This window comes from Silurus meridionalis, chromosome 2 (genome assembly GCF_014805685.1).
Source record: "Silurus meridionalis isolate SWU-2019-XX chromosome 2, ASM1480568v1, whole genome shotgun sequence".
In the NCBI taxonomy this organism is placed as follows: Eukaryota; Metazoa; Chordata; class Actinopteri; order Siluriformes; family Siluridae; genus Silurus; species Silurus meridionalis.
The window spans coordinates 24,378,688-24,522,866 of record NC_060885.1 but is presented as its reverse complement, the minus strand read 5'-3'; the positions used below and the strand labels follow the sequence as shown (position 1 = coordinate 24,522,866).

At 37.9% G+C, this 144,179-nt stretch overlaps 6 protein-coding genes across 8 annotated transcripts in view; 4 read left to right on the top strand and 2 right to left on the bottom strand.

Moving 5' to 3' along the window:
• ppp2r5d (protein phosphatase 2, regulatory subunit B', delta) overlaps nucleotides 1-2,832 on the top strand; it is a 22,800-nt gene extending 19,968 nt beyond the window's left edge. Inside the window, exon 17 of the mRNA XM_046867135.1 lies at nucleotides 517-2,832. Within this exon, the coding sequence (XP_046723091.1) occupies nucleotides 517-654 (138 nt within the window). The 3' untranslated portion in view covers nucleotides 655-2,832. The remainder of the gene's footprint in view (nucleotides 1-516) is intronic.
• mea1 (male-enhanced antigen 1) lies at nucleotides 2,708-4,395 on the bottom strand. Its single transcript, XM_046867148.1, has 4 exons — nucleotides 4,258-4,395; nucleotides 3,812-4,124; nucleotides 3,471-3,576; nucleotides 2,708-3,381 (listed from the first exon to the last, which is right to left on the bottom strand). Exons 2-4 carry the CDS (start codon nucleotides 4,103-4,105, stop codon nucleotides 3,218-3,220), a joined length of 564 nt encoding a protein of 187 aa, XP_046723104.1. The 5' UTR covers nucleotides 4,106-4,124; nucleotides 4,258-4,395; the 3' UTR covers nucleotides 2,708-3,217.
• Nucleotides 4,396-4,622: 227 nt separating this feature from the next.
• Nucleotides 4,623-11,483, top strand: LOC124397599 (2'-deoxynucleoside 5'-phosphate N-hydrolase 1-like). The gene is made up of 4 exons (XM_046867159.1): nucleotides 4,623-4,841; nucleotides 5,750-5,821; nucleotides 10,423-10,533; nucleotides 10,693-11,483. Exons 1-4 carry the CDS (start codon nucleotides 4,718-4,720, stop codon nucleotides 10,818-10,820), a joined length of 435 nt encoding a protein of 144 aa, XP_046723115.1. The 5' UTR covers nucleotides 4,623-4,717; the 3' UTR covers nucleotides 10,821-11,483.
• Nucleotides 11,484-15,611: 4,128 nt separating this feature from the next.
• On the top strand, nucleotides 15,612-18,122 carry LOC124402598 (2'-deoxynucleoside 5'-phosphate N-hydrolase 1-like). Its single transcript, XM_046875734.1, has 4 exons — nucleotides 15,612-15,850; nucleotides 16,473-16,544; nucleotides 17,297-17,407; nucleotides 17,601-18,122. Exons 1-4 carry the CDS (start codon nucleotides 15,715-15,717, stop codon nucleotides 17,726-17,728), a joined length of 447 nt encoding a protein of 148 aa, XP_046731690.1. The 5' UTR covers nucleotides 15,612-15,714; the 3' UTR covers nucleotides 17,729-18,122.
• Nucleotides 18,123-27,852: 9,730 nt separating this feature from the next.
• On the bottom strand, nucleotides 27,853-42,317 carry dlk2 (delta-like 2 homolog (Drosophila)). The gene is made up of 6 exons (XM_046862681.1): nucleotides 42,224-42,317; nucleotides 39,557-39,645; nucleotides 36,137-36,203; nucleotides 32,230-32,360; nucleotides 31,981-32,125; nucleotides 27,853-31,342 (listed from the first exon to the last, which is right to left on the bottom strand). Exons 2-6 carry the CDS (start codon nucleotides 39,630-39,632, stop codon nucleotides 30,511-30,513), a joined length of 1,251 nt encoding a protein of 416 aa, XP_046718637.1. The 5' UTR covers nucleotides 39,633-39,645; nucleotides 42,224-42,317; the 3' UTR covers nucleotides 27,853-30,510.
• Nucleotides 42,318-64,505: 22,188 nt separating this feature from the next.
• tjap1 (tight junction associated protein 1 (peripheral)) lies at nucleotides 64,506-137,143 on the top strand. Of its 3 annotated transcripts, XM_046875911.1 has the most exons (11): nucleotides 64,506-64,949; nucleotides 96,962-97,081; nucleotides 102,183-102,240; nucleotides 108,953-109,148; nucleotides 112,494-112,522; nucleotides 116,506-116,667; nucleotides 125,574-125,640; nucleotides 127,371-127,400; nucleotides 131,533-131,640; nucleotides 132,056-132,139; nucleotides 134,513-137,143. In XM_046875911.1, the coding sequence occupies exons 4-11, from the start codon at nucleotides 108,993-108,995 to the stop codon at nucleotides 135,956-135,958; spliced, it is 2,082 nt and encodes a 693-aa protein (XP_046731867.1). In that variant the 5' UTR covers nucleotides 64,506-64,949; nucleotides 96,962-97,081; nucleotides 102,183-102,240; nucleotides 108,953-108,992; the 3' UTR covers nucleotides 135,959-137,143. The 3 variants fall into 3 exon arrangements, with proteins under 3 accessions (XP_046731867.1, XP_046731876.1, XP_046731886.1); XM_046875920.1 differs by lacking the exon at nucleotides 102,183-102,240; XM_046875930.1 differs by lacking the exon at nucleotides 127,371-127,400 and having other exon boundaries at nucleotides 64,508-64,949.
• Nucleotides 137,144-144,179: the final 7,036 nt, after the last annotated feature.

Sequence of the window (144,179 nt, the reverse complement as noted above, 5' to 3'; positions counted from 1 at the left end):
TTTCCCGACATAGGAGAGTCTCTTGGAAAAGGGGACTTTATGCTTTTCATTTTCTGAGTCACATGATAAGAGGAAATGAAAGGCTGCTACCCCAGTATTGATTACATTCTCTCAACCGTATCCGATTACTATTCCTCATGTATGTCAGACATGTTAACTAGCTGGTCTCCGAGGCCCTTGCTTTTGAACTTAAAATAAATAATAAGCCTTTAGAGGACTTGTGTGCACAGTACATTTAAGTGATGTGCTGGCGGTTTATGTGCACACAAGCTAAACAGGTTAAATTTTTATCAAAGCACATGCATGCCACTGATTATTACAATACAGACACGTCTACAATCAGCCAAACTGATTATGTTCATGTGGAGGTGGAGAGGTGGGGTGGTCAAGGGTGAAGATGTGTTGCAGACAGTGAGTGCAGGCAGAGTGGAGGTGGGACAGAAATGCATACATGGAGGTGAAAGCTCCATGTATATTTTGTGCAAAAGTTTCACCAAATGTCTTAATTCCTTTTAGGGAATGAAGGATATAAAAAAGGACAAGGTGCTGATGCGACGGAAGTCAGAGCTGCCACAAGATGTGTACACTATAAAGGCTCTGGAGTCCCACAAGCGGGCAGAAGAGTACCTGACCGCTAATCAGGAAGCCCTCTGACTTAGGAGCACCACAACCAGTCACCTGCACCACGCCTAGACTGTCCCCCTCGTATTTGTCCAGAAATGTCGCCTGCTGTGTACTCCCCCTCTTTTCCTCCTTTTGTCTTTGCCTCTTTCCTTCTACACTTCCTCTTGGAGAGGCCTTTCTGCAAAATCCTGGCCAGCACGCGATTGTGAACAGCTCCCAATTTCTCCCCTTAAACTACTGCTTTCTCTTTTTCTTTCTCTCTCCTTTCCACCTCATTTACAAATCAAAAAAACAATCATGCAAAACAGTATTTGAATTGTACTATGTTTGTTTTTTTAGAAAACAAAACTTTATAATTTTTTTTTTTACTCTAATTTTGCAATTGTTCCCATTTTAATTGCCTGTCTTTTCATTTCCTCCTCTCTGGCCCAGTCTATCCATATTCAGGTATGAAGTTATGAACTGACTGTGTTGTCAAAAGACAATAAGCAACCGATTAGTGTCGATGACGGTGCATTTGTTGAGGCAGGTGTAGGGACAAGGAAGAGTCTGTCTTTATTTCTGGATCATGTTGCCTTGCTCTTGTGGGACAGTGTGATTCATATGAATGTAAACTTGCTATCAAAATATACCACAAGTCTACAGGATCGATAGTGGTTTGTTTCCTGCGTAGCCTAATTGTTGATGATAATACTTTGTGTCCTCATGCAATAAGTTTAAAGTAAAAGTACATGGAAAAAAAATACCTCAAGACAAGGCATCATGCTTCCTTTTTAGATGTCATAATCTGAAGCTTTTGTCATCAGATGAACAACTGACAGCAACAGTTAGCCAGGTTTCTCGGTTCAGTTGCATACGAGTGGCAGGTGTTGAACTGATAGTATTGCTGTGCAGTAGCAAAATGGCAGAATCGCTAAGATTTCATTTATGCCTCTAGTCACATGTTTGCTGACTCATCACAGGATTTATTGTTTAGTCTGTTTCCTGCCTTACTGGTGGACTGACAACACAACACTGTAAGGTGCTGACCTCTTAAAATACCAGCAGACCATTCCATATTTTATCATTCTACACAAGGATGCTGTATCTCAATCTCTGTACCTCAAAAAATGTATCCACAAGTTGCCCATCATTACACATGGTTATCTTTTGTGTGCTGATATATTTGTAATGTTTGTTTTTTTAATAATATTAACAATTAAGAAGAGATCCTAATCATTCCCTTTAAACAGCTCTTTTTATCTTACAGCCTAACCTTCTTGACACCTTATTTGGTGTAGTTTGATGTTAAAATACTCCCATATTTCAACTGCCTTGTCAAATGGGGAAAGTTAATCCATTGTTAGCGTATACACATCTTTACATTACAGTATGTTATACATCTTTTAAGAGTGTAAGCAATATTTGTTGCAAAGAACACAGGAGGGGGGAGAAGAAAAAAAATTTCCCTTTGCACTTAAAAAGGTCAGGTTGAATGCTGGTCAGTCCTGTAACAGCTACAAAGCAGAAAAGAGCTGCTGGTTTAACTTTCCAATCAGTGTGTGTATGGGTAACTAGCTGCAGTTATTACTCCAAATAATTGTATACTATAGATTGCTTCGGTTTGCAGCTTTTTGTCACCTACATCCCCTTCCACCTCTCACTGACATTGTTTTTTTTTTTTTTTTCTTCTTTATTTGTTTTCACCTGTTGAACAGTACTACAGTACTCACTTGTGTATTGCAGAGTGAATTATAGCTCATGCTGATCAATCCAAGGGAAAATTCACTCTTTGAATAGGCTGCCAGACAATGAAAAACATGTTGATGCCTGGCTACAAGGTTTACATGAAATAAAGTTATCTGCTTTAATGGAAAAAGCCATTCTATAAATATATAATTGACAATAGGTATTCAGTTCAATTTTACATTAAAATCCTGAAACCAAGCTGCATTAGTTATAAACTGGCTACGTGGTTTTTGTCTGGCAGCATAAAGTCCGGCTACAGAAGAAAACAAGAAAAGAACTGGTCTCTCCACCCTCACCCCCACTCTTTTTCTTCCCCCATCCCCCTTTCCCAAGTCTAACACTAATCTTGAGCTGCTTTCCGGGTCATATGTACATATGTTGTACTTTAATTAGGCAGAGCATTACATACTATGAAAGTCATATTTTGTACAGATGTCAATGTATGTACAGAACAAAAATAAAGTGAAAAATAAAAGACAACATTAGATTTCTGAATGTGCAAGACACATGCATCATGAATCTGTAGAAGTTTTAAAGTCAATTTAAGCATATGAATGTTGTCACCCAACATGTGAGACACCCACATGTATGAAAATAAAGAAAACTGAGAATCTGACATGATAAAAATGTACGATTTTACAAAGAGGTTAAATACTCCAAAATGTTAAAACATGTTCGCTGGAGGGAATGTTTAGGAGCCACACTTAACTATTCTGAAATACTTCAAACTCTGCAAAATATTTAGAGTATTTTTCAAATATAATATATAAACAATTCATCTTTGTCACCACAATCACATGAGGCTCTCTTGATGCTTTATGAGGGATGAAAGACGAGCTGCAAGGAGAACGTGATAAAGGTCATTTCATTTGCGTTGCAGTAAGAGACCTGCTGAGCTCTGCCGAGACTGGAGAGTCTTCTGCACCATGTCCTTCCACTGATCATCTGAAATCTCTTGAGCCCAAGCAGGGATCCCCAGAGACGGCAAGTTGACTGCTGCCATGGTCCTTTTCACCAGCTCAACGTGATCTGTGAACAGTGTGGAAACTCTTATTAGAACACACTGTTTGATCAGTGCTGGATTGGTTTTTTTAGTTGTTGATGCGTGAGGATGTTACCGGGGTCCATAGGAATTGAGGCGCTACTGTGTGCAGCTGCTCCTTCAGGATCTTCCTCCTCATCACTGTCTGGTGCTGGTGGCTGAGGCAGGAACAAACCCATGGCCTGGGTGAACAGAAATGACAATATCATATGAGCAAGATTAAATATATTCGCATATGTACTTTTGATTTAAATGATACATCATTAAGAGTATTTCTGGGCCATTTTAAAGATCAAATCATGACTGTGCAGAAAATCTAGACAGCGTTCAGCAGGAGTCGTGTAAATATTAAGCCAAGGTAAATATAAAGAAGTAGAGAGTTGAGAAACGTGTGAGACACACTTGGCTGTATGTTACCTCTATTCTCTCCTGCACCTCCTGCAGTTGTTCGGCGTGTGTCGCCTCGTCGTTCTGATCCAGCTGTGTGTTAGGACCTCCATCAGGTTCCTGGTTCAGGGGTTGATAATAATAACTGGCGCTGTCTCCCTCCTCCTCTTCCTCCTCCTCTCCCGGGACTCCATCCTCCTCCTCAACGTCCTCACCGCTCCACTCATCGGCAACGGGCTCGGACACTCGCTCCTGCCCCAAATCCTCCTCCGAGCTCGGCAACACTCTTTCTGGACCCATGACCCGTGTCCTCTCCACTTCCATCCACGGGTTCCTGCTGCTTCTGCACCAGGTAAACACAGACAGAGGAGTTTGGTGGAGAAACAGATCACACTTCAAAAACACTTACTGTGGCCAACAGCAAGAGAACACTTCCGTTGCATCGAAACACAAGACAGTTTTATATGACTTTATACCTAAATGAATGTTTTCCACAGTCGACTCTTGCCTGAACTATTCACTTTTCGCAGATATTTTGCTTCAACGCTATAAACAGTAAGAACCAACTAAACCTTCTAATGCATCATTTACTTCCTCGTGGAAGCGGAAATGCGTATGGATCACAATCACGTGATGTCTCTTCATCATGCAAACAAAATGTAATAATAATAATAAAAAAAAAGAAAAACGCTTTATCGATTTTAATGATCGACATGCAGTTTTATAAATCACTATATTTCTTAGTCGTATTTTGTAAACAACATTTTCAATATACACTTGTTTATACTCTGTAATGCGGTGTGATGGAGTTGACCTGCCACCAGGGGGCGCTCATTAACCACCCTGATAGAGTCTAGAGTCTGAAGTCGGAAGAGTGGCATCTTTACCCCTAAAGATTTTCACATTTCCTGCTAATTTCAGTTTCAGTCCCACGCGATGAATATTTACTTTTGTGGCAGCATCAGAGGGGCAAGGCAGGATATGGAGATTTATCAAAAGATTGCGAAGAAGCTGCAAAATTATGGGCAGGTTTTGAGCCACGATGATATATCTGAGAAAGGTAAATAAAGCTTCCTAATGGATAACTGTTACAGTGCAAGGACCTGCAGGCTTATTCATATCATTTGCAGCTTTCTGTGATGCATAATACAGTATTTATGATCATGTGTCATCGAAGCAGACACAAATCCATCAGCAGTCTCGTTCACTCCATTTAAAGCAGCAACTTGGACAATTTACCTGTGTTTCCCCCTAAGCCATTACTTTTGCACAGACGTAATTAAGATTTCTTATTCAGATTACATTTATTGCATTTAGCTTGGTGGTGCTGGGGTTTTAACTTATGACCTTCAGAGCTTCAAAGTCCAATTTTTTAGTCTTCACCACTGAGAAACCCCCTCCCCAAAAATAACACGTTATAAAAAGTCTATCAGTTAAGTGTTGTGCTTACTGCATGCTTAAATCACTAGACTTACTCTATTAAATAAAAGAATAAACCCATAAGTGGTTTTGCATTGCATTGTGGGATTGATCCAGCATGTTTTCTGGTTTTTTTTTACATCCTATTTATGCACCAAAACAATAAGGCAGACTGTGTTGGTTGTGATGGGTAAAGCTGTAGACATGCTAAACAGAACATACCCTTTAAGGGTAAACCTTTGTAGTATGAATGTAAAAAGAAAAAGAAAATCAGTCTAGAAATAAATTGTGTTCTTGGGTCTAATTTGGTGTGTTTGAGTGCTTTTGGGCACAAACACATCACCTGAGTTGACGGACGCTTTTTACCTGCAGGTGTATCCCACGTTGGGACATGGATCAAAACTGTTCCAACCAGGATGAAGCAATTAATGAAAATGAATGAAGGATTTCATATACTATTAATCATTTTACTAACATAATACTTGCTCCAGTGCAGAACTTGGCTGATCTATTGTTTTAATGAATACATTTGATTTGCATCTGACCCAGGTGTGGAGGCTGTACCAGGAGGAGACGAGGCTGTTTATGACCGTGAAATGGAGTGGCTGGCTCAGTCTGATGGTGAGACATGTTTGGATAAGGGACTATGAGGCTCATGTTTTGTGTGTAGAGTATATGTGTAGTACACTGTTGTTTTGTGTGTAGACTATGTGTGTAGTACACTGTTGTTTTGTGTGTAGAGTACACTGTTGTTTTGTGTGCAGAGTATGTGTGTAGTGCACTGTTGTTTTGTGTGTAGAGTATGTGTGTAGTACACTGTTGTTTTGTGTAGACTATGTGTAGTACACTGTTGTTTTTGTGTGTAGACTATGTGTGTAGTACACTGTTGTTTTGTGTGTAGACTATGTGTGTAGTACACTGTTGTTTTGTGTGTAGACTATGTGTGTAGTACACTGTTGTTTTGTGTGTAGAGGATGTGTGTAGTAAACTGTTGTTTTGTGTAGAGGATGTGTAGTACACTGTTGTTTTGTATGTAGAGTATGTGTGTAGTACACTGTTGTTTTGTGTGTAGAGGATGTGTGTAGTACACTGTTGTTTTGTGTGTAGAGGATGTGTGTAGTACACTGTTGTTTTGTGTGTAGAGTACACTGTTGTTTTGTGTGTTGAGTATGTGTGTAGTACACTGTTGTTTTGTGTGTAGACTATGTGTGTAGTACACTGTTGTTTTGTGTGTAGACTATGTGTAGTACACTGTAGTTTTGTGTGTAGACTATGTGTAGTACACTGTTGTTTTGTGTGTAGACTATGTGTGTAGTACACTGTAGTTTTGTGTGTAGACTATGTGTGTAGTACACTGTTGTTTTGTGTGTAGACTATGTGTGTAGTACACTGTTGTTTTGTGTGTAGACTATGTGTGTAGTACACTGTTGTTTTGTGTGTAGAGGATGTGTGTAGTAAACTGTTGTTTTGTGTAGAGGATGTGTGTAGAACACTGTTGTTTTATTGTGTAGAGTATGTGTGTAGTACACTGTTGTTTTGTGTGTAGAGGATGTGTAGTACACTGTTGTTTTGTGTGTCGTACACTGTTGTTTTGTGTGTTGAGTATGTGTGTAGTACACTGTTGTTTTGTGTGTTGAGTATGTGTGTAGTACACTGTTGTTTTATGTGTAGAGTATGTGTAGAGTATGTGTAGTACACTGTTGTTTTATGTGTAGAGTATGTGTGTAGTACACTGTTGTTTTGTGTAGACTATGTGTGTAGTACACTGTTGTTTTGTGTGTAGAGTATGTGTGTAGTACACTGTTGTTTTGTGTGTAGACTATGTGTGTAGTACACTGTTGTTTTGTGTGTAGACTGTGTGTAGTACACTGTTGTTTTGTGTGTAGAGTACATTGTTGTTTTGTGTGTAGAGTATGTGTAGTACACTGTTGTTTTGTGTAGAGTATGTGTGTAGTACACTGTTGTTTTATGTGTAGAGTATGTGTAGTACACTGTTGTTTTGTGTGTAGAGTATGTGTGTAGTACACTTGTTTTGTGTGTAGAGTATGTGTGTAGTACACTGTTGTATTGTGTGTAGAGTGTGTATAGTACACTGTTGTTTTTGTGTGTAGAGTATGTATAGAGTACACTGTTGTTTTGTATGTAGAGTATGTGTAGAGTATGTATAGAGTACACTGTTGTTTTGTGTGTAGAGTATGTGTGTATAGTACACTGTTGTTTTGTGTGTAGAGTATGTGTATAGTACACTGTGGTTTTGTGTAGAGTATGTGTGTAGTACACTATTGTTTTGTGTGTAGAGTATATGTGTAGTACAGTTGTTTTGTGTAGAGTATATGTAGTACACTGTTGTTTTATTGTGTAGAGTATGTGTGTAGTACACTGTTGTTTTGTGTGTAGAGTATGTATAGTACACTGTTGTTTTGTGTGTAGAGTATGTATAGAGTACACTGTTGTTTTGTGTGTAGAGTATGTATAGAGTACACTGATGTTTTGTGTGTAGAGTATGTATAGAGTACACTGTTGTTTTGTGTGTAGAGTTTGTGTGTAGAGTCACTGTTGTTTTGTGTGTAGAGTTTGTGTGTATAGTACACTGTTGTTTTGTGTGTAGAGTATGTATAGAGTACACTGTTGTTTTGTGTAGAGTTTGTGTAGTACACTGTTGTTTTGTGTGTAGAGTATGTGTGTAGTACACTGTTGTTTTGTGTAGAGTATATGTGTAGAGTCACTGTTGTTTTGTGCGTAGAGTATGTGTGTAGTACACTGTTGTTTTGTGTGTTGAGTATGTGTGTACAGTACACTGTTGTTTTGTGTGTAGAGTTTGTGTAGTACACTGTTGTTTTGTGTGTAAAGTATGTGTGTAGTACACTGTTGTTTTGTGTGTAGAGTATGTGTGTAGAGTCACTGTTGTTTTGTGTGTAGAGTATGTGTGTAGAGTACACTGTTGTTTTGTGTGTAGAGTATGTGTAGAGTATGTGTGTGTATAGTACGCTGTTGTTTTATGTGTAGAGTTTGTGTGTATAGTACACTGTTGTTTTGTGTGTAGAGTATATGTGTAGTACACTGTTGTTTTGTGTGTAGAGTATGTGTGTATAGTACACTGTTGTTTTGTGTGTAGAGTATGTGTGTAATACACTGTTGTTTTGTGTGTAGAGTGTGTGTATAGTACACTGTTGTTTTGTGTGTAGAGTAGGTGTAGATTATGTGTGTATAGTACACTGTTGTTTTGTGTGTAGAGTATATGTGTAGTACACTGTTGTTTTGTATGTAGAGTGTGTGTATAGTACACTGTTGTTTTGTGTGTAGAGTATGTGTGTATAGCACACTGTTGTTTTGTGTGTAGAGTATGTGTGTAGTACACTGTTGTTTTGTGTGTAAAGTATGTGTGTAGTACACTGTTGTTTTGTGTGTAAAGTATGTGTGTATAGCACACTGTTGTTTTGTGTGTAGAGTATGTGTGTAGTACACTTATACTCCAGTAATCATGTTAGTTCTCACTGTCCAGTGTTCTTTATTGTTGAAAGATTTATGATCAAACTCTTGATGTCACCCAGATGAGGATGGGTTCCCTTTTTAAATCTGGTTCCTCTCAAGGTTTCTTCCTAATAACATCTAAGGGAGTTTTTCCTTGCCACAGTCGCCACGGCTTGCTCATCAGGGACAAATTCACACCATTCACCATCACTGTTGATTTGTGTAAAGCTGCTTTGAGACAATGTCTGTTGTGAAAAGCGCTATACAAATAAACTTGACTTGACTTGACTTGACTTGTTTTGTGTGTAAAGTATGTGTGTAGTACACTGTTGTTTTGTGTGTAAGGTATATGTGTAGTACACTGTTGTTTTGTGTGTAGAGTATATGTGTAGAGTATGTGTATAGTACACTGTTGTTTTGTGTAAAGTATGTGTGTATAGTACACTGTTGTTTTGTGTGTAGAGTAGGTGTAGATTGTGTGTATAGTACACTGTTGTTTTGTGTAAAGTATATGTAGTACACTGTTGTTTTGTGTGTAGAGTATGTGTGTAGTACACTGTTGTTTTGTGTAGAGTATGTGTGTATAGTACACTGTTGTTTTGTGTGTAAAGTATGTGTGTAGTACACTGTTTTTTGTGTAGAGTATGTGTGTAGTACACTGTTGTTTTGTGTGTAGAGTATATGTGTAGTACACTGTTGTTTTGTGTGTAGAGTATATGTGTAGAGTATGTGTGCATAGTACACTGTTGTTTTGTATGTAGAGTGTGTGTATAGTACACTGTTGTTTTGTGTGTAAAGTATGTGTGTAGTACACTGTTGTTTTGTGTGTAGAGTATATGTAGTACACTGTTGTTTTGTGTGTAGAGTATGTGTATAGTACACTGTTGTTTTGTATGTAGTGTGTGTAGTACACTGTTGTTTTGTGTAAAGTATGTGTAGTACACTGTTGTTTTGTGTAAAGTATGTGTAGTACACTGTTGTTTTGTGTGTAGAGTATATGTGTAGTACACTGTTGTTTGTGTGTAAAGTATGTGTGTAGTACACTGTTGTTTTGTGTGTAGAGTATATGTGTAGTACACTGTTGTTTTGTGTGTAGAGTATATGTATAGAGTATGTGTGTATAGTACACTGTTGTTTTGTATGTAGAGTGTGTGTATAGTACACTGTTGTTTTGTGTGTAGAGTATATGTGTAGTACACTGTTGTTTTGTGTGTGTAGAGTATATGTAGTACACTGTTGTTTTGTATGTAGAGTATGTGTGTATAGTACACTGTTGTTTTGTGTGTAGAGTATGTGTGTAGTACACTTTTGTTTTGTGTGTAGTACACTGTTGGGTTTCTGTGTGTGGAATATGGTGACACTGTGTTTAGCAAACAATTCACGCCTCTCCAAAATAATATTGGAAAATTGCCGATACAAACAGACTGTACAAATAAAAGGTTTTTGATAGTACAAGATTGCATACACATGCCACAAAATGCTCTGCAATTCCGTATGGTACAACTAACACATGGCCCTTTCACAAACAGGCCCAAAAGATGAAATAAAATGTTGTTATAAATAAGATGTTCTTTTCCTGTTCTGTCTCCAGGAAGATGCAGCTCTACCTCTGCCATGTTAATCTGTAATCTAAGTGACTCTCAGGACAAGCCTCGGTCTCCATAGTGTTGTGATACGTCATATTCACTTAGCAGCAAATATATATATTTGAATTTGATTGAACTAAATAACTATATTGTTTACTTTCCCAGTCATAGTTGCTGAAGTAACCCAACCATCTTTTGGTGTGGGTTATGAAATCGGTCAAGCCATGGCTTTAAAAAAGAGGATTCTCTGCCTTTTTCGTCCCTCATCAGGCAAAGGTAAACTGATTACTCTTTAAATGTCAACACATTTGCTCAGTAGATGTATTAATGCCTCATGCAACTGTACACATCAATTCAGCTTTTTCCACAGATTATTTCTATTAATAAAATAAATCTGGTTATGTCTTCTGCTTTGTGTTTTTCTTCATTCTTTAGTGCTGTCTGCTATGATTCAGCGCGCTAAGGGGAAGTTGGGAAGCTCTATCTTCCAGGTACGGGATTATGAGGAAGAGGAAGTTGAAGTTGTCCTCGAGAATTATTTTGGTGAATTCACCAAGAACTAATGTGCATTTAATTAATATATATGGCCAAATCAATGTGCACACTACACGATCACACTCAGAAGTTCTCTGGGTAATTACTCTTATGGGAAATCTTTCTTTGGAATGTGGCCGTAAGGATTTGTTGTTTTAGCCACGGTTGCATTAGTGAGGTCGGGCACTGCTAGTGGGGCGATGAGGTCTGATACTCAGTCAGCATTTGAGTTCATCCCAGGTCAGAAGATTTGGTGCAGGTACAGGCAAATCATGTCTTCTTCAAGCTCACTTTCTGCACACAGGCATTGTCATTGGAATCTGCTTGGCCCCTTAGTTTTATTAAATAAAAATTTCTACAGCAAACAAAGAGATCCTGTACAAATGTGTGCTTTTTGGTACCAGTTTGGTTAGGAACACTACACACATTATGGGTGTGATGGTCAGGTGTCCATATATTTTTGGCCATATAGTGCAGATCACTCATGATATAATATATAATTTCTTTATCCAGTTCTGTATAGAACACTGTTTTATATTTAGATATTTTCAGTTAAATAGTCCTGAGGTACTTTTCTATAAATGACTGACACATGATGCATTTGCCATTTATTAAAATATGGTTGTCTCTCAAATTGAAAGATTTAATGCATATAAATGTTGTGATATTTCATATTAAAGTGTTACCATTCATTTTTTCTCCCTCGTTCTTTCATGTAATTTTTAATCTTGCAGCATCTGTTATGAATTATTTCACCATAATTTGTAATCTTGAAGAAAGAGGAAGGAGCTATAGGGGTGTGACAACACTGACCAGGAGTCATTTATTTGCACATAGATGGTAAAAGAAAACTGAAATAGATATTTGTAAAGACGTTGGGCTCCAGGTAAACTGGATATAAATCTGACTCTCGTTATTTATTTGTTTTATCCTTGAATGTGGGTTGTATGGAGCCCCAGCATTTTTTCAATGTTTTTTGACCGTATACTCCGTCTGCAAAGTGCACATGCAACTGCTTATTTAGATTACAGTCATTTCTTGTGTTCAGGTAACTGTTTTGCGTATGGGTAGCTGTGTGAGTAGTGCAACATTGGGCAGAAAGATTTGTGAAGATCCTTGTGTACACAACTCCTCTTCACCAAATGTGCACACATCAAAGCATTGCACTGAATCGAGCATTGGGGGGCTGAAGTCTGATTACAGACCTCCTGTACTGATATGCTTTAGAGATCTCCCATAGTTCCAACATACCAGCCTTTACATTACCCCAGATCTTCTGGCCATGGAATGGTCCCACTATAGAAAGAAAGGCAGAGTATAGGGAAATGATAGAAAGACAGGAAAGAAGAATATAAAAGATCTTAATGAGCATCACATGTGGCACAGTGGCAGTGGACACAGCTGAAGATGTACTGGGCTACAGCAACTTTTGGGGTGCCACTGGTTCATCTTCCTGGAGTGCTGCTCATTGCACACTTGGGGTTTGGTTTGGAGGAGCGGAGGCGAGGGACTTGGTAATGTTTGAGCTCAGACTTTACTTTTCAGCACAATTTTATTATTATTATTATTATTATTATTATTATTAAAGAAACCGGGTCCGTTCCCAACTCTGCAGTCTTTGCTCCATCAATTTCCAATTCAAGATCCACAGCATGTATAGATGTGTTCCTGTGTGTGTTTCCTGAGCTCTATTTCTCTCTCTCTCTCTCTTTCTCTAAATAGACTGGCAATAATAAGAAGACGAGATGAGAATTATCACACGTTATCTGTTTTTTCATCCCTTTTCTTTCCTTTCAACAGCTGGCATTTGATCCTGCTGCCACAACTTACTCTACAGCATCTATGATCTTTATTGGGCACACATATGCACCTATTTATTTATGCAATTATCTAGTTAGAAATGGCTTCTTGATCAGACACGTCAAAGGAAAATGACCAGAATAGTTCAAGCTGACACAAAGGCTAAAACAACTCAACCATTTATACAAATGTGGTGAAGAGAAAGGCATCTCAGTATGCACATTATGTCAAAGTATGAAGCAGATAAGCTATAACAGCAGAAGACCATGTCAGATTTCTCTTATGTCATCCAAGAACAGAAAGTTAATGCCCCAGTGGACACAAGCTCACAAAAACTCTTGTTGAGGCACACTTATGATGGGGTCAGAATTTGGTGCCAACAGCATGAATCCATGGTGTAGGTCAGGGGTGGCCAACCCGCGGCTCGCGAGCCGCATGCTCTTTGGCTGGTTTCATGCGGCTCTTACGTTCATATCGAAGTTTGTGTTTGTGTTTTTTTAATGTACGTGTTCGCTTCACTTGAGTTCGATACGGTATTTTAAGACTTAAATGATCAAACTTTGCGGTATATTCATCTCACGCGCATGCGCATTTGACGAAAATACCGTTTTGAACTCAAGCGAAGTGAACACGCACATAAAAACACACAAAGTCTGTGTTTTCTACCCTGAAACACGTGAAATCAAAGCGTCGATCTGTTCTGACTGACACACATGTGAAAGAATTGCTTCGAGTGGCAACAACGGAATACGAGGCAGATTTGAAGGGGATTGTTTAAGGCAAGGAATGCCAAAAGTCCCACTAAGTAACATGCATAGTAAAAGAAAAACGCTATTGTAAATTAAATTTTTGTTTGTGGACTTGGTTAAACTGAGAGTTTGTGTGTGTGTGAGACTGTGCACACAATGTTCATTGTTGAAAATGACTGGCCTGTGGTCTTAAAACTGTAGGAGTCAATTTCTGTCATTATGTTGGTGTGTGACATTTACAATAAATCTGGCTGAGCAGAGGTGTGTGTGTGTGTGTGTGTGTGTGTGTGTGTGTGTGTGTGTGTGTGTGTGTGCGCACTGTGTGTGTTAGAGGAAGGGATGGGTGATGTTCATGTGTACCTATTTGTATGATGTCGCTATTTGCGGTAACACAGTAAATAAATGTGGCTCTCGGTCTCTGACTGGTTGGCCACCCCTGGTGTAGGTCATGTAACAGTGTAAAGAATCTGTGGCCCTGTTAATACCAATCAATCAATCACTTGAATGCCATAGCCACAGCTTTCCATGGTGACAAATTCCAAATGCTTTGATGGCTGCTTGCACCATTATAATGCACCATGTCATAAAGTTTCATGACCTGCATGTCAAGTGGATGTGGAAGCACAGCTAATGTGACATTTTTAGGAGCATTATCACTTATTTTCATTTATTTTAAAACCTTTCGAAATCGTCCATCTCCGACATGACACATCTGGATCAGGGATTAAACGTGTTGCTTTGCCCTTTGCTTTTTGCCCCAGCGAGTTTTCTGTATAATGTGGGTGATGCAGAACATGCGGGAAAGGCTGTACAGTATGTAGATCTACTGTGTAAATACCTGTTTATATAGTATACATTTTAATCAAACATATAGGCAATTCCTTGGCTATAAACTTGTGATACTATTTGAAGTATTTCACAGAGTGGTGAGTTAATCTGTTTTATTACATTTTAGGAAATACTTTCCTATCCATGCAAATGTACACAGACACAGTGACTAAAATCTGTCTAATCTAACGTTCAGTTTTAGGATTCCCAGATGTCAGTGACTGCATTGATGGAACCCACATTTTTTAATAACTTCTATCTCATTCCATAGCATTAATATGTAGGTAACAGGAATGAGAGAAATGAAAGGTCATTCATTACTACTTTCCATTAACTGAGTGATATATGATGCATTTCGCTTCAACATCAATGTGAAAGCAAGATGGCCAGGTTCTGTACATAATGCCATCTCTGTGTCATAAATTCAATCAGACTACACAATATTTTTAATCCTAGTTCAGGGTCTTCAACATTTTTCAGGTCATGGACCCCTGGCAATAGAAACATGGGATAGGGACCCCTAATGCAAAATGTATCAAATATAGCCACTGATATTAATAGGAACCAATCATATGATACTAGTTATATTATTTTAGGACTATTAGGACTATGTTGTTGTACTTGAATATTGTCTATATTTTCAAATCTTTTAAAAAGATTTATGCATCATAAACATATTTTGCAATTATAATCACAATTAGTAAGTTACAGTAACATACATTTTCTTTTACTATCAGGTGGACTATTATATATTTACATGAACTTCAGCTTTAATTTTAATAGAACTTAATATTGAATTTTACTGTCAGGTAGACAATTACACAATCGCATGAACATGAGCTATAAGTTTGAAATAACTTTAATGTAAGAATTTTATTTTTTACATTAAATATTTTATCTTTGATGTTTTTTTGTTTTTGTTTTGTTTTTTACCAAAAAATTATTTGTGATTCAGACCTCCTGCAGTACCGACTCGGACCCCCTAGGGGTCGCGGGCCCCCGGGTGGAGACCCATGTCCTAGTGCATTCTAACTTATATACATACATATACTGTACCTGTCAATACAGTCAAATAAATTCACTCGCCAACCGTCTGTCCTTAACATATTTATAACTATTCGTTTTACTGTTATAATTGTTATTATATTCCTCATAAACATTAAAAATCCTCTAGAAGAGAAAAACAGTTATTTAAGTATAAAATGCATCAGTTTCTTCCGCACGGAAGCGGAAACGCGGATAAATTACCTTCACGTGACGTCTCTTCGTCCCGCCAACTAAAATATAATAAATAAAAAACTCTCCGTTTATCGATTTTAATGATGGCTATGCAGTTTAATAAATACATATCGTTATTTTTAGTCATATTTTGTAATAATAGAATTTCAGTAAACAATTGTTTATACTCTATAATGCGGTGTGATGGAACTGAGCCGCCACCAGGGGGCGCTCATTAGCCACCCTGATAGACTAGAGTCGGAAAAGTGGCATCTTTACCCTTAAAGCTGTTCACATTTCCTGCTATTTTTAGTTTCAATCTCACGCGATGTATATTTACTTTTGTGGCAGCATCAGAGGGGGAAGGCAGGATGTGAAGATTTATCAAAAGATTGTGAAGAAGCTGCAGGACTATGGAAAGGTTTTGACAGAGCACGTGAGCCACGATGATATATCTGAGAAAGGTAAATAAAGCTTTCTAATGGATAACTGTTACAGTGCAAGGACCTGCAGGCTTATTCATATCATTTGCAGCTTTATGTGATGCATAATACAGTATTTATAATCATGTGTCATCGAAGCAGACACAAATCCATCAGCAGTCTCGTTCACTCCATTTAAAGCAGCAACCTGGACAATTTCCCCCCAACCCCACATGTAGATGATAAACCAAGCCATGCAGGTTCCATTACTTTTGCATAGCAGTTATAAAGAGTTTATCAGCATGGTATTGTGCAACCTGCATTCCTAAATCACTCCACACTGACCTCAAGAATGCATTATTATGCATTATATGGGAATAATAATAATAACAAACCTACAGAACCTACCAGAACAATTGCTTTGCATTGCAAGACACTAGGTTTCTCTGTATCACCTTAGAAAACTGCAGAATTCAGATTTTTCTAATGATATCCACAGTGTCCCTGGATATAAGAGCTTTTTCATTAATAGTGGTCTGCATGATGTTCACATAGTAGCTGTAGGTTCCCATTGATCCTTTACAGCATGAAACTTTGAGCTCCAGTGCAAAACATGGCTGAACTTTGGCTTTAATGAATAAAACTTGATTTGCTCCTGACTCAGGTGAGGAGGCTGTTCCCGGAGGAGACGAGGCCATCTATGATCGTGATATGGCGTGGCTGGCTCAGTCTGATGGTGAGATGATTTGGATACATGTTAAGAAATACACCGATCATGCATAGCATTATGACATTATAGCATTATGAGCGAACGACTCTGATTATCTCTTCATCATGGCATCTGTTAGTGGCTGGAATTTATTAGGCAGCAAGTGAACATTTTGTCCTTAAAGTTGATGTGTTAGAAGCAGTAAAAATGGGCAAGCGTAAGGATAAGAGTGAGTTTGACAAATAGTGATGTCTAGATGACTGGGTCAGAGCATCTCCAAAACTGCAGCTCTTGTGGGATGTTGCTGGTCTGCAGTGGTCAGTATCTATCAAAAGTGGTCCAAGGAAGGAACAGTTGTGAACTGGTGACAAGGTGATGTTGATGCACGTGGGGAGTGAAGGCTGGTCCATGTGGTCCGATCCAACCGACGAGTTACTGAATGCTCAAGGGGTCAGAATTGTATTGGCAGCAAAAGGGGGGCCAACACAATATTAGGCAGGTGGTCATAATGTTATGCCTGATTGCTGTATAAGGCTCATTTAAGACTAAGACAATATTTTTTTTACTCATACCCCAACCAGGAGCTGTTTATCATATTTTAATTGCAACAGTCAAAAGTCTGTCATTCACAGTGTCAACTGTCAATGCACATAAAACAGGAAAATCCATTTCCACAATCCAATAAATCATCTAAGACAGAAAAAGCACATTTTCACACACATCAATAAGGAATGGCTGCAATTTTTGATCCTGCTTAACAATTTTGTTCACTTTCTCAGTTGTAGTTGCTGAAGTAACTCAACCATCTTTTGGTGTGGGTTATGAAATTGGTCAAGCCATGGCAATGAAAAAAAGGATTCTCTGTCTCTTTCGACCCTCATCAGGAAAAGGTAATCTGATTACTTAAGATACATTATGCCACATTAATATTTGCTCAGTAGATGCATTTTTGTCCCCCTGTTGTACAGAACACATCAGCATTATTCACAGCTCATTAACATCTCACTAACTTCAGTGTTGTATTTTATGGTAGAAAACGGCTATATAAACAGCTTCATTTTATTGTTTGTGATTGTTCTTTAGTGCTGTCTGCTATGATACGAGGAGCTGAGGGCAAGTTTGGCCAATCTGTCTTCCAAGTACGAGATTATGAGGAAGAGAAGGTTGAAGGCATCCTGGAGAGTTATTTTGGTGAACAAAACAAGAATTAATGTGCACTAAAGATATTTATGGCAAATTGTATGTGAAAATCTGTCCATCACATCCAGATGTTTTTTTGAACATCGCTTTCCAAAATAAGGGTTTTCTTAATTTTTTCCGTTATTCCTTTTATAACAGCGTCCACTGTTCTGTGAAGGCTTTTGGCCACATGATGATTAGTCAGTGCAGGGCAATGATGTTGGCAGAGGAGGCCTGGTACACAGCAAGAATTCCAGTCAATCCAAGGTCAGAATTCAGTGCAGGCGATTTGAGTTTGGGGAAGAACTACATTATGGGTGTGATGGTCGGTTGCCGTGTCTGTCAAATCAAATAACAAATATACAGTGTCTGTCAAATCAAAATATTAAAAAAGTATTTAAAAAAACTGTGATATTTTCAATAGTATTACAAGTCTACTGTTTTTAATTTTACCACATTCTTACATATAACTTTTATTCTTATCTCACAGCAACTGATGTAAACAATTGCACAATTAGTCACTTTTCAAATAGCTGCATTAAGAAAGCAGGGCCAGATTCACAGATATTTGAATAGAAACCAGGCTCCAAAGCCTTAAAGCAATATTACTGACTTTACAGGACAACTGCCTAACTATTTTAGAAATGCTCCGAATACTTGGCTGAAAACTCTGAGAGGGAATCATATGGTTCACAGTTTACTGTATATAAAGGAGGCAAAAATAAAGGCACAAACATTCCAAAGAGCAAAAACAGTGTGCAAAGTGAGCAAAACAGTTGAAAGTGCTTTTTAGAGGACCAAAAGACACAGGGGTGGATAACATGACCAATATGAAACCATTTGGAATGGTGTCATCCAATGGTTTGTGTTGGGGTGTTGAGCCATTCTACAGAAAGAAATTGTACCATGTTATTCATTGTTGAAGGAGGTAGATATCTCCACAGTCTATGCAGAACATCCCATAATGATTACATTTGATAATTAGAGAGATCATGAACATTGCTTCGCTCTAACAAGGTGTTTAATGAAAGAGGGGAATGAGTGGGAATGAGTTCATCGTCAGAAAAGTGTGTTAGTGCCATAAAGTTAATCTGGTCTGTCTCATGATGTTATTAACTATGTAAGGGAATCATGATCATTTCTACAAGACTGCTGCTACTGAACAGAGAGCTGTAGGAATTGTGGGTTAAAGGCATTTGTTGACTTCTTTCTTAAAAGATTTAAAAAAAAAAAATGGATTCTTCCTGCTGAAAGAGGTCATTGCCATTTAGGAATACTGTTGCTGTAGGTTTGAATTAAACTTGCTTTGTTCAGGTAGGTGGTATGTATCTAAGTTACATCCACATAAATGCCAGAACCATCAGCTGTCCTAGCAGAACATGGCCCAGAGCATTATACATCTCATAACATTATATGAAATTAAACATGATTCAACAGACCCGACCACATTCAGCTTAATGGACCAGACTGGCTGGCCTTCACTCTTTATGCACATGAATGAGCCTTAGATGTCTACAACTTGACAGTGGCTGGACCACTTTTTATAGGTACATACTACTGGATAAAAGGAAACCCAACAAGACCTGCTGTTATGGAGATTGTCTGATCCATACACAGAGACATTACAATTTAGACCTCACATTCTTACTTTTGCTCCTTTTTTTTTACTTCAACAAGAAACAAGGTCCTGGATTACCTTTCCTTGAAACTATAATGCAGGAGAAGAGGTTCTTACATCGTCACAAAAAGCCAATATTGAATCTGTGAAATGAGTTCTGCTTTAATCACAAATGCAAAACTAAATACAGAAAATCCTTTCAAATGTCATATTCTATGGCCATAAACACCGATGTAATCTCTTCTTGTGTTTTTTCTTAAACGTCTTAAAGAGAAGTTTTATTTTAAAAGGCTCACTAATGACAGTAAGAACATCGTTTTTCCCTCTCCTGCCTGAACACGTCAAAACAGTCCCAATCATCAAATAAGTAGTGGCTAATAGAGAAACAGAACAGGAATCAATAATGCCAGATAAGAATAAGGAATAATAGAGAAATATGCAAAACTAAACAAAAACCACTGCATGATTGAATACAAAATAACACCTTCAATTTCCAATTTCTTCTATCTCTCTCTCTCTCTCTCTCTCTCTCTCTCTATATATATATATATATACACGTGTGTGTGTGTGTGTGTGTGTGTGTGTGTGTGTGTGTGTGTGTGTGTGTGTAGAATAAATCTACAAATAAATAAAATATTAAACTGGCTCTTAAAACAAGAATTCGCAGTTCACTCGTTGCCTAATAAATCCCTATATGCTGTAACTGATTGGTGTATATCTACTGTGGTCTATGCTTTTTTTCAGTCACTCAGGGGTCAGGTTTTGTTTTCTTTACAGAAAATTGTGAAAGTTTGAGCACTGGTCTTCAATATGAAGTTCATGGTACATTTTTTTTATCTTAGACTAGGTCATAAAGGTGCTTGATTTATTTAATTGGGAAATTTAGAAACTACGTTTAAAAGTTTCCATCTGTCGATCATTCGTTTTGGCGTGAGCTCTCTTCCTCTCTGCTGATGCCTTTTGTCCCTGCTTGACATTTTGACAGTTTTGAGTGGGACGGAAACGAGGAGGTGGGAGGCAGGCTTGAGAAACTCAAAAGAGGCTTTTTATTTCTCATTCCTACTTATTTCACGTTTCAGCAGTTTCCTTCCATCTGCGTGCACACACACATTTGGTTCTGTGCTGCTCAGTGCTCTCTGTCACCCCGCTCAGCTCTCACCACCTTATTTTAGCTGCCGATCACTGAAACATAAAGTGCATATTATGGTCTCATAAATGTAGATCTTTAAAACTTGCTCATCCCGTCTCATCCCTTCATTTACAAACAGATGCTTCAACTGGCCTACCTTTTCCTCACCGAGAGCTTAAAGGTGATATACAGCATCCCTCTTCCCTGGAACAACACAAGTCAAGTCAAGTTTATTTGTATAGCGCTTTTCACAACAGACATTGTCTCAAAGCAGCTTTACACAAATCAACAGTGATGGTGAATGGTGTGCATTTGTCCCTGATGAGCAAGCCGTGGCGACTGTGGCAAGGAAAAACTCCCTTAGATGTTATGAGGAAGAAACCTTGAGAGGAACCAGACTCAAAAGGGGAACCCATCCTCATCTGGGTGACATCAAGAGTTTGATCATAAATCTTTCAACAATACAGAACACTGGAGAGTGAGAACTAACATGATTACTGGAGTATAAGATTATAAGTAATGTTCTTTCTGCAGTCTTAAACAGTCTATATGGTTAGTAGCTCCGAGTTTTATAAGCTCAGCATTTGTGATCACCACAGATCCAGCATCAGCTTCTCCATGCCAGAGCCTTTAAACACTCCAGGAGGTCCAATGTCAAAACTCCACACATGTAGCGGGATCCAAATGGCACTGGTACGTCTCTAGATGGTTCAGGATGTTTGTGAGTTCGGCATCTACTTCTTTAAAGGTCCGTAATCATCACGAGGTGGGAGGTGACTGGAGCTGGAGCAACCTCAGGATGCCTCGGGATGGGGAGAGAAAGAGAAGCAGTGGAGAGGAATTAGCGTAGCTGCTGTTCATGATATTAACAGCACAAGTTGATAATGTGCATGTGATCAGATGTTCTGGAGCACAAGGTTATGATGTGATGTGTGTTATGTGTAGGCTTTGCTAAAAGATACGTTTTAATCTACACTTAAATTGGGTGAGTGTGTCTGAGCCCCGAACACCGTCAGGAAGACTATTCCAGAGTTTAGGAGCTAAATGTGAAAATGCTCTACCACCTTTAGTGGACTTTGCTATTCTAGGAACTACTAGAAGCCCAGAGTTTTGAGATCTCAGGAGCGTGGCGGATTGTAGCGTGTTAAAAGACTGGATAGATACACGGAGCCAAACCATTTAGTGCTTTATAAGTGAGAAGTAATAGTTTGTAGTCTATTCGAAACTTAACAGGAAGCCAATGTAGGGACGATAAGATCGGGGTTATGTGATCATATTTTTTTGACCTTGTAAGAACTCTGGCTGCTGCATTCTGGACTAACTGAAGCTTGTTTATTAATGAAGCAGGACATCCACCTAGTAACGCATTACAGTAGTCTATTCTGGAGGTCATAAACGCATGGACGAGCTTCTCTGCATCGGATATAGACAACATATTTCTTAGCTTAGAAATATTTCTAAGGTGAAAGAAGGCTGTTTTGTAACCTGATTGATGTGATTTTTGAAAGACAAGTCGCTGTCTAAAATAACACCCAGGTCTTTTACCGTTGAACTAGTGGTTACAGAACATCCGTCTAAATGCAGGTTGAGATGCTGGAGCGTCTGTATACCAGTTTTTGGGCGATGAGCAAAATCTCAGTCTTATCAGAATTTAAAAGTAGAAAGTTATGGGTCATCCAATCTCTTAGTTCCTTAACACACTCAGTCATCCGGGTTAATTGAGCTGTATCGCCTGGTTTAGATGAAATATATAGCTGAGTATCATCAGCATAACAATGGAAGCTAATTCCATGCCTTCTAATAATATTTCCTAACGGAAGCATGTATATTGTGAAGAGCAGGGGTCCTAGAACTGAACCTTGCGGCACGCCATAATTTACTTGCATTAGCCTGGATAGCTCTCCATTCAAATCTACGAAATGGTAACGATCGGACAGGTAGGATTTAAACCAGCTTAATGCCTGTCCCTGAATGCCGATGTAATTTTGTAAGCGATCTAGGAGGAGATCATGGTCTATAGTGTCGAATGCAGCACTAAGATCTAGTAAAACCAACAGCGAGATGAAGCCTTGGTCTGAAGCTAAAAACAGGTCATTAGTTATTTTAACTAGAGCAGTTTCTGTGCTATGATGGGGCCTAAAACCTGACTGAAATTCTTCAAAGATATTGTTCTCTTGCAGGTAGGAACATAACTGTGCAGCGACAATCTTTTCTAAAATCTTAGACATAAATGGGAGATTTGAAATTGGTCTGTAATTTGATAACGTGTTTGGATCCAGATTAGGTTTTTAATGAGGGGCTTAATAACTGCTAACTTGAGGGATTTAGGGACGTGACCTAAAGATAGTGAGGAGTTAATAATATTTAGAAGAGGCTCACCAGTTGTATATAACACTTCCTTCAGTAATTTAGTAGGAATTGGATCTAACTGACATGTTGTCGATTTAGCTTTGGCAATAACATTATACAGCTCTTCCTGTCCTATACATGTAAAACAGTGGAGTTGTGGAGTTGAAGGTAACACTGTCTCAGGAGATGCTGTAAGAGGTTGAACTGCCACAATTGTTTTTCTAATGTTATCTATTTTTCAGTGAAGAAAATCATAAAGTCCTCACTACTAAACTGTGATGGAACACAATTTTCAGAGCCCTGATTTGTAGTTAGTTTAGCTACTGTACTGAAAAGGAACCTGGGATTGTTTTTGTTGTTTTCTATAAGTTTGCTCAGGTGTTCAGCTCTAGCAGCTTTTAGCGCCTGTCTGTAGCTGAGCATACTGTCTTTATACGCGATTCTAAATACCTCCAATTTAGTTTTCCTCCATTTTCTCTCCAGATTACGTGCTGTTCTCTTGAGGGCATGTGTATGACTATTATACCAAGATGCAGGTGCTTGGTCTCTAACCTTTTTTAACCGGATAGGGGCAACGGTGTCTAATGTGCTAGTGAGGATAAGGTCTATGTTCTTAGTTATCTCATCAAGATTAATAGTAGTTATGGGTTTAGTGAGAAATTGAGATAAATCAGGCAGGTTATTTACGAATCTGTCCTTAGTGGTTGGAACAATAGTCCTACCAGGTCGATAACGTGGTGCAACACGGCTAATCTGCTCTACCGGTAGTGTGTACAGTATGAGGTAATGGTCTGTGATGTCATCACTCTGAGGTAAAATATCTATATCAGTGACGTCTGCTCCGTGGGATATTATTAAGTCTAGTGTGTGGTTAAAGCGATGAGTTGGTCTGGTGACGCTTTTGTTTAACCCCAAAAGAGTTTAATAAGTCAACAAATGATAATCCTAGAGCATCGTTTACATCATCTACATGAATATTAAAATCTCCTACAAGCAGCACTTTATCAAAATTGATCAAGAGATCTGATAGAAAACAAGCAAACTCTTGAAGAAAATCAGCGAGGGTCCTGGGGGTCTGTACACGGTGACCAGAGCGAGTTTACTATGTATGTCCAAAAGTACAACTTTAAGAACGAGCACTTCAAATGATTTAAAGCTGAATCCTAACATCTGACTAACATTAAGAGAAGCAGTATAAATGGTTCCTACACCCCCACGACCAGTCTGACGGGCTCATGCTTATAAACATATCCTGACGGTGTCGACTCGTTTAGACCCATATAATCACCTGGTTTAATCCAGGTCTCAGTGAGACAGAGTGCATCGAGATTATTCTCTGTGATCATCTCATTTATAATCAGTGCTTTGGGTGCAAGTGATCTAATGTTTAAAAGACCAAACTTTAAAACTTTTTGGTGTTTGTTTATCTGGCATTTTCAGTTTTAACTTCAATGAGATTGTTTCTGGATCTTGTGTATTTACTTCTTGGTTTTGCTACACGAGGATAGATACGGTTTCTATAAACTGGGCTGTGTGTGAACTTGTAACTATTTGGTCTGTTGTATGCGTGTTCTCATTGTCGAAGATTTCCTGATGTCTTACCAGTCAGATGGTGTGAAGTATCCTAGAGATGTTATCTGATAGCACTGCTGCTCCAACTCTGCTGGGGTGCAGGCCATCAGGGCGGAAGAACCTAGGACGCTCCCAGAAACAGTTCCAGTTATTAACAAAGAGAAGTTTATGTTCTCGACACCATGACTGTAACCATTCATTTAGAGCTAAAAGTCTACTAAACTTCTCAGCCCCTCGCTGGTAAGTGGGAAGAGGTCCTGACACTATGAGAGGTCCTGACACTATGCTCCCCAGTCCTCTGTTCCCTGTGTCAGGAAAAAGTGTGGCCCATCAGTATGTGCAGCTTTTACTTAAATAAAAGCTTGTTGGCATGGCAACATCCACTCAGTGTGAAGTTTTATGATCTTAGTGTGACAGGGGAGAGGCAAAAACACACCCTGAAAATTCCAACTGCAATTTGGTAATCTCTGTGATTTGGGATTGTGAGAGGTGGTTTTCACAAGGAAGTGGATATTGTATGGTCTCTCCCTGGAACAACTGTTGCCAAAGTCACAGAGACCTCCTTTTTCCATGACATGAGACCTTGAAGAATCCTTGAAGCTAATTGAGTAATTTGAAGATTGATGTGGATAAATGCGCAAGCAATAATTACTCTTTTGTAAAAACTCACCTAGATGAGTATCATTCAGTATACAGTCTGTATGTACTTGGAGTTTGAGCAACCAAATTTCAAGCGTCCTCATGTACTACTTTCTATGTATCTATTGGTAAAAGTTTTAACCTGACCATCCATCTTATGATAGTAAATTAATTGAATGTCTCAGAATGGCTCATTGTGGTGTCACTGATGTCTTGAATGATATCAAGATCTGTATTGTACTTGCAACTCGTTAATTGCTTATTGTAATCCGCAAAGACCAACAATGTAGTGTACAATCAAACACGTAGCTGGATTATTGCATCCAGCTCTTTTGAGTGGCATTGGGTGCCTGGGTTCTTATCAATGCCAGCACACTGGCCCAGATTTACTGCCACACTTCTAATGCCAAAATCACCAAATTTATGTGGAGAAGCAACAGACAAAGGAAAGAGGGAGTAGTTTTGAGAACTGGATTTGGGGGAATTGGCCCTTGTTTTCATTATGCATGAGAGAGCAGAAGGAGAAGGCAGAGGCTTTTAGCAACTCGGCATGGTGGCATCAGAGCCATTCTGCAACAAATTTTTACACCTTCTAGTAATGACAATTCTATCTCTAACAAACTACCCTAAAACTAGCCTTTTTGCCCACTTCCTGATGGATTGTCAATGAGAATAAAATACTGTGGTAATATATGTAAATGTGTATATAGAAACGTTTATGTGTTAATAGATCTCAGCATTAAGGACACCATTAATCTTGGAGACTAAATCTCCAAATCCATTTGCAGAAATGCAGCCTAAAACTTGCATTAAATGTTTGCCATGCTTCAATGTTGCCTGCAGACACTCATTATTTTAGCACACTCCCTAGTGCATGTGCAAACAACTTGTTTTTTGGCTGCAGCCAAATATTTCAGATTTTGACCCATCAGTCAGCTGTTGCAATAGAACTACCTTGTGTCTTTCACTACCTCAGCTTAGTAGCAGAGTTTGGCTGTTCATTACCCAGTGTGATGAAATTGATCATCAGCACCTGCTTGGTATAATTGGTTAATCAGCCAACTGACGCTGTTCTGACAAAATTCCTGACACTGTGCAAGTGTACAACCTGTGCAAAAATAATCCAAATAACCCAGTAACACACACGTGTATATACAGTAATTCCCCCCGCTTTACCGCTGTTCGAATCGTGGAATTGCACCTTGCCAATTTGTTTTGCTGATTTTCCTGGTCTCTCGCAGAAGCACAATAAACCAAAAAACTTATAGGGAAGTGCTTTTATGGAGTTTAATGTAGAAATAATGAAATGTATTATAAAAACTATAATTATGAATTATAAAATGAAGTAAAATGTTAAAACAGTACAGTAGTATATACATAAAATAGCTGTTTTTGGGTGGCGTCTGTTTATTGCGGTTATTCGTTTATCGCAGGGGGGTTTGAAACGTAACCACCGCGATAAACGGGGGATTACTATCTATCTATCTATCTATCTATCTATCTATCTATCTATCTATCTATCTATCTATCTATCTATCTATCTAAAGCATTCTCACTACACCATCATTTACAGCAAGAAAGTGTATATAGATGGTTGCTTAGTGGTTAAGGCATTGAACTCTGGATTAGAAGGTCACAAGTTCAAATCCCAGAACCACCAGCTGGGTTCTTAAGCAAGGCCCTTAGCCCTCAACTGCTCAGTTGTAAGGTGCTCTAGATAAGGACATGTGCCAAATGTTAAATGTATATATGTATAACCCTCCACACACACACACCACTAGTACCACTAGCTAGGTATACAAAATGTTGGAGACCACTGCCTTCCATGCATGTTGGAGTTGTCAGAACATATTTTTTTTTTATCATTATTTTGTATAACCAAATGGTGTGGGAGGGAGTGAGGGGAGTGCAAGTTTAAATGAAGCTCAAATATCAAAATCATGCTTATTCAGTGAATAAATATCAGACACTGTTTTTCTCATTATCCCAAATTGAACAAGATGATTGTGTAGTCTTGTAGTCTATTGCAGTTAATGACTGATGATCATTAGCACTTGCTTGGTAATATTGATTAATCATACACTTAACCCTGATCCTAAAACATCTCTGACTCTGTGAAAGTGTACAAATGGCGCAAAAGTAAGAATTGAAAGCCAAAGGATGGTCACCATATTGATTTATTTTGGATTTCACTATATGTATGTAAGTCTACATCTTTATGTTTATAAACACCACTGCTACAACATCAATTTGCCTATAATATAACAGTGCAATTTAGGAATCTCCTAAAAAATATGCATGAATGAATATGATTAGAGATGAATTCGACTAAAAGCTTGTAGCTTGTGCATTGGACAGAATATCCTCTCTAATGGCACTGTGAGTGTTATAGTGGAGAGACTGCTCTCTACTTTGCTCTGTGAGTGATACAGTTCTATCAGCAGGAAGTGTTGGCTCCAGTTTCACTTTATTCCTGGGCTCATTCCTTACTTCCTGTGCCAGATATATAGTATCAGGGTGGGACCAGACCACGGTTCATTCCGTGTAAAGATGCAATAAGGCAAAATCCAAAGCTTTAGAGATACAGTAATGGTGATGGTGAAAGGACATCATACACAGGAACACTAGACATTCTTCAATGGTAAGATTTTTTAAAAATCTGTAAATATATTAATGTTAATTATTATTGAATACTGTACATGCTATGTGGCGCCTTAGTGCATGATAAAATAATGTATGTTTTCCTGCTAATATTTTCCCTTATGGCATAGGGGGTTATATATATTTTTTATATGTTATGTGCAAAAAGGAGTGTAGAATTTAAATGAAAACATATTGTAGTCATTGTATTTCAGAACCTTAAACATTTAATCCATCAGTTTGCTGTTACCATAAGCATGGCAAAAAAGAAAAGAAGAACATGGCTAGAAAATACATGGATATTGCTTTTTGTAATGAAAAAAAGGAACCAACGAGGTTTTACAAATAATTCACATTTCTTTCAGACCATACATACTGAAGATGTCTTAGTCTGCTTTTTTTTAAGTGTTTGATGTTATCAGTTCAGTCAGAAATGATGTATGCTGTGACATGACATTTATCGCTGATATTTGTCCTTTTGAATAATTGACAAGAGAACTTCATTATTCTTTACTCGATTAATACAACTCAGTATCTACTCAGTATCAAAAATACACATTGAAATACTCAAGTACACATTGCACAAATAATTTACAGAAATAAATTATATTTATATTTAAAAAATACTGTTGATCCTATATCACTGTATATCCGTGAATGAACTGCACATTTGTCAAGTTTTTCCAAAGTTATTTCTCCAAAGAGCTGCAATGATGAACAGTAGATATTACAAAATATTTACATAATTGCAACTGATGGTCAGTGCAATCCAGGTATTATTTAAAAAAGTGAGTCCAACATATGGTCATAGTGGCCACCATTGATCTGTCTGCATGTCTAATTTCTACAATTTAGTGATAAGTATCAAGTTCAAGACAATGCATAAATGTGTTGCAGAGGTATAGACTCACTTTTCCTGTGAGGCCAAATGAGTGAGAATAGTGCCAAAGACGGGTATCCAATTTAGATTCAGTACAAGTAATTGTTCAATACATGATCTCCCATATTTAGCTGTAGCACTGTTTTATGACAATAGGATCTTAGTCCTCTCAAGTACATTTAATGGTGTTGATGCTTGAAAAAATGTGCAACTGTGTCTTAATTTCTTGTTCATTGTCACCTTGATTGCCTTGGTATCACATGCAGAAAAAACCCTGTCTGTCTGGCACACTCTTGATCTCATCAAGCTATGTTTCATGAAAATTTGAATGCAGAAAAGTAAAAAGCTTGACAATGTTCATAATCAGGACAACAGATAATACAGTGGTGACAAGGGAATTTGAAATACATATGATCCATCATGTTCCAGACATTGAGCAGGAACAAAACATGAGTTTCAGCAATTCGTCCTTAATGCATAATCATAATGCATTATGATCGGTTGTATGCATGTTTTAGGACCACATTGTGGTCAAATGATAACACTTTGGGCACCATTAGCCTGTGATGCCAAATATTACAATGGTTTATGTTCAAACAATAAGTACTGCATAGATATGGCCTTTATTTTTTCGCTCCAATGGTTGATTTCTTGAATATCAAAAATCTTTACTCTATGTTTGGCTTTATCTGCTTGTCATCTAAACACAATTAACCCGATGTTGATTGATTACAAGTTCTTTTTTTTTTTTTTTTTTTTTATTTTTTTTTTTTTTTTTGAGGGGGGGCCTTTTTAACTTAAAGACAAGCAAAAAGATGCACCATGCAAAGTGTCAACTTACTTCGACAAGCATGTGCTTTGAAACCATGAGTTGAACATTACAGTAAACCTGGTTGACAAATGCAGCCCATCCCTTTAAATCATTTGAAGGTGGTGCAGTGATAAATCTTGCATACTATGCAAATTAATTTAAAATCTAATAAAGTGGAACTGTCTTCAAGTCAGAGTATATGGGCAAATAAAACCAATAAAAACACTGTGGTATAGGGCTACATTGAGATGGATCAGGGTCCCCAAATTGGCCTGAATAGTTGGGGTAATACAACTTTCTATCAAAATTTTGTGCTTCTAGACCTTACAGCTGCCCATTAAGATACAAGAACATGAAGGCTCCAGCACAATGTGCTTGGACCCGTAATCCACCATTTGTACAAATATCACATGATACACCTATATAAAACAACAGCAAAAAAAACTCATAATTTACAAAGCGATTGTCTCCATATAGACAACTTATACATTTGAAGACTGTGAGAAGGTAATTGCTGCTGTATACTTCTATACTGTCCCCCTTTAGACCAAATAGCTAAACGCAGAAGCAAAATGTCAAGCGAACTGAGACCACTTAGTTTTCACTAATGTGGACCACAAAATGAACGACAGACAGACTGTACTTGGACTCTTAGAATGTGGTCTGAGTACATTTCGCTTGTGGTTCACTTTGGAAGAGTCTTAAGTTCATTTGTTGTATTCACATATACACTAAAATGCTGAGTCACTGATCTAAGACAACTTGGGACACTGAAACAGGCAAGTGTGAAAACACTCAAAACATGGATATGCATGAAGTCTTTTTTGTATAAAATAGGAATAGTACAGTACGTTTCTTCATTGCAGTCCTTCTGAAGACTGTCATAATAAAACATTCCCATAGTCCTTTCTGCTTCTTTAGTGCTGTATGTTCCACCATGGCATCATTTAGTCCACAATGATTAGTCAAGTGTTTTTTTTTTCTGCAGAGTGCTTTTTGCTAATGCTCCCTTGAGAACTATTTCATATTCTCTCAGTTGATCTGCACTCTATACGGCTCCTTCCCTTCTTGAGCTACAGCGGGTGTGACTGGGTCATTAAGGTCAAGACCCTTCTTCATTAAACATTACCCATCTTTATTATGAGCAGTCAAGCAGTCATTTCTCTCTCAGTATCTTCATATAACCTCCGTGTTTAGTCTCTTCTTCTCCAGCTCAGGTGGAGCAGATGTGTGTAGGAAGCTGATCTTGCAGTCCTGCTGAGTGGCAGCTAAGTGGCGCTGCTGTGTGCGACATCGCTGGAATGAATGCTGTTTGGAGGTCGGTGCGCTACAATGACTGCAGACACAGATATTCTGCCAGTGTCCTCGTAGCACCAGGCCAGCTGTAAGTGCCACCACAGCCAGAGTCAGGCCTCCTAATACTATCAGGATGATACAATGTTCCTCAGAGAGTCCTGCTGCTGCACTTTGAGTCACTACCTCCTTTACAGAAATTTTCAGCAGATGGCCCTTATCCCCACTAGTTGTAATCCCTTGGGAGTAGTTTCCTGAGGTGTAGGTATGGGGTTTATTTGGAGTACCTGGTGGTATTTTGGAGATTTCTGGAAACCCTCTCCCTCCTCCCCAGCCAAAGTCTTTGTGTGGTGACTGAGTTGGGATCCCCTTTTCACCAAGTGGAACCTCACAAGTTCGACCCGTGTATCCAGCAGGACACAGGCAGTGAAAGTTCGTGACACGGTCTATACAGCGGCCTCCATTGAGGCATGGCTGACTGGCACAGTCATCCAAGTTGACAGTGCAGAAGCGGCCTGTGAACCCAGCAGGGCACAAGCACGAAAAGCGGTTTACACCGTCCACGCAAGTGGCACCATTTGCACAGGGACGCATCAGGCAGTCATCCATATTGGTCTCGCAGTGAGGTCCTGTAAAGCCGGCTAGGCATCGACAAGTCAGCTCAGGTGCAAAGCCACCTAGATCCTCACATAAGCCACCATTCTTACAGGGGGACCTGAGGTGCACCAAAATAGTACAAGAGAAATTACAACTCTTGAAATGTATCCACAGTCTGGATAAAAAAATCAATGAGAAGGGAAAATGAATAAAAATGAATACTGGGTTAATAGTTTAGAAATATTGCATTCCGTTTTAATTGGATGAAATAGACAGCGTGAAATATACAACGCCTCGTTATTTTGGCGCTGCTGTGGTTTCCCTGGAAACCACTTGATGTGCGAGTTTTAGTGCACTTGGGAGAACAGTAGGAGTGTGACTGCAGTCTGGTAGTATTAGCAAGCTCTCGCAGGGCCAGTAATGAGCCCATTGAATTACATGATTGCTCTCCAGAGGCATCAAATTGACCAGGCTGTTGTGCAGCTCATGCCAGTGCGTGTTGCTAATTCTGGGCTGATGCAGCAATAAAAGCATGGACAAAGGAAATGTATTTAATTGCAGACTCAATCTGTGCTTACAGTTCATCAAACAATTTATAGTTTTTTTTATCAATTAAATAAATTAATTAAAGTAATCAATTAAAGTAATTAGGTGCTCAAATTATTAGTTTTTAATATGTAATTATTTGGAAAAATAACAATTTCAACATCAACTTCTTCAGCTAATAATAAAATAAATAAATAAATAAAAACTTACTTGGTTTTATGGCAAGGTCCAGTCTTGAACTCACAGTTTTTTCCATGGAAGCCGTCAGGACACAAACAGTTGTACTCTCCGGCCTCATTTAGGAAACAGGTGGCCCCATTTTGGCATGGCTTTTCTTTTTCACACACGTGAATATCTGGATATTCAAATGATAAGTTTTCAATTTTCGATTTAATTTGAAATAAAATTTTATACACAAAGATTTTGTGGGTTTGTTGGCAACCCACTGGAAGGTGTTACCTTTGTCACAAAAGCGACCTGTCCAGCCTTCCACACATGTGCACTGCCATGGCTGATGACAGGAGCCGTGGACACATCCGGGCATCCGCACACAATCCTCACAAAAGGGTCCTCCCCAACCCGGATCACATCTGCCCAACAATTTAACAAAAACAAACTCAGCAGCAATTTCTTTCACTATGACTTTTTAATAGACCAGCATACACGTGAAACACTGAAAAATAGGCTCCTAACAAATCAGTAAGATTTAAATAAAAAACATTTAATCTCTCATAGTATCTGAACAGCTAATACTTCTAATAGTATCTTCAAACATTGCCACTAGGTCAGCATGCACTTAAGAACCACTTTAATTGCAGAACCGTATATTGATAATTTTTAATGACAGAAGAGGTAGGTGTAGTACAAATGCTCATGCTATTTGTACTACTGTTACCCTTAATATACACAGTATACATCAAATATACACATGCCCAAAGTCATTTAATAGTCTGGAAACTGCCCTTCATTTCAGATTGATTACCAGTAAGTTGGCTGGCATTCTCAATAATCTCACAGATGAATTTAGAGGTCTGCTTTGTATTAGGGAGTTTTATTGTAGTTTGCATTGAGACCAAGCACGGTTTGTGTGAGGAGGCTGGATGACAGAATTCGGCAGATGTCTTTATCCAGAACTAAAAGAAGTGCTCCTTAACATTAAAGCAGTTTACTGGTTTGAGCTGATTTAAGAATAGAAGTCATGCCATCATCCAAACACGGATTGAAACCTGCTCAGTTTTTTTAAACTGTGCCCCATCAGAGAAATAATCACAGTGGGTGGTAACTGTGTCAGTAAGATGCCACAGGGGAGCTAAGAGCTGCCTCGTTTTAGGTGAGAATGCACCGACACAGTGTAAGCATCCAGGAAAGTTATACATGTTTTATACATAAAATAAAGTGATTTTACCAGTGTGAAATATATTACTTATTTGCAAAACCTTTAATGCCCCAAACAGCTCTCATCTTTTTTGTCTCTTTCACTGCTGTATTTGGAAATGTGCATGAGCAACATAAATTAATTTTATTATTCAGCTCATTGTTGCTAAAACTGCCTTAAAACGTGTTTTAGTGGCGCAAAGCCAGTGCCACTAAATAACAAATCGTAGAAAGAAAGTGATTATTCATCAGGATGCTACATCATTTGGTCAAAAGTATGTAGACATCTGGCCATCACATTTATATTTATTTAAACATTTTCTTCCAGAGTTGGGACCCCTTTGCTACTGTACCAGTCTCTGAAGGCTTTTCACTAGCTTTTGTAGTTAGCCTATGAGGATTTATGGCTATTCAGCCATTATAGAGAGCATTAGGAAAGTTGGACACTGATGACTGAGAGAAGGCCAGGCTAGAATTCCAGTTCGTCCCAGTGGAGTTGAGGTGAGGGCTCTGTGCCGTGTATGTGCTGTCTGTGTATCTTACTTTGTGCATAGGGGTGCAGGTTAGTTCCAATAAAGTTTGCTGAATTTTGTACTGAGTTTTTGAGCCCCTTAGATAATTGTTTGCTTCCAACATTGTGGCAATTCTTTGGGAAAGACTCCCACTGGGTGTAATGGTAGAGTGGCTACATACATTTGGCTATGTTTTTCTGCCTGTGTTTTGTTCTTTGTGGTGCTGTGGGAAAATAATTTTGAAATGTATTCACAATCTAGATACAAAACAATTTTAAAGGAAAATTAATAAAAATGAATACTGTCTTATTTGTGTTGAAAACTGGGTTAATAGTTTAATTTGCATATTTTTGCAGCATGAAACACACAAAGCCTTGTTCTTTCAGCACGTCATAGAGGTTCTTGTGGTTTATAAATATTTCATTTCTGAGCAAAGATGTGTGTCAATCTTTACATGCTTTAGACATTTATGTGGGCACAACAGTACACAGTATAGTATGTTAGTTTTGCTGAAATTATGGAAGAACCTCATAATCAAGTTATGCTATAAGAACAAAAGTATCTGGATTTTCAAGCCATATGTGGTTCTTCCCCAAACTGTTACTACAAAGTTGGAGGCAAACAATTTTACAGGATATCATTATATTCTCCCTTTAATTGAACTAAGACATTCAAACCTGTTCCATTGACATTGCACCTGTGCACAAAGCCAGAGTCTTTAAGATATAGTTACATGGGTTGGAGTGGAAGATCTTGAGTGGCCTGCTATAGAGCTTTGACCTTAACCCTACTGAACACCTTTGGTTTAAACTGAAATGCTCACTGTACCCCAGGCATCCTCACCTCACCTACATCAGTACTTGACTTTACTAATGCTCTTTTGGCTGAATGAGCAAATCTCCACAAGCACATTCTAAAATCTAGTGGAACATCTTCCAAGAAGCAAATTAATACTAAATGTGAAATAGGATGCTCAAAGAGCACATACGAATCTTATGGTCAGGTGTCCACAAACTTTTGTCCGTACAGTGTATTTGCAAATACCTAGATATTAGGGGTGTAAGGGTACACAAAATTAACGGTTCGGTACATGCCCCGGTTTTTATGTCACGGAACGGTTTAATTTCAGTACAGTTGGGCAAAGAAATGCAAAACATAAAATTGCTTGTTATATTTTATTAACGTAATTTATTATTAACATTTGTGAACATCAACAGTTTACATTTTGAAAACAATTTTAAATAAAATCCCTGCTTTGTTAAATAATATATAAAAAAATATTTTATAATATTATATAAAAAAATAAATATAATTAATCTAATATTATACTGATTAAATTGAGTAATCAATTAAATTGGCACAAATGAAAATGAAATAATTAAATAGTTTATTTTTGTTAGACCCCATTTGGATAATACAGATGAGCATGTAAGTGCATCTGTGTTTTACATTTAATATTAAATTATTTTTATTTATATGATCTATATACTTGTTCTACTTATTTCAGCATACTTTAACAAATGTCTTTATAATACATTATATATACATCCTTCATTCATTCACTCCCTCGATATGTGGAATAGTCAGTATTTTCTACTTTTAAGAACATTTTTTGAAGCTTGACATAAAACGCTCAAAAATCCATCACGCTAGCTAACGATAATTGATGCTATGGATTCTTTAGCGTTTTCATGCATTCGCAAACAAATCTTGTTTCCTGTATGAAGTAAGTAGCCACAGTGACACTGGAAGTCTATTTCCTTTATTATACCCCTGGCATTGTTGTGTATGTTTACTAAACAATGTGTATGTCAATTTTACTAAATTGTTGTGTATATCAAATAGACAAACTTGAGGTCCACGACTTAATACGTTCCTGAGGGAACTCAGATGTTTTCCGCATGCCAAAAGAATTGCAATTGGTTATCATGTGTACCAAACCCTGTACCAAAACATTTTGGTACCAATACGTGTAAAATTACACCTCTACTAGATTGTCACACAACAATAAAATGATGAGTCGTGTTTAGCATGGTTGAAAAGGACTAACAACTCAGTGCTTCAGAATCCATAGAACCACAGTTACACATGGAACTAAAGTTGTTAGCATTGTGCTTACAATGAAAACTAGCCTAATATTTCAAGATCTTTGTGAACCACTATGTTGTTTACAGTGCATTAAACAGTACACAATTCAAAAACGTGTGAAAAAAGGCCAGTGCTTATGGCAATTGCAACTGACTGATAAAGCATACAGTAGATTTGAATTGATGATTAATGAATGCCTGTCACTAGGCAAACTCAAGATGTGGCAATTATCATATCTAAGTTAACAGACTCTAGGATAGTGTAAGATGCAGAGGTTAAAGTACAGTAAAGTACAAGTTAAAAACTTATCATAAAGATTATATTATTATTATAATAATATAACAACCTATTTTGGCTTTTAAAATTGTTTAGGTCATGACCACTAATGTTACCTGCAGTCACCATCTTCAGCGCACTTCCCATGGCCAAGTTTGCAGGTGCAGTTTGTTGGAAACAAGTCTGTCAGAGACAAAACAAACTAGTTTACAATTTATGAATTCATTGAGTAAAATAAACTTGATTTGATTGTGTGATTTTCTTACATGTTACACTTAAATGTATATAAAAAGAGAAGAAGGTTAGAATTATGTTACTGCCATGCCCACAATACCATCCTCTACTCAGTTCTATACGGTTCTATTATAAAGTAAGCCACTGAAAAATACATCTGACATGCTTAAAATAACAGAGCTGGAGGATACTAATTCTAGTGTGTTGAACTCTGACCTGGCAGTATGTGTGACTAGCAGCAGACGTGGTGTTCCTTTTCAACAGTTTATGTAGCACTTCCATAGGGACGCTGTAGTGATTGAACAGCTGGCACACCACGAGGCTGCACCCTTACACAGCTGTGTTCTGCTGGGTGGTTAATTTGTTTTGACAAGCTGCCAGTGAGTGATATTTTGAAGGTCTCATAGTGGGTTTAAACAACTAATTAGTTCTGTTTCCTTTTGCTTTAATGTTTGCTTTGCGTGAAGTTGTTATTCTAGACCAACGTGCGTCACATCTCGGCTGTGTATAGTGAGCAGGTTTGAGCAGCTTTCCCTAGTTAGAAGCTCCAAATTCTGGTCACCTGAATAGATTTCAATTTAGATTTAATTGAAGAAATTAAAAACAGTTCACCTCTTTTTGATTCCAACATGTGTGTTGGAATGAGTGATTTCGAGAGGTGAAAAGAAAAGTTGTGTAAATTATTGGAAATGATTGTAAATCTGTATCTGGGAAGTTGGCCATTTGTGTGTTTTTATGTATTTAAGTTCCATCTCTTATCTCTTATAATTCAATAAAAACAATCTCAGTTGGCTGGTTTTGCAGCATAGTGCACATTCTAATATGCCACTGTGCGTGTGTGTGTGTGTGTGTGTGTGTGTGCCTGCCTCCTAGAGAGTTCGTATTTGTCATATGTAGTATGAGAGGAGCATGTACTTTGGTAGGACTGGAATGTTTTCAAGCTGCTGCCTGTAAGAGCTTTGTTTCAACACCACTGGAATTCACTATTGCTTAGGTCCCAGCCCCCCAGACACTCTTCCAGTCAACCATTGTGCTTGTCTTGCCATGTATATATGAAATATTTAACCTGAAATGTCATTGTAAATTATGTTATTGAGATGTGGTGCAGTTTACATGGGAGTATAAGGGCAGATGTAATTGAGTATTCTTTCTGCCAAACATTTTTATAGGGATTTAATTTAAGCCAAGCTTATAGCAGATAACAAAAGCATTCGTTCCAGCCTAATGGGATCAGAACCATTGCACCTCAGCTTTTTTTTTTTGGAGGCAACATTGTCACATTTCGAATTACTTTTTAAGATATTATATCTATATATTTAAAAAAATATCTATGATACATAAAGCCTCACCACTGGCATGTGAACTGACTCTAATTCACTCAGGCTGGTATGAGGTGCATTTTCCATTTAAACTTGCTGTCTATAAAACCTGTATTCGTGGGAGCGTAGTGAACCCTAAACAATGCACACCTGGCTTTTTGTGCCATCAGTGCAACAGCTGAAAAGTACTAACAGTTATCTGAGAGTGTTTGGAGCAATCCAGAGCAACAATAGAACAAGTAATCTCTTAAATAGGGACAGCTGGGAAAGCCATGGATTAGTTCTAAATGGAGTTACAGCAACATTTAAGAACTAAACAGACTGCACTGTCAAACACTTTTATGACTTAATAGTGTGAATGTTTTTATATATATTTTGAATGCACTGGGGTATGGCATGTCACTTTTGAATACCAATTGATTTGGTATCCATAATTGCCAGCTATAATATGATTTTTGTACAGAAATCTTCTGAAAAAAGAAAAATTGGTTAGATTGCAGGATTTGCAGATGTGAAATGTCAAACACTTACAAGCGTAGCTGAGATAATGCTTTTATTTTTCCCTCCGTGGTCATGTTCTGATGGCTACAGTGCCTGCCTTTCATTCCAGATACCTCCAAACAAACCACATGAGACAGGGAAACCATTCTGGCCCAGGCCCATAGTGGGCTTTGGCACAAATTGCTTAAAAGAGCACAACAGCACTAAGGCCAACTGGACCTGCAAGCTGCCAGTTGACACACAGCCTGAATGAAGAAACTCTTGGCACCAGGAGATTAATAAGGTTGAGTTTCAGGTTGTACTCCTGAAATGTGTTTACATTACTAAAGCTATACTGATTCATATTTGACCTTTACTAATCCATCTATGCACCCTAACAATGAATTCAATTTGCAAGCATTTTTTTTCCAGAGAGATTGGGTTATTGGAATGGGTGCTTAGAATAACTGAAATAAACAGGTGAAGTGACTCCTTCAGCCTATCCTTCTCACTCTTACTCCTGAGAATTGTAGTCTCAACCACTCGCCTCTGGAGGGATGTCACTCAGCAGATCTAGTCGGTAGGCTTCGTGTTCAAACCACAGGGAGCTAAATTTACTCTGGCCATGAAATTCTATCCCAGATCTCCTGCACCCCTGTTGCTGTAGGCAGCACCCTGGTGCCAGTGAAACATGCAGGTTTGGTTTCCTCCATTTCAACCCTTTGAAGGGTTGTGAGCCTGCTGCCACTCCACGCGCCTTGAAGTGTGCCCGCGTGTACTTAAACTTAGGGACTGCAGCCTGGGTGGAAGGAAGGAGTTGAACTCTGAACATCTAAAGGGGACTAGGGGGTTTGTAACCAGATCCCTGTGAAATTAGGGATCATTCAATCCCAGCATCTACTTGGGTGTTTCTGCCCCTAGAAAAACATTTAGCCAGTACAGATTTAGCATCTTATCCCCTGGCTCCAATTTGCTGATAAAGGTTTAGCCTAAAATCTGTTCAAGCTTTTTACAGGCAGTGTGCAAGGCACTTTTTGATTTTATCTCATGGTTCCCTGACGCATTACACACTTACTGCCCGTAACAATAATCTTCAACAACCAGAAAATAATATCATAGCAACAAGATTCATTAGCCTCAAGGGGATTTACACTGCCTACATCCCCAACCCCCTCCACTTTCTGGACCTCAGATACTGTTTTATGTTATACTATTTATGAAAGCTGTACATCATGATTTCATGTCAGTGACATAAGCATTAGCATACTGAAGCAATAAATACCTGGAGAAGACGCATACTTGCATCTTATATAAGATATTTGTTAGAGAGGAAAAGAGTTTGTTTAAAATTTTACTTGGTTATGAATGCAGCAGTGAAATATTTGTAAGTATTTTTAGCTGTCTCATAACTCATTACATTTATTCGGTCCCAGCTGCGTTGTATAATCTCAATATTAGGTTATTCTTTCTCCTGTGTTTTCACAATCAGATGGATATATTTACCTTGGCCTTCACAGTTTGAGATGAGCCAACCCCAACTACCCAAGAGAAGCAAAGTCAGGGTAACCCTCTGTATCATGATGCAGTGCAAGCTGAAACAAAACAAGATTGTGTTTAGAATGTAAAATACAATTAGAAAGAATGCTGCCGTTCACATCCTAACACTTAAGTTAGCAATTTTTTTGATTTTTCAGCAAAATGCAAAGGGGGAAAAAAGCACCTTTTTTGTTATCTGTATTCAAGAAATGCATTTCAGTGAAACCTTACATAAAGGTACACAACTGAATAGTGTGGCAAATATGTCACTGCCTGTTAAAATTGCCCTGTTGTTGCTTGAGTAAATATACCAGGGACTGCATGACTCCGAAAGGATTAAATCACAACAGGTAAAAATGACACATGCCTTTAGGCGATTTAAAACCATTCATTTTTTCATATGTTCTATGTTGAACATAATAGTCGATGAGTCAGCACAGGTTTTTATCAACTCTGTGAACACACTGCTTTGTCCTGGAATAAATTACTGAATGAAATGATTGTTTGCATCTCTAAAAGTAAACATTTATTTCTATCGTTAGAATCATTTTTCACTGAATGAACTCATCAAACCCATCTCAAGATCGAACAGCGGGGAAACCTGACCACAAAACAGTTAACAGACACTCTCTTAATAATTCAGGCCACTTTGTAAATCTTTTATAGTGGACATTTACAACAACACAATGCCACTCCTTGTTTGCGTATTGACACAGCTACAAATACAGGTAATGTCACTTGTACAGAGATTTTGTACCTTTATATATTTGTCAATCTTCCAAGCTGCAATATTAGTTTCAGAAAAAAAAAATATGATTGAGTCATTCGGTGCAATATAACACAAGATTAACCAGCGTGACATTGCAAATTCACTTTTCTTGACCCGAAAATGACATCACAGGCCTTAGTTACTCATCCAGATGAAAGTATTTTCATCACTCGGAGAAAGAACAAGATGAACTGAGAAAATAAAACAGGGTATGCAGTTTAGCAAAACATTCTTGGCTTGAGGTTTTCAGTCTTTCATGGTTCTTTAATCTCTCAGTTGTTACAGTATATATCAATTCTGAAGGTTGTACTTGCCAGGAAACCAATTTTTTAATTGTTTACCTATTTCCAATAATGAAACCATTCATTACAACAAACGCTTTACACATTGAAACAGTGAGTAGTTTTAAATCTGTAGCTAGATGCTAGAGGCTAGTTGGTGTCCTTGATTCTGAGGGATGCCAAGTCAATTATCGGTTAAACCTGCTGCCCTGTCTTTCATCCTCGCACCTGCATAGTGAAAATAAACAAGCTATATTTATCTATTCATGTCATTCTCACAGCTCAATCACTCAGCCATTGATTATGCTCGATGCTATTTTAGCCATGTGTAATCAGTGTGTGTTAGTTAGCAGCATGCTGAAAATGAAGTGAGAGTATCTATTTTAGCTGTTTTTCACTTTTTTTTTTTCTCCCTTCTTGAAGCCCATATGGGAGTGTATTCATCATGCAGCTGAGCTCATCTAACAAGCATTTATCAGGTGGAGGAAAGTTTAGTGCTGGCTTCCCACTCAACTTTGCATTCGCCACAGATTGTATTTAAGGCGCATTTCACGAATTAAGTTCTGTATTCTGTATTTATATATATATATATATATATATATATATATATATATATATATATATATATATATATATATTCTAATGATGCTACTGATGTTCACACATCACCTACGAGCTTGTCTTGAAATTACCTTCTTTTACGCAGCAGTGCACCACTGATATCACACTTTACACTTAATAGCTAGATTCATAAAAACAGCTGAAGTGTGAGAGGTTGATGCTGCGATAGTCTTCAAAAGGTGTTTTATTTAATTTGAAAAAAACTACATTTCTACAGTAGCCAGCACACAAATCTCTGTATTCCTTGTTTTCTTATATATTATTTATGTATATAGTAAAATATTCTCTAATTTTGTTTATTATTTTGAATCCCAGTGTACTATTAAATATTGATGACTTCAATTTAGGCCTATAAATGATTAAGATAAAACAAAAACCTTTCACTGTCACAGATTCCTTGACCAAGTTTTGCTACAATAAAATACTTTTAGTTTATTTTATTATTATTTTTTTTTTTTCATTTTTTACAAGTTTGGGTCATTCGTTTTTTCAAGCATGGATTAATATTTAATGAAAAAAATGTATATCAAGAACGACAAGTATACACCATAAGAAAACATGTGTCCTAGTTTCTTATCTCAAATAGCAGCCAGTATATGTTCAATATATGCAAAATCTACAATATCACTGAAAATAGAAGCAAGATGCTGTGAAAAGAGCAGCACGTGTCTGGATCTTCTATCACTTCTGTTATTGGGTTATCTCTACACTATACTTGCAAATTACATAAAAGCAGAATATTTACATGAGGAAAAATTCCTTTTAGTCTGTGGAAAAGAAAGCTCTATAAATACACTCACTGATACTGTAGATGTTGCACACCTGGCTTGAAAAGGCTGCCTCAGAAAAGTGCAGTAGTCTTCAGGTGATGATAAAGTGATGCATGCACAGACACACATATAAATAACAAACTCTAAGAGTAAACCCAACAAAACTCAATCAAGTACATTCACACACACACACATTGGCAGAGGAGCAAGCTGGTAGTGAGGCAGGGTTTGTTGATAGGAATGCTTGTTGGGAAAATCAGGCAGAATAAAGACAAGCAAGGATCCACCTCCCTACTCAACACCACAACCTGCCCAAGGACCAGTTCTTAAAGAGACAGATTCAGCTTCTTCCATTCTCTTTTACCACAGCATACTCATATAACCCCCCCACACACACTCACACACCCAACTCACACACTTTTTCATTACATTTTATGTAATGTAACAGTTTTGTGCCATTTTTTCTTTAAGAATGATTGCTGTGAGAATAGGGTATGTGGGTGTACCCTGGTAACTGTTCACGGTCTAGCAGGAATGCTTAAAAAGATTGTAGTTTCAAGAGACTTTCTGGGTTGCTGTAGTGACAGGCTGTTCTCATAATATTCGAAAGCTAATGTGACCATACATTTAGCTGCCAGCAACACAGAGCAGAGGATCACTTTTCAGTAGATTATCTCAGGAATATTCAGCCGTGTAGTCTTTTAAAACAGGCATGTACATGTTCACTCCACTGTCATGTTCACGCCACCGGCTGACGAAAGACATGAGCAACCCCATATTGTGTATACGTACAGAATGTGTACATGAGAAAGAAGAAAACTGACATTTAAATAGTATTCTTTATATTTTAAATGACGAATTTGTACTTAATTTTGCATGCTAAAAACATGTCTAAATGGTGGGTGTATGAAGATGTCTAGCACTTTTTTTAAGAGAGTGCATTTTAGTCTCAAATGTTGTCACAATGCTGCTTTAAATGCCTCGTATTGTATTGCCTCATTAAACACCTGTCCACACATCTGTTCCAAAATGGACATCGATATCTCCATGCCATTAGGTACTGTAATAGTTTACGGTTTTTATCCCCTTGAATCCATTCATATAGCTTCCATGCACCCTTGAGTAAATTGTTGCTCTTTTGGAATTAGAGTTATTATAGTCCCGAAGAATAAAAAAAAGCACTTGATGCTTATATTCAAATAAAATCATGTCTATAATTCTGAATATTCACCTCAGCCAAGTCTGTATCACTTTTAGTAGCCTGGTGATGATGATGATGATGAGGTCTCTACTGAAAATTAAGTATTAAATGATATTCGATTTGCAGCTTTATATTTTCTGAAATTTTAAAACAAACAAACAAGAAATTTGACGGTATCACTGCAACTGGATTAGCTACATTAACTAATGCTTAAATGTGCTCAAGTCTTAAATCTCTAATTCTACAATTCTTTATACTTGATGTCATAATTACGCTCTATGATTCACTTTTGCCTCTGGCCTGGTAGCTTCACGCTTTCGGAAACCTTGTATGATGATAAGGAACTCTTTGTACATGCACATCATGATAGCGTTCAAAACTATTTTAGGTTTGCAGAAATGTGTTTCATCACATTTTCCCAGATTCACTTTGACTGTGTTCCTAGCAATAATGTGCAGTTTTCACTGTTATCACTAGTCTCAGATGTCATAATCTCGATTGGAAATCTAGCTCTTTCACAAGTGAAAAGCTTCCTTGCCAGTTCAGTCCCTGAAGAAAACTGTGCTAAATAAGGAGTGGTGTTAACTGGAATGTTAACAGATATAGTTTTTACAGCAATTAAATAATCAGCAAAACATAGATTTGAGTTTATTGTTCTGTATTGGTTAAAGATCATACTTTAGAGAAGTATGATTTTGATTGTTTAGAAAAGGTGTTTGAACTAGGCTTAATGCATGCACGTACATTTGCGAGTTAATACAAAATAGCCTGGACATGAGATGTATTTAAAATTAACTTCTCAAAAAATGTAATATTTATCACATCACTTTGATTTTTAGCGAATAATCATTTAAAAGAATTCATATCAAATAAATAAATATTACTAGAGGAATGCCATTTTGTATGGTTCTTATGTACATTTCATCTGCGTTATTCTGCATCAGGTGTACACACTCGCATCTCAAGCACAGAAATGGATAATCCACTGCATTCTTGCTATGATAAGCTCACTGGAACACGTGTTGTGTGTCCACATTGGGTTCTGTTTCTATAGCAACAGAGGAAGGATGCTGCTTCTGTGTGGAAAGGTTGTCCACTGGAGCTTCCTTTCCTTGATATGTCACCATATTGCTTTAGTGTGGGGCATATGGTTCATATTGAATCATAAGACAGCTATGATTCTTATATCCACCAAGTCCAAATCTTTCAGGTAATCTTCACACATTTCTATATTACTGTATATACTATTCTTAGTCATAGGCATACTTGGTTCAGCTGATATCTTGATGGTAGCTTTATTCAATGATCTCTCTCTTCATCCCCATCTCTCTTTCACTGTTATAGTACATGCATTCCTATGTTCACAGATTAACTTGATCACTCTCATGTCTTGTGTCAGGGAGAATACCTGTAAATTATAGTGTCTATTGCAGTTTTATTAAAAACTGCTGACATTTATGAACCCTTTTTAACTGCCACCGATCTGTGCCAAGCCTCAAAGAACATAGCAATGTGTCCACCAAGAAAGTCTGAGCCTCATGACTAGTCACAGATGAATAATAAAAGGCCCCACATTAGTATACGTTACAAGATATGTATCTACAGCCCAGGTTTAATGTACAAAGTCATTTTAAATATCATCGTCATATCGGCAATTAGTATAAATATCCCAAAAAGACGAATGTTCCAAAAAATATTAACATAACAAAATATTCGAAATAGATGAATGCTTCACACGATGAACATTAATCCATAACAACCTTATGAAAGAAAGTCAAACTTCACATTAATTTTAAAAGTGATGTAATCAAAATCATAGTAGTAAATAAATAAATAATAAAATGATTGGTATTTATATAGTAAATGCAGTCAGCAATTAAACATTAATCTACTGGAGCCTACCCTTCATTGTGAACTGCCTGTTCCATTGTCACCTCTATGGACAGTCTTTATGTCAGGGTTAAGTACTGCTGTTCACTGCACTGCGGTGGTCCTTTGCACACTTGAAATGTGTCCAGCTTCTCACAGTGTGCGCATGTGTTGGGCAGCCTCCCTCTGCGGGCTTCTTCTAATGTGTGTTTAGACGCAGACAGCCAGAAGAAGGTGCTACACACTTTCTAACCCCCCCTCATCTACTCCACACATTTAGATCATAGCTAAGAAGTAGCACGCGACCACCCTACTTCACACCCCTTTCGCCTTCTTTGATCTGCCACTTTAAGCTCTGACCTAAGTCAGCCACTCACACCCTCAACAAGTTTTTTTTTCTGTTGCCAAGCACCTTGTCAGATAACTTGTTTGCAACAGTGTTAAATTAAGACCAAATTATTCTGACAACTTTCACACTATTTTTGCTCCGAGTCTTCAGAGAGAGATATACGGGGGGCACAAAGTTTCTAAACTTGGTTTTTCACAGTGTGTGACTTGTCTATACCTTTCAGAGCTTCACGATCTTCTTGCTGGGCTTGCTTCAACAGATCACAGGCACAGGTTGTTTGGTGGTGTGGTGCGATTCAATCCGAGTTGTGGCAGAGAAATTGTGATGCTCTGTACATATAGTACAGTAATGCCAGGATTTTTGAGGGACTTCCTGATTTATAATACTGTGGATTTCATCAGCATCAGCAAACAATAATTCTGTTGAGTCCCGCGATTTAAGTCAGTAGTTTACAAGACATGAATAAAAGACAGCCAGCTTTCTATTCATTCCGGAGTCTGTAGGTATTCACTGTTATGCTGATGTTTGAAGCAATTGCAGCATCCAGACAAACAGTAAAAAAATCCTTTTGTTCCTCAAGTATTGCAGCAATTTTAACATTTGGGTTGATGCAAAGAAAAAACATCCAAAGAGGCCAGGTCCTCTTAATCCACTTGTCATCTGTCGTGTGTTCTGAGATGCAATCCCTTGGTAAGCTCTGCTGGATGAGTGGAACGTCACAACTTGGTTAACTGAAACATAAGACAGAGACAGAGCAGCTGAACTTGCACCCAGCTGTGCCACAGCACCCAGGTATTTGACACCAGCAGAGACAAATGAGAAAAAAAATAAAAAATGGAAGAAAGGCTGATTTAAATGAGGAAGCCAAAAACAAAACAGATTAATGAAGCAAATAAACCGTTAAGTGTTTGAAAGCACAAATAAATCCTCTGAAAAACCTTCGAGGTTGCACATATGCAGTCTTTGTTTGGAAAGTAAAAAGGTATCACTCATGTCATTAACACCTTTCTTTCTGTGTGCTACAAGTCTGCAGTAAGAATCAGCATTCCATTATTTAGATGCTCCATTCCTGTCACTTGGTGCTGTTAGTGAGCTGCTCCATTTGCACCATACTAAATGCACGATGGCTTTCCTTGTGCGTGCGCAAGCAGAGCTTCAGCCCATGGGAAGTAGACTGGTTGATGTAACTGTATCCTCTGGCTCATTGTTACATGGTTGGAGGTGGAGAACAGGGGGAGTAGGTTGGTATTGCACTCTATATTTGGCTGAGCCCAGTGGTGGCTTTGAAATAGCCTGCAGTTGAAAGGTTGAGAGGTGGCACATTTAGACGTATGGTGCAGCTGTGAAATGCCTTCCCCCCTAACTGCTAGTAATCTACACACAATGCAGGGTGTGGGCAGTGATATGTCAGCGGTCAAAGACCTTGATGGCTGCAGTATTGAGTGACCCCCAGTTATGTGGCATGTAGATGATTCCTCAGCCACCTGGCACAAAATGCTTGTCTGTCTATACTAGAATGAAAATTGTTGGAGCAAGGAACAACAATTATTTCATGCAAGCAGCGGCCTTGACCCTTGAGCAAATGCCGGTCAGGAAGAGCATGAGACCAAGTGTGCATTTAAAACCATGAGCTAAAACAGTAATAGGACAAAATGTTTGCTTTTTACCTACAGCTTCTTCAGCACAAGGTCTGCCACTGCCTCATCTCTTACACAATTTGAGACAATACACAAAAGTTATTTACTAACAGTTTTATTGGGCATAAAGCCTTGCAAAATCATCAATGTCTACTGCACCATTCAATTGTAATTAACATTTAAAATAAAAAATAAAAAATTACCTGCAGATTGCAATTGTAATTGTGTTAGATGTTCGATTATATTTGCATTCTAGCGATTTTTCAGAATAGCTATCTCATTTTAAGACTGCAAGACAGGTGGAATTGCCAGTATTGTAATGCGAGCCTTTACTCTTTGGAAGCAGCAAAATGAATTTGATTGATGAGCATGGCTTGCTGGAATCCCTCATACCAAGCAGGTCTACTCAGAACACAAACAGTGTGCAGCATGCAACAGTTGAGCTAACATCCTTTGCTAGGAAAGTATGTTATCTATTATAATGTGGTATGACTATACTATAGACTCAGCTGTGCTAGTCTGGAGCCAAGTAATTGTCTACACTTGCCACATGAATTTGATTGCTTAATTACGGTCAGGATCTAATGTCAGATGCTTGTTTGTAAGTTTTAATGATAGGCTTTAAATCAAGTCATTTTTCTTACAACATAGAGGAATGTCGTAGTAAATAGTCTGCGGCTCATTGACCACAACCACGCACACTTTCTTTGTTGCCTCGTAGTCTTTTTGTTCCTTAGCTGTGTTACATGATACGGAGTGTGTAAACATCACTTTCAAGGCCACCTTCACTAATAATCAAATATAAATGGCTGCTACATGTGTGGAAGGCAGGTAGATTACAGATGGACTAAGGTATACATCCACATGAACAGTTCGTGTTCGTTTTACTAATACAAAAGGTTTGATATCTGATCTTTCCCACACCAACATAAAGAAAATATTTGCTGTCATTTTACTATGATAAATAATAAAATAAAGGTATAAATCACTAGGACAATTTCTTAAAAGCCATATAGCTCTAAGAGAAAAATGAGTCTTTAGTTAGACTGAGAATCTACAGAATCTAATGTTTCATTTTTCCTGAATATGAAGAGAAAAAAGTATATATTTACATAAATATGAGTATATATTTTTTCACTTAATGCTAAGATAATAAATGTACACTATAGAACAAATTATATGTTACAAAATGTCCTTCCATAACATAGAAAACACAATTAATGGCAACTGTGTTTAACTTTTTCACAGTGCTACTAGGTATAATAGGTACATGATGACAAATTTAATGAAGAAAAGTTACATTCACAAAAAAGTGTTATATGATGTTACAGTGTCTGAGGATATCATGGACAAAGAGTTGTCAAGGAGTTGACTTTGCAGTTTTGGTGAGTCTGTGCCCATGATAGTGTCAGATTTATGTAGCTGGCTGACAGGAGTGGGACCTAATGTGGTCTTCCGCTCTTTAAGAATAACTGCAGTACTCATTCACATGTGTACTGGTGTTCGTACTAAAGTGGATAGTTTATATAGTTAATAAACTCACATTCCCTTCCCTCTATAAGTATTCAAAAAGCAAGGCAAATTCTTTTGTTTTTGCTATAGCGTGAACCGTCAAACATGGAAATGAGGATGAGCTTTTTCTGATATTTGAATCTAGATGTGTTAAACAAATTTGAACATGAGATTAAAAATATTGAAATGTGTTTGACATGGGGTTTTGTGTTATCTGGCTGTGTATCATAACAATCAAGCTGGCATTCCTGGGCTCCTGAGTAAGACTCTTAACCACATAGCTGCTCAGTTGTATGATTGAGATACAATGTAAGTTGCTCTGGATATGGGCATCTGCCAAAATGCTGTAAATGCAAACATTTTAATGTAGTGGACACAAGATGCAAACCACTCATCAATTGTGTGAATCTGAAGGCCAGACTGGAGGTCACGTTAAAGACATTAAACCAAGATTAACCCTTACCAATGTGACAGAAAGGCCAATATGCGGAGAAATAACGAATCTGCTCATACAAGTTCATCTAGGACATGGTGTTGGTAAATCAATCTAATCTAGTTGAGTGGAACTTTATCATGCAGCAAAACAATAATTCGAAACACACTGCCACACAACAGAGGACATCAGAAAAAAGAATGAAAATCAATCATTAAAATGTCAATCGCTGTCTGAAGAAGCTCTTGCTACTTACTTTATTTTTCCTATAAGAACATTCATTCCAAAACCTTTGCACACCTAAGAATATGCCATGATCTAATTTGTTCAGCACATCTACATGTAAAAATCAGGAAATGAAAGCTGAAATTACCATTTGCCATCTCATATTCAGGCTGCATACACCAAGCTCTCCTTGCCAGCTGTGGAACTGGTCACTGCTACACTTTCATCTGCCTGATCAAAGCTCTCTCTTCTTTCTTTTTTATCTCCTTTTCAACACAAAGTTCAAATAGTGGATAGTAGGTGCTCCTGAATAGGATAAAAATATTTCCAACAGAAACCGGCCAGACCTTAATATATGCAAATGAATTATAACAGGTTGAATTCTGTAAAGTGTAAGGTCTTGCTTTACAGTCTTGCTTTATAGTGGCTGATTTTCATCCCTATGATTCAGGCTCAACACCACCTTACTCTGTATAAACTGCTAGGTTCATTGGGTTCTCTATCCTCTCAATTCAATATGAATACAAATTCAAAAAAATAATAAATCAAATCGCACAAGACTGTCTGTTTCCCCTTTGATATACATCAAAGATTTCTTTTGTATTAGAATAATATTAATAATAATTCTCTTTAAGTTAAAGTTGAATTTTCTCACATATTCTTGCATGAATAGGACTATGAGAAGTTATATGCATACGAAGGTTTACAGTAATATAGTGCTTACCTTACCTGTAGCAGAACCCAAAACGGCTAATAAACCAATAGTTCCGAAAGTTTTATGTCTTCCAGTTTACTGTAACACTCTCTCCCTGTGGCAACGTGTTGCTTAATGTACCATGTGAGCCTATTCACACTGCTCTCAAGTGCAACTGTACTCTCGAAACCACCTGTCTGTTGAGTGATCCTCGTCGTCACACCGACATTAACCTATAATGCAGATGTGAGATTACCCACGTGTGAAGGCCATAAAGGCCAAATGAACATTTAATCAACTATAAAAAGATAACGAATATAGCAAATGTTATGAGATACTAAGGAAGTTAACAGTAGGGAGCAGATTTCCTGAGCATTCCGATGGCAGCTCAGGAAAAATGTACTCTAATATAGGGGAAGAAAAAAGTCATACACTGTTGAGTAAATAATAATAACCTTCCTCAGGACCTCCGTTAGAATGCTCAGGTTTTTTTAAAGAGGAACACTTTTTTGTTAATATACTGATTAATATATTATATTATAATATATAATCTTACATATATATCAAAATATTATAATATTGAAACTTTGTGTGCATATCTGTCATTTTATAGTAATAGTGTAATATATATTTATATAGTTTCTAAATAAAAGCATCTAACATTGAAATAGAGTTTCTTAGTTAGCCATTTACTATTTATATCTAGCAGAACTACAGTAGGACTGATTTAAAACCTGAAAGTGAAACTGTCATACAGCACTGTAATAATAATGCATCTGCTTTTTCACTGTAAGAAACGTGTCATAATGATGAAACACTGAACCCAGTACCACTGTATTGCCTTTACTATTACATCTTCCTGAAGATTAAGATCATCTTTCATAGAAGTGCATTTGACAGCCAGTCTGATTATTAAAAATACCCTAAAGCTAATTTTGAAAAAAAGATAATATTTTGAGATAAATCAGCTGAGACGTGTCCATATGAGTCGTCTAATTCCTCCTTGACGCCCAAGAACCTAGTGTCACCATCAGACGACGAGGGCCTTTAATAACTGGACACTTGATCCATGGTTACTGAAGAGGGGGTAAACATACCTCATAAGACAACATATTAATCATACAGATGGGGATAGGTTTGATCCAAGGGACAGAGGAAAGGGGATTCACCATGTGAAGACAGATGTCTCTGAAATACTGTGACAACAAAAGATGCCGAAAGCAAATAGGTTTTAAATTTCTAGCCAGGTTTATTTAACAGAAAAAGACAGAATATAAAAAAAAATCCAGAAAAAAGTGATTATATATAAATTAATTTGTATTGGATTGAATGAAATATGTATTTGAGCAGTACAAAATTTGCAAGAATATTTACTCCCACACACCCTATTTAGTCTGTCCCTTTAAGAAAGTGCTCCTGATCAACTTACTATGTGAATAAAAAACACTTGTCACAGAATCAACCTCTTTCATTTAAATCTCTCCATCACCATGGGTAAGACCAAAGAGCTGTCAAAGAATGCCAGGGACAAGATTGTAGAGCTGCACAAGGCTGGAATGGGCTACAAGACCATCAGCAAAATGCTTGGTGAGAAAGAAACCACTGTTGGCGATAGATAAGTCAATCGCCCTTGTTTTGGAGCTCCATGGTAAATCTCACCTCGTGGGGGAAGGATGATTCTGAGAATGGCAAGGGATCAGTCCAGAATCTGATCCCTCAACTTGGAGTAAACGTCAACAGTGACCAGCTACCGGAAAGTGCATTGATGACGTGACCCGCTTCAACCAGAAGCCGTGGATGACCGATAGGTGAGTATACTGCTAAAATCAAGAGACTCCGCCTTCAGAGCGACTTCACCTGCTTGTGACCGCGGCGCCTCCCTCCCAGATGCGCTGAACGGCCAGTTCAAGGTGCAGAACAACATGGAGGCGAGGAAGACCACCCCTCCCTCCCAGTGACCAGGTGCTCTGTCTAACCACAGCTGAAGTGAGAAAAACTCTATGCAGAGTTAACCCACAGAAAACTGCTGGACCAGACAACATTTTTGGCAGAGTGCTCAGGGAATGTGCAGAACAGCTAGTGGATGTCTTTACCGACATCTTCAATATCTCCCTAAACAGCGCTGTTGTTCCTACGTGCCTCAAGACGACGACCATCGTTCTCGTGCCGAAGAAGTCTACTGTCTCCTGCCTCAATGACTATTGTCCCGTTGCGCTAACACCCATTGTGATGAAGTGCTTTGAGAGGCTCGTCATGAGGCACATCAAGACCCAGCTTCCACCCTCACTGGACCCCATGCATTTCGCACATCGTCCCAACCGCTCCACGGACGATGCCACCTCCACGACCCTTCATCTGGCCCTCACCCACCTGGATAACAAGGACTCATATGTTTGAATGCTGTTCATAGACTTCAGCTCAGCATTCAACACAATCATCCCTCAGCACCTAAATTGAGAAGCTGAGCCTACTGGGCCTGAAGACCTCAGTCAGTCCGGATCGGAAACAGCATCTCCAGCACCACCGCACTGAGCACTGGGCACCTCAGGGTTGTGTGTTTAGTCAACTGTTGTTCACTCTGGTGACTTACGACTGTGTAGCAATGAACAGCTCGAATCACATCATCAAGTTCGCCGATTACACGACTGTGGTGGGTCTTATCAGCAAGAACGATGAGTCAGCATACAGAGAGGAGGTGCAATGGTTAACAGCCTGGTGTGGAGCAAACAACCTGTCTCTAAACATTGACAAAACGAAAGAGATGGTTGTTGACTTCAGGAGAGCACAGAGCGACCATTCTCCACTGATCATCGATGGATCCTCTGTGGAGATCATCAAGAGCACCAAATTCCTTGGTCACTCAACACCAGCTCCATCACCAAAAAAGCTCAGCAGCGTCTCTACTTCCTAAGAAGGCTGAGGAAAGCCCATCTCCCTCCCCTTATCCTGACCACGTTCTACGGAGGGACCATTGAGAGCATCTTGAGCAGCTGCATCACTGCCTGGTTTGGGAACTGCACCGTCTCGGATCGCAAGACCCTACAGAGGATAGTGAGGACAGCGGAGAAGATCATTGGAGTCTCTCTCCCCTCTATTATGCACATTTACACCACACGCTGCATCCGCAAAGCAAACAGCATTGTGGACGACCCCACAAACCCCTCACACACACTCTTCACACTCCTGCCATCGGGGAAGCAGTTCCAAAGCATTCGGGCCTCACGTCCAGACTGTGCAACAGTTCTTTCCCTCAAGCAATCAGGATCCTCAACAGAGAACTAAACTAAATCTCACGCACACACACACACACACACACACACACACACACACACACACACACACACACACACACTATTTAACTGATCTGTACAACCCGGACTTAAACACACAATCGTACTCAATTCACACATCCATGCCCATATTATATCACTTCATTGCTACAAAAGGTTTGCATGCTGTTTGTGCACATCTTTTTTGACTGCTGCTATTGCTTTTTTGCGCAAACCATTTTGTTTAATTACAATGTTCACTCCTGTACTCGGTACTCCTTTACACACCGCACTGTGTAATATACAGCAGGGTTACTGGCGGCACTATTTTGTGTTTTGTTTATTTGTCCTACACTGTCTTGTGTTGTCTTGCACTGTCTTATGTTGTCTTTGCACTGTCTGTCTTGCACTGTTTGCACTAGGTTGCACACAATGCACTTTATGTGGACACTTACTATTCCTTAGCTCTGTGATTTCTGTTATGTAGCTTTATGTTGTTTATGTAGCACCAGGGTTCTGGAGGAACCTTATTTCATATCACTGTGTACCGTGTCAGCTATACATGGTTGAAATTACAATAAAAGCTTCTTGACCCTTGACTTGAGAATTGCATGGCAGGAGGTTGTTAATGATCTTAAGGGAGCTGGGACCACAGAAAACCATTGGTAACACACCGAGGTCCATCTGCTCAAGAATGCGCATGAACAGGCCTATATAAAGTTTGCCAATGAAGACCAGAATGATTCAGAAGAGGCTTGGGGGAATGCGATGTGGTCAGATGAGACCAAAATTTAGCTTTTGGCATCAACTCAACTTGTCATGTTTGGAGGCAGAGAAATGCTGAATATGACTCAAAGAACACCATCCCCACTGTCAAACATGGAGGGGCTGTTTCTCTGCTAAGGGTACAGGAAGACTTCACGTCCTTTGACAGATTTTTGGTCTTGCAGCTTGAATGGAAGCAGTTGATTCTGTGACAGGTGTCTTTTTTACACATAGGAGTTCTTTCCTAAAAGGAAAGTACTTATTTGGGTCTGTAGGAGTCAGTTCTTGCTAAGTTAGTAAAGGATTAAATACTTATTTCACTCAATAAAGTACAATTCAATTTATAACATTTCTTAAATGTTCTTTTTTGGATTTTAAAAATACTCTCTGTTAAAATAAACCTACTATAAAAACTCTAGACTTTTAACTTCTTTGTAGGGGGATAAACTTACAAAATCAGCAGGGGATCAAATATTTATAATCAGCAGGGAATCAAATATATATATAAATTTATATTAAACTTTCTTTCGGCTTCTTCTATTAGGGGTCGCCACAGCAGATCATTCGCATGTTTGATTTTGCACGTTTTTACGCTGGATGCCCTTCCTAACGCAACCCTCCCCATTTATCCGGGCTTGGGACCGGCACTAAGGCTTGTGAAACCCTAATGGCTGGGGTTGGTTCCATTTATATTAGGGGGAAGAAATGCAAAATATTTATTTTATTAACACAGTTTTTTATTATTATTAACATTTGTGAACATCAACAGTTTTAAAACAATAAAAAAAGCCTGCTTGTTTAAATAGTATATAAAATAATTTATATATTTTAATAAAATAGAATAAATCAAATTAATTCAATAGTTTTTATTATATTGATTGAATTGGGTAATCAATTTAAATCAATAATCAAATTTAATTTTTTTTCTTTCGGCTTCTCCCATTAAATAAAACTGAATAAATGAAAAAATGAAATTAATGCTAGCGCTATGGATTTTTTTGCGTTTTCCTGCATGCACAAAACAAATCTTATTTCTAGTACGGAGTGAGTGGCCACAGTGACACTGTGCAAACTTTAGTTTTTTTTTATACTCATGGCATTGTTTTATATGTTTTCAAGTTTAATAATAATAATAACAAAAAAAGGCAATTAATGTGCGAGGTGAAGACCAAAAAACGTTCCTTATTATGTTTCTGAGAGAACTCAGATTTTATCAAGTAATTTATCTTTTTTTTTTCTTTTTTTACAGAAACCTTGCTTAAGAAATCTGATTCCCCAAGAACAGGACTATAAGCTATTGATCTGTTGGTCCTGTAGGGAACTCGCAACACTCAAGACCTGTCTGTTGTGATGGTGCATATATATATATATATATATATATATATATATATATATATATATATATATATATATATATATATATATATATATGATGTAGGTTTAATGCAGAAACAAACACTGAAGCTGTTTGTTTGGAGTAAGTGTCAAAAATGTTTAAGTCATAGGTGTTGACCAGCAGTAACATGGAAATATACCAGCAGCGGCCGTCACTAGTGTCATCACCAGGCAGGCATGTGTATTTCCCTGGTAAGCTCCACTTACGGGATGACCCTTGTGTGCCTGCGGTTGATCAGTAGCAAGCACAAGGCCTGAGTGAGAGAGGTGGTGAAATGTAGCACTATTTCAAGTCTGACGTGGGCAGTCTTTGAAGTCTGAATTACCAGCACTACTTTTATGCTGATGCCATCAACTGCGGATGACTATATGCTGAAACATCAGTTGTATATCTCTCAAACTGTTTTGGACTTATCTCAGTTTTCCCCTAGAGGTGGATTGAAAGATGGATAGGTTTAAAATAAGAGCGGGTACAAGAGCTGAGAAGTGGAGGTCAGAATAAGACCAGCAGCTGATGGAGTCAGGAGTTGTTGGACATGCCTGCCATAGCTTCCATTGCTCAAATAAAGTTTGTGCTGTATCGTTGTGAGTAAAGTGGATCTGGGTTAGAGGGAGTGTAGTCATTCATTGTCTTTCTTATAATCTTAAACAGAATTGTGCTTTAAAACCAGGTGGAAAGTGGGTGTGCCTAATTAAAATGTCTGTCATAATTGTTTATGGCCAGCTGCTTATACAGCTGCAGTGCTGTCGTTAGCCCAAATGAGGACCAACACGGAGCAACCTGCTGATTGCTGATGAGTTCGGTTAAGTGTTGTATAATGAGTGCTAATGAATAGCAACCTATTCATTGATCCCTGCTGGCATGATTAAGGGCTGCTGAAGTCATTTTAAGAATCCCATTAATTTTAAACCAAGATAATGAGTTCTTATTTGCACCAAGGATAACAAGCTAATAAATACCCTGTTAATGTGCCAAATGACCAGAGTTTTCTGATGATTAACTATAACCCTGTATGCAAAGATCTTTTATCAGACTGACCAAGGTATATATTTTATTAATACTGCATTTCTTAATACTCCTAAGCAAAAATACATTTTATAATTTTTGGTAGTAATTAGATAAAACATTACTAATAAGTAACAAGAAGAGGAAATGACAAATAGGGAAAAAGATAACTGCTGTAAGACATTATCTGGTCTCTGGTCAGAGAATCTCTGGCCTCATAGTTGCATTCTGAGTGTCTCAGGCAATTGGCAATGTTATTAAATCAGCTCTAGCTAAAGAGAAACACAAACATTTTAATAAGGTCTTAAAACAGAAAAAAAAACAAGTTAGTTAAGAGTTGATTTTAGTAAACAGGCCATACTGCCCTGAATACATCCATATTCTACCCAGAGTATTCTTGTTAGTATAACAGCAAATGTGTTAATGGATTTTCATCTGTTTGTAATTTAAATGGATTATAGATTATGAATAATAAATGTTGCACACACACACACACACACACACACACACACACACACACACACACACACACACACACACACAAACATATACAGTGCCCTCCACAATTATTGGCACCCCTGTTTAAGATGTGGTCGTGGACTTCTAAAAATTCTCCTTTTTTTTAAAACAACATAGAACCCAAATGCAAAAAAAGAGAAAAATCCAACCTTTTATTTAAGTAAATAACTTTGGTGGTAAAAAAAATCATACATTTAGAAAAAAAAAAAAAACTTGAAATCATGTGTCCCACAATTATTGGCACCCCTAACAATTCCTCTGAAAAATGTAATTGTTTTTTTTTTTTTTTTTTTTTTGTAGTTGCTAAGGTTGGTCAGGGTATCTAGGGACTTTTAATTAGTAATTCATGATTTCCTGTTTCCTGGGGTATAAATATGACGTGACACAGAGGCCTAATTCTCTTACCCATTTGTCAACATGGCAAAGACAAGAGAACACACCATTCAAGTAAGGCAGATGTGTGTCGACCTTCATAAGTCAGGCAATGGCTACAAGAAAATAGCCACTCGCCTTAACTTGCCGGTATCTACAGTCAGAGGAATCATTAAGAAGTTTAAAACAACTGGAACAGTGACAAACAAGGCTGGAAGAGGTCCCAAGTTTATCTTGCCACAACGCACAGTGAGGAGGATGGTAAGAGAAGTAAAAAAATTTCCCAAGCTCACCGTCACAGAATTGCATCAAAGAGTGGCATCTTGGGGTCACAGAGTCTCCAAAACAACCATCAGACACTCTCTACATGCCAACAAGCTGTTTGGGAGGCATGCAAGGAAAAGCCTTTTCTCACTAACACTCACAAATGTAAACGCCTGGAGTTTGCTAAGCGGTACTGGGACTTCAACTGGGATCGTGTGCTTTGGTCAGATGAGACTAAGATTGAGCTTTTTGGCAACAAACACTCTAAGTGGGTCTGGCGTAAAACAAAAGATGAGTATGCCGAAAAGCACCTCATGCCCACCGTGAAGTATGGTGGAGGATCTGTGATGCTGTGGGCCTGTTTCTCTTCCAAAGGCCCTGGGAACCTTGTTAGGGTGCATGGCATTATGAACGCTTTGAAGTACCAGGATATTTTAAATAAAACCTGATGGCCTCTGCCAGAAAGCTGAAGATGGGTCGTCATTGGGTCTTTCAGCAGGATAATGATCCAAAACATGTGGCAAAATCTACACAAAAGTGGTTCAGCAGTCACAAACTCAAGGTCCTCCCATGGCCATCTCAGTCCCCAGACCTCAACCCAATCGAAAACCTGTGGGGCGAGCTAAAGAGAAGAGTGCATAAGAGAGGACCCAGGACACTGGATGATCTAGAAAGATTGTGCAAAGAAGAATGGTCAAAATCCTCTCTGTGTTCTCCAATCTTGTGAAATGTTATAGGAGGAGATTAAGTGCTGTCTTGTTGGCAAAAGGAGGTTGTACAAAGTATTAACATCAGGGGTGCCAATAATTGTGGCACACATGATTTCAAGTTTTTTTTTTTTTCTAAATGTGTGATTTTTTTACCACCAAAGTAATGTACTTAAATAAAAGGTTGGATTTTTCTCTTTTTTTGCATTTGGGTTCTATGTTGTTTTAAAAAAAAGGAGAATTTTTTGAAGTCCACGACCACATCTTAAACAGGGGTGCCAATAATTGTGGAGGGCACTGTATACAGTTCATATATATAGTGTGTGTACAGCAACACCTGTACACCTACACATTCATGTAGTTATCTAATCGATTGTTGATACCAGTTAGATGGTCTGGGTATTTTAGAAACTCCTGATTTCCTGTGATTTTCACAAACAATAGCCCTCTGTTGTTTTTTCTGTGTAAAACAAACCACAACAAAAAAACATCTTGTAAGAGGCAGTGGGTGGATCTGGTTAATAAGCAAGGTGAGGGAAAAATGGTCATTAGATTGGTTTAAATATCCAGTAAGGATAAAGTAAGTATAACAATCACTCTTTACAACTGTGGTGAGCAGAAAAGCAGCTCACGATGCACAAATCATTAAACCATCAGGTGGATGGGCTACAACAGCAAAAGACCAAATTTGGTTTGACTTCTGTCAGCCAAGCACAGGAATCTGGGGCTGTCATGGGCACAGGGTCATGAAAACTTCACAGTTGAAGATATAATAAAACAAAAAAAAGGCCTGTCTCTTTTTCCTGTCTTTGACTGCCTAGTCTAAGACGCTTGTTTCATGCCATTGCCCATGATAGTAAGCCTGTGTCCCTGTGTCTAGTATGGTCTAGTCACAAGGTGTTTCAGACATGGGAAGTATTTGTTTTTTGCACCATTCTGTGTATGACTGTAGACTGTAGACACTCCCAGAATTTAGTAAACCAGCTAATCTGTAACCAACAACCATATCAAAGTTAAAATCACAGAGACACATTTTTTCCACGTTCTTATGCTCCTGTCAAATGATTGGCTGATTGGATAATTGCCTAAATGAGCATGTACATAGAAGCTTCTATTAAAATGAGTATGATAGAAATCTTGTGTTTTTTTCAATGATAGAAAAACACAATATTCTTCTTTTTCTTTTTTCAGCCGCTCCTGTTATGGGTTGCCACAGTGGATCATTTGTCTTCATACTACTCTCTCCTCTACATTTGCCTCTTTCAAACCTGCATGTCTTCCCTCACCACATCCATAAACCTCCTCCTTGGTCTTCCTATTTTCCTCCTCCCTGTCAGTTCCATCTTCGGCATTCTATTGATATACCCCATTTCCCTCCTCTGCACATGTCCAAACCATCTCAATCTCGCCTCCCCCACCTTGTCTCCAAAACGTCCTACATGTGCTGTCCCTCTAATAAACTCATTTCTAATCCTGTCCATCCTCGTCACTCCCAATAAAAACCTCAACATCTTCAGCTCTGCTACCTCCAGCTCCACCTCCTGTCTTTTACTCAATGCCACTGTCTCTAAACCATACAACATCACAGGTCTCACCACAGTCCAGTAAACTTTCCCTTTCACTCTTGCAGATATCCTTCTATCACAAATCACTCCTGCCACTCTTCTTCACCCACTCCACCCTGCCTGCACTCTTTTCTTCACTTCTCTAACACTTCTCTTTTTTATTACTTTGCAGTTGACCCCTGGTACTTGAACTCCTCCACCTTCTCCACCTGTTCTCCTTGCAACCGCACCACTCCACTGCCCTCCCTCTCACTGACACACACATGTACTCTGTCTTACTCCTACTGACTTTCATTCCCTGTCTCTCCATCACATACCTCCACCTCTCTAGGCTCTTCTCAACCTGCTCCCTACTAATCACAATCAGTGCATGATTTTATAAATAAATAAATAAATAAATAAATAAGTACAGAACAGGGTCACAGGTGGCCAAGACTCATTGGGGAGTGAGGGCTGGTCTGTGTGGTCTGATCCAACAGACGAGCTCCTGTAGCTTAAATTGCTGAAGAAGTTATTGCTGTTAATGCTGGACGGGCCACAACTGTTTTGGCAGCAAAAGGGGACCAACACAATACTAGACAGGTGGCCCTAATATTGTGTGTGTGGGTGTATGTGTGTGTGTGTGTGTGTGTGTGTGTGTGTGTGTGTGTGTGTTACATGTGTCAGGGCTATATGCATTTCACAGAAGTGTCATTACAAAGTGAATGACTAAATTAATCAATCGACTAATTACACGTAATGATTATACATATAGCTGTATTAAGATTCATATTACATGCCATAAATACTGGCAATGATCCTCCCCTTGTGGTTTCACTTGGTATTGTATGTGATTTTAAAATGAGAGCTACCAAATATTTTTTATTACTCATTTTCAGAAAAGAACATTTCCTGAAGGAAATTACATAATCAATCTCAGAAGTTTTTCAACAGTCATTTCTTTTTAAATAGCATATATTTTAAGTTTTGCAAGAAACAACACAAATACATTTAAGAGAGGAAAAAAACATTTGACAGTACCTTTTTTTTTTTTAGATTAACTTTTATGTGATAAGTCTATCCTTGAAAAGCAAACACTACTACTGAAATGAATTAAATGCAATAGGCAAACTGTAATGTGCTATTATGAGGATCGTATGGCAGTTCGTCATTGTCCTCGGGCAGAAAGTCTGGCTGCTTCATCTTCATGATTCATATTAGTAAGACAGATGCCCTTCCATACGCTTCTTTGCATCAGTGAAAGAGCAGCAGGTTTCTCCGGCTGTGCCTTAGATAGGTTTTTTAACAGTCCAGAACCTGCTCCAAGTGTGAAAATAAAACATAGAAATGAGCCAAAACTAACGGTGAAGTGTGGACAGTGGACAGCACTGCAGTGGAAAACACACACACACACACACACACACACACACACACACACTATTATACAGTACATATTTTGTTACTATCCACACTGAAGTACCCATTGTTTTTGTTTATCATTGTTTCAGTGGGAAATTATATGTTTACACTTGAAACACAGGAGCACAGATCAGGCCCTCATTGAGCACTTGTTAAAACTGTTCTCACTAGTCAGACAAAACAAACAAAAAGGATCCACTTGACTGCTTCTGTAGGGGTTGGGTGCACATGAAAAAGATCTACGTATAAAATAGAATACAGTAGTGCATTACATGTAAGCAATGCACCTTTATATGTTACAATCACAATGCTTATTTTGCATTTAACAAAATATATTTGTTTTTTATTCTGATTTCCATTTACTCAAGTAAATCCTTGTTGGCAGGTGCACACTGGTGCTGACCTGATTTTTCTGATGTTCTTTCGCTTATTTGCATGAATTGCAAATGCTCCTTTACCCTAAAAAAAAAAGGCTTCCTGTCACACTACCAAGCAGCAGATCTAAGGTCAGCAGGCCATGACCAATCCAATAGCTTGTGTTCACCACAGGCTGCTTGGAGATCAGTTGCCTCTATCCGTGATAATCCAGTGCAAAAGTACCAGCACTTCCCAACACTGGCTTACAGAGGATAAAGGCCTCTAACCTGGAGTAATAAAACAAACCATTAGGGAATGATCTTTGAATGGCTAAACAGGAATCTTTATCTTATTGATATTTATCTTATCTTTATTGACATTAATACATTGTTCCACTTACATAATAGATAAGAAATAAAACACTGTTAAAGCAAAATACTGTAATCCATAATGGGTTGGTGTGGGGCACAACAACACAAAGCTGATTTCCACAAACAGCATATCCCTCTTACACTAATTTGCCTGCATTTTTTGTACTATTTAATAATTAATTAATGAATGAATGGCATCTTGCATTTTAATCATTTAAATTTATGACATTTGGCTATGGAGTTAAGGGCCTTGTTCAGGTGGCCCAGGAGCAGCAGCTTGGGATGGCTGTGATTTGAACTCAACTTTCTAATCCAAAGTCCAATGCCTTAACCACTAAGCAACCACCTCCCTACCATATTTGAAAGTTACATATGATGTGGTTTGTCCAATAGACAATTTATTTCCTGTTGTCACTTACATTATATTAATGATAAAACATTTTTCTCTCACCACTTTTTTTTTCTTGAGTTTGATAGAACACAACTTGTCCTAGTATTGAGGAACTGGAAGTGACTGACACTAATATCTGAGATTACCTTCTTTAACGCTATATAAGTGGCCCATTTTCACTATTTGAACTTGATCTTACTTAAATAACAACACTTTTTAATTTGTTTGTTATTAGCCTTGAACTTTGTGGCATGTCTGCTGTATTATCTATTGAGTTATAATTGTAATTTGGGTTACAACCAAATGGCTGATGGCTGTGCTATAAATCAATTCTAAATTAAACAATGCCTTTTCAACAAGTCAGATTCAAGCATTCAAGTGAGCTGTGTTAGAAATTGCTAGAACTGTCTGTGAAAAATGCAGAATTGCGAAAAATGATGGAAGATAAATAGTTTTCTGTGCCTTTTTGTAGTGAACCGAAACTCAAATCTGTGCCTTCTTGCTCATGTTTTGTGATCTTTTCTGTGCTTTAATGGCTTTAGGTCTTTTTCAAAGAAGTCATTAAAGGTGGGAATGTGGGGAAATATAGGCCATGACACCAACAGTCTAGACTGTGTTTCAAAGTAGCTTTTGCCAAGGTATATTTAAAAAAAAAAAAACCTTAGCAACTGCATAATTCCACTGCAAGCTTTGCATTTTTGTCATGGCCTTTCTGCCACTGGAGATCAGCAGACTGCCTTGACTGCCATCTGGTGCTGGTATTTTGGCTATGAGGAATTGTAGTCTCCTCTACTGAGTACTGATGCCAGCATTTGGCCATGTACATGCTATCACTCAGCTCACAGTGTGTGCTGATGGAAGGTCTGTTTTTTTAGGTTATTTGGATAAATGCCACATGCACATAGCCAGGATATGTATTTTTTTTTTGTATTAAAGCTTTCTATTTGTGCTATAGATTATCTTTATTTATTCATCTTCGGTGAACAATTTATTTTGGTCCCGGTTGCAGAGAATCCAGAGCGAATACTTTGATTAAGACATTAGTTAATGTCAACAGTTTTCTACACTGGCTCAGGACCACAAATTGCATTTAATCACCTATCACTGCTCACCTGACCAATGATGAACTTTAATAAATGGACATTCTGTGCCACCCAGATGAGTCTGGTTCCTCTTAAGGTTTCTTCCTCATACCCTCCCAGGGAGTTTAAAAGCACTTTACAAATAAAAGAATAATAAAAACAAACAATACTAGGAATAATGGGAGCACATCTGCAACATTTAATTCAGATCACATCAATTGTAAAAATGAACTGGATCAGTTTTTCTGTTAGATTATGAAAGATAAGATAAGATAAGATAAGATAAGATGAGATGAGATGAGATGAGATGAGATGAGATGAGATGAGATAAGATAAGATAGACAGTGGGGAAATTTCCATGGTACAGCAGCAAAAAAATGGCAAATAATTTAAATAAATAAATAAATTAAATCAGTATCAACAATGTGTATTCTGGTGACGGGTTCACTGGAAGCAGCTCTGGTTGTAAAGTTTAATAGCAGCAGGGAGAATAGACCTTCTGTATCGCTCCTTCAGACACTTAGGGTTTAAAGGTAAAGTTGTAAAATCCAGAACTAAAAGAGGTTTATTTTGGATGGATTGTTAATAGGAGGACAGTGGATACCATATTCGTTTATGGTAATTTCTGAAAAAAGAAATGAGTTCCACCTGAACACTCACTCCTGGGTGTGCTCAGGTCCACTAGTTCAGATGTTTTAAGACTGAAACTGATTTATAAAGGAAGGAAAATCCTCGAGAATGTTTTTTTTTTTGTTCTAGATTATTACACATGTATAAATTACTGTTACTTCGTTTTGGTTACTGTTTGTACGTAACGCCCAGAAGATCTGAACTATATTGGGTGGATTTCATTTCAACAGCTGGCCTTTTATAAGTGCGCTCAGACGTCAAACCGAGGCTTCGTCTCAAACCGCCCGCTTCAGCACTACATCGGTAAGTCCCAATTGTTACACCTTGAATGCTGCCGACGCTATTTTGGGCGTCGTGATTAGTGTGGAAGGACGCGGATTGGGACGTGGCCCGCATCCTTGGTCCCACCTGCTTTCGCTCGCGCTCTACCGGATAACGTCAGGCGCACTGAGTGCGTGGGGGGATTCCTCAGGATTACCCGACGTGCCCCGCGGGAAAGATGGCGCTGGGAGAGATAGAGAGAGAGAGAGAGAGAGAGGATAAACTTTAGCTCGGAGCTTTGAGAGCGCAACTCTTCCTAAGCGAGAGCCGGATATCAAGGGCGGGGGTATATCGGTCTTGTTCCGTCGGAGGCTCGGAGAAGCGCGGGCGGGCGGTCGGGCGGACGGAGAGCGACTTCCCGGCTGCAGGCGGACGCTTTGCAGGGAAGCGAGTTAACGTTGGATGACGAACTGCGACTCCTGAAAATAGCGCGTATTAGCAAAGCAGGCGAACTGGCGCTGAGGGGAAACAGTGCACAAACTTTATCACCGGGGGCTCGGGAGTGTGTACAAAAACGCTTGTTGATTATATATGACGATTTGAGACGCCTGGGTCTACACAACCATTTTGGAAAAGAGAAGCGAGAGGTAAGAACTGTGTGTGTGTGTGTGTGTGTGTGTGTCATTGTCATTCTATGTTGATTGGATAATCTGAAATCTGCTTGTTTATTTATCCGGTCAGTGATCACAGGTAACGATAAAGACCCCCAGTAAACGACATATATGGGGTTTGATCATTTATTTGCTGTAAATCTCGCTAGTCAGGATTTTATACAGTGTTAGGAGATGTTCAGATTAATCAGGGGGAAATGCGCCAAACAGGCAAAACACACCGGATTTTTTTTGTTTTGTTTTTTACCTCGTCCTGTTTACAGCCTGGGAATGAACCTGAAATCTCCCATTCACATGATCACATTGATCCCAGTTCGCCTTCACAAAGAACCACGAAGCGAATCTTAACTGATTCTCAATGTTGTAACCATATAAATGAACCATTTTCACGAGTTTCCAAACAGAATGGGGTTCAGACCACATTTAGAGCTTCATCCAGGTGCATTATAGTCTGTGTGCTTACTGTTCAGCATTATAATTATTATTTACAGAGCTAGAATACTGCTCTCATATAGATGTAATTGTTGATCCTGTGCATTTAATATTGCAGGTTTGTAAGTTTTATTCAGTTGAATCATTGTAAATGTAAGCGATCCATAACATATTTTATTCATGCAGAATTTCTTGCGTTTGTTGCATTGATGAACTTCCATGAGCAGTTCACCTGAGCCATACTGGTGCTTCTTGAACAGTTTTTTTTTTTTTTTTTGCACTAATCCTTTATACATGGTTTAATACATCGTTTCGAATTATTCAAGATATCTTATCCAACCTGTTATATTCTGTTTTATTTATATATATATACACATATACATATACATATACATATATATATATATATATATATATATATATATATATATATATATATATATATATATATATATATATATATGTAATGATGCTGAATTAGTACAATATATTTACACCACATCCTTCCTATGCATATAAAGTTCCAATCTACTAATGGACTCCAATCACGGCTCTCAGGACATTTCATGGGGACTTTAAAAGCAGAGGCTTCCAACGTTTATCACGTCGTGTGGCAAGAACCCATGTAATCATAATGTCTAACAGCCCTTCAGGCAAAAATGACAGACACCATCTGTGTGTTAGAACTAGGAAGCTAAATTGCTCAACCATACGTGATCGCTTCAACTAAAAATATTATAAATAAGCCTCAAGGCTTTTTTACTCATTTCGTCCGGTTTTATTTGTATAGTGCTTTAAACAATGGACAATGTGACAAAGCAGCTTTATACAGATAAAGCGGTAATAAGGAATGCATAAGTTTGTCCCTATTTAACAAGCCAGTGGCGATTTACGGTTGAAGAGACGGTTAGTTTGAAGCCAAACATTAAAACAGTTGTTTGTGAATGCTTTTGCTGAATCATTTAGCTGCTGGTCTGTTTAGTTTGCGTTTAAGGTGACCTTTATTTATGTTAAAGTGACATGATGGTTAATCTGTACAGGACTTGGGAGCTGAAAGATCTTTGATGGCACTTGAGGTATTTTCCTTTTCATTAGTGAGTTGCTGGATATGTATATGCTTAGTGCACTGCTGATGTGTGTAGTTTTGTGAGGCTTATTGGTTAAGAAATTACTTAAAAATGAGTACTTTCTGTTGCGATGCTAGTAGTAGTACTAGTAGCTTAGTTACTGAAAGTATCTGTGAAGAGTTTCTAATGGGAGAATTGGAAGATGGGACATGGTTTTTGTGTAAGAGCTTCACAGTTTGACCTTGGGGTAAGACAAAAGCCTTCTTTGTTCTCGTAAGAAATTCGCGAGTGGAGCCAATCGACATATGAATCAGGAATGCTGGGCAGTTGCAACTTATGCTGTGATAATTCTCATATTAACTGGCATCCACTGGTAGCTCTGCGCGTTGACCATCATCTCATATGCTCACAAGTGAATAGGCAGCGAGAATGTTCATTGATGTGTATGGTATATGATACATTCGACTTTGCACAAGTAAACATTCATTAGTGAGATTTTATATATATATATATATATATGGTAGTGGTAAATAGAAAGGGAATAAATACTGGAGGACATGCGATTAAACACTTTGATCAGCAGATGAACAGGTGAGTATCATATCTAAAATCTAAAACACACTATCAAGCTGAGGGTTTGCTGTTGCCTCTGCCAGCATGCAGTTCCTGACTGCTCAGCTGCTAATATTATTACATCCTCCTCTACTCTGCTTAAACCTGAAAAAGTGCTCGTTTGTCCTGTCTTATTTTAGGCTGTGGGTTTCAAAAGATAAAATCATCAATTGTATTTTCTTAATGGTGTATCACAAGCAGGGAAAAATCTATATTGCTCAAGCCTGAGTGGGGAATGATGGAGCTTTGCTAAATGTACAGTGACACCTGTGTACATGATGCACGTTTTTTTCTGATAAGGGGTTTTATGCTTCCCAACTGATATAGTCAGCTATTAGTATTCTTTATGAGATTTTGATGCTTGTGCCAGCTCTGTTTGGATACGCTTTGGGTGATCTCCATAATTGGAGCTTGTAAAGCGGAGTGATTTGGTAAACTGTGGCGGTGAAATCTGGGCTGCAGTTTTTGTGCTAATGAGGAGAGACCAGGCACAGACTGGTGCACTTTGACACATTGTCTAATCATCTCCCTCCCTTTTTCCCCTCAAAGCAGTTGCTTTTTTTTTTTTTTTTTTAAATCATCTCAAGTTAGTGCACTTGTTTTGCAGGACTGTACAACAGTGTACTGGGTGGATTTGGGTGATGCTGAATGGGCTTTGCGTGGGAAATATTGCAGTAGACAGCGTTTACATTTCATCATTTGGAAATCACGCACAATCCACTCTTAAACGCTTCGCTGAGGGTTGGGAGCTTTACTCAAGGTGTCTCTCTGGCAGTTTTAAAACCTGTTATTAGTTTCCATTGCCCTTGATGTTCAGGTGGTTACTAAACGCACATCACAGTTTGGTCCAGAGAAGATTAAACTGGATCTCTTCAGTGCATTTATGGGCTACTTAATATCTCTGTATGAAAGTCTTTTCATGAAGAGGGACCGAGTCCGGTACACTGTGCAGTGGATACATTCCTCTCCTCAGCCGTGCCCCAGTCATGGTGGAATGCTCTTGAGTATCCACTATTTAATTCTTGTGCAAATTAAGCCCCTCATCTGCCCACTCTTATTGTTAGGATGTCATGGCAATGTTTTATGTTTGCCACTCCAATCATTTTTTTTATCCGCGACCTGCTGAATAACCGTCGCATTCCGTCTGACGCCACTTAAGCTATGTGTTTCAGTCTCTCACGGTCGAAATGTGTTTTTTCATCAATTCTTTCTGAGCCTCTGCTGAGGATTATTATCATCATTGTGTGTGTGTGTGTGTGTGTGTGTGTGTGTGTGTGTGTGTGTGTGTGTTTCGAGTCAAAAAGAAACAATGAAGGAGGTTATTGGGCAGAAAGAAGAACTAAATCGCTTTGGGGGTTGATAGTGGGTCATTTTGTTATATATTTACATCTGCAGCATTTGGTGGACATCACCACTTTTTTTTTACACTTTTATGATGGCCATCAGCATAGTGGTTTATGAGCAACAACTGGATTTCAGCAATTTATATTCTAAGCAAGAGTTTTTCCCGTCAGGCCTGAAAATAATATCATTTATAAGCACTCGCTTATAAACTACTGATGGTTAATAAGCTAAAGTGGGATGAAGTTAACCTCATCCTCGATGTGTTTTAAATTAAACGCATCCCTCAAATGAAGTGTTTGCCTGACATTTCCACAGCACGCTGCCTAGGAGAATATCAAGCCTTACTTTCAGTTGGCTCATGATATTGATTTGGAGAGTGTTTAGCCTTAAACACAATACTAGCACTTGAATCTATAAAGAGATGATTCTCATTGAAGAAAAACACCAACTGTCTGTCTAAAAATATATCTTTGAGTTTGTATTTTTTTTTTATTGATATGCATACTTATTTAAAGTATTCTGATTTACTGGTTACATGCAACGACAAGGCAAAGAGATACTTATTTGCACATACATGTTTTTACATATATTTCACATACATGCTTCAAGTACAGAACTGTCTTGTGCACACACTGGTGTGTTCCTGCACACCAGAGCTGGTGCTGAGAGCTTAACTCTTGTATCTCAGCATGACAGATTCTCCCTTGAAGCTGTACGGAAGCCCAAAAGACAGCCACGTTTTCTCCACTTTTTCCTGGTTTTATTTTGAATCCCTCGAACACATCATTATTTTTTTTTTTTTTTTTGGGATCTAGTCATGTCGGGATTTGTTTGCAGCCATTTGTTTGCAGCCACGTCACTAATCCAATTCTTAGTCATTTAAGAGGGTTTTTAAACGTAGACACGATTTGGTTGTATATTAGGAACCCCGGGGGTGGTGGTGTCTGTTGCAAGTGCCATCTTGCAATGCCACCTTAGCTGCCAACACATAGCAGGACATTCATTGACTCATACAGTATGACGCTTTCTCTGTTCCTGTCTCTTGCTCACTGTCTTGTCCTGTTTCCTCCAAATTTGGAGCCCCTCCAGTCAAAGCCCAGTGCCTATTTTACTAAACCTGTTTGGATGGTGTATAAAGATATTTTCCGAATGGTTTTATGGTAATACATCTGATCTTGAAGATTATTACAAAAGGACATTTTTTGAACTGTAGTATATGAGGCAGGGGGTCACTCTGAGTCTCTCAGAGACTATTTATGTCAATAGTGCGGCTGTGCTGTTGTGTCATGTAACGCTGGTAATGTAAGTGCACTCATAAAGAAGTACCAGTAATCCTGTCTGCTCTGTGAATCTTTTCACTGTCCATAACTAAACACTGTGTCTACCTGTGACCGACTCCTTTGTCGTTCTACTTGCAGCAGTCCCAAGACCGCCTTAAGCGCCACTGATTCCTGGTGCCGTTGCAGATTTTACATTACGGCTGGTTGACTGCGTCCTTTCCAAGGAGCAGTGAATCAAACACGAGGAGCATCGAAAAAAGAGCCGCTTCAGCATTGTTCCGACTTCCCACGAGGTCGAACTCTACTAAAGAGACGTGAAGTGATCACAAATCTCTTGAGCTGTTAAACCGCAATTTTATTTGTCCTTTTGGAACGCATACCGACCGCTCATGCATTCACACCTTCATCAGCACACATTTGTGGATTTGATGGGCACGTGTTAATAAGCGCCTTTTTGTTTTTGAATGCGCTCTGGCACACTCCCTGGCGTTTTTCTTTGATAACTGGCAGCAGGTAGCACAGCTCGTGAGTATTGCTTGAATCGCCGCAGCTCTGCAATGTCAATGACCTGCATTCTCAGCTGTTGTGCCTCAATGATATCCCCTTCAAATTCTACTCTCTGTACATTTTGTGTGCCTCTTTCCTGCCTCTGTACAGTAGGATTGCTAGAAATGAAGTACGTTTCATTATCTTTTTAACAGTTGGAGTGTCATGAAGCATCACAGTGACAGACAGCACATTGCAGGTTGTATGGTTAGTCTACAGTCCAGTACGCCATTTTCCACAGTCCGATACTTTATTTATTCAATGAGATGTTTGAAAGCATTCATCAGATATTTCTGTATGAACAGTATGTTTGTAAAAAAAACAATGAATCTTAAAATCATTTAAGATTCAGAAATAAAAATATCTTCAGTCAATCCAGGAAAATTTCAGCATTACAACTGATCTTAATTGTAAAGGCAGTATCATTCAATTGTGATGGAGTATCTCATTACACCTTTGTTAAGTAGATTACTTAGCTGTACTCTGACAGTAGTAATAAATGAAATCCCGAGCAATCTTCTCCTAAACAAAGATCGACCACTTTGACCTTTATTGTTGGATTTCCTATATTTCCCGTCAGACAAGTAGCTGTCGCGCGTAATTAACGACTCGTGTGTCTTTTGCTCCTCGCTTGGTTTTATCGAGGTGTTTTTTTTGCTAACCGCTTTTAATTTGGATCAGATACCTCAGTGGCATTAGAAGCAGAAATATAATAAATTGTCTAAATTAGCAGTAAAAGTCAAAAAGCCTACCTGGATTAGACGTCTCTTTGTGCAGTACTCTCTGAGGCCTCTGAGTGATTTTCAGCTGACAGCTCATATAACACCAGGCTCGTTAAAACGAATCCAGCCGGGGGACATACTGGCATGCTGGATGTCACTACTAACTTCCAGAAAAACAAATCAAAGCTTCTCTTGTATACATGACTACTCACTTCTGGCATCATTGAGCGAGATTCCATTTACCTCCAAGGATGAATCCAGAGAATGAAAGCCGCTACATTCCGTCTGCTTACTTAAATGGCTACTATCTTTTACATAATAGCCCTAACAACAATTGTACATGATACTGTATATTTGTATATTAGCATGGAAATCCGATCAAAGCTTCACTGTTCTTTTGCTGTGTTTTTTTTTATTCCAATCTCCATAGAAAGCATTCCTCTTGATTTTGGGGCATAGCTGTGGGGATTTGTGCATGGTCAGACACGAGGTATTCATGTCCGGTCCAGAAGCACATTCCAGTTTATCTTGAAGGTGTTCAGTCAGATTGATGCCAGGGCTTCTTGAAGGCCACTTGAGGAGTTCTATTTGAACCTTGCCAAACCATGTAGCTTCATGAAGCTGTTCCAGTGAGGAGATATTGTAATGCTTTAGCATACAGTGGCGTCCTATTAATGGTGCGCTTCCAACTTTGTGGCAAGAAATATGGGGAAGAAGCATGTATGGCTGTCATGTGACAAGAAACCTATCACATGCCACTGCAACTACATTGTGAATCATTAAAAAGATTCGAATGAAATGCATTGACATGCCTGTTGAAAAAGAAAAGAAAAGAAAAGATAAAAGGCTAATGCCAAATTTGCAGCTTTTAATGGTCTTAACAACAAATGACTGGCCAGAAAATGAGCAATAATTAAACTAATGCACTCCTGAAAGCTCCTGTGCCACCATTCTCTCATTTATAATTACTGCAGTGAACCGTCCTAGTGAAAGCTAAAAATAAAGGAAATTCCGAGCAATCTTCTCCTAAACAAAGATCGACCACTTTGACCTTTATTGTTGGATTTCCTATATTTCCGTCAGACAAGTAGCTGTCGCGTAATTAACGACTGTGTGTCTTTTGCTCCTCGCTTGGTTTTATCGAGGTGTTTTTTGCTAACCGCTTTTAATTTGGATCAGATACCTCAGTGGCATTAGAAGCAGAAATATAATAAATTGTCTAAATTAGCAGTAAAAGTCAAAAAGCCTACCTGGATTAGACGTCTCTTTGTGCAGTACTCTCTGAGGCCTCTGAGTGATTTTCAGCTGACAGCTCATATAACACCAGGCTCGTTAAAACGAATCCAGCCGGGGGACATACTGGCATGCTGGATGTCACTACTAACTTCCAGAAAAACAAATCAAAGCTTCTCTTGTATACATGACTACTCACTTCTGGCATCATTGAGCGAGATTCCATTTACCTCAAGGATGAATCCAGAGAATGAAAGCCGCTACATTCCGTCTGCTTACTTAAATGGCTACTATCTTTTACATAATAGCCCTAACAACAATTGTACATGATACTGTATATTTGTATATTAGCATGGAAATCCGATCAAAGCTTCACTGTTCTTTTGCTGTGTTTTTTTTATTCCAATCTCCATAGAAAGCATTCCTCTTGATTTTGGGGCATAGCTGTGGGGATTTGTGCATGGTCAGACACGAGGTATTCATGTCCGGTCCAGAAGCACATTCCAGTTTATCTTGAAGGTGTTCAGTCAGATTGAGGCCAGGGCTTCTTGAAGGCCACTTGAGGAGTTCTATTTGAACCTTGCCAAACCATGTAGCTTCATGAAGCTGTTCCAGTGAGGAGATATTGTAATGCTTTAGCATACAGTGGCGTCCTATTAATGGTGCGCTTCCAACTTTGTGGCAAGAAATATGGGGAAGAAGCATGTATGGCTGTCATGTGACAAGAAACCTATCACATGCCACTGCAACTACATTGTGAATCATTAAAAAGATTCGAATGAAATGCATTGACATGCCTGTTGAAAAAGAAAAGAAAAGATAAAAGGCTAATGCCAAATTTGCAGCTTTTAATGGTCTTAACAACAAATGACTGGCCAGAAAATGAGCAATAATTAAACTAATGCACTCCTGAAAGCTCCTGTGCCACCATTCTCTCATTTATAATTACTGCAGTGAACCGTCCTAGTGAAAGCTAAAAATAAAGGAAATTCACTCAATGGTGTTCTCATATGCAAAGGTAAAAAAAAAAGAACATGACTCATATGTTTGATGTAAGACTAACACGTGCGGATGTGCAAAATTTTACAAAGAATGTTCTGGGATGGTTTTCTTCAGAGGTTTAGTCATTATTTGGTTATGTGCCACACCTAAACCCATCAATGACCTGATAACAAGCTCAGAAATGGGTGTAGAATTGATTGAGCATGGAGAGATTTTCACTATTTGTTTTATTAGTCCTGACCAATGGATTTTGTGAAGGCCATTTAAAACCATATTCCCTTTAAAAAAAATCCTATTTTGGACTTGTTCCTAGTGCGTACATTACCTGTAATTCTTAAATACCATTCTAGAAATTCTCAGCCGTAGCCCCGATAGATTAACATTCCTCTGTGTTTTAAGAGCTCAAATGTGGGTTTTTTTGCCAAAATCTTAAGAAATTGCATCTTGACAAAGTGAAAAAACTTTTTTTCCATTACCATTTCTTGTTAGCATTAGTCTGGAAAATCCGGTGATCCTAAATGATAAAGCAACTCTCCATATCTTGCTATTGTGGTGTAGACTGATGCCAATCAGATTGGAGTCCCCATGAGCCCAAAGTTCTTTTTTTTTTTTCATTTTTTAAATTTTTATATATAAATCCTTTAATGCAGTTTGTTTAATTGGAGCCTGAAGATTTGGAGAAAAAACGCCTCTGACGTGTCGGTGAAAGCTTAGTGGAACAAATCTGCTCTAATAATAATTCATAATAGCACAGATTTGGTTCTCTTTGTTTGTCTTTCTGTAGAATTTTACATAAATGAATAACAGATTTTGGGAGCAGAGATTTGTGTCACATGTGCTCACTCTTTAATCCATCACCCAGTGTTTTTCTGTTTCACCCTGTTTGCTTCCAATTTGGTGTTTTGCCAATTCTCATCCACTCTTCCCTGTCACTACCAACCCGGGTGGGGGAAAAGCAAACATTCCCGTTTCCTCGGAGAGACTGCTGCTTATTGCACAACACAGGTGAACGCAAGCACTAACTCCTTGAACGAGCTCAACCAAGCTCCACTGCTTAGTTTTGATTGACAGCGGAGGGAGGGTTGACTGGTTTATCCCAGTATTTCACACCAGATGCTTTTAATCTAAACATCATTTAGTTAAGAATGCTGCTGAGAGATCAAGCACAAGCTCACTTGCTCACAAGCTTTCTTTTGGTTCTTGCACTAGGCCTCCGAAACAATTGCAAGAACTTTCATTCATAGCGTAAAAGTAAGAGATTAGTGGTATCATTTATTGTTTTTAGCAAAATCATTATGGACAATTGTAACCACACCAATTTCTTTTGACATGAGCAGGTTATACTACCTGCATTCTCCAGCCATATGTGGTTCTTTCCAATCTGTTACCACAAAGTTGGAGGTATACACTTGTATAGGATGCCTTCAGCTGCAGGAGCATTGCATTTTCCCCTTCAGTTCAACCTGGAGACCCAAATCTGTTCCAGCATGGCAATGTGCACAAGGCCAGCTCCATAAAGATATGAATCTACCAGAACGTCTTAGAAAAGCAGAGGTTATTATAACTGCATAAGGGTATAAATATGGAATGCAATGTTTTAAAAGCACATATAAATCGTATGTTCAGGCGTCCACAAACTTTTGTTTATATAGTATATTTGTTTGTATAATATGTTTTCTTGGATTTCAATTAGACAACATCATAAAGACATGTACATCATGTACATGTTGCTCAGCCTCCACCCTTCCAAAGCCACAGGGCGATACAGCTGCCCCTTTGTGGTCCCCCCACTGCTCTAATTAACAGGGGAGACAGTGCACAGGTGCAGTTGACTAATTCAGGGGAAACACAGCTGGAAGTCTGGTAGTTCACCTGTTGTTTTACGCTGTGCTGCTCAGGTAAATTGGCTTCTCCATCTGCTGTACGCTTGCCTCGGCAGCCTGTCTGCCTCATGATCTTTTGGACTCCTCTAAACAAACTCGGCTCCATATTGGTTCTGACTGCAAAAGCATGAAACTGGAAAACACTTTTTTTTTTTTCTCCCTTCATTCTTTCTTTTTCCTGCCTCAGTAAGCTTTTCATGGTCTGTTAGCACTGGTCTGGGGTAGTGTAATATTGTGCATTTTAAATAACAGTATAACCTGTAACACTATGATTTTGCCAGATTGTGACTAAAAATAGCATGAGAACATTTTCTGGTAGCAGTCAATATAGATACCTCTCTGATCTAATATATATATTACCCTTATATATATTCTTATCTATATATTCTATATATATATATATATATATATATTTTTTTTTTTTTTACATCAGCACAAGATAAACATGCATTTAACTGTATTTAACAAAGTTCAATATGATCACTCCTAGCACAAAAATACAAGCAAGACTCCTAAAAACAAAAAATTTCAAATAAAATTGCAGCCTTTTCCATTTGTTAAAGGATCAGATCTTTTTTCCTTCTTTTTTTGGTATTGGATCTGTCAGTTTTTCATGTAAATGTAAGCACACAATCACTAGATGTACAGGGAGTGCAGAATTATTAGGCAAGTTGTATTTTTGAGGATTAATTTTATTTGAGGATTTAATTTGAACAACAACCATGTTCTCAATGAACACAAAAAACTCATTAATATCAAAGCTGAATATTTTTGGAAGTAGTTTTTAGTTTTAGCTATTTTAGGGGGATATCTGTGTGTGCAGGTGACTATTACTGTGCATAATTATTAGGCAACTTAACAAAAAACAAATTTATACCCATTTCAATTATTTATTTTTACCAGTGAAACCAATATAACATCTCAACATTCACAAATATACATTTCTGACATTCAAAACCAAACAAAACAAATCAGTGACCAATATAGCCACCTTTCTTTGCAAGGACACTCAAAAGCCTGCCATCCATGGATTCTGTCAGTGTTTTGATCTGTTCACCATCAACATTGCGTGCAGCAGCAACCACAGCCTCCCAGACACTGTTCAGAGAGGTGTACTGTTTTCCTCCTTGTAAATCGCACATTTGATGATGGACCACAGGTTCTCAATGGGGTTCAGATCAGGTGAACAAGGAGGCCATATCATTAGATTTTCTTCTTTTATACCCTTTCTTGCCAGCCACGCTGTGGAGTACTTGGACGTGTGTGATGGAGCATTGTCCTGCATGAAAATCATGTTTTTCTTGAAGGATGCAGACTTCTTCCTGTACCACTGCTTGAAGAAGGTGTCTTCCAGAAACTGGCAGTAGGACTGGGAGTTCAGCTTGACTCCATCCTCAACCCGAAAAGGCCCCACAAGCTCATCTTTGATGATACCAGCCCAAACCAGTACTCCACCTCCACCTTGCTGGCGCCTGAGTCGGACTGGAGCTCTCTGCCCTTTACCAATCCAGCCACGGGCCCATCCATCTGGCCCATCAAGACTCACTCTCATTTCATCAGTCCATAAAACCTTAGAAAATCAGTCTTGAGATATTTCTTGGCCCAGTCTTGACGTTTCAGCTTGTGTGTCTTGTTCAGTGGTGGTCGACTTTCTGCCTTTCTTACCTTGGCCATGTCTCTGAGTATTGCACACCTTGTGCTTTTGGGCACCCAGTGATGTTGCAGCTCTGAAATATGGCCAAACTGGTGGCAAGTGGCATCTTGGCAGCTGCACGCTTGACTTTTCTCAGTTCACGGGCAGTTATTTTGCGCCTTGGTTTTTCCACACGCTTCTTGCGACCCTGTTGACTATTTTGAATGAAACGCTTGATTGTTCGATGATCACGCTCAGAAGCTTGGCTATTTTAAGACTGCTGCATCCTCTGCAATATATCTCACTATTTTTGACTTTTCTGAGCCTGTCAAGTCCTTCTTTTGACCCATTTTGCCAAAGGAAAGGAAGTTGCCTAATAATTATGCACACCTGATATAGGGTGTTGATGTCATTAGACCACACCCTTCTCATTACAGAGATGCACATCACCTAATATGCTTAATTGGTAGTAGGCTTTCCAGCCTATACAGCTTGGAGTAAGACAACATGCATAACGAGGATGATGTGGTCAAAATACTCATTTGCCTAATAATTCTGCACTCCTGTAATTCATTCTTAAATTGCATGTGGGTTAAGAATTTGACACCCCTTATCATTTTATTTATATATATATATATATATATATATATATATATATATATATATATATATATATATATATATTATATAAAATAATTCCATTGAATAATCAAGTAATTGGATAAGAAGTTCTTTTTCTTCATTAAAGAACAATACTAAACGTGTCAGAGAAAATAAATCAGGCCTCTTAAAAAAGTTGCAATCTGCGAAAACTAAACCCATTTAGTGCATTTAATTGCCATATTACATTAGAATGCAAATACAAATTATATAAATTAAAAAAAGAAAATATAAAAATAAATGTTTAATTACTTAAAAAATAAATAAAAAATGTAAACGCACTGTATGGTGTTATTTTTTTTTAATTAAATTTTTTTATGCTTTAGTTTGAAATGATCCCAAACGTTGGAAACTTTCTGCCGTTTTCTTTTTTCCTCATTATATAAATGTGGAAAATCTTATGGTCAGGTGTCCTCAAAATGTTGTCCATATATTGTAGTAAACAATTGATGTGCTAAGAATGCCATTAGGATGCTAAGCTGTCTGGCAGCAGTTGGAAATAATTTTTGGGAAATTATCGACCTACGAGATAAAATGTGCTAATTCTTACATGTTTTGATTGGCTGATTTAGAAAACAGGTAATAAAGGTGCTGATTGGCTAAAGTCTTATAATATATAATAATATTTCACAATGAGATTCAAAATGTTGTACACAGACGAATTTGCATACAAGGTCACATTTGCGACCCAAAAGTGCGGTATGATGACAGCGGCAAAAAAAGAAAAGGCATACCTTCTTTATTTTGGATCCAGATAGGGATAAGAGTTGGGCCTCTCATTATTGTTGCATTTAGACTATTTCTGTTTGAGCTGTGGCCCAGTGAGTGATAACCTTAGGGAAAGATTCCACCAGGAATATCACCGGCATGGAGAAAAGATACCAAGGGAAATGGAGTCTGTCCATGGCTGCTGATTACTGCTGGAATCTCCCCAGGAATGATCCTACTGCAGTTCACAAGAGACAAGCCAAAAAGTGCCGTTTAGATACAAGATGGAACCTTGCCGTTTAATCCGATGTTAAGAACTTGTCTTCTGTCATTTTCTGATATTCACGTTATATTTCGCAAGCTTATGTGTATCATTTTGAGGTTGTATCTTTATAGTCTGGGAAGCAACAAGGCAACCAACACACCCATAAGTCAATTTTGAAAATGGGGGAAAAAAAAAATAATTTTATTTGTATCAATAAAAAGATACATTTATAATGATTTGTGTTTCACCGTTCTCATTGCTATATCACATTTATCTCACACCCCCCCCTTCTAATTTTGATGCAATTTTGACCTGAAGCTGTATCTTGGAAACTGGAGCCAATTAATACATAGTACTTGATTTTCCTTTACCAGTGACCCAGTTCTGGTGAAATTTAGCTCCTTTAATTACCGAGGCTTTTTCTCCTTGTAGAAACGTTTTATTGCACAGTTCAGTTTGGACCAAAAACACTACAATCGTAGATTTTCAAATTGACGCTAATTTAAGTGAAGGACCCAGCCAGTGACCCAGCCATCCAGCCAGCATGGGAAATCTTCCTTGCATGTTGAGGGGAAATCTGACAAAGTCAGTAAAAGGAGCATTTTAGTTTTGGGGTGGGACGTTCTTATTGAGATTGTTCTTGATCACTGTCAGGGGTTTGATGGCAGTGTCAGGATTAAGCTGCACTAGTTTAGTTTTGAGATAAGGGATCGAACGAGCGCCCGAGCATTCTCCATAGAGGGAAACGAAAGGCTCCTAATGTTGTAAATAAAAAACATGCATGACACATGGTCAACCACAGAAACCAGAGCAACTCAGACCAACCTTCTGAAGGAGCAGAGGTATTTTCAGAGAAAATAAATACTTATTTGTATTTTAGTTTGACCTCGAAATTTCCCAAATGTTTTAAAGCCATGTCACTCGAACCTAAAACGATTCTGATAAAGACAATGGATGTCGATCTCTGAGGTCTCTCCTGTAGCAACCTAATCGAATCAAATCTCTTACAAATGCTGGCGCATCCCTAAGTCTTTTCCAAAGCACCCTGTCGTAGCATCAGCGGGGCATCTTCAATAAATCAGTCTCAGTCAACCATGAAATTGCTACTTCTTTTTGGTCAATAGAGGGAAATGAAGATAAAGGGAACAGGTTGAGGATGTTGAGGCTGATTGAAGGCACTTGTCTGTGTGCATCTCTTTCTCGATCAACGAGCTTATTCACTGGTGAAGTGCAGAACACGGCTTCATACCTGGGTGACTTTATACCTACTGCAGCCAAAGACGTCCTACACAATTGTGTGCCCCAAGTTTGTGCGAACAGTTTGGAGAAGAATCACATATGGCTGGAAAAGTCCAAGTACTTTGGTCCATATTGTGTATCTCTTCATACACACACACAAACTGCTAGACTTCAGCAGACTGAAGAACTGTATCTATACACAGCTAGCTTTATTTTCTCTCAGTTGTGCCCTTATATCTATAGTGTTTATGACTATATTTACTAAGATTTGCCTGTAGGTCCTCTTTTTCTTTGTGAGCCTTCCAGCTATTGTCTTATATCAACCACAATTTACTGCAGATGGTCATTGTTTACTCTTGCACTAATGACTTATAGATTTAAATGAGTTTTTGATTTGAAATTGAGTGGGAAGTAAGGTTATGTGTATTGTAATAATAGTTCAGCATTGATAATTACTAATAATTCAGTCACTGGGGGGTAAAGGTACATAAATTCACGGTTCGGTACGTGCCTCTGTCACGATTTTGTTAAATTTCGGTAGAGTTCCAGTTTTTATTAACACAGTTTCTTATTATTAACATTTGTGAACATCAACAGCTTACATTTTAAAAACTATTTTAAATATATAAAATAATAAAATTAAATAAAGAAAAATATTTGCTTGGTTAAAAATCAATAATTATAATATTTGAAAAATAAATAATAAAAATAATAAAAATAAAAATAAAAAAAATTTGCATTAATGTACGAGTTTTTCGAGGTACGTACCTAAAAAAAATTTGGTACAAGCTCGAGACGCCGCTGCTAGATGGCGAAGCGAAGCCAGAAAGCAAAGTTTGTGATGAAAATTAAGATAAGCAAAGAAGAAAAAGTAAAAATTGTAAAGTTTAGGGATATGTAGTGTACAGGAGTGATAGTAAAAAACGAGTTTTCCCTCCGCCTATCGCCTGTACCCCCTCCACACACACACACACACACACACACACACACACACACACACACACCCCACCCGCGTTTTCGTTAGCTCAAGTCGTCTCATCTCCAAGGAAAATATACTGAATAAAACCTTATTATATCTTTACATACTCTTTCTATTATGTTTTTATACAAGATTTGTTATTTAGAAATGTATTTTCCAATTTAATAACATGAAACATAAAAACGGGGTGTCATTTTGAGGGTTGAAACGGATTAATGCCATTTTAAGTATTTTCAATATGGAAAACTGATTTGATGTGCGAGCAAATTGAGATACGAGCTCGTCCACGGAACGAATTAAACTCGTAGGTCAAGGTACCACTGTATTTCTCTCGGGAGTTTATCTTTTGTCATCGTCGTGCGCCACCGGTGCAAATTATATAAAACATGAATTAATCAAATTAGTGCAATATACTTGAATATATTTATATTGATTAAGTTAAGTAATCAAATAAAAGAATGTAAATTAAATTGATGAAATAAAATGGAATAAATGGAAAAGTTAAATTAAATAGTCTACAATTGTTAGACCCACATGCACCAAACTGAAAGCCCCCTACCAAAGCAGTTCGGTACGAATATGTGTACCGTTACACCCCTAATAGTTACTGATCTGAAGGTCGGGGATTCAAGCCCCAGTATTACTAGGCTACCACTCTTGGGCCCTTAAACTAGGCCCTTAATCCTCTGTGCTCCAGGTTTGCTTGATCATGCCTGACCCTGCGATCTGGAATATGCAAAGGGAGATTTTCTAAGATTTATTTTTGTGCTGTAAAGTACATGTGACAAGTATAAAGAACATTTCTTTTCTTGAACATTTTAATTTATTTTCTGTCTCAAATTAAAACTTCTGTTATTTCAACAAATACACACAAGTTTAAAGCTCTTGTGGCTGCATGTAACTGTAGGGAAGTCCTGAATGCACAGCAGCATGTCGTATCTCTGTGCTGGAATTCAGCAAAGCACTTTTTGTTCATCTCGACCGCGCAGAATGCTCAGAACATTTATTTTAGCCTACTGTTCAATTCTGTCTGACAGCCCTCTTATTACGCCGAAATATCTCTCACATCACGTTATTTCCTTTGGTTTCATTTCGAAATCGTTTCAGCACATCGGCAGCGTTTTATTAGTCATTCCCTCAGGTCGCAATTAGGGAGCTTTGTTAATTACGAAAAATGCTTGACATTTAAGAGCATGCTAATGTTTTATTATGGTGAAGCACTTGGTACTGTGATGGATAGCGCTCATGACTACTGCAGTCATTTCTAGCTTGGGAAAGTTGATTGGGGAGCGCTTGTCAGCAGTAATTAGTCATTATGTGTAACTCATTTTCTATGTTTGTATTTTTCCCAGTTTTTTTTATTTTTACTGCAAGTTTAAATGTTTAATGGTTTCATGCAGGCTTCATGTTCAAGATGCTACACACAAACAGACAGAGCTTTTCATGTCTACGTTTCAGCTCCTTTTAGAGAAATGGATTCAGTTGGTAGTGTAGGTGTGAGCAGTGTTCTTTTGCCTGGTGTCCTGTGTTGTATGTGTGGTTCTTGATACTGACACTCCTTTTTTTTAAATTTATATATTATTATTATTATTTCTTTTCTTTTATTTTACATGTAGCGAACAAAAAAAAGAGTTCAGGCATGCATGGTGTTTTATTTGGTTTAATTAGACAAATAGTTTGGTACCAAATGAATACAAAAGAGGGAAAGAAAGGATCCGATGAATATCAAAATAGATTGGATATGAACAAATTCATGTCTTCTGCAGGAGCATATGCTCAAAATAATGTTGTATGCATGGAAAACCTAGTTAGTGTGTAAAAATGTCTCCTGGGTTTGTGTAAATGTATGTATAAGCAGATTCACTGATGTGATCCACATCTAACAGACTTTAAATCAAATAAGCGGAATGAGTTATTTCAGCAGATTTATATGCAGATTACAATGTCGTGTTTTAATAGTTGCTTATTTCAGTTGCCCACGTACATTTTATGATCCTGAATGCCCTTGGTTGGGAGCTTCATATGAAAGATCTAAAAGAAAACCAATAGAAAATAAATCCTTAAAGAAATAAAAGATTGAAGAGGAAAAGGGGTAGAACAAGCGTGTCTTTAAGCCATATGGTGTGCAGCATTGTTGGAAGATTTAATACCCTCTGCCCTTAAGACTTGTGACATTTTCAGCTCACTATGAGATTCACCTTTTATAGAGTTTTGGATGGTTTAAGTGTATCAAAATAATGAATACAAAATTTCTTATTGGGTGTTAATGCTTGATGATTATTGTTACAGAATAGTTGTTATATATGAAACATATTTGTGTAACAAAACATTTAAGGCAGCGGCCCCCAACCTTTTTTTGCGCCATGGTTTAATATTTTCACGAACCGGCGTTTAAGATGTGGGGGATAAATACAACAACATAAAATGATACGACCGTCATAAAAACTAATATTTACGCTGGCTGAGAAGTGCAAAACATACCAAACAACATACCAACAACATAACAAATGCAAAAACAAATGAGCAAATCTAAAAACAAAATATCAAATCTGAAAACACAACGACAATTCAGACAAACCGGAAACGGTAGGTTTAGTTTGTGAATGGACACTTACCAATCATTGGACGAGACACCTGTCAATCAAGATATACAGGACGTAGGAAAACTTTTAACTTTGTTTCTTGTAAATGTGTAAAGTTCTATGTTTACTTTAAACTATTTTTTATTTCGATTAGTGCACATTTAAATATAAAAAAATAACAGCTGTAAACAGCAGCCCTCTTTAAGAAGGTAGTGGATGGAGGTAAGACATGTGACCGAGGCATCATGACATGCATCAAGAGTCATAGACAGATGTAGCAGAGAGAATACGGTAAATATCCAAAATAAAACATCATTCAGAATCAGATAATAAATAAAACGTAAATAATGTAAGTTATTTATTCTTTCTGTGCGGCCCGGTAACAATTGACCCATGGACCGATGCCACCCCGGGGGTTAGGGACCACTGATTTAAGGCATTAAAAATATATAAAATGTATACACACACACACACACACACACACACACACAGTCAGCCCCCGACCTATATTTAAGAAAACGTTAAAAATCCGCACGCTATTCAGTTTAGACTATGCCGCAAATGGAGGGAAAATATTATATATAATAAAATTATAAATACACTGCTTTATTTGCCTGCCACATAAAACTTTTTTTTATCTTCGTTGTAACTCGGGGTAATTCGTGGACTAAACGTAGATGTAAACAGAGAAAATGACCTCTTCTGGAACACAATATTAATCACTATCCCGTGCGAACAGGTACAGAGGCAAACAAAGTGAACACATGGCAACTTGAATAGAATATCTGAATAATTTATACCTGTATTATGTTCATATTGTTATTGACATTATTGTCGTCATATATTGTGACGCCTGTACGAGGCAAAGTTTGCCGAAATGTCATCAGATGTTTAAACAGTGACGGTCCACACTATTCTAGTCTTCTGTCCAGATTTATAAACCTTTAAAAATAAAAAAAATAAAAAAAAAGCTCAATACATTTCAAATCACCAGGTTTTGCATTCACTAAAGTGATTTCTTTTTTTAATGTGACTTTTCACGCCACCCATTTAACTCATAAGTTTGATTGTGTTGATGGAGATGAATGTCTTCACAGCATTTACAATCCGAAGAGAAAGAAAAGAAATAAACACCTTTCAGGGATGTAAGCGTTTTCAGATGTTTCACTGTGAACAAGCAATTTGTGGAGAACGTTAGACTTTAGACTTTTTCCCCCCTCAATATATTCGGATTTATGTGGATCTTGTCATAGCTGCTAATTTGTATGTCCTGCTCCTTGATGTCCTGAAAGCCAAACTGTCCTCAGGCGAGTCTATTTATAGCTTAGGTGAGCTAAATGGTAAACCCACTACTGAATAACTGTCATTCTCGTACATGTACACAGCAGGTTTTTCCTTAAGCTTGTGTAATACGGACGGAAGAATAACAATAACAGCTGCTGTGGTCTATTTCGAAGTGATCATGACTGTGTCTCCCTCTCTCTGAAGTCTACACTTTTTCACACCGAGAACTCCTCCACAGGGTGGTGAAAATAGTAGTTTATAATAGAATTTGTAACGCGAGTGTTGCTGGTGCACAAACTCTTACCCTTACATCAACAATACTCAAATTAATAATCAACATTGGAGTAAACAAGTTTTGATTACAGTCATAATGAATGTTCATTTAGGACCTGCCGTTCAAATCATTTATTCTGTTTGAGTGTGAATGTACACAATTTTGACAAAAATTTGTGGACACCTGACCACAAGATTTAAAAGTGCTTTTCTAACTAATTATTTCTCATTTGTTCTTATAATAACCTTCACTCAGCTGGGAAAATATCAGGTGCTGATGTAGGTTAGTTGAGGAGGTCTGGGGTGCAGTCAGCATTCACATTCATCCCGAAGGGGTTCAGTAGGGTTGAGGTCAGAGCTCTATAGCAGACCACTCAAGATCTTCTACTCCAACCCATGAAAATTATATCTTCATGGAGTTTTGCTTTGTGCACAGGAACATTGTCATGCTGGAGCAGGTTCGTGTCTTCTAGTTCAAGTGAAGGAAAAATGTAATGCTACCGCAGCCAAAGACGTACAAGTTTGTGATAACAGTTTGGGCAAAACGCCACATAAAGCTGGAAAATGTAGGTGTCCCAATACTTTTTTTAATCCACATAGAGCAGTATTTTCATTAATTATATTTATAATTTTGCTCCTACATTAATTGGCAGGCTGACCTGTAACTGGAGCCACTCTTTGTTCAGCAAGGAACTTTAGGAGCAGATTATCCATCAGTTTTTCCCTTTGAAAAGGACTGTAGTTTAAAGTGACTGCTTTTTATCACTTTAGTTTGGAACGACCTGACAAATGGCTGTCATGGGCGGGAACGCTTCAAGTGCTCTCTGAAGGGTTCATTGCTTTTTAGTGACCTGCAGTAAACAACTGGAAAATCTTGAGTTCTTGATCACACTTTGAATGTATGAGTAAATCAATGAAGAGGGAGAGATGAACGTATGAGGCATTCTTCTTTTATACTTAAAGCTTGATGTTTTAATAATGTCTCCAAAATGCATTAAACAAAAGATTTGTCATTTCATTTTGAGTGGCACAAAAAACCCTTATAATTCTCTCAAGTGTATTTTGACCATGAACAATGCTGAGTCTATGCTGTGAATGAGTAGTATTGGAATGAACAAAGAAATGAATTTCAGCTCATGCAAACTACCAGTTAATCATTATGCTGACTCGGTAATAACAACACACGTGGTGCATATGGGTCAGCTGACTCCAGTCTTGCTCTGCTGAGTGTGGCATGTGCTAATAAGGTATTCAAATGTAAAACAGCAAAGCCATTTTTTTTGTGCTATACACTGAAGACATGTGGGAGTGGGATCCGAAGATGGATTTGAGGCAGTGGATCAGATTTTCAGCTTTCATTTCTTGTAGGGCTGGGCAATATGGCCTAAAAAAAAAATCCCCGATTTTTTCACAAAAAATCCGATTTAAATAGATTTTTTCCCCGCTGTTTAAAATCAATCTGCATATGACAAAGAAAATGTTCAAAAAAAGTTTTAACTTTATTAAATAAAGTTTATTTACCCTTCTGGGATTATAACCCACTTTGGGTTAAAGTGCAATCAGAAACAACAAGCCAAAAATACAAGCTGGCAGGCCCTGCCATTGTAAATTGTGAAAATAGAACGTAACATAACATAAAATGAGCAAACCTACAAAGAAATTTTTGTTTAAATGTGGAACATGATTGAAAAGGCACCTGAGGTTTTGACTGATTTTGCCTTTACTTTTCTCCAAAACTCCACAGTAAAATGAGAAAATTTTACAGAGTAACAGACAGGTACACTGTAAATAAAAATTAATTTGAAAGATTGAGCAAACTTATAAAGAAAAATGTTTTATGAGTGAATGTGGAACATGGTTAAAAATGCAGTGATGCTCGGAGTGATTTTGCAAGATTGAGCAAACCTCAAAAAATGTTTTATGAGTGTTTGAATATGGTGTCAAATGCTCTGATATTTCTGTTTCTTAACGGAAGCGTCTTTACAGGTATTTTGACCGCTCCCACCACCATACCGGAAGTGTACGATTAGATGCGCAACACTAAACAAAGTGCGGCTGCTTAACCGTGTATTTTCAAGATGCGGCTGTCTTAACCGCAGTCTTGTGCTGTCGCTGTCTTGTTCATTTCGTAGGGCCCTACATCTCTCCCACCTTGGCATCACTAGATCAGTGAGCAAAAGTATCGGAACAGATAGTCTTAAATATATGCTTTGATGCCAAGAATATGCAATCAACATATGCTATCCCTTGCTTGCAATATCTTCATCAAATTGGTGACCCATGGACATCACCGTACTGCTGCATTTGTTTTCCTTTTTCATGGAGAAGCCTTTAAAGGCTTGTCCAGAAGCTTCTTTTAGTTGTTGAAATGCTGCTCATTTGAGATCAGGTCTGGCGATTTACTTGGCCAATCTAAAACCGTACAGCTTTTCCCTAGATAGAGTTATTTTCTGTGTTGGCCGTGTGTTTTGAGTCAGTGCCTTGCTGCATTAATAAGTTCCTCCTAATTACATCATATGCATTTCTTTGAAAATCGGCAGAGAGAATAATCCGTAGACATCTGAATTCCTTTTCCTGCTACATACATCATGAGTTACTTCATCCATACAGATTAGTAGGCCTGTTTTGAACATTTGCACTAGAATGCTTCAGAACATGAGCAGATTCTTTTTTTTCTCCACACTTCAGCTTTTCCATCACTTTAGTGAAAATTTACCTTGGTTTTAAAGCCCAGAGATAAAAATGAGAGTAAAAAAACTTTCTTTCGGCTTCTCCAGTTAGGGGTCGCCACAGCGGATCCTCCGCACGTTTGATTTTGCACGTTTTTACGCTGGATGCCCTTCCTAACGCAACCCTCCCCAATTTATCAGGGCTTGGGACGGGCACTGGAAGTGGCTGGGGTTGGATCCCTGACCGGGGATCAAACCTGTCAGAGCGCAGTGAGCGCCGCATCCTAACCACTAGACCACCAGGGAACAGAGATAAAAATGAGAGTAAATATTCAGTTATTAATTGTTTAAATGATCAAACTAACAGTGCTAAACTTGGAATACTGTTTTTTTTCCAACAGAAGTTTGGATCTAAGGTGTTTAACATGGAAAACGGAACATGAAAGCTGAAATTCTCATCTGATGCATTTATATTTTGATTTCAAACCCAAAATACCTTAATTGTGTAGCAAGAACAAAGAAAATGGCTTTTGCCATTACAATACTTTTGGAGGTGGAAGAAAGATACTAATTTGAGAAGTCGGTATCATGAGTTGAAGTTAAAAAAAAAAACAAAAAAAAACAAACAGAAGCTGCCTCTTACTAAATTTTCAGTTCTTAAACTCTCAAGCTCATCTTAGTTCCGTTTCTTTCTTTCTCTGAACAGTCCTTCCTCTTGCATTTGCTCAGTCTTATGCTCAGCTTCAGCAGCTCAGCCTATCCTTCTACATCTGCACCAAATGTATAAACGTTTGTGTGGACTTTATCCAGTGCCCATGTGACCGTGTGCTGTGTTTGCTGGTGTGTGAGGACCTAAGCGACTAATGGGATTATACACCACTTAGCAGCGCAGGATTTTCTGGAGCAAACTGTGTCACTATGACTAGAGAGCAGATCCTAGTTACCATGTAGGGAATGCCTCACAGAAATGACCCTCATTTGAACTTGGAGATAAATGATGCTGGACATTTTTGTTGTTTGTCCTGAATAACGATATTATTTTATATTATATTACTGAACTTTGTCTAGTTACCCAATAGTATAATATATACAGTAGTATGTGATGTAAAACACTATTAGTAGTAGTGATGTACTATATCAGTAGTATTTAATGTAATACACTATATTAGTAGTTGTGATGTAATACACTATATTAGTAGTTGTGATGTAATACACTATTAGTAGTATTTAATGTAATACACTATATTAGTAGTTGTGATGTAATACACTATATTAGTAGTTGTGATGTAATACACTATATTAGTAGTATTTAATGTAATACACTATATTTGTAGTATGTGACAAAAAGTTACTCACATTCTCTCTCCAAATGTAGCATCATATTTAACGAGTGAAATATATAAGGCTAGATCAAGAACGAAGTATAAGAACTTAAAGCCCAGGATGCACCAGGCTGACGATGGGCTGTAGATTAATATCAGGTGGTTTTTAAGTGTCGGCCGGCTTGAGTTTTTCCGGTATGTTCGTGCAGACTACGTGGGTTGGCTTTGGATGGACAGCGTCAACTGTATTTCAGCCAATTCTGCATGTCGAATTGGAGGCGGAGCTCGTCGATGAGAACGAGAACTCCGATTGGCTATTCAACTTGGAGAATGAGCACACGAGAAAAATAACTAAACCGACGAAAGCAAACAATGACGGAATAAAGTGAGAGCACAGACACATGTCATTTTAGCTCTTGCAAATTAAGATACCTGATTAATAAAAGCTACAAGAGTCCGTTAATAATAAGGGCAGGTGGAAACACTGCTTGCTTTATATGTTTACAGTTCGAGCTCCTCCGGTTTCCCTGTTTGGATGCCGAATACAGACTACTGCCACCTTTTGGCATGGCAGAGTTATGTTTTCTCAGTTTCAGATGCACCTGCCTAATAATCGGCCTAATTTGAAGCAATCAGCCGATGCCTAGCACTAAAAAAAAAAGCCAAAGAATCAGCCAAATTATTCGATTAATCTCTAATTTTAGGCATAATAAGATATGATCATTTACATTTAATGCATTTTTAGCAAATAGTCTCAAGGGCCCAGCATTGCCAATGTGGGAATTTTAACTTTCAACCTTCCAATCACAGCATCTTCCCTACTGAGCTGAGCTGATGCTGACGCTGGATGCTAAAAGATGAGTTTCGAATGAAAGATGAGGCTGATTTATGGGAATTTACTGCATGTAAACATTACAGGCTAGGCAAGTGGCTTCTCTGAATTTATTCAGAGCTTTCAGTATGACTGATTCTCTAGTCCTCATCCAAATGTTCAATGTTGGTCTGGAGTGGCTCTTGGTGATTTTACTGATACCACCACAATTCTGCCTCTCCACATAATCTGTGAATTCCTCTTACTTCTCTCCTTTATTGCTTTCTACATTATCATGAGTGGGACTTTAATTTTTAAGGGGGGAAATGAAGTCCTCTCGAGGTTGGCCTGAGTGCCTTCCTGGCAATAATGTCTGTCTTTTTTATTATTATTATTTTTTTTTATTATTTAAATAAAACAACACTTTTGTTGTTCATTAGTGTAGTGTGCAAGCTGCAGTTTCCCATCAAAATAATACACTTTATGGCAAGTGCATTGAATATTTAGTTTAGTTAGAATTTGTGTGTGTATGTGTGTGTGTGTGTGTGTGTGTGTGTGTGTGTGTGTGTGTGTGTGTGTGTGTGTGTGTATATATGAGTCTGCAGTAAAAGGAAATGTTGAGCAGCGATACAGATTGCTTGCAGATAAACACTTCTGATAAGCCCTCAATTCTTAGTGGTATGGATTCCCAGATATTGAGGATAAAAGTCTTTTGGGATTCTGCTCCATGTTGGCATGACGAGAAAGCTGCAGATTTTTCAGATGCTGTGGACCCCTCTTTCTACAACGTTCCAAAAGCGTCCAATCGGATTTATATCCACTGACTTTAATGGCCACTGAGGAACATCGAACTCGAAATCAGTCTGAGATGGCAAACTGTGGCCATGAAGGGATGCACATCAGCAGCAGCAATAATGAAATAAACTGTAGTACTCGGGTGATGATATTTTAAATTTGTCTGGTCAAAATTGAGCAAATCAGACCTGGGATTTTAGACATAAGTTGAGTGGAACGTTTTGTGTTCGAGTTTGATTCAATTGCTTGACCGAAGCGCTTCCAGTGTTCTCATCATCACAAATGTTCTGATAAATGTTATCTTTATAGTCCTCTAGTTATTGATTATATAATACCATGATGTAATTCAAAGCCAAAGTAATAAATCTATTGCATGCTTGTTCCCTCAAAGTTTATTGATTTCTAGCAATTTCAGAATGAATAACATTTGCTGTAAATCGGTGAAAAATGTGCGGTTGTCTCAGAGGAAAGAATGCAGTGTGTTCAGTCTGCGCTATAGCTTTTTTTTTTTTTTTTTTTTTTAAAGAAGAACAGAGGAGCAGATCTAGTGTGTAGCCACTGTGAAGCAGAGGTTGAAAGTGTAATAAAATATTCTACTAAAGTAGGGGTGGTGAGATTAGGGATCAGGTTGAGAAGAGCCTGGAGAGGTGGAGGTATGCGCTGGAGAGAAGGGGAATGAAAGTCAGTAGGAGTAAGACAGAGTACATGTGTGTGAATGAGAGGGGGGCAGTGGAGTGGTGTGGATGCAGGGAGAAGAGGTGGAGAAGGTGGAGGAGTTCAGGTACCTGGGGTCAACAGTGCAAAGTAATAGAGAGTGTGTTAGAGAAGTAAAAAAAAGAGTGCAGGCAGGGTGGAGTGGGTGGAGAAGAGTGACAGGAGTGATTTGTGATAGAAGAGTATCTGCAAGAGTGAAAGGGAAAGTTTATAGGACTGTGGTAAAAGCTGCGATGTTGTATGGTTTAGAGCAGGGGTGTCAAACTCAGGCCCGAGATTATATCAAATGTGTATTAGAGCTGCCCGCCAGTATATAGCGCATACACCGCTAATACTACAAATCCCAGAGTGCTTTGTTAGTGTGTTGGCACGTCAGTCGAGCCCGCTGAAAAACTTTGCGTAATCAGCGCTGAATTTACCCGGAGATTTACGGACTTTGAAGCCCAGAAATGCAGATTTAAACTGCTCAGTAATCCGTTTGTGGTTGAGGTGGAAAGCGCACCAACCTCCAAATGGAGCTGATTGAACTCCAGTGTAGAGACATGCTCAAGTCAAAGTAGCATGCCAGAAGTGGGCTCTCCCATCACCCAGACTCAACGCGTTACAACGACTTGTATCTAAAGAGTAGCTTCCCAAGAAACACAGTTTCACAACTATTTTTCTCGGGAGTTTATCTTTTGGCATCGTCGTGCGTTTAAAAATCCCCCGATGGAAGTTTTTTCTCCCGATGCCGTGCAGCTCAGAACACAGGTGCGGTGCCTTTTTTTGTTTCCGTTCGGAAATTTCATTGGTCTAATGTTATGGGGTTCAGTTTTTTGTCTTGAAGTTTGTAAAACTGGGAAAAACCCAGGAAAAATTCATAAATAAGCCGCTGTGTGTGCTGCACAGTTTCCATGTTTCCTCCCCGACACAGTGCTCCAACTCCGTGCCCAAGCTGCTCAAATGCTCTCTCTGTTCCGCAGCACATATCTGTGTGTGCAACTGTTCTTTTTAATGAAGATGAGCAAAACACCACCCAGAAATCTTTTCCCTGATGATCACCTTCACTCAAGCCTGAGGATTTCCTCAGCTCAGAGCCTAAACCCAGACATGATGCACTTGCATCTAAGAAGAGATGCAGGTATCTGACTTTAACTAATGTGCATCAGAGTAAATCAAAGTGTAGCAAACTGAGCTTGAATGAATGATGTCTTTGTGCACTTTTTCTACTCCAAGGCATGGACTGTTAATAGTTGAAAGATTGCTTTTTTAAATTGAAGGAAATTATTATTATTTTTGGTTGTTTTGTTGTTGGCCTGTAACAAAAGATTTACATTAAAAAGGAACACGAAAGGCCACAGATAAAGAGATAGAGATATAATAAGAAACGAATACCACTGATGTGTGTTTTATTTCAAATTTAATTTCTCATGTGTTTATAATATTAAGCTTTGGTTGTTCCAGATTAAATGTTTATGCAAAACTAAAGTTTGTTTCCATATGAAAAGGTTCAACATTACACATCTAGAGAGAAGGAAAAACATGCACAATTGCAGTAAATTCTTCAATAAATATTGAGTTTGGCCCGCGACTTCATCCCAGTTTAAAATTTTGGCCCACTTTGAATTTGAGTTTGACACCCCTGGTTTAGAGACAGTGGCTTTGAGTAAAAGACAGGAGGTGGAGCTGGAGGTAGCAGAGCTGAAGATGTTGAGGTTTTCGTTGGGAGTGACGAGGATAGACTGAATTAGAAATGAGTTTATTAGAGGGACCGTGCATGTAGGACGTTTTGGAGACAAGGTGAGGGAGGCGAGATTGAGATGGTTTGGACATGTGCAGAGGAGGGACATGGGTTTTATCGGTAGGAGAATGCTGAGAATGGAAAAGAGGAAGGCCAAGGAGGAGTTTTATGGATTTGGTGAGGGAAGACATGCAGGTAGTTGGTTTGAAAGAGGCAGATGTAGAGGACAGGGGGGAATGGAGACGGTTGATTCGCTGTGGCGAACCACTAACGGCAGCAGCCGAAAGAAGAAGGGGTTCACAAAGGACAAGGTGATATTAATTTCAAACAAGTTATTTTTAGGTAAAGGAAACCTTTACGAATTAAAGTGCAATAACAAAACAAACAAACAAAAAGTCTAATTTGAGTTGTGCACTTTTGCAGCAAAAAATGGTTATAATGTTCTTTATGATAATGAGAGAAATCACAAATGCAGATTGAGAATTCAGACGGTGAGTGTGCACATTGAACAACTTTCAATTCAGTGGCATTTCACTTTTCAGCTGGGTCTGCATTAGAGCTGTAACAATTCCTTGAGTAAGAAGAAATTTGATTCCAAAAATCTATCGAGGCAAATAAATTTTTATGTTTCGTTTAGTTCATTTAACTAAACACGGAGCTCTGGGTTTTCTCAAGGACCCTTATTACTGACGCACCACCCGCTAAACTCCGGACAGGTAAACACAGAAAACGCTGAAGAATGAAAAACAGATGAATAAGAGAAGATTCAGGCCAAAGAAAACACAAGAAAGTTTCCAAAGTTTAAAGTAAAACATAAAGAAAACACTGTACATTGCGTTTGAATCATTTGAAATTGATTTTTATTTATATACAGTGTGTTGAAAAAGTCCCCCTGCAGTGGCCGTGTAGAGCAGGCAGTGGAGCCCTTTTTTTTGTTGCTGAGACAAGAAATACCACATAGCGATGGCTATTGAATTGCTTTTAAATGCACTTAATATGTTTAGTTATATACTTTTATGCAATATCAGCAATAAAAATGTATTTTTTCTAAAAAAAAAAAAAAAAAAAAAACCCAAATTACTTGTGGATTTTAAGAGACTTGGTTTATTTTCTCTCTCATTTAGTTTTGTTCTTTAATAAAAAAAAAATAAAAAGGGGGTTTCTTATCCGATTGCTCGGATAATCGATGGAATAATCGTTAAAATACTCGATTACTAAAAGAATCGAAAGCAAAACCCTAAACAGCATCCCTGCTGTCTGCATTTTTCATTTGAGTTTGGCATGTTCTCCGTCCATCAGTTAATCAGTGCAGTCATTTCTGGGGTTTTTTCAGTAGGAGATTTAATTCAAAAAGTCATTAAGTACAATACTTCAAACAAAACATACTTAAGAAAAATTTATTTTAAAAACTACAGTAAAAAGCAGAAGTACACAGACTACCGTTACAGTAACGTGATGAAATGTAATTCGTTACTTTCCACCTCTGCTGTGTAGCTCCACTACAGTAGTTCAGTGATCAACGATTAATAAATTGCTAATAACAAAAAATATTTTTGCCGCTAACATTAATCTCAGGAGGTGTTCTACATTGTTTGTAGTGTATTGCTGGTTAATCTTTCATTTTATCTTTAATCTTGATATTGTTACATTTTTTGTTTGTTTAGTTCGTAATGTTTTAGACTGCATTGCATTTAGATTTTTGTTCCTCCAATTATGGCAAAAAGTAAAGAGTTGATTTTTCTCTCTTTTTTATTTTATTTTTTTTAATCTGATCTCTCTCTCTCTCTCTCTCTCTCTCTCTCTCTCTCTTTTATATATATATATATATATATATATATATATATATATATATATATATATATATATATATAAAATCAAAAACATATCCATTTTATGTCAGGTTGGCAGTATCCCTGTGAAGAATGGGATTAGAGCAGGATGAGGACCCTGACACATTTCTGATAAATTCACAGAAATAAATCATATTCACAGCCGTAGCCACAGAAAATTCGTATGAAGTGTGCGCTTAACTCGAGTCAATCATTCAGTGTTTGTAGTTACAGTACAGTACAGTGGTACTGCAGCTTGGATTGTGCTGGATCTATAGGCTTTTTATTTAATCAGATAGCAGCGAACATGCCCAGAAGGACAGGGTATTTTTTTTTTACATTAAAACCTAATCCTTCACAAAGAATCCTTTTTGCCCAACTCAATACTTATGTTGCAAAGAGAGCAGAAGTGAATGAAAAGGAATTGAAATAAATAAAAAGTCAACTTAGGAAGCAAGGCTTTCAAAGATGAATCAGTGGAACATGTTTGCTGTACCACTTTTACTCATATACACTAAATGTTTAAATAATAATTCTAATGAAAGATTATCATTGTTATAGACCCAAGCACACATTTTTATTCAGCAAACATCCATCTGTATGTTCTGTCCATCCTTCTGTGAGTCCACAGGAAAAGTAGAGCTCTAAAGATGATCATTGATTGTGTAATTTGTTCAAAAGTTCAAATAAGGGGAAAAAAAATATAGAGTAACATTTAAACATTGTGCATTTTGTAGAGAAACAACTTAACAAGCATTAAGCGATATCTGTTAAGGTTCGAATTCATTCTGCAGGTTTTTGGAGGTGTCATTTACTGAAGGCTCAGACAGACGCAGCTGCAGTATAGGCAGTTTTTACTGAAAGGTCTGCGGGCAAATCCAAAACGTATTCAAAATCTGAGTCAGGCGATTAGCAAACCACTTCTACAGGGACAAGAATCTATAAACAGAACAAAAGATCAAAACCAGAGAAAGGATGTAATTAGATTGTTAGACTTTTGGCTATGTGGACACTCCTGTTTGTCCAAGGAAAGTACTTACTTTCAAAACTCCTTCAGATGATAAACCTCATTTCCCCATCAGTAATTTGATCATTTTGAACTTTTGTGTTCACAGATCATTTAGTAAATCTTAGCGGCTTGAAAATACAGCATTAGTAATTAGAATACAAAAAAAAAATCGAGGCAATGTACATATACATTGAGGTTGCACTGTGTGTGTGTGTGTGTGTGTGTGTGTGTGTGTGTGTGTGTGTATACACACACAGTGCAACCTCGATATATATGTACATTGCCTCGATTTTTAATTTTTTGTATTCTAATTACAAATTTTGTCTATATATATATATATATATATATATATATATATATATATATATATATATATTTTATATATATATATATATATATATATATATATATATATATATATATATATATATATATAAAATATATATATTCGAGATATATATATATATATATCTCGAACTTTATATGGAAAATGTTACTCCGAACTTTTGAGCCACTAGCTGCTTCATTCAAATTCAGGCCAAAGAAAACGGAAGACAGAAAATCTCCGATGTTTGGGATCATTTAAAAATATATTTTTGTCGAGATAACCGAGGGCGAGATAAGCGGGTTCCACTGTGTATGTATATATATATATATATATATATATATATATATATTTTATAAAAATAAAATGGAATAAAGCTAATTAATTCAATACACCATTTTATTATATTGATTACATTTAGTTATCAATTAAATTGTCACAAATTAAATTGATTAAAATCAATCAAATAGAATATTGCTAGCGCTATGGATTCTTTAGCGATTTCATGCATGTGCAAAATAAATCTTTTTTTTTTTTTTTTTTTTTTTTAATACCCCTAGCATTGTTTTGAATGTTTTCAAGTTTAATAATATTAATAAAAAAATGCACTAAACAAACTTAATACCACTTAATACGTTTCTGAGGGAACTCAGATTTTAACTATGTTCCGCACGTTGAAAGGATTGCATTCAAAAGATATCGGTACGAACACGTGTACCGGAACACCCCTACTTTTTATTCAAATTCAGCAATAAACAATGTAAATTAAATTAAAAAAAGGAAACAAATGACATTCGTTTTGAAAGCTGTATTATTTACTCTTGTATGTTTAGTGTTGCACTTTAATAAAGAATAAGTTTTTCTTATTCGATCACTCGATTAATCGCTGCAATAATCGCTGGAATACTTGAGTACTAAAATAAGCGATAGCTGCAGCCCTATACAGCATGATACATGAAGTCATACAAGACGTCCCACAAGGCTTTAGTGACTGGCAGCAGTTCGCTATCAATGCCATGTGTATATTCACCCACCTGTCTTTTGTTTCAGGTCATCAATAGCCTGGGAGTTCACATGCCAGAAGGAGAAGGGCAAGTGGGAGGAAGAGAGACCGTGAAGGATAGAGTTTCCCTGGTTACCAGAGGGACACTGCAGTGACTGGAGCTTGAGGTGAGAAACAACACATTCACTGTTGGCTTTCTAATGCTCTTCTGGACCCCGGGTTTTGAAAGCATGTTCTAACTGGCAGTCTTTTTTTTTTTTTTCTTTCTGTATTCGAATCGATATTTTGGTGCAAGACTCGCAGCTACTCAGGGTCATTTGAAGAATATGTGTATAACATGGACTCATATTTTCAGATAGGACATGCAGATCACACTTTGGTGTAACAGCAGACATGTCTGTACCAAACTGTTTCGGGACAGGACGTGCCCCGAATGCATTCTTTGCTATGTTCCCTCACTGACATATTTTGATCAACTGCAAGTTTGTTTTTTTCTTTGCGTTTTATGTACAGCTTCAAGAATGTCTTTCAAAAGCTGAAAATACCGACAACTTCGCATATTTATGGAGTAAATGAATTAATAACGGATGGAAGGAATGAAGGAATGAACTCATTAATGAATAAATAAATTGAATGGATAAATAAATAACAAATGTATGCATTTAAGAAACACACAAGACAGTTGAAGTATGCTGAAATAAGTCAAACACATTTTTGGAAAATTAAATATTGTTTAATAATGTAACATTTATAACACTTATATACACATCTGTATTTAATTGCATTTTTTTTTTGCCATTTATTTAATCCATTGGATTTGTGCCTATTTAATCGATTACTAAGTTTAATCAATATAAAGATAAGGATATTTATTCAATGTTATTTCAATATTCAAATTTTATTAACATGCATTAAGTTTAACAGTATAGAAATTAAACAGAACCGTGACTTATAGACTGAGGTACATACCGAACCATGAATTTTGTGTGCTCTTACACACCTGGTTACTGCATGTAACTGTATTGCACAACAGTTATTTTACATGTCCTTAGGGCTGAATATAATAGTTGGTTCTTATACCGAGCCCTTTTCTGGTTTCTTTTTGGCTTGTTGTTTTCACCCTGAAATCTACTTTAACATTCATTCTCAAAAATTTTTTTCTTTCTATTTTCCCTCCCATCATTCCCTGAATTGCATCCTATTTTAAATAGCAGCATGACTGAGAATCCTCATAAAGAAACGCTTTCTCTCCTTCTATAAAGCTCTTTTCTTTTCAGCTGTCTCACATTCCTGTCTTGTTATCTGAGTTCAGTTGAGAGAGGAATAAGGAACCGGAGCTCTCTGACCCTGCGAGTATAATGAGGTTTTTTTTCCCCTCTAAGATTTGTGGATATATGAACCATGGCCCATGTGTCTTGTTAAATTATTCACTGTGGACTAGGTGAGTTCTACATCATCCTTCTCAGGTGCTTGTAAATAATGAATTGTCATTTCTTTTCATTCATTTACCTCAAAACGTTTTCTCTCTAATTCGCGCACGTTTTCTTCCGTCTCTCTGTGTTTGTGCGTGTGCGTGTGTGTGTGTGTGTGTGTGTGTGTGTATCAATGTAGTTTACAGTCATGCACCCTTCCACATGTCATCTACACTTGCAACTGTTCTGAAATGAATCCTGAAACTATTCTGAGTCTGCCCTCATATCGGTGACTGTGTTGTTTACCTGTGTGTTGTGATGGGAGTCTGTTTGTGTGTGTGTGTGTGTGTGTGTGTGTGTGTGTGTGTGTGTGTGTGTGTGTGTGTGTGTGTGTTAGTTCTCAATTCCATGGCACCCCCTAGCTGACTGCCTCACAGGACCAGTGGCCACTGGCCTTCACATTAGTTATTCTGTCACATCTTCCAGCTGGGTTTTATTCCACAGAAGGCTTTAAAACACTAAATAAATGCTGTATGACTCCACCTCGAGAAGGGGTAAATTGTCTAGGGGTTGCTAAACATGTTTGCCTCAGCTTTGTAAGCTGCTTATCCCAAGCTCATTAGCTTTAACTCACTTCAATTTGAGCAGATTGTTTTAAAGTTATGGTTGTTGTTGTAATTTCTAGTTGCATGATCATGGTTAGTATTTGCTAGACACTGTTCATTTCAAAGGATTTGCCTTAGAAAACAATATACGTTTGAGGCAGGATTTTATGTATTATTGGTGATATTTTTGAATCTCTCACGTATAAACGTAATGACTAGAGCTGTCATGGGGCTGTATGGCTGTGAGCAAGCAGACATTGCTGCAAAGGAAGCTCTCAAAATGGGAATTACAGATTGTAAAATCCCACCATCAGACTTTAAAACAATCATAAACTTCATCTGAGACCAGTGCATTCACTACATAAAATCAACCGTCCCTGAACTTTCCATTTGATTCGAGCCTCAGCACTGCAGAGCTGCCACTGTTGGGCCCTTGAGCAAGACACTAATGCCTAATAATCTGCTTTGTTTTCAACAAATATGTATTTTGATTGTCTTCCAAATTGTCTCACCCAGATAATCTAGGAGTAATTAATGGGAATTTAAGTTATAGACCCCATGTAGCTGCTGCTGTATTTTACACAAGTGAAATACTGTAAGATTCGATTGTTTTCGGCTGCAACTAGCGATTACTTTAATAACATTTTTCCCATTAATCGATTAATTGGATACCATTTTTAAAAAATTATATGTTTAGCTTATTATAACTATATAAAACCCTTAATTGAGGGTATGTATGTATTAAGTGTACTTAAAAAAAAAACATTTTAAAGCTTCTAGTGGCTGCTTGTTGAGGAGTGCATGGGGGATTCCTCCTTTTTTACAATTTCACTCATGCTGGGTTTGTCCTTTCTGTAAAAGGAAACAACAAAAAATGTTTTTTGCAAATGGCAAGTTGACACCATGCTTAAAATGATCTATATAAAATATATATTAAAAAAATTATTTGACAATTAAAAACAAAAAGAAACAGATATTTTGTTCATTTGTGAAGATATAAGCATCTAGAATATATGATTAATTAAATGTTGTATATTAATTTAATGAAATATGCATAAATGAAATATACAAACATTGTAAACAAGCATTTAAACGTAGTAAAGCTGCAGTAAATCACATTTAAAAACAGATAATTGAACTGTTGTAGAAAATAAATGCTATAAGAGAATGGAACAAAGAAACACAGCAAGCTAACAGACTTGATTAAAAAAAAAAAAAATACACCTTGGTGTACAAATACATAATCATTCACTGAAAAAATGTGACTACTTACATTAGGGGTCTCCACAGTGGATTATCCGTCTCCATACCCCCCTGTCCTCTACATCTGCCTCTTTCAAATCAACTACCTGCATGTCTTCCCTCACCACATTCATAAACCTCCTCTTTGGTCTTCCTTTTTTCCTCCGTCCTGGTGGCTCCATCCTCAGCATTCTTCTACAGATATACCCCATGTCCCCCCTCTGCACATGTTCAAACCATCTCAATCCCGCCTCCCTCACCTTGTCTCCAAAACGTCCTACATGCGCTGTCCTTCTAATAAACTCATTTCTAATCCTGTCCATCCTCATCACTCCCAACAAAACCTCAATATCTTAAGCTCTGCTACCTCCAGCTCCTGAAACTCTTATAATTTACTGCTGCTGCTGTTATTTGCTGCTTTCAGATTTACTGTTTGTTCAGACCGCTTTCAATGAATCCATGAGTATGTTGCGAGCGAGCTGATTGTGCAATCTGATGTTCCAGAGACACGACAGAACAGATCCAGTCCAACTTTTCAAAAGTTACAAACACACAGTTTACACAATAGCACTTCATTAAACTGTACCTTTTCACACAATGGGGATTACAGTTTTTGCTCACTGTGCTGTTTCACCTTCATCCGTGACACCAGATGTGCTCGTGCATCACTGTGGTACTTCTATCTCACACAAGCTGTACTACCTGGTACAGTTTTCTTTGTTGTGTTTAATAAAAAATGCTCCCATGACTTGGATGACACACTTTTTCCTGCTGCCGGTTGATCCTGCTATCACGCTGACCTGTAACTTGAGCAGCCCAATTAATCAATAATAGCATAAGTTGACAAAAAATTTAATTATCGTTTATTATCGATGTTATCGATTAGTTGTTGCAGCTCTAATGTAATATTATACAAATTACTAAAATGTGTTATTGCTCTAATTTGATACTGTATTTATTTATTTTTAATTTTTTGCAAAATAACCATTGATGTTGGCATGACATTAAAAAAACAATAAATAAATAAATGGCTAACTTTCAGGATTTCACAGTTACTTGCAGGGCATTTACCTCACCAGTAAGGGCATCCAGCGTAAAAACGTGTCAAATCGAACATGCGGATGAATACGGCTGATCCGCTGTGGCGACCCCTAATAGGAGAAGCCGAAAGAAAGTTTAACACATTTACCGTATTTTCCGGATTTTAAGCCGCTACTTTTTCCCCACTTTTTGAACCTGCTTAAACAATGAAGCGGCTAAATTTTGGATTTTTCCTGGGTTTTTACGGTTTCACAAAGTTCAAGCAAACAAAAGAGATCCCCATAAAATTAGACCAATGAAATTGCCGAACGAGTTCAGGTGTACCAATAAAATTCATTATATCAAATCGGGTGCACTCACACTGAATCGGGCCGCACCACATCATAAATATGGATGAGGTTCCTTTGATGTTTGACCTGCTGCTTACTTGGACTGGCAACAGGAAATGCGAATCAAACGTCACGCTGAAAACAACCGGGCATGAAAAAACGCACTTCACCTGTGTTCTGAGCTGCACGGCATCGGGAGAAAAGCTTCACGATGGTGATTTGTTAACGCACGATGATGCCAAAAGTAAAACTCCGGAGGAAGACAGAGAACAATGACTTTCTTAGTAGGCTGCTGTTTAGATACAAACCGTGTAACAGACACTGTCTTTCATTAAAGCCTGTGTAAAGTTCATTAGTTTCAATGTAGGCTTATAGACAGGTGCGGCTTATTTATGTTCAAAATAAAAATCTTTGTCAAGATTTGAGGGCTTATATTTGGGTGCGCTTAATAGTCCAGAAATTACGGTATATGGTATTTTATCCATACCATATTATATTTTCACTAGTTGTAGCACTAGTTACTAGGCATTTACTGTATTTGGTGGTCAGCAATCAAAAAGGTCTGCATGATATTTTCTCAATTGGTTTGAAAATGATAAACTAGCATGTTTTTCATGTTTGCAACTATTTGTGTTTCAGAATGGCCTGGGCATGATTGGTGAATGAGGACATCTCAAACACCACATCACTCTTTTGGGTATGCCTTAATTAACGTGAATCATTTGGGCGAGCCTATTAACGGTTTGTTGTTGTCCTTTATCTTTGGCTTGTGTAATGTTGGGAATGGCAGCTTCCTGAAATAGCCTTAATTGCCTGGATCCGTCTATGCCTGCTGAACTCCCTGGTTGTTTCAGTAACTACAGGTTAATGCGCATAGCTTCAGGAGAAATGTCCTACATCTCTGTGACGAGTGTAAGATTACCTGCCCATCATGTAGGACACATACTTACTACAGATAAAGACATGGGAATTGTACTGAAATGACTCACTTCGATTTGCTTTTTAATGTGAGCAGAATATTTGCTCTTCAGAATATTCCTGCTATGTGCTCTTTAGTATTAGTTAGATAACTATATATATCGATATTTATATCTGTGTCACTTTTTTTTGCCTGCCTTGCTATTTTTTCTTGCTGCTTTGAGCCAGCAGGGACATAATAACCCCAGCTTCTACACAATCCCTGCAGGCTTCTACTGTCTGCTCATTCACTATCACAGACGTGATATTTAGTGAAGCTGACTTAAGTCCGCACTGGATTCTTTTCAGACCTGCAGTTTCTGAAAGGATGATCCTTAGAGAAGAGAAATGGGTTCTGACTACAAATGAGAGCTGGTCACTGCAAGGAAGTGTACACAATACCAGTTCCTGATAGAGCATTGGTGTTCGTGAGCGTTTGCCAGAAAGTACATGCTGGGTGTCTCTGCTCTGATGCTTGATAACAAAAGTTTCATTGTTTTAATGACACTGGCTTGTGGAGTCATCACAGAGTATTACTGGGTAAAACACAGTGACAGTAAAGTCTTTCAATTCTTTAATTCCAAATTTGAGCAAAGCAAAAAAAAAAAAAAAAAAAAGAAAAAAAATTGCATATGCATTTTTGAGAACTGTGCTGAAAAGATACATTTGTTAAAATGTATCTTTATCTTTGTGCAAGTACACAAGACTTTTTTGTGTTGACTCAAAAAATTGCTACTTCTATATCCTAGTTTACAACCTCAATTCCAAAAAGGTTGGGACATTTGTGTAAAATGTAAATAAAAACAGAATGCAATCAAAATGCCACTGCCCAGATGTATACAGGCAAAAGATGTGATGCTACGCAGCGGTAAATATGGCCCTGTCCCAACTTTGAGACCTGTTTTAGCCATCAAATTCAAATTCAAAATCAAATTCATTTTTCCTTTAAATAATTAGGTCATTTTGAATTTGATGGCTAAAACAGGTCTCAAAAAAGTTGGGACAGGGCCATGTTTACTGCTGTGTAGCATCACGTCTTTTGCCTGTATACATCTGGGCAGTGCTCGAATTGAGTCGTTGTGTAATTCATATATGTTTTACTAAAATAATCTTGGGGATACCCCCTCCCCCAGGAACAGGAATGTTGTCCCATATGTGTCTGATACAGGATTTAAGCTGCTTAACAGTTCTGGGTGTCCTTTGTTGTATTTTTTATGTCATGATGTGCCAAATATTTTCAAATAGTGAAAGGTCTAGACTGTACGCAGGCCAGCTCAGCACCTGGACTCTTCTACTACAAATGCTATTGTAATAAATGCAGTATGCAGTATGCATTGTCCTGATCAAATAAACATCTGCTTCCCTGAAAAGACGTTTTCTGGATGGAAGCATTTGTTACTGTATATACCTTAATTAACGTGAATCATTTGGGCGAGCCTATTAACGGTTTGTTGTTGTCCTTTATCTTTGGCTTGTGTAATGTTGGGAATGGCAGCTTCCTGAAATAGCCTTAATTGCCTGGATCCGTCTATGCCTGCTGAACTCCCTGGTTGTTTCAGTAACTACAGGTTAATGCGCATAGCTTCAGGAGAAATGTCCTACATCTCTGTGACGAGTGTAAGATTACCTGCCCATCATGTAGGACACATACTTACTACAGATAAAGACATGGGAATTGTACTGAAATGACTCACTTCGATTTGCTTTTTAATGTGAGCAGAATATTTGCTCTTCAGAATATTCCTGCTATGTGCTCTTTAGTATTAGTTAGATAACTATATATATCGATATTTATATCTGTGTCACTTTTTTTTGCCTGCCTTGCTATTTTTTCTTGCTGCTTTGAGCCAGCAGGGACATAATAACCCCAGCTTCTACACAATCCCTGCAGGCTTCTACTGTCTGCTCATTCACTATCACAGACGTGATATTTAGTGAAGCTGACTTAAGTCCGCACTGGATTCTTTTCAGACCTGCAGTTTCTGAAAGGTTGATCCTTAGAGAAGAGAAATGGGTTCTGACTACAAATGAGAGCTGGTCACTGCAAGGAAGTGTACACAATACCAGTTCCTGATAGATCATTGGTGTTCGTAAAGCGTTTGCCAGAAAGCACATGCTGGGTGTCTCTGCTCTGATGCTTGATAACAAAAGTTTCATTGTTTTAATGACACTGGCTTGTGGAGTCATCACAGAGTATTACTGGGTAAAACACAGTGACAGTAAAGTCTTTCAATTCTTTAATTCCAAATTTGAGTAAAGCAAAAAAAAAAAAAAAAAAAATTGCATATGCATTTTTGAGAACTGTGCTGAAAAGATACATTTGTTAAAATGTATCTTTATCTTTGTGCAAGTACACAAGACTTTTTTGTGTGTTGACTCAAAAAATTGCTACTTCTATATCCTAGTTTACAACCTCAATTCCAAAAACGTTGGGACATTTGTGTAAAATGTAAATAAAAACAGAATGCAATCAAAATGCCACTGCCCAGATGTATACAGGCAAAAGATGTGATGCTACGCAGCGGTAAATATGGCCCTGTCCCAACTTTGAGACCTGTTTTAGCCATCAAATTCAAAATGACTTAATTTTTTCCTTTAAATAATTAGGTCATTTTGAATTTGATGGCTAAAACAGGTCTCAAAAAAGTTGGGACAGGGCCATGTTTACTGCTGTGTAGCATCACGTCTTTTGCCTGTATACATCTGGGCAGTGCTCGAATTGAGTCGTTGTGTAATTCATATATGTTTTACTAAAATAATCTTGGGGATACCCCCTCCCCCAGGAACAGGAATGTTGTCCCATATGTGTCTGATACAGGATTTAAGCTGCTTAACAGTTCTGGGTGTCCTTTGTTGTATTTTTTATGTCATGATGTGCCAAATATTTTCAAATAGTGAAAGGTCTAGACTGTACGCAGGCCAGCTCAGCACCTGGACTCTTCTACTACAAATGCTATTGTAATAAATGCAGTATGCAGTATGCATTGTCCTGATCAAATAAACATCTGCTTCCCTGAAAAAGACGTTTTCTGGATGGAAGCATTTGTTACTGTATATACCTGTATATACAGTACAGACCAAAAGTTTGGACACACCTCATTCAAAGAGTTTTCTTTTGTTTTCATGACTATGAAAATTGTAGAGTCACACTGAAGGCATCAAGGGCTATTTGACCAAGAAGGAGAGTGATGGGGTGCTGCGCCAGATGACCTGGCCTCCACAGTCACCGGACCTGAACCCAGTCGAGATGGTTTAGGGGTGAGCTGGACTGCAGAGTGAAGGCAAAAGGGCCAACAAGTGCCAAGCATCTCTCTGGGAACTCCTTCAAGACTGTTGGAAGACCATTTCAGGTGTGCAAAGCAGTAATCAAAGCAAAAGGTGGCTACTTTTAATGAACCTAGAATATGAAATTTTTCAGTTGTTTCACACTTTTTTGTTATGTATATAATTCCATATATAATTCCACATGTGTTAATTCAGTGTTTTGATGCCTTCAGTGTGAATCTACAATTTTCATAGTCATGAAAATAAAGAAAACTCTTTGAATGAGAAGGTGTGTCCAAACTTTTGGTCTGTACTGTACGTTTTAGTATTGATGGAGTCTTTCCAAATGTGCAAGCTGCTCATACCACAGGCACTAACGCAACACCATACAATTATAGATGTGGCTTTTTGAACTGAGCGTTTCTCCAATTGTTTAGTTTTACTTTTGTTTAGTTTAGAACTTATTTTTTTGCCCTGTACCCAACTTTTATGTGACTTGTTGCAGCCATCAAATTTAAAATGACCTCCCCCACACCTTAAAATGGTATATATTCTCAATTTAAACAGTTTTTATTTATTCTTTTACATTTTATAATGTCCCAGCTTTTTTTGTAATTGGGGTTGTAGTTTTTTCCTCTCTGTGAAACAGATCTTTGCTTCAGCTCTGAATTTAAATCCCTTCATTGTTTTATACAGAAGAGATTTTGTATGTCCAATCATTAAGCACATGATCATTTTCATTTCCACCAGTACATTAGTATAGTGTAATGAATGCAGAAGACTCTGCAGTACCTACTAGGGGATAAAGAAAGACTTATTCGCAAAATATGGTAGCAAGTATCCAAGGCTGATTTTACATATTGTACCAATTTCTTTATGGTATTTATGTGAGGTTAATATTATTTAACATCTTAAATACTGATATTAATAATCAAGATTTTTCTGTTTTCCGGCGACCATTAAAGGACTACTATTAAATACTATTTTGAATTTTTTCAGACCTTTTTCAAGTTACATTTTCATGTTCACCTTTCATTTAGAGGCTCACTGTATGCTTTACAGATTTCTTACTCTGATTAAATGCATAAATTAATGAAAGTATTAGTCTAAATTCATTTACTCTCAAATGACATTTAACCCATGTGACAAACAGGGTACAAATAAACCACATAGGAATTTAATTAAACATAAAATATTATGTCTGTCTACAATGCGAATGTCAGATTTTCCCAGAAATGAATTACAACTTGATTTTGAAGTGCACTCAGTTATAATGAAGGCCACTTCATGATGAAAGTCTGCAGCACTTGCGTGGGCCTGGAGGTGTAAAGACCACATGCTGAGACTCGGTCCACTTTTCTGTTACTGAAGGAGCTTCTGTACGTTCATTGACCAAAAAATGTGTGGCCCTTCACTCTGTCCGTCTGTCTTTCTGTCCGTCTGTCTTTCTGTCTGTCTGTCTGTCTATTGTTTTGTGGTGTATATTAGTCTGTAATTGGTATCCTAGTATCCTCCTTGTGTGTCAAATCAAGAAATGGTTTTAATCACCATTTATTATAGTAAACACTTTAAGGACAAAAGTTTGAAGACACCTGAACATAATATTTGTGTGTTTTTTTTTATTTTATTCTATGTTTAGTCCCCATTTGCTGTTATATTTGCCTCCACTCTTCTGGGAAGATTTTGGAGTGTGTTTGTGGAGATTTGTTTGTTACTGAAGTCAGGTACTGATGTAGGTGAGGTGAGGAGGTCTGGGGTGCAGTCAGTAAAGGTATTCAGTAGGGTTGAGGTCAGAGTTATACAGCAGGAGATCTTCCACTGCAACCCATGTAAAGCATATCTTCATGGAGCTGGCTTTGTGCACAGGTGCAGTCTTATGTTGGAACAGGTTTGTGTCTCATAGACTAAGTGCAGAGAAAATGTATGTCTTAATTGGTCCAACGGTCTGAGACCACTAAGGAAAATGATTGTTTTTCCTACTTTATAAATTAAATACAGCAAATATGTTCAGCAAATAAAAGCTGCAAAATCTTGATTGAAAAGTAAAATTTTTATAGAATATTGATATGTAATTATTTCATTTCTTAATCTCCCTTTTGCTTAAACAACAATTCACTCTTTAATTTGAACTCATTAATGTTCGATCAAAACCCTTGGAGTGTCGTCTGAACATGCTCTTAAGTGCAAGCATTTTCTGCTCTTATGTTCAAGATCCAAAGGCCACAATTTTTCTTAAATTTGCCACATAAATTAATTAGAATTGTGTTACGTTTCAGATTTTTTAAATGTCCCCCGTTTGTTTTCATTTATTTGTTTAAACTTTGTTCATTTTCATCTATAAATAATTGACACTGATACAACCTCTATAGCACGACATTGGTGGACAGCGTTGACACACCAGCTTTTTGTTGTTCTGGTTTTATCACTAAAGGTAGGATTAATTGCTTTCCTAAAATAGCTGCTGTTTTAAACAATGACCCAGTCGAACATGGTCTGATCCAGAAAAGAGCAGGAGAGTCCTGCGGGGGTATTAGGTTTTGAAAATGTTTCTGGCAGGACGAGATCAGGAAAAAATGGCTGCATAGGCTATAGATTTGTGTTTTAATACTGGCATTATTATATGTTTTATTCTAATTGATTTGAGTCCATGATGCCTTTTAACCCCCTGTCTAAACTCAGCTTGCTATAAGGAAAATTCAATTAGACAACATGAAATAATAAACTTTAGCTTGTTATCAGTCACTTGCTTTAGGGCAAAACCCACTTCACCCTATTCACTATGATTTTTTTTTTTTTCTCTTTCTGCTTTTCACTCCATTCCTTCCATTTATGTTTCAAAAATACTCTTGTACCTTTTACTACACATTCTCCCAGGCTCAGTCAGATTAAAAAATATATATATAAAAATAGCGTTAACTGATCTTTAATGGTTATTTGAAGTGACATGCCCCTCCCTCTCTTACTCAATCTCTGATGGCCTGCTTCTGGCAGTTGTTTCTATCCGCCCAGTGCTGCTGCATTCATCAAAGCCTATTGATTTAAACTGTTTTTTTTATGGTACTTGCTTGGGGCGATGGAGGTAGTGTGCTGGGGAGAGTGAGAGCAGGCAGATGAACTGAGCTGTCTTTTTTCATGAAGCAGGACTCTTGGTTTTTGCTCGTGCAATTTTTTTTTATGCCTCTTGGTAGGATTACTGGTTAACGTGCGGATAGAGACTGAGCGCCTAGAATGACGAGTGCAGCCCCAGCCCGCAAGCCCTATCGAAAGGCACCTCCGCAGCACCGCGAAACTCGCCACAATCAGCCCGTGCTCCGAGAGGACGTTACTGGCAGCCCCACAGCAACCCGTGACTCTCCAGCTCCAGCCCAGCATGCCCCAAGTCAGGTAATTTGTCTACAAGATTATTCTCACGTTTTGCAGCGCACGCGCTTGACTAGCCCTTACCGGAAATTCTCAGAAAGTATCGAGGGTCCAGATGTTTTCTCATCATCCTGGTCAGACAGTGAACCGGAAGTTTCCAGTCTCTCTAGTTTAGAGCTCATTGTTCTTCCTCCTCCACGGATATTCAGCCATGGTGCTGTTGGAGTGTCTCTTCCTCCCAAACCAAGGAACGTCATGAACCGGTTTCTTAGCCGTAGCGAGGACCTGCTTTTGAAGTCCGTTGAAGAGGATCGTCCGAGCTGGAAAGGGTTTCAGAAGAGTATGCGTTGCATTTCCCCAGCTCAGTCCAGCAGAAGTGGGGAGCGCTCGTTAGTCTTTAAAGAAGAGGCAGAAATATTTGTTCCCGGAGAGGAACAGCATCTTTCAAAGTCTGCATTTCCGACACAAGCAATTCCAACCAAGGGTATCCTCAAGCAGACTCAATACCTAAGAGTACATGCAAAAGACAGCCTCCGAAAGTCCAAATCAGCAGAGATGCTGGGATGCAGCCACAGCCCTAAGAGAAACCCCAAGAGCATGTCCTTGGACCGGGAGAGAAAACCTGGTCTCCCGTCACCAGGATGTGATGCCTTCATAAGCTCTGCTTTGCCAAGTTCAGTGCTGCCAGAATGGAAGGTCCGCCTCTTAGAGGAAAAGCTCAAGTTCTCCCAGTTCTTGGATGAGATTACTTGCAGAGTTTTGAGCCCTGCTAGCTTGACAATGCTGCGCTATAAAAAGCAAGAAACCTCTAAAGAAATCCAGGCCCAGCAAAGTCCTTGTCAGCAAGGTGATTCCAAGGAGCATAAAAGGGAAAAGGTGAACCGATGGTGGACTGAATATACCACCCAACAGGACAGAGAGGCAACGAGAGAGAAGAAAGACAAGTCCAGAACAAGGCATGTTTCTCTGAAGGTCAACCTGGAACAAGAGCCAGAGAAAGGGCATATCTACCCCAAAATGGAAAGAACGCGACTTAAATCCGAAGCTTCTGATTATGGACGGATAGAGGTTAGTAGCGATTCCAGGCACAGTAGTGAGGCTGGGTGGGATAGCAGGAATCGACAGGGGGTTCAGCAACAGCCACTGCTCCACCAGTCAGCCCAGCTGGAGCCAAGGACTCAGCCAAAGGACACTGTGAATAAATTAAGGCTGACAAAGGCTGGAATGTCTACAATTCATGTGGAAAGTGAAAACATACCATCATCACAAACTGCTTTTTTGGTTTTATCACAAAGTAAGGTACGTGTACCAAACGTTTTTTCCTTTATTATCCGTACCCTTCTGTCGCTGAACAAAAAAAAAAAAAGAGAATACAGGCAGTCCCCGAGTTACATTGGTTTAACTTACGTTTTTCCGTATGGAAAATTGTAAAATTTCCTGCTGCAATAAAAATTGCGATACGTTGGGACTCTACCAGGATGTATGCATCTTTTACCTTGTTTGATGCCGTACTCTCGTCAGCAATCAACAGAGTTCAGTTGTCTCTATGTTGGAGCGTATATTTGTTTGTGTATATGGTGTTTCAAAGCCCAATTTTAGCCTTTCTTTTTTTTTTTAGACTGAAACAGACCCTGAAAAGGTTCACGCTCTGCCCGTGCACCCGCCCGTTTCCACACACACATATACTCTATAGTTTATACATTGCTATAGTGTAAATTGCTCTGTTTGGCTAAATTATGTCTTGTAATGTGTTACATTATTTCAAATGACAGTTTATTACCCCACACTCATCACGATTCTTGAAGACTCCTGGGTAGACTAGGCCATGTCTAAACCATATTTTCAAATTGCGATGAGGTAATTGTGACGCAGCTCCAACGTAAATCGGGGACTATCTGTAATGTGTGCAAAGTCAACTTGAAGACCAATTTCAAGACAAAAAAATGGCTGGTTTGTGAACACAGTTTTTTAGTTGTAGAAATAAAATACACAAATAGACTTTAAAATTAAAATGTATATACATTTTTAAAAGTAATGAAAGTAAATATATCATATTGCACATTTTATGAGTAAATAAGTAATATTGCACATGTGAGACAGTAATTGCCTTAGATGAACACACTTGTGGTGGACGATAACACCGGTGTACATGATTGTACACAAACAGTCCCAAAGCAATAAGATTATACATGGAAAACATTATATATGGTGGTTGGTATATATGTATGTATATATGTATATGTGTGTGTGTATGTGTGTGTATATATATATATATATATATATATATATATATATATATATATATATATATATATATATATATATATATATATGTGTGTGTGTGTGTATATATATATATATATATATATATATATATATATATATATATATATATATATATATATATATATATATATATATGTATGTGTGTATATATATATATATATATATATATATATATATATATATATATATATATATATATATATATATAAAATATCTCCTGGGCATAGAATTTGCCAGAGCTGCACAGGTTGTTGCTGGGATTCTCCTCCATATTGACATCAGAGAGATGCTGGATGTTGGACACATGGTGCATCTCCACTTTCCCCTAAGGATGCCCCACAGGTGCTCAAAAGTGTTCAGGCCACTCCTTCACCTTCAGCATCCTCAGCATGGCATTTGTCATCTTGGTGGTGTGTTTGGGGTCATTATTATGTTGGAGAACTGCAGATCGGCCAGACATCATGTTCTGCTTCAGAATGTCACAGTTCATGATGGAATCCATGAACCGCATTAAACCCTTGTTTTCCTCCCCAGTACCAGCAGTACTCATGTAGCCCCAGACCATGATGTTACCACCACCATGGTTGACTGTAGGCAAGACACAATTTTATTGATTATCCTCACGAGGGCGTTGCCACACATGCAGAACATCATCCGGGCCAAACAAGTTTATCTTTATCAGACCACAGGACATGTTTCCAGTAATTCACGCTCTTGGACAGGTTGTCTTCAGCAAACCGTTTGTGGGCTTTCTTGTGAGCCAGTTTCAGAAGAGGCTTCCTTCTGGGATTATGATGATCATGCAGACCGACTTGTTGCAGTGTGTGGCATATGGTCTGAAGACTGACAAGCGGATCATCCGATCCAATTGCACTGTTAAGGTTTATGCCAAAATTTAATCGCTAGTTAATTTTCATATTTGCAATTTCAAAACCAGCGTGTTCCTAATGAATAATTATGTTGTCCTGTACAAGCTGTTCCTTTATTATTAAATGTACTGTAGATGCAGATATTGTTTTTTATTATGTACACTTGTATACTTTTATTTTTATTAAGTAATTATAATTTTTTTTTTTTTTACAGGAATCATTATCGGATGCTGACAAAATCAAGTAAGTGCTTTTTTTTATTTTTGTTCTTTTTTTTTTATTGATGCTCTTTTCTTGCAGTGTCTATGACTGGTTAAACCATTCTTGTATTTTTATTCAAGGACCTTACATACTTAATAAGCCGTATTTTTTGCACGTTACACTTGTATGGTCTTGTATGTTGTGTATTTCAATTGAAGGGGTTTTATCTGGCATATCTGTGTCCAGGGCAGTAAGGTAAAGACAGGGTAGACACAGCGCTAAACAGCAGGAATGTGTAGAGCAAGTATCAATCAGTGACAGAACACCTCTACGCAGAGATCAATCAGTGCACACGTGGACTCTTCATTGTTTATTTAAAAACTTTGTTGTCTTGCTGTTCTTTAAATACATTAATTCACAGTGTGAACACTGGTGTCTTGTATGAGCCACTGAGGAGGCTCTCCTGGGAGTGTCTGCCTCTGCCATCTGTGCAAAGCTGCTGGAAACATGTTTTGTCCATTTTAAATGATACCGATTTTGCCAGAGAAATGGGTCTTTTTGTAAGTGTAGCACATGCTGTTTGTATTTGTGTTACTCATGCACTGCTTTATTTTGCATCTCCCTTTGTATGTCTAATACAACCAACCTCCAAGTGATCTGTAACGGAAGCATTTATGCCATGTGACATTGGCAGATTCATTGATTGGCCTAGATGCTCAGTGATTGGGGGGGTGGGGTGCGGGGTGTGCGGTGTCTACTGCCGAAACACACACACGTCATAGTATCTCTTTTTTTTTCTCTAATTGTAAAGGACTACGCTCAGCCACTCTGAGTTGATTCAAATTCTGTCCACACTCTACTTTTAGTTGTAATACAAGTTCCTCATTGTGATACATCCACCAGTGTTCCCGTCCCTTTCTTCTCTTCGGATCTGCCTCATCCTGATGCTCTACCTCTGGATTAAGTTCTCTTCAGTTGGAGACACTCTGTTTGCCTGGGGATGGTTCCACATCAACTCTCTGAAGATGCATGAAATTACTGAGCAACACAAGAACTTTGAGGATGAATTTGGTCTGTAATTAATACAACTGTCTACTACAGTGGTTTAGGACCCCAGGTTGCACACCTTAACACTGATGAACTCTAACGAATGGACGTTCGGTGCCACCTAGATGAGGATGGTGTTGCCTTAAGAGTCTGGTTCCTTATAAGGTTTTCGTTTTTCCTTGCCACAGTCACCACTGTCTCACCAATTAGGGATAAACTTACAATTGTAAGGAACAAACTTATACATTCTTTTATAAATGCTTTACCTTAGTAAATTAATATGCAATGTCATGCGCTGTACAAAAATTAATTCATTTGAATACTTTGGAACTTCAACAAGATTTCTTGAATATATAAAGCAATTTCTCTGGTAAATTAAAAAAAAATGCCTTTGCTTCCTTTTCACATCAGGCACACACTTATACCACAATGGATGTGTAATATACACATATCAGGGGCTTATAGAACATTAGTTGTTTTTTAACCTAGCTTGTGACCAGAAAATTAAAACAAAGCAATGCTTCAGCGAATGTCTGTTCATGAATCTGTGCTGTTTCCACACCATTCTATGTCGCCTACATTCAAAGCACACTATGCACTAGTCTGATATCAGATTTCTACTTCTTTATGTAGGATTTGTTTTTGATACATATTTCTACTTGATTTCTTCTGACAAATGCTACATATTTTGTAGCATATTGTTCATACCATTTTTGAGATCAAATGCATAATATGACAAATATTTTGTCAGACAGCAAGAGAGAGTTATTTTTTTTCTCATTTTTTCTTTTTCATTATTGTTAATTTTGGATAGAGAGTAATAGGGTTAGATCAGCATAAAGAGACCATAGGCACACACACACACACACACACACACACACACACACACACACACACACACACACACACACAATCTTACATATGCAGCCCAGGACCCTGTTATTGAAAGTAATGGATAAAGCTCTTTGCACTTAAGTGGAGATATGGAATGGAAAACGAGATGCATTACCACAGCAGAGTAAACATTTCAGTATACTAGAACATCGGCCATCATTTATCAAGTTGGCTGCATTTATTCATAAATCGGTCATACGCGCATTTAATACGATTCAATTCAATTTTCGCTTTTAACAATGGAAATTTGCCCAAAGCAGCTTTACATAATGAATAGTTTGGGAATATCCATTTTCGCATCTTTAATTAGCCGCAATAAGTTTATCCCTAATGAGCAAGAAAGTGATACGGAAGGAAAGACTCTATAAAATGATATTCAGAAGAAACGATTGTACTGATTCCGATAGCTAGGTTGGATCGTACTTGCCGATAACCAACTAATCAACTAATTCTTTCAAAAGTTGGGAGAGAAAAAAAAAAAACACTCCTTATATAATAGTACTGAACTTCAAAAATAAAATATATAATATAAAAAATATAAAATAAAAATTGATGTAATTTTAACGCTTTGTAAATGGTAACGCTTTGCAGTAAGATTCCATATGATAGCATTGAGTAAAGTTAATAAATGCTTTGAAAGTATTGTTTGTTTGTTAATTTCAACATTTACTAATACATATTTGCTGATTAGATCCAGCAATCGGATCGGTGCTGAATAAATGGGCAAAACCAATGGATCGGTTGAGTTCTACTCAAAAGAAAATCAATGGCACGGAATGTCCTTTCATTGTAGTTTCATCATTATTGAGATGTTCCACTGTTCACTGATTTACACTTAAATGGAAAAACTGTCAATTGGGGTTGCAGCCCCAAACCATTGTAGCAAACTGTCCACACTAATCACAGTTTAAATCCATCCTCATGGTTCCTGAGCGTAACCCTGCAAAGTAACCTTATGGATCTTGAGGCTGTTTATGTGCAACCATTCTTAGTTGTATGACTTACAGTTGAAGAAAAAAATTGAGCACCAGCAAGTCTGTAGAGCAGAAGGAGACAGAATCTTACACTAAAGGATGTGAATCTCAATTTTATCCTGTCTATGTATAGCTGTTAGCTATAAACATGTAAACAATATGAACATGAACACCTCAGCTAATGAAAGATTAGCATCAGTCACACTAAGGGAGACGATGGTAAGCTTGAGAAATAAAAGCTTGCTTAAAAATCGGTTCCAATTTATACAGCGTGGTCTTTTCATGGTGTGCAACTTTCACGTCAGCTTTCTTCACACAGACGTTGACGTGTAATAAATATTATGTTGGTCATTTGTCTTCAGATTCTGACCCTAGTACAACTGCTAAAAATTGTACCGGTGTAAAAGTTATTCAAAAGACTTATTTTTGTCTTTAGATTCATCGTTCAGTAGTCATTTTGTGTTTCCAGCCCTTGAACTTTTATGCAGATTTGTGGGCATCACCATGCAAATAAGCTGTGCTGGGAACTTGAGTTGGATGACATGCAAGTAAAATAAACATCAGCAGAATTTCTGAAACGCTTGTAAATTCATCTGAGAATTGTTTGTTGCTTTGGTCTACACATGCGTTTTGGATTACTGATCGATTTATTTAATAAAATTTTTTTTTAAACTTATTTTGTAATAATGACAGGAATTCAGTTTGTAATGCCAAAAAAAGAGCCGTATATTTTCAGATCCTGTGGGCTTCAGCGAAGGAGACCTATTTTTATATTTTTTTTTTGCACACAGCATATGTATTGTCTCCTCAGCACACAACCAAATGGCCTCAGCACATAGTGGCCTCATGGTCTCTCTCACACACACACACACACACACACACACACACACACACAAGGTTTACCACTTAAATATGCACATACCTGCACAAATCTACAGTAGATTATTTTTGCAGACCCACATAAGCATTAAGTTTTGGACTGAGACAGGAAGTTGGATTTAATGTAAAGGATGTATTGCTCTAATAGTTTACTTAAGATACGCAGCCATTTCTAAAATATTAGCATTATTGATAAAAAAAATTAAAAAAACATACTGCCTATGTTTCCAGGATCTTACAGCAGCAGAATGAAGACCTGCGCCGCCATCTCACACATACCACCCACAAAATGGAGGCAATGGAGGCGGAGTTTGAGAATCGCAGACACTACATGCAGACAGAGATGGGCCGGACACAAGACGATCTGGAGAAAATGAAAGACAAGTTTCGAAGGTTAGACCCACCATCTGTGTGTGTGTCTATCTCACACTGTCTCTCTTGAATACCCTATGGATGTGTTAGCTCAGTAGCTCTGCCTTACTCAGTAACACACTATCGCCCAGACAAACTGACTCAGCCTCCCATGGCTGTTGGCTGGCGTTCACCATCTGGTAATGTACTTACTGTCTCTCCACTCTGTCTCTCCACTCTGTCTCAGACTCGGTGTCTCCTCTTTCCAATGTGCAGCGAACATCTTCCTCTCAATCTATTTTTGAATGCCCGTTATAAAAGCGGGAAAAGTAATGAGTGTATAAATATGCTGAGCACCATCAGTTTCAATTAATCTGATGTGCACAAGGTGTTGGTTCTGAGACAGAGATGGGAAGAGCAGGAATATATAGCCATGAGGCAGTGATGCACAAGGTCTGTTTCATGACCAAGACTGAAATGGGTTGTCTGAAAAATACTGAGATTTTCTATCAATGCTTTAGATGTTTTGCCCTGAGTACTCCTGTCCTCACCTGTCTCTCCTAGTCATACTCAGGACATGTTGGACCACCGAGGTGCAAGACCACTCGTCATGTTCAATATTTCATGAGCGAATCGTGACCTTCTATAATATTAACTTCAGCTGTCTGCAGAGCTGCTCAATCTATTTGAATGTCTGGAGTTTAGCACATGGAGTGAATTTGGATTTCATTTAGTTTGATTATGAGGATTTATTATGTTAAAACACCAAGAAAGCACAAAGAGTGTGTCACATATCTAAATCTTTTTGCATTATATGGACAGTTTGTACACACCTGAGCATAAGATTCAGTGCTTTTTAAACATCCCATTCCACATTTTAGTTCCTACTTACTATTACAATAACCTCCAGTCTTTTGGGAAGATGTTCCACTAGATTTCGGAGTGGTGTTGTGGAGATTTGTGATTATTCAGCCACAAGGGCATTAGTAAAGTCAGGTACTGATGTTGTGGTGCAGTCAACGCTCCAATATATCCCAGAGCTCTATAGCAGACCATTCAAGATCCAACCCATAAAAAGCATATCTTCATGAATCTTGCTTTGTGCACAGGTGCATTGTGCTGCTGAAACAGGTTTGGATCTCCTAGTTCAAGTAAAAATCTAATGCTGTTGCAAACAAATTTATCCTATACCTTAAAGTGTGCCTTCAAGTTTGTGGTAACAGTTTGGAGCTAGAAAAGTCAGGTGTACCTGACTGAGGAAATAAAACCCATCGTTACAGTATAGTATCTATACATAATAGTGATTCATTTAAACTTCCACTTGAGTAAAATTACAAAAGTATTTGCCTTCAAATGTAAAGTATCCAAAGTACTATGATTTATTATGGCTATAATGTATTATTTTTGTCACAAGACACTTTACTTAATCAACTCAGTTTATGTGAAAAGATTTTAATGTTACTCTTAACACACCAGTCTATTAATAGAATGATATTAATGAGTCAAACACTGATTGGTATCATTACAATTATAATGAGCCCAAAACCTTCTTAAAAAAACCCATGCAAATCAGGCCACAGGTGTTGTGGCGAGTTTGAGTCAGGAGTTTCTTCCATCATTTATTCTTCTTAAAATGTTCTGCTGTTGAACTCATGCTGAACTGTATGTAAGCACCAATTACCAAGCACCAATCAAAAACAAGCTCAAACAGAGTTTAGTTTTTATTCACCCATAAATAAAAAGCAACGACTGATTTCACAAAATGTAGTCGAGTAAAAAGTACGATATTTGACTTTGAAATGTAGTAAAGTGAAAGTAAAAGTCTCCCCCTATAGAAACACTTCAGTAAAATACATATACAAGATAAAGCTGCTTAACTACAGTAACAAATGACATTTACTTCGTTACTGTTCACGACTGCTTTGAAGTATTTGTGTGCAATTTTTTTTTTTTCGTTTGAAAAAGTTTATATAATTAGGCTTCCTTGTACTTATATTTAAATCAGTAGGGAAATTAGTTTGGTTGCTCTGTCCAGTAACTTGCGAAGAAAAACAAGGAAAAACGTGACTATAGTGATCATCTTTGATCATGATTCAATCAAGGGGGAAAAAATGATATGGAGATGCTAATTTTCCCACCCCTAAGGTTAATTACATAAACAAAAATCACATCTAATTTCCATAAGGATGCCTTAAAACCCACTGTTGCAAGATAAATTCCGGCCAAAATACCCTCCTCCGTTCAATTTTTTTAAACGTTTCTAAATCTTCTTCTTCTTCTTCTTCTTCTTTCGACTGCTCCCATTAGGGGTCGCCACAGCGGATCATCCGTCTCCATACCACCCTGTCCTCTACATCTGCCTCTTTCACACGTTTCTAAATGTTGATTTAAAAAGAAATGTGTGTCTGGATTGTGTATCCTCATCCTCCAGCCTGATTTGCTCTCATTTAATGGCACTTGTTTCCTCTGAGCCTGTTTACCTGATTGTCAGTGTCTAATTCTGTTGCAATCAGACCAGTCTTCATTTCCAATCAGGATGCGTACCTGTCTCATATGTTGCAACCGGATGGCAATCGGATTCAATCAGCATTCTTCCCGTCAAATCGGAGACTGCATTGCGGCTTTAGCTCTATTTTTAAATACTCTGTGCCATTTTTATAATAGTCTAATCGGATAACTATGGGGTAATGAACCTGCGCACGTTCGTTAATGTGTGAGTAATGTACGCTTTGCAATGCTCACACACGTATTAGGACCCTGAGGATACAGCGGTCAGTTTTAGAAACTGGAAGACTTTTCTCTTAATGATTGCTGTATTTATTTTTCTCTGCCTCTCACGGATAATCAGCAATCATTGCCGCTTTGCCGAGTCTGACCTACCTGTCATGATCCAACTGAATTCTACCTCTACCTTAATATTGTTTATTTGGATTGTTTCCCCCCCTCTGTCTTTTCGAGGAGAAACCCTGAGTAATAGTGATTACTGAACATCCTGAGTGTGTCAGTTATATTGAGTTCTATTACACAGTATGAGTTTATGGCTGTACTCATTGGCTGTAATCAGTGGTGCTTGTGAAAATGTATTTATTCCATTTTAATTGTTACAAGGTGAGACAGAAGCCCCCTAGTGTAAAACTATATTGATTTGAGAATGCGAGCGAGGCAATCTAACTCTATTAACTGGGAAACAGACTTAGTCAATCCCAGTAGTCTGTGTAAGCATAAATTGATATTGATGATCCGGTATTAATGTTTGACTGAAAAATGCCTTGGCATGTATTTACAGGATGTAATGTTAGTGATGTATTTAGAATCTTGGAAAAGGAGTATAAAACATGAGACGCACTCAACCCAGAGTCCCTGAACTGAGCCTGTGTTCAGAATTGAATATTAGTTGAAGTGCATAACGATCCTGCGAAGCGCACTGTGTAAGTGCTCCGTCTAATACTGTGTGGTCAACAGATCAATCGGTTCGTTCACTGGAGGCCCAGCTACAGCTCTTATCCTCATCACACTGACCCTGACTAACATGCACATTCCGCTCTAATGTTAGCATTTAAAAAAAAAAAATTGTATACATTAGAATGCATTTTTTGTGTAATCTACACGTACTTACATCTACTGTAAGTCTTGAAGCATCTCGAGCATTTTTTATTTTTTTTATATTTATTTATTTTTATTTATATATATATATATATATATATATATATATATATATATATATATATATATATATATGTATATATATATATATGTATATATATATATATATATATATATATATATATATATATATATATATATATATATATATATATATATATACACAGTACAGACCAAAAGTTTGGACACACCTCATTCAAAGAGCTTTCTTTATTTTCATGACTATGAAAATTGTAGAGTCACACTGAAGGCATCAAAACTATGAATTAACACATGTGGAATTATATACATAACAAAAAAGTGTGAAACAACTGAAAAATGTCATATTCTAGGTTCTTCAAAGTAGCCACCTTTTGCTTTGATTACTGCTTTGCACACTCTTGGCATTCTCTTGATGAGCTTCAAGAGGTAGTCACCTGAAATGGTCTTCCAACAGTCTTGAAGGAGTTTCCAGAGATGCTTAGCACTTGTTGGCCCTTTTGCCTTCACTCTGCGGTCCAGCTCACCCCAAACCATCTCGATTGGGTTCAGGTCCGGTGACTGTGGAGGCCAGGTCATCTGGCGCAGCACCCCATCACTCTCCTTCTTGGTCAAATAGCCCTTACACAGCCTGGAGGTGTGTTTGGGGTCGTGTCCTGTTTAAAAATAAATGATGGTCTAACTAAACGCAAACCGGATGGAATAGCATGCCGCTGCAAGATGCTGTGGTAGACATGCTGGTTCAGTATGCCTTCCATTTTGAATAAATCCCCAACAGTGTCACCAGCAAAGCACACCCACACCATCACACCTCCTCCTCCATGCTTCACGGTGGGAACCAGGCATGTAGAGTCCATCCGTTCACCTTTTCTGCGTCGCACAAAGACACGGTGGTTGGAACCAAAGATCTCAAATTTGGACTCATCAGACCAAAGCACAGATTTCCACTGGTCTAATGTCCATTCCTTGTGTTCTTTAGCCCAAACAAGTCTCTTCTGCTTGTTGCCTTTCTTTAGCAGTGGTTTCCTAGCAGATATTCTACCATGAAGGCCTGATTCACACAGTCTCCTCTTAACAGTTGTTGTAGAGATGTGTCTGCTGCTAGAACTCTGTGTGCCATTGACCTGGTCTCTAATCTGAGCTGCTGTTAACCTGCGATTTCTGAGGCTGGTGACTCAGATGAACTTATCCTCCGCAGCAGAGATGACTCTTGGTCTTCTTTTCCTGGGGCGGTCCGCATGTGAGCCAGTTTCTTTGTAGCGCTTGATGGTTTTTGTGACTGCACTTGGGGACACTTTAAAAGTTTTCCCAATTTTTCGGACTGACTGACCTTCATTTCTTAAAGTAATGATGGCCACTCGTTTTTCTGTACTTAGCTGCTTTTTTCTTGCTATAATACAAATTCTAACAGTCTATTCAGTAGGACTATCAGCTGTGTATCCACCTGACTTCTGCACAACACAACTGATGGTCCCAACCCCATTTATAAGGCAAGAAATCACACTTATTAAACCTGACAGGGCACACCTGTGAAGTGAAAACCATTTCAGGTGACTACCTCTTGAAGCTCATCAAGAGAATGCCAAGAGTGTGCAAAGCAGTAATCAAAGCAAAAGGTGGCTACTTTGAAGAACCTAGAATATGACATATTTTCAGTTACATGATTCAAAACTATTTTTGATATAAAGACTTTGGCATAAAACATATAATGTTTGGCTGGTGCACTAGTGTATATTACAAAAAATTTTAATGACATTTTACGACAAATTTTGACCCAAAATTTTTCTCACCCCACTGAAATACAAACCTCGCCTGAAGTTTCAAGATTCTCCGTTAAAACAAACACTTTACATCCCATACATCCCTATAAGCAAGCTCATATAGTTGCTAATACAATGTTATTTGATAGTTTTTTTGTATTTTATTACATTTTTACATTTGAATTGATTCTAATGTAAAGAGAAAAAAAATATTGTATGGACTTGTTAAGCGACATCATTCTGTGTTTAATGTGCCGGAGGTGGAAGTTACAGATATCAATACATCACCATGCCGTGTCAAGTCAAGTCAAGAAGCTTTTATTGTCATTTCATATTGTGGTATTACATTTAACAACATAAAGATACATAACATAAAACACAGAGCTACGGACTAGTAAGTGTCCTCGCCACATCAAGTGCATCGTGTGCAACCTGGTGCCTACAGAGACAGTGTAGGACAAATACACAAAACACAAAACCTACTGTATATTACACAGTGCAGTGTGTGTAAGAGAGTACTGAGTACAGGAATGTACCTTGTCATTAACAAAATGGAAAATCTTCCAATGATATAGCATGATTATTATTAGCACAAGCAGGAGGAACTTCTTTACTTTTTTTTTAGTCGTCGGGACAATTATTAAAATCACGAATTCAATGCAGTCAAAACACTGCAAATAATAGTTTCTGCACTAGTTTGATTAAATCTGCCATTAACCAGAAAAGCTGTAACTATAGGTATCGAACGTCATGTCAATAAGGCAATTGTTTTACGTTATTTTATATATGTAGATGTTTCTTTTTTTTTTTCTTTCATTCTTTTTGCTATTTTTCATTGGTTTCAGGAAATGTTTTTAAATATTTTTGCTGACTGACCTAAAGTTGCTTAAACTGATGTTAGTCTAATAAAAAAAAAATCCTATTATTAGTCCTTATTATTATAAGTAAGAAAAATGATGCCATAAAAAACATGTTTCGGAATTGTATTGTTTAAAAGATTAAGGTAGGGTTTGTATGCATGCAACCGAAAAGAAAAAAAGGGTTAGTAATTAATTTATTGTGCAGTTAAAACTATTTAATTCAAATTGCCTTCGACTTCTTCATCCGCAGGATCATGGAGCTTCAATGCCTTTTTAATGCTTTTTCACTATGAGTGGATGAATATATTGGGCTTATTATCTACCCTGGACCAATGTGAGCATTATATATCTTTATAGCATCAACAGTAAAATCAATAACAAGAATTGTTTTTCTACTACACTAATCAAAATTAGGATACAGGCATGAAATAATGCCTGGAATTGCATGGCTTTGTCATAATGTCAAATGTAGTGTTTTAGTGTAAGATTTCATGTTGAATTTAAAACCTGCTGCTCAAGCAAACAGCTGCAATAAAATAAACGGTCAATATGGGCCGCGTTTGTACGGAAATTGCAGTTTTGGACGCCGTAATGTTAATTGCATATTGACTCTAATGCATCAATATTGATAACATTCCTTGGTGGTTGACTTTATAATGGCACATCAAATCAATCATTGCTTTCTTTTTTCTATCTCGCTTGTTCTCAGCACACACAATTTTAATTATTGTTGCATAGTATTTAGAGATTTTTAATTGGCTGCTTAAACAGAATATACACTAATCAATACAAGTATTAAGACACCTGACTTTTCCAGCCATACAATATGTGGTTCCAGCCATTGGTTGGAGGCCCACAAATGTTTAGGATGTCTTTGGATGTGATAGCATTAGATTTTTCCTTCACTTGAACTAGGAAACCCAAACCTGCTCCAGCATGACCGTGCCTGTGTGCACAATGCCAGCTCCAAGAAGACTAAATTTGGAATGGGATGTTCAAAAAAAGCACATACCAATCTTATGGTCAGGTACCCATAAACTTTTGCTGATGTCAATGTATGTTCTAATTTCTTTTGTGATTTAGAGTCTAGTTATTTTTACAAATGGAATGATTAAGTTCCAGGTTTAAGTTTGTCATGTGCATAAAGAGTGCTTTAAGCACCGTAATTTCCGGACTATTAAGCGCACCCAAAAATAAGCCGCACCCACTGAATTTTACACAGATTTTTATTTTGAACATAAATACGCCGCACCTGTCTATAAGCCGCAGGTGTCTACATTAAAACTAATGAACTTTACACAGGCTTTAACGAAAGACAGTGTCTGTAACACGGTTTGTATCTAAACAGTAGCCTACCAAGAAAGTCATTGTTCACGGCCTTCCTCCTTCCTTTCACAACAATTTCTCTTGAGAGTTTATCTTTTGCCATCGTCGTGCGTTTAAAAATCAGTGATACTTTTCTCCCGATGCCGTGCAGCTCAGAACACAGGTGAAGTGCGTTTTTTCATGCCTGGTTGTTTTCAGCATGACGAATGATTCGCATTTCCTGTAGACAGTCCGAGTGAGCGGCAGGTCAAACATCAGAGGAACCTCATCCATATTTATGATGTGGTGCGGCCCGATTCAGTGGGAGTGCATCTGATTTAATATAAAGAGTTTCATTGGTTCTCCTGAACCCGTTCTGCAGTTTCATTGGTCTAATGTTATGGGGCTCTGTTTTTTGGTTTGAAGTTTGTGAAACCGGGAAAAACCCAGGAAAAATCCATAAATTAGCCGCTTCATTGTTTAAGCCGCTAGGTTTAAAGCGTGGGAAAAAATTAGCGGCTTATAGTCCGGAAAATACGGTATGTATCTTTGTATGTATGTATCTATACGTCTATTCTCCCCAGACATAAATGGAAAATGGTAAATGAGTTTGTCTCTAGTACGAGAAAAGTATCAAGAAATCAGTGTGAAACGTGTTCCAATGCTTTAGGCAAGTAAAAATAACAATAACCTCTAAGCGATGTGAACAATGTTTGCAGTCAAAAAAAAAGTAGCATAGCGGGAGATTCATAACGTTTCTTAATGTTGAATGATGTATCTAGGCACACAACTATGAAATTACATATCCTATGCCTGAACGCATTTCATATCGAAATGTATTTCCGTGGACTTCCATTCATTTAAAATAGCAGGGGGGAAAATGAAGCACTTCTGTACATTTTATTCTCAATGTTTGCCAATTATCTTTTGGACCATACTATGAAAACACTGCATATCCTCTGGATATCTGTATAGGCAAGAGATAATGGGTTGTGGTGTTGAAAACGCATGGCTGCTTTCTTTCTCGTCTTTTTCACTCATTTTCTCCAAGAGTAAGATGTGCATAAAAAAAAATAACAAAACAAACCATGTGTGTGCCAGAGGGCTATTTGGCTATACTGCTTACCTTTAATCTGCCAATCTAAACCCAGAAAATACCAGTCTTCTCTCTGTGCTGCCTTATTAAGGACGTCTTAGAATAAGCTGCCATTTTTTTTATTTATTAATTTCTTTTTTTCATATTGTTTCCAGGTATGCTTCACTGGGTATAATGCCCCTGTACTGTGTGTATTAATTAATAGTCAATAATTTTTTGAAGGGAAAAAACAAAGGGGGAATGAAGAGCTGGTGCAAAATGCAGTGTTTTCTTCTGTTCCAACAGACTGCAGAACAGCTACACAGCCTCACAGAGAGCCAACCAGGATTTGGAGGAGAAGCTTCATGCCTTGGTAATCATTCTCCCCTGTATATCTTGCACTCAGTTTAGTGACAGATGCCTTTCATTTTCTTTCTCTTGCTTTCACTAATACAACGATATTCAGTCAGCTCGGAGGGACTCGGGACCTCGTTTGTCTTGCTTCGTGCCACAGGGATTTGATTAGGCTCCTTAACATTGACAAACTTTTAACATGCATGTTGAACAATTTCTTACATCCTCATAGACAGGATGCTGCTTCCCTCACGTTCGCAAGTCGCTCCGGAAGGTGTCTGCCAAATGCGGTAGATGTTTTAACCCTGAATTATTTATTATGCTTAGTGACCGAGTATACAGTATTTGCAAAAAAAAAAAAAAAAAGATCAGTAAAAACATTTGTGAGAAATAATAGTTCTAAACTATTTTTTTTTTTTAAATCAGTAATGGTTTCTAATCAACTGATCATCTACATAAATAATTATTAGAAGGGTGCACGGTTCATGCCCCTGTACCTCCTCCCACTATTAATCTACACTTTGATGTGGGGTTCAGGATCAGGGTGCATGAACACATGCATGGCACTGATAGAGTTTTTGCTCTATGTTACATTGGAAGTTTGCACATTACATGGCATTAACTAAGAGACTAATAATGGAGGGGATGGTATGTCAGAGTCCGAGCACATTCATTCAAAGTTGTGAGGACCTTTATTTCTGTGAAAGCACTAAACTTACTGAGGCACATTCAAAAGAGAAAGCGCAACCACAACAGGTCGAAAGAAAGTAATGAACCAACATTTATTTGGCCCAGCACTGCAACAATTCACTTTTCGTTTCACATTAGTATTACAGTTCTTTGAATAGAACATGTATCTGCCCATTCAAGTCCCAGACTCACAAACACCAGTACTTTATAGAGTTCCAGACTCTTAGCAGTGGCTTTTTGTGTGTTGTGTGAGAACAATTTACACATTACCAGAGCTCTTTCAGAATTTAAAGCTGATTGTACAAACATGCTTCACTTTTATTGTTTGTTAGTTGGCTATCAACTACCAACCATCTACAGGTATGGAAGAAAATAAATACATTTAGACTCTACAATAAAGTACCTTTATTGGTTTAACTTTATTGGTTTACAAGGTGGTATCAAAATGTTTCTAGATTAATTCTGCGATTCTGACCACAAGTATTACCACGTCTGGCATTTAATCATGGACAGCAAGTGAGAACAAAAAAGTAAACGTGAAATTCTGCGTGAAACTGTGCAAATCTGAAACAGAGACTTGTGGCATGATATACCTTTGACTTCCGGCGATGTTGCAAGAGTCCTTCGGGATGTTTTGAGTGGTACGTGCGCTTAAAGTGCGGAATAATATATATATATATATATGATGGGTAAAGTAATTGTCATAATTGTCACATTCTTTCTCCTGTCAGTGTTTGTAGCCTATATTGTGGTACACTTTTCTGAAATAAAGTCAAATGGAAATAAATATTAGGTTGACTATTAAATTCTAAGCTGAGTTTAGATGCTCAGTAAATTTGCCGCATGGGTGATAAAAAAGAACAATAAAAAAGGTAAGATATATTAATTCATGGCAGGCTACCTAATGTTTTTTAGCTAGAGAAACCATGACTCATTGTTTGCTATCATGCTGTGCCTCTTGCCCCTCATTTCTTTCTCTCTTTTTCCATCTTTTCTGCTTCTCCACTCATGCTGCCATGATTCGGATCTTACATCGACATCACGACCGTCAACCATCAGGCTGCCATCAGTCAAACCTGGGTTCATGCAGTTGCGTGATCACTCATTCTCTTCTGTCTTCTCACCCTTCGAACTACATTAGTTTAAATCTCCAGTCTTTACTCTCTCACCCTTCTGTTCTCTCTCTGCATGATGGTGCTTTAACGTCACCTTCGTGGTGGTTGTAAAGCACTACCTTTTAGAGTGGCTGTAGGATATAAGAGTTTGTCAGTATTCCACTTGTGCAATTACTTGTAAATCTAGGCAGGAAACAAGAGTACAAAAGAGAAATGCGTTCCAGGTATGTTAGGAAAAGCCATGTGGAAAATTTGAGCTTGCTGAGAGGCTTTAGGCTTTTCAACCAATCCACTTAACGTTTCAAATTATAAATAATGCAAATTATAGTACGCTTATGAGTACGCTTCTCTTTCCTTGTCTCCACATTCCTCATGTCTTTTACTTAAGATTTGCTGTATATGTCCACTGAGTTTATTATGTCTCTTTAAGTCTAGTACTGGAAATACCCTGTGGCTCCGAGGCCAGTATTTAGAATGTCATATCCAGACATTTGATCACACGCTCTTTTAAATTACTGTGTGTGAAGCCCAGACCTGCTTAGCTCTTCACTTCTGTGATGTTTTATGAAGCACTCAATTCAATTAAATCCATTGACTTTGTCAGCTTTCTCAGCGCATGCAGTGGGCCCATAACGCAGGAACTGACTTTATATACAGCCAAAATGCTGTTAATATGCTGTTGTCAGACAAATAGGCGCACACACACACACACACACACACACACACACACACACACACAATCCCTCACTGGAATTGCAAAAAGTATAGTTCTTTTTGCTCTACCCCGAAGACATTTGGGTTCGATCTCAAGTGATGAACATGAAAAGACAGATCAGAATTTCAGGTTACATTTCCTACATTTCCAAATGTTGAAACATCAACATTTGATCACACATTTTTTAAGGTGATTAGAAATATTGGATATTCCTGCAGATTGACTGTTTGTACAATTATTAGAACTAAATGTCTGTTCATTGGAATCCTGGGTTTTTACCTGTAAACATTGCATTTGTTGTTTAGAAAGATAAACCAACAATAAAACCAGAGAGCTGCCTAAAGACACTGTAGCTGAGAAAAGAGAAATTCAGAGCCATTGCAACAGGGCTGTAACGGTACACAAAAATCACGGTTCGGTACGTACCTCGGGTTTTAAGTCATGGTTTGGTTCAATTTCAGTACAGTTAGAGGAAGAAATGCAAAACATAAAATTGCTTGTCGTTTTTTATCAACACGGTTTATTTTTATTAACAATTGTGAACATAAACAGTTTACATTTTAAAACAATTGTAAATAAAATACTTTTATTGGTTAAAATATTTATAAATGTACTGTATATTTTGAATAAATCTAATTAATGCAATACACTTTTATTATATTGAATAAATTGAGTAATCAATTAAATTGGCACAAATGAAATTGATTAAATCGAATTGAATAAATAAAAAAATGTATTTAAATATGCAAAAAAAAAAAAAGGGTGGCCACAGTGACACTGTATAATAATTTATATTTAATAATAATAATAAAAATGCACACACAGTGCGAGGCAGAGACTAAACAAACTTGCGGTCCGCCACTGAATGCGTTCCTGAGGGAACTGAGATTTTAACTGTTCCGCACCTAGGAAGGACTGCTATTAGTACACGTGTGTACCGAACCGAAAGCCCTGTAGCGAAAAACTTCAGTGCAAATACGTGTACCGTTACGCCCTTATTGCTTAACATTGAGTATGCCCAGTGTAACAATTTGCAAAAATGAAACCACTGATTTAGTAATAAGTAAGTAAAAAATAAAAAATTAATAAAATCCACCGTTTAACAGGATTAAATATAGTGGTCTTACCACAAGATATAAACCCACACAAGATATATAAAGTGTCATAACTTGGGTTTCTGTGGGAACAGGCTCACTAATCTTTGTTAATAGTAGCAGCAGAACAAATTCAGAAATGTAGTTGAGCAATTTTTCAAAAGAAGAACTGAAAGAACACACACGATTAAATGCCTAGAAAAGCATCACAAAGGGAGAATGAAAAACACTTTGGTGATGTTAGTGAATCACTGGCTTGATGCACTATCTGCAAGCAAGGGACATGCAACTAGATATACTTATAGACCAGGGCTGTCCAATCTATCCACAAAGGGCCAGTGTGGGTGCTGGTTTTCATTCCAACTAAACAAGAGCCACACCTAATAGTCCATAAAAATGAAAATCTAAACTAGCGGAATTTGGTGTGGCGAAAACCTGCACCCACAATGGGCCTTTGTGGAAAAGGTTGTTATAGTATCGGTTCCCATATTTTTTTTTGCTCAGCTACAATTGGGTGGTCTGATATAACAGACAAAATACAAAAATCTAGAGTAGATCAGTGAATGAAAGCCGATAAACTGTCTCGTATTCATCTTTTTTATCTAAAACCCAAAGGTCTTCAGTGTACAGCAAAAATGAAAGAATTGGCTTTCAGACTGGACTGTATAGCAGGCAGCTCAATTTATAAATAAATTAACTCTAAATAAGCTAATTAATATGCAGTTTTTAGCCCAGAGGTTTAGGGAATATTCATTCTGCAACATTGGAATTAATTTATGCATACTTTGGTAAAGATTCTGCACATTTATGTGGCCTATAGGATGTCAGCAAATTCCCTGATTGGGCATGTGGAACTAAGAGATAGTAGTGAGCCTTGTTTATATTTAAATGTGCCTTTTGTACTGTTTCCTGCTTAACTCAAATTAGCTGCTTTCTTTCCCAAATCAATCACTTTATACTGTGTAGTTAATCTTAATTACCTATGCAAGGTTTTGTGTGTTTCCCCCGGATTTGTCTACTTGTTGAACTAAGAAGAGATTCTGAAATAAATTACTCTCACTGAGCACCTTATTAGAAACAACTGTACATCCACTTATTTATTGAAATAAGCATTTGTTTGGCAGTAGTATGATGGATAAAATCATGCAGAAATGGACCAGCAGTTTGTTTAGGTTTTTTCTAGGAGATCACCCATCAAAATGGGGGAAATGCGATCTCAGTGATCTTGATCATGGCATGATTGTTGGTGCCAGACAGACTGGTTTTGATTATTTCTGATCTCCTGAGATTTTCACACATAACTGTATCTGGAGTTTACTCCGAATGGTGCAATAAAGAGAAACATCTGGCGAGCAGCAGTTCTTTGGAAGAAATTGCCTTGTTTATGAGAGATAATGGCCATACTGTTTTGAGCACAGAATGAACATGTTAAACCTTGAGGTGCATTGACCTAAAGCAGCAAATCACATCAGGTTAAACAGCATGAGATTTTTTGCAGGCTCATCCAAACAACATAGTTGAAGTCTAATGAATTTCAATTTTTGCTGAGTTGTTTAGCATCAACACGGGCCCCACCTGGCTTATGTCAACAGTCCAGTCTGGTGGACTTGGAGTAATGGTGTGGAGGTTTCTCCTGGTGGATTTCGGGGACATTAATCCTAATCGGTAATAACTTGAATGCCACAATGTATATGAGCCTTCGTGGCTTCAATTTACCTTCTAATGTCAACTTCCAGCATGATAATGCATCAAGTTCACAGTGAGTTCTGTCTCCTTCCCTAGTCACTGTCTAAATCTAATAGAACACCTTCTGGATGGAGTAGACCTGGAGAGTCACAATATGTACAGAAATACACAGAATAAGTACAATATTCCTAATAAAGTGCTCGGTGAGTTTATACTGTACTACACTCAGAGCTAGGTGGTTTAATTGCCCCACTTTTGTTTAAATGATTGTCATTGCTCATTAACTTAATTTACTCATATCTAACATACAATTTATTGGGTTATTTATGTCAGCCCTCTGCTTTTGGCCCTTTATTTTTGTAGTAGTCATGCATTATTTTTAATCCTCCATTCTGTCTCTTTAAGTGTTTTTTTTTTTTTTTTTTTTTGCTCTTCGATTTATGCTGACATTGACAGAGATCTGGTGATAAGAGGCTTGAACCTTTTTTTGTAAATCGATAAGGATATGACTGGCTGCTCTTACGTAAAACATTAGCTAAGGGTTTGCCTGATCCATTCAGAAAATTGCTTAGAGAGCTGTTTGTAATTTCTGCTCACTCTGTCTTTTGCAGCTTCGGAAAGTGGAAAGAGACAAGAAGACCATGGATCAAGAGATAGTGGAGCTCACCAACAAGCTTGTGGATGCTAAGAACACTATTGACAAGCTAGAGGAATTAAATGTATGTTTTGTGTGTATGATTGTGTGTGCGTGCGTGTGTGTGCTTCAGTCACATAGTGGACCAGAGTTGTCAGTGTTGTAGCACTACAATTGGTAACTATTGGAGCTGAAAATTGAAAGTTACATTAAGAGGTTCAGTGCTAAGCTTTTATAGAACTGCACTGTCAGGTCTTTTTTCTACAGTGTTGGACAAGTCTTTCGCCTGAAAGAGTTGTCCAGATGGAAACAGCAATCTCGCATTAGGACATGGTCTACCTTTTCTTAGGCTTATGCTTGGAAACACTTATCTGTACTAGGGCTGTGTTGTTGCACGTTAGATAGGGAAATCAGAATTGGAAGGAATGGATGCTGAATACATGAGCAAATAAAAATCTTAATATATTGTACTAAAATCCTGGCTTTTCATTCTCTTTCAGGAACGCTATCGACAGGACTGCAATTTGGCTGTGCAGCTTTTGAAGTGTAACAAGTCCCATTTCAGGAACCACAAGTTTGCAGACGTAAGCGTTGAGCATGCACAACCATCTGTATACATGCAGTCCTTTCAGCATGCACTTTAACAGGCTTATACGTGTCTGTGTGAGTTCATTCGCTTTATGCGCCATAGTGATGGTGTCAAAATCGAATGATTTTTCATGGTGAAATCAACTAACTTGGATATCCAGATCCATTATTATGTGTAAGTGTGCTGCAGACATTCCATAGGGAATTACCTGAATTGAATATACCGTAATTTCCAGACTATATAAGCTGCACCCATTGAATTTGACAAAGATTTTTATTTTGAACACAAATACGCCGCACCTGTCTATAAGCCGCAGGTGTCTACATTGAAACTAATGAACTTTACACAGGCTTTAATAAAAGACAGTGCCTGTTACACGGCTTGTATCTAAACAGTAGCCTACCAAGAAAATCATTGTTTACTGACTTCCTCCTTCCTTTACAACAATTTCTCGGGAGTTTTTTTTGGCATCGTCGTGCGTTTAAAAATCACCATTGGTGAAGCTTTTCTCCTGATGCCGTGCAGCTCAGAACACAGGTGAAGTGCGTTTTTTCATGTCCGGTTGTTTTCAGCGTGACGAATGATTCGCTTTTCCTGTTGACAGTCCAAGTGAGCGGCAGGTCAAACGTAAGAGGAACCTCATCCATAATGATGTGGTGCGGCCTGATTCAGTGGGAGCGCATCTGATTTATTATAAAGAGTTTCATTAGTTCACCTGAACCTGTTCGGCAATTTCATTGGTCTAATGTTATGGGGCTCTGTTTTTAGCTTGAAGCTTGTGAAACCGGGAAAAACCCAGGAAAAACCCATAAATAAGCCGCTTCATTGTTTAAGCTTTAAGGGTTTAAAGCGTGGGGAAAAAGTAGCGGCTTATAGTCCGGAAAATACGGTACTCTGTTTAATCACCAATCATTGCACTCACAAGTACCCTTCAAATCCCAAAGTGTGAAATGATCTCAATATATACAGTATGACACAAAAAAGCATTTACCCCAATAAATACTGAGAGTATTGAATGTGAACTGCTTGTAATTAATTAATTGAGAATGGGAGGTTACAGAGTCTTTGTATCTTCTGAAGAGTATAGAAAAACATGCGAATATTTTGCTACGATTGTGAATTGTGTTTGCTTTTCTGGGATGTTGTATAATGATGTATTAGATGATGGATAGCTGATGCAATAGGCATGCCATAAGGGATGCCCACTGTATTGGTTGCTGGAAAAAAACGAACGTTCCCAAACAGCCAAATCACAAAATACACCGGGGCAAATAAAAGTAGAATGGAATGCACATAGTCATGGGTCTTTGTGGGCTGTGTGCATGGCTATTAGGACATTAATCAATATTTTGTTCTCTTGGGCAAAAGGAAAATTCTGCACATTGCACTTTTCACAGAAAATACAGGACAGCAGCAGTGAGTATATGCAGCAGACAGCCAGATTCCCACTGCTCAATACTATTGGAGCATGATATCATTTGGATAAGATTAGCTTTTTCCTGACACAAAGTCATGGTGCATCTTTTGCTTATTTTTGTGGACTTTTTGTTCATGCACTTGAGCTGAAACATTTGAAGGGTCTGATGCAATGGTTACCCTCAATAGTGCTCAGGACATAAATGATTGTCTTCACTGGTTGCAGAGGATTATGTCTCTGCTGCTGAAAAGAGAAAGAGTGCCTCTATTTGAGAAGAGGCATTTAAATTGAAAACTAAAGGAAACCATGCAAATAAAGATCACTAACAAAAAAAAGATTATTCATGAGTCCTGTTTACAAGTGTGCATGAAACGCAGTGATCTGTTCTGGTTCTTGCAGTTCAGTATGATCAGAGATTTTCTCTGCCCTGCCCGTGTTCCATGAATCAATAAAGCCCCAGTTGGCCTCATCCAATCAAGGAGCAGAGTAAGCTAAATGGTCTAGTTGCCTGCCTGCTACACCTGTAAATTCTTTTTCTTCCCTTTTTCCCCCCTTCTTTTCAATTACAATCTCATTTTCATTATCCTTCCATTCTATGTTGGAGACATTGGGTGGTTTTGAATAAAAGGAAACCCTGAAACTGCCTCCATCTGAAATTGCCTTCACAAGGTTAAATGGTAGATGAATCTCATTTATTCACACATTTTTTCCATGTGTGCGCAGAGCTGTAAATGACTGGTTCTTGCATGCATAACCTTGATCATGAGAGATTGATTATTTATACTATTATACTACAGTCTCTATCAAAATACATTTTGTTATTATATTTTTACATTATAGATTATATTCGATCACTAATGTATACGTTACAGCTTTTTTTTTTTTAGGTGAATATTGTCTGAAAGAAATTATATGGTTGGTGAAATCTATTTTTGCTGTCTTGCTTTCTAGTTGCCATATGAACTGCAGGAGATGGTTAACAAGCACATGAAGAGCAGTCTGCCTGATAAGACCCAAAGTCCTCAAGGAGCCCATAGTCAGGACCCAGACACGCTGAGCCTGACTCCAGCTGATGTGGTGCCGACCTCCGTCATTGCGCGGGTACTTGAAAAACCTGAACCACTTGTTCTCAACTCTGCTCAGTCCAGCAGCAGTGGACGGCCAGTGGCTGAGGATGTGTTTGTCCATGTGGATATGACTGGATCCCAAAATGAGCGTGCTGGCCGAGAGAACGGGGGCCGTGGGCAAACCAAGCTTAGCACCTCTACCGGGTCTGAACAGTCGCATCTTAATGGTGTGTTCCGTAGTCCGGATGGCCATTCAGCTGACAGTGGAGCAGCATCCTCTTTTGAGAAGCTAAACCCCTACCCTACACCTCCTCCTCCACATCCACTCTACCCTGGCCGTAAAGTGATCGAGTTCTCCTCTGATGATAAGGTAAAGATCCCTAAGAACAGCCCACTGCCTAACTGCACTTACGCCACAAGACAGGCTATATCCCTTAGCCTCGTACAAAACGAAGAGGAGGCTGGAGAGCGTCAGCGTACCGTCCCCAACAGCCCTGCTGTGTCTGATGGAGGTTGGCGTTCTGGGACTTCCTCGTCTTCATGTGGAGGACGTGCATCTCAACCACGAACACCCCAGCAGAGTGATTTCACTGACCCGCTGTCTAGCCAGTCAAGTCCCTTTAGCAGCCCACCGCAACCACCGAGTGCCTTTGCCAGCTCAGGTAGCTCTGAGGAGGACCTGCTCACCAACTGGCAGCGAATGTTTGTGGAGAAGATTGCGCCATCCTCTGAAGGCACCCTGGTTAACCGCACCTCCTTTAGCAGTGAGACAGTAAAGGATCTCCAGAGGAGTTGCAACAACAAATCCGGTAGAGGAACTTCAGACAGAGGCATCATGCGTGGAGCTTACTCCGATGGAGAAGAAGGATCCTCTACTCAAAGTTGGACGGCCAGCAGAGAGTCCAGTCTGGATACTGATACAAGTAGCATTGCAGACCTGCGCAGCAAAAGGGGTGAGTATGGTGCTACCTTTTCGCAAGAAGAAAGCGAGCAATTGCTGATGTCTCTTGACAATGATGATGGTGCTAGTGGAGACACAATGGTGTTGGTGGAGTCCACTCCATCCTCTGGCAAGCAGCAAGAACTTGCTGAAGATATTGGGTCTGTGGGCAGCCCAGCTGAAGAGAGAGACATCCTTCCACAGGACTTTCCCATTATTAACCCCAGGGTCCTTGCCGGCTTGGAGGATTACACAGAAAAGCCTTCCTTTCACCACCACCAGAGTGGCTCCAGTCGGCCTCAGAAGAGCCCCAAAAGGATGGGCATCCATCACCTGAACAGGAAGGACAGTCTTACCAGGGCTCAAGAGCACGGAAACCTGCTAGATTGAGAGAGGCCAGCCCCCTGCTCCTTACTTCACCTACAGTGCTCTTCTGCTTGTTGGATCACAAGTCTTACCAGGCCACAAAGGGAAGCAGAAATCACATTGGTGATTGATCAGCTAATATCCAGGCTGCTTTCTTTTATAGGTTATTACTGTAAAACTTGAGCATCTTCTAAGAAGCAAGGAGTTCACATAGTTGTAGTATTTATAGTACTGAATTAAGGTGGTCATTATACCTTTCAAGAAGTCTGATCTACTTCAAACATCCTTTAAGAATGTATGAGTGTGTAAGAAGTTCCTTTTTTTCATGCTCCAACATCTTCAGGACATCTTTAAGCTGTGGTGTAAATTACAAGAAGAATACAGGATATAGCCATATAAAGACACCTCTGTGTTTGGCCATTGTATTGTAGAGGAAGACATCCAGATGAAATAGCACTGTAAGGTGGTAAAATACCACAGAAACTGGAAGCAAAGACCCCTTTTTGTTGAATCGTTAAAAAAAAAAAAAAAAAAAAAAAAAAAAAAGAGCCCTCTGTCTCTAAAGACTAAACAGTGAGATGGTGCTCTAGACTGAGATCCAGATACTGATGTGCGGTTCAGATTATGCAGGTTTCCTGGGATCCAGTGGATTTAATCTTTCAGTGCCTAACCCTTTAAAATGACTAATGTTTTTTTTCCCATCACATTTAAAAATGTAATGTTCCTTATGTCTGCTTTCAGTTTAGAACCAAACCCAGAATCCCACTCCGCTGCACATCTACCTTTTTTCAACACGTCCATTTTGATCCAAATGTTTGATCCTCTAGATTTCAACAATTTTATTTTCATTTGCTATAAATAATATCCATGCATTGATCTGTAACCTTTAAGTTCTTGGTACATATAAGAAGTTCTTATTAACTCGATGTCACAATGAAAATGTGTGGAATAGAAATGAATGTACTTTTAGCTGCTGTGCAGAAGAACCCTCTAGCTAAAATGAATGCCTCTACGATTGAGTTGTTTTTGCTTTAAAAATCATCACAAACTGGCATTCAGTCTATTGAAAACAAGATAATATATGGGTGTCCAATCATGAGTTTTCATAGCTTTTGCCAACAGTGTACTTTTAAACAATGTATTTTACAAAATACAGTGGCTGTCAGAATATATTTCACAGTTCAAATACCATTAAAATTTTCATTATTATTTTTTTGTCATCAAAGGCAGGCCAAAAAAAATCTACATATGAATGTCCAAGAAGCCCAGGTTTCATTTCAGTCAAGGAACACCAACTGGTAAAATAAGATCTCGTCACTTGATGTCGGAAAAGGGCTTTTAAATAGATGAATGTAATTTATGCTGTATGTTATTTTCCACATATTCTTAAGATATTAGTACGGGAATTTATATCAACATTGAACATTTGTGTCCAAAAACAATACTCTGATATTAGTATGATTTTACATATAAATAGTTCCTGGAGCATGCTGAAAAGTAAAATTACATAAAGGAACTATTTTACCCCATAATAAAAACCTAAATTGACACACAATTAATTAATTAAAGCATTAGAAATGTCATTAAAGAGTATTTAGTTAACATTAGGTAACTGTTCTCAAGGCCCTGGAAATTAATTTTTTTGTGACTGTGACCTTTTCTGTTATAGTTTACAACAATGCCATCAGTCTAGGCCAGTGTTTCCTAACCTTGTTGGAGGTACTGACCCCCACCAGTTTCATATGCGCATCCACCGAACCCTTCTTAATTGGAAAAATAAAATATGATTTTTTTCACATTCAAAACATAGGTATATATTTTACTAGTGCACAAAATGAACCGTGCATCAACATCACTGTGTTCAAAGAACAAAACCATTAAAACATGATTTTCACACAAAAACATAATAATGAATATTCACTGCAAATCAGTGTGACTTCTGCTGTTGCCTTTCAGAGACCAGTTCAGAAATGCACGGCTTCACCTTGGCAAGTGCCACTCTCAAATCATTTGAGTCGGGTGTGTGTCTTGACCTCCGCCGAACCCCTGAGACTGACTCACCGAACCCCTGGGGTTCGATCGAACCCAGGTTAAGAACCACTGGTCTAGGCCCTTTGTAGTTAGCATATAGTAAGGTGCATAAGTATTTGGGCACTGTAAAGTTATTTAAAATTAGACAGTGGATACTGGATGCGGAGAAGAGTTTTTACATCCAAATTGGGTGAGATACCACAGTACTTTTGATATATTTTGGGACAAAAATTATTGTACTAAAGGAATTTGTTAGTAATTGGCTACTTAGCTCTTCCATGGCCAGGTGCTATTCCCTCAATATTTTACATAAAGCGATGAGTCAAGATTTGATTTTAATGTTGAAACCTGTTGCTCCATATACAAGTCCAAAGGAAACCATTTTTGTGGTTCAGCTTTTTGTTTCATTCTAAAAAAAAAAAATTTAAAAATGCTGTGATGGGCTCATGAGCACCAAAATACTCAGAAATCAACTAAGGTAGATGACAGAAAAACTCTTCACTGAGGTAAAACGAAGCGCTTTCACAATAGTTCAGATCAAGTGCATATCTGTGTCAAAGTCAGCAATTAAGACTTACAGATTATATTCCGATTGTTTTACCACAATATGTAACTGATCAAGTCTCAAAGCAGACCAGTGTACAGTACACCAAAGCTCATACTGTAGCTCTGTCAGTTGAGATAGAAATGAACAGATACTGTAAATGGTAGGAAGAGAAGAATATGGAGAAGGAAAGAAACTGATAATGATCCAAAGCATAATCCCTCATTTTATGATGTGGGCAATGTATAAATACTAGTGGAACTGATTCCCCTGCTTAAAAAAAAGCTCTGATGTGTTTACGGAAATATTATCTAATCAGATTAGGGAATACTCTTTGGATATGTCTTTACACTTTAGTTGGAAATGACCCAAGGTGTACCTTAAAAGCAACCAAGGACTTAAAGAAGCCGTGTTTGTCAACTCCTAAATTACAGTACAGTGAAATTATTTTCATAACTTATCATTAATTGTTATGAAAGAAAAAAAGTGCTACACTCTTCACATGATTAAGATATTCTACATACCCTTTCTTTTAAGATGAAATTCAGCTCCTATTCATAATGTAATTTTAACATGGAATACGTCAATGCCCAAATAATTGTTTTAAATGTATTCCAGTTTCACGTTCAAAAAACATTTAGTAAGCAGAGGTTTAACCGAAGTATTTCTTTGTGATATGAATGAATTCACTATTCTAATACGATTCTAAATTCTAAAGCAATCTGAAGGATCTGACAGCTGAAAACAGAACTATGCATGCAGCAACTATGCCATTGTTCCAAAACCAGAATTATACTTTGTCGTATGTATTGAAACTGTAGGTGGTGGTGTGGGTGAGTTGGAAAATACCAAATAATAAATAAGTATTTAAGTGGCAGTTTCAGCGCTGCCAAACCTTAGGCATGTTATAAAGGAAGGAAAAATGCCAATACAGCAGTTCCTTGAATAAAAATGTCAGTTGGATTAATTGTAATGAATCTGGAATGATTGGCAGTTACACAGGTGTTTTGAGTTCTCTGCTTAAAAGGTCAGTGGATGTAGAACTCTTTGCTTTCCATCATAGATAATAATTCAGTCTCATGATTTCTTTTTCTGTTCTTTAATCGAAAAGTGTGTTAATTGTGATTAAAAAACTACATGCTTAACATCAGGTAAGTATATACAGCTAAACTTGAGAAGTTCCAGTATTCTCTCAAAAGTATGGGGACACTTGACTTTTCCACCCATATGTGGTTCTTCCCCAAACAAATAGCACAAAGATGGAGGCATACAATTATATCTTAAGATGCAGTAGCATTACATTTTCCCTTCATTTGCACTAGAAGACCCAAACCTGTTCAGCATGACAATGCGCCTGTGCACAAAGCAAAACTCCACCAAGATATAATTTATGCGTTGGAGTGGAAGATCTTAATTGGGATGAAAACCCCCTTATGTCTGAATAAATCTCTACAAACACACTCCAAAATCCAGTGGAGCATCACCCCGGAAGAGTGGAGCTTATTAAAACAGCAAATGAAGGCTAAGCATGAAATGTGATGTTAATAAAGTGCAGATGAATCTTATAGTCAGGTGTCCACAAACATTTGTCCATATAGTGTATTTCTGCTTTATTTGATGTGTTGTCTTAAATCTGAAAGTTTTAGGGCTTCAGGTTAATAAGATAATAATAAGATAAGATCCAAATTGTCTGAACCGGAGACTGGGTTTCTCCACAATTCTCCGCTTTACTTCAGGCCGTGTTGGACATTCGAAGCGCTCATGCACACATTGTCTTTTTGGACACACACTGGTCATTCAGTATTGAGTCAAATTAAGTGTACTACAAGTGTAATAATAACCATGTAAGACATATCACAGTTTTCTGGAGATCAGATGAAGTGGAAGGGTTGCCTCTGATTTTCCCACATCCTCTGCTTTACTCTTTATTCCTAGTGTGGGCCATCAATCATTTTTTCCCTCCATATTCAACTCTAAAAGCCCATTATGAGTAGAACTATAACCAGCCTCTGTGCTGAATATTTGATGTCTTTTCATGTTTAAAAATAGCTTCATGGTCCTTAAAGGAGAGTAAGAGACAAAGAACCAGTGTGTCAGATTCCCATAAAAATGGACATTCTTAAATATTTCAGGACCTCATCAGTGAATTAGAAAAAAGATTCGTGCAAATGAAAAAAAAAAAAAAAAAAAAGGAGATAAAGATAGGAAAGGCGGTGATAATGTGCTGCTCTGCAATTCATACAGTTACACAAGATGAATGAAGATGAATCTCTAATGCACTCGGTGTATAAATAGACTTTACCATCTGAGGTGAAGTGTAATGACTTCCTGTCATTACAATAATTGAGTTCATAATTGACTGACAGTTTCTTTCGTTGATCCAAGGTGACCTGCTTAAAGGGGTTGCAAAATGTTGACAGATTTAAGTGAAGGAATACAATTTAATGTCTGCAGGATTTATTTTAATGCGGTTCGGAGACACATACTAAACCTTTAAGTCTACTTTTAATTCCCCTTTAACCTTGTGCACATTTTTTTCCAATCACTCGATTCTAAATCCATCCCCATTTTTATTTTGAGACGTTACATAATAGTCACTTTCACTTGTCAGTTTGGTAAAAAATGAGATACTAGGAATGTGCCTTTAGTCTTATTTGAATTTTTTTTAAATGTCCATAAAAGCTGATAACCAGATATTCAGTTATGCTTTAGGAGGGAAAATCCTTGTCCTGCAATTTAGTTTTCCTCCTGTTGGTGGCACTCCACTCGTTTTTTCACCCCTTTTCCTGTGTGGTTTTTTTCTCTTTCATATGTAAGGGATAGATGTTAAATGTGCAGCAAGAGTTGTACTAAAAGCTCCATTTATTTTGCTCCTAAGTGTGGCAGCATGACATTGAGGTATTATTAAACCTTCATTGATGATGTGTGCGATCACAATGCTAATGCACGTGTATAAGAATGTGTCAGTACAGATATTTTCAGGTATCATCTATTTAACAAGCCTGTAAAAGAAAGGTTGGACATGAAAGTGGTGTTGGGTAGAAACTGCAGTATTTTGTGGACTTGTTCAGACAGGTTGCTTGCAGTGCCACATTTCTGATGTGGAATAATAATTTATATCTTTTCTCATACCATAAGCTTTATATCTAACTATGTGCATGAAGGGGGGAAATGGCCCATTAAACTCACACGACTTTAAGTTGAATAAAGTGATGGAGCTGAACAAATATTTCCTGATCTAATTTTCTGTTTTCATAAAAGTTTTTGACTTCTGGGCAAAAGGTGACCGAATAGTGATTTATATTCAAATACTGCTGCATCAAAAGGCTAACAAGCCACTCAATTAACTAAACCCCCCATTGCCAGATTGCTTTACTGGATCATTTACAGTATTTCAGTTCACGTGTTGTTTTCCCCAACCATGGTTGCTTGACATTCCAAATGTGGCCCCTTCTATTAGTTCTAGCATGAAGCTGTAAATATTCACACGTATTTCTCAATCCTCAAATGCACAATCAAAACAATGAATCATTTCGATTTCCTGTTAATGACTCAGGCACATTTTGAACACAACTACAACTGTAAAAGTCTGTGTGTGTCCATATGCTTGTTTTTGGTATATTTCTGATCGGTGTGTAAAAAAAAAAAATCCACTTTCCTCGGTTTCACTGTCATTCATTTGCGCTCTTTTAAATGGAGTTTCTTTTATTATTATTTGTTTCCCCTCGTCTACTCCTGTGCAATGTCTTTATTTAAATCTCACTGTGTAAAGTTTCATAGTCAGGTAGCGACACCTTGTATGGGTTTTTTTTTTTTTTTTTCCTGTTAAAAAAAATAAATAAAAAATGACCTTACAACAGAGAAAAAAAAATTGGAAAAAAAGACTGTTATACTCAACTAATTTTATCTTCTTGATTTGTAAACTGATGCATATTTTAAAATAAATAAACCTATTTTAAATCTAAAATGAGGTTCTTTTAATTGACATTTCATTCACAAATGTATCAAATGATTTTAATTGCTCGAATGTATTTTGCCACAAATGGACAAACATGGACACCCAACATCCTATTTTATATTTAATTTACATTTAATGTTATAATAACCCAATAACTTTTCTCTGTTCTGGCGGAACGAAATTTCAAATGCTGAGTCACTGCGGTCTTTGATCAAAGTCTGAGTACACAATGCTTTCTATTTTTGTTTCTCCCAGCAGAGTTTTAGACTGACTGCTTTCTTAGTCCAAATGAACCAGTGTTAGAACAAATGTATTGATGAAAACTCAAAAGCACACTGCATAAGGGTATCTGCCAAAAGCCACAGTTTTAAATGTAGGGGTAGAAGTTTGGGTCTCCTCGTTCAAGTAAAGGGAATATTTTTGTGCTTCCTCAGACATTGTGGTAACAGGTCAGGTCAGGTGTCCCAATACTTTTGTCCGTAAACATTTAAAACTGGTGTTTTATTCAACTAAACAAAAACAAATTAAAAAAAAAATATATATTTTTTTGCTTTGCAGTGAGGAACACAGTACAAAGGATCTGATTAAAATTCCACATAACTTCATTCATTCATTTACAACCCAGATTCAATTTTCATGACTGGAGCTCTGCTGCATTGCGAAGCTGTTTTCCAGCTAAGTGGTAGAACGGGCTCTAATTAAGTTACCTTTCCATTTCAGTTGTCGATCCGAAGCCATCGTGGCTGAAGAATGTGGTTATCCTGAGCATGGAACCCAAACTGGTTAAAATGCTATTGTACCAGAAATATACTGATTAAAAGAAAAACAAACAAAAAAAATGGAGCAATCATATCGTATAGTGAGAGATAACTATACCAAAAATTTCCCCACTTTAACTTAGACTCTTTTATAAGAGTCTAATTTGTGCTCCATCATTTTGAGTCATTGTAACATGTGCCTCCTGTCAGATGGGGAATTAGAGGGTAGGAGCCTCGGTCACAGCAGCTCAGGAAATTGATCATAGTCTGTTCATTTATAATAGAAAACAATGTTCTGCAGTGTTTGTCTCGCTCGATTGGCAGCTGCTGGTTGGCAGCAGGGAGGGAGTTTCTCCTACAGTGGTGTCTTCTTCCATCTCTGATCCTTGTCCTTAGGGAGCTGCTTAATCAGTCTGAAACGGCAGCACACGAAAGCTAGTCTACTGCGATATGGAGATGGATTGTGGGGGAGAAAAACAACAACAACGTCATTTCACTTTTTTCTTTTTAAACAAACGGATGAGCGGCTCACAATTCAGCTGATGAGCGTTTATTTTATTTTTGCTTCTCCAGCACTTTTTAGAGACTTTGCCCACCAGTTTCATGATGATGTGACTGCACATATTGTTTTATCTCTTGGAAATTGGATCTGCATTCATTTACTGCTACCTGATGTTCATCGAATTATGTCATTGTTGTAAATCCCATGCGGTCTTAAATAACACAGATTGCCCACTATTACTGAAACGTCTTCATCACCTATGCAAGTCGAGTCCCCGAGACCCAAAATGATTCACCGTTGATTAAGACCCGAATAAATGAAAACCTTTTACGGATTAATTTATGAATAAAACATTTAGTGCATAGCAAATGAATTGGTGAATCTCCACTTCAGTTATTACCCTTGTTCACACCACCTACTCAGAGAAAAAAAAAATATAAAACAGCATCGTC

Excerpts from the sequence above, each read along its gene's own strand:
- mea1 (XM_046867148.1), bottom strand. The coding sequence starts at position 4,105 with ATGGAAGTGGAGAGGACACGGGTCATGGGTCCAGAAAGAGTGTTGCCG. Across the intron at positions 3,577-3,811 it reads AGGTGCAGGAGAGAATAGAG|GCCATGGGTTTGTTCCTGCC; the intron begins GTAACATACAGC and ends CTGTTCACCCAG. Across the intron at positions 3,382-3,470 it reads CTCAATTCCTATGGACCCCG|ATCACGTTGAGCTGGTGAAA; the intron begins GTAACATCCTCA and ends CACTGTTCACAG.
- LOC124397599 (XM_046867159.1), top strand. The coding sequence starts at position 4,718 with ATGAATATTTACTTTTGTGGCAGCATCAGAGGGGCAAGGCAGGATATG. Across the intron at positions 4,842-5,749 it reads CGATGATATATCTGAGAAAG|GTGTGGAGGCTGTACCAGGA; the intron begins GTAAATAAAGCT and ends CATCTGACCCAG. Across the intron at positions 10,534-10,692 it reads TCGTCCCTCATCAGGCAAAG|TGCTGTCTGCTATGATTCAG; the intron begins GTAAACTGATTA and ends TTCATTCTTTAG.
- LOC124402598 (XM_046875734.1), top strand. The coding sequence starts at position 15,715 with ATGTATATTTACTTTTGTGGCAGCATCAGAGGGGGAAGGCAGGATGTG. Across the intron at positions 16,545-17,296 it reads GTGGCTGGCTCAGTCTGATG|TTGTAGTTGCTGAAGTAACT; the intron begins GTGAGATGATTT and ends TCACTTTCTCAG. Across the intron at positions 17,408-17,600 it reads TCGACCCTCATCAGGAAAAG|TGCTGTCTGCTATGATACGA; the intron begins GTAATCTGATTA and ends ATTGTTCTTTAG.
- dlk2 (XM_046862681.1), bottom strand. The coding sequence starts at position 39,632 with ATGATACAGAGGGTTACCCTGACTTTGCTTCTCTTGGGTAGTTGGGGT. Across the intron at positions 32,361-36,136 it reads GCTGAAGATGGTGACTGCAG|ATGTGATCCGGGTTGGGGAG; the intron begins GTAACATTAGTG and ends ATTGTTGGGCAG. Across the intron at positions 31,343-31,980 it reads GGACCTTGCCATAAAACCAA|GTCCCCCTGTAAGAATGGTG; the intron begins GTAAGTTTTTAT and ends GGTGCACCTCAG.
- tjap1 (XM_046875920.1), top strand. The coding sequence starts at position 108,993 with ATGACGAGTGCAGCCCCAGCCCGCAAGCCCTATCGAAAGGCACCTCCG. Across the intron at positions 112,523-116,505 it reads TCGGATGCTGACAAAATCAA|GATCTTACAGCAGCAGAATG; the intron begins GTAAGTGCTTTT and ends CTATGTTTCCAG. Across the intron at positions 127,401-131,532 it reads GTCAAACCTGGGTTCATGCA|CTTCGGAAAGTGGAAAGAGA; the intron begins GTTGCGTGATCA and ends TGTCTTTTGCAG.